We start from the raw sequence: 106,997 nt of genomic DNA, 5'->3' as shown, positions 1-106,997 counted from the left end.
ACAGCCCGAAACTTTCAAAATTCTTGAACCTCCCCCCTTTACAGAGAGACGGTGGTGGCGGCGGCAGGTGATTTTGTATGGTGGAAGCTCCAGCTTTTCCCGTCCGGTTAGAGATACAGTGTCCATGATCCAAGGTTCCCGCTAAGGACCACAAAATAATTAGCCCGCCTGTGAAAAAACCTTAGCGCCGCTACTGGATCCAATCAAATCTGCTCCCCGCGAAACAAGTTTTTGAAAATTACGAATGTGTCGTCTCCTCTAAAATGACGAGAAAATGTTATCTTATGACCCGTGGCGTCATCCATTATTTTTGAAAAAAAATCTTTTTGCTGGAAAATGCGTCTTATTTTAACGAACCATTGAGAGATAGATGGCGCCACGGGTAGAATGATAAAGTTTTCTGGTCGTTTGGAAGCAGACGGCAAGGTTATAGAACTAAAACTATGCCATGCATTGAGGGCTGGAAGTTATCTATTATCTATCTGCAGTATGTTAATGATTTGGAAGGACCTGAAACTAAATATCAATTGACTGGAAAAATATCTCGGGACTTTCTTGAGAATTTCTTTGGCTCCATTAGATTAAAGGGAGGTTGCAGATTTATTGGTAGCATTTTTTACGCTGAATTTAATGGTGTATTAATTTTTATCCACAAACATGTAAATAACAAGTCAGTCAAGACCGTAATATTACCTCTCCTCGGAGTGGATTTATTCGGCTTACAACACTATAACTACGCTTAATCAAAACTGTTACAACGGCGATAAATTTGTTTTTAGAAAAGAAAAATAAGAAAGCGGGCCGTAAATTTAAAAATTGAACCTATTATTGTTACTAAGTAGAAACAGTAGCACAGGCTAAAGGCGTTTTTTCACCAGAACCTCTGATTGTAATAACAGGATACCGTGTACGTGATTCATAGAAAATATAAACATAACGAATAAAAAAATATAAACTAACTCAATCTATCAGGCTTCAAAACAAAAATAACCGGAAGAAAAATATAACGCAATCAAGCCACAAATTACTTCAAATATTTTAGAAACTAAGCAATAGAAAATGTAATTATAGCAAAAAGTACAACAAATTACCATTCACAAATTCAAATTTTCGACGTTACTATAATGCAACCGGATAATTTTTAGAACACGATGCATACACTCCTCTAACACTGGACGATTTCGCGGGGGAAAAAGGTTAAAAAACCAAGAAAAATATGAAACAGGAACCAACCAACGATACGGAAAAATAGACAAAAAAAAACAACGTTATCACGATCAGTAAAATAACATAAGACCGTTCCTTTGTCTGAAACACAAATTCTTATTATATTATAAAAAAATCGTATCCAGAAAAAATAAACCCACTGACAACAAATAACGAGTAAAGAAAACGACATTGATAACATCAAAAGTAACATAAGACCCAAAAGTGTGTCAGAACTGTATAGTAATTAATGAGAATTTGTCCTAAAGTAAAAAAGGGAAACGAAGAGGGAGTCGGAAAATACGTCATAAAAATCGAGATACTCAGTGAATTTGCACTTCAAATTTCGGTACCGCAGCGCCACTACGGCAGTTTTTAGTACAATAAATAATAATACCGGAGAAAAATGGCAGTTGCGGAGGTGCTAAATTTGGTATTTTGGATATTTAATTGTCTAATATCTGTCAATTCAAAAAAGTGACAGTAATTGGTTACTGTTTCGTGATTTTTTTAGTTAGAATTTGTGGATTCGTTGTTTCGGTGTTTATTTTCAAAAATTGAAGAATAAGGCGTTTATTTTCTAACCTTGCCAAGTCCTTAAGGAATTTTCAAGAATGTTGAACTAAATCAAAATGATTGCCACTTAAAACTGCCGTAGTGGCGCTGCGGTACCGAAATTTGAAGTGCAAATTCACTGAGTGCCTTCCCCCCCGGTTGCTACAACTTCCTTTACTGCTTTCGACCGTCATTATATCTCTAGGTTACGTAGTTTTTATACTCTTTGATTTGACAATTTTATACATATAAAAATAAATAAAATGTTACAGGAAAAATTGACGTTAATAACTTTAAAACTGCTTAAAACACTTTCGCCAAAGCTAGAAAAACACCGTAGCTTAACAAGCGTAGGTGGCTCAGTGGTTAGAGTAAATCTCTTGCAAGCAGTAGACCCTGGTTCGATTCCCGGCCACGAATACCGTGAAACCCTGCTCAGCACTCGGTCCGTCCCAAAAGTCAATAAGAAGAAGTTGAAGAGAAAACGCCCGTACACACTAACACAACACCCACAACCGTCATAACACAAACTCAACATTCACACCCTACACATAAACATTACAATAACGAAATATCCAATCATACTGAGTTAAAACTGTTGCGACGGTGAGCGTTAACGAAAAAAAAATATCCAAACCGAAAACTAATCCGCTAACGCTCACCGTCGCACGGTGGTTTTGCCACCTCTTCGACTTCGTTCCCTAATTCCTAGCAACTGCGAACGCAGAGATTTCGAGAAACTGCGTACTCAATGATTAAGCTTTTCACGGAAAATGCGAACGCGTTCGCAGGACAGACAGACACGGTGATTGTATAACCCCTCCTAGGGGACATAATCAAAAACAAAAAAGATAAAATGTTGGTGTAGTAGACCTCGGGAAGTTTTAATTAAATATTAAACATCATTATACATATTTAATTTATATGTACCTCAATGGGCCCTGGCAACGCTGAATCTGGGAAAATACAACACGAAATTTAAACAAAACGTTTTATTTACAAAATAAACAAAAATTGAAGATATTCTATTTCAGTAACAAAAGACTTTGATACATAGAATGAAAATAGTAGAAAACTACTAAAATCAGAGGAATGGCACACGAGTATCGTAACTGTGAATACAAAGGAACTAAATTTTGTAATTTTGCAAAATCGAAATTATGACATCTTTTTATATTAGGAAACCGTTAATTACGGTTAATTAGATTTAATATCGCCTTTCGCGATCGGTAATTATCATTTTGTTGTTATCTAGATCAATTTTCCATCGAATACAACGGCTTTTTCCATTTGGTAATAACCTAATTGGAGGAAATAATAATAATAATTATTATTATTATTATAAATTAATTAATTATTGGTTAAAGAACCCAATTATATAATTACTTTTTCTCGGTGCAAACGAAAAAGGGTTGCGGCTTTAAACATTGCACCCTCATTATATTAAAGTAGAAGTTGCCCATGACGTCAGAGGAGCGCGTACTAGTGGTTTTCAAACAGTCGTAAAAACGCTTATCACAGTCGCAATGAGACCTGATAATTTAAAATTAACGTTAATCAGGTAATGTTCGAATTCATAAACTTAATAGTATTGCCAATAGTCGGTAGAAAAACCCCTACAAACAATAGGGGAAAACCCCCTACAAACAATAGGGAAAAACCCCCTACAAAAAATAGGGGAAAACCCCATACAAAAAATAGGGAAAAACCCCCTACAAAAAATAGGGAAAAACCCCTACAAAAATAGGAAAAAAAACCCTACAAAAAATAGGGAAAAACCCCTACAAAAAATAGGGAAAAACCCCTACAAAAATAGGGAAAAACCCCCTACAAACAATAGGGAAAAAACCCCTACAAAAATAGGGAAAAACCCCCTACAAAAAAATAGGGAAAAACACCCTACAAACAATAGGGAAAAACCCCCTACAAAAATAGGGAAAAACACCCTACAAAAAATAGGGAAAAACACCCTACAAACAATAGAAAAAACCCCCTACAAACAATAGAAAAAACCCCCTACAAACAATAGGGAAAAACCCCCTACAAACAATAGAGAAAAACCCCCTACAAACAATAGAGAAAAACCCCCTACAAACAATAGAGAAAAAACACCCTACACACAATGGAGAAAAAACACCCTACAAACAATGGAGAAAAAACACCCTACAAACAATAGAAAAAACCCCTACAAACAATAGAAAAACACTAACTTGGTGTACCAGGAGAAGTTCACAAGACCGAAGCCGCTTCTAAACGCTTTCAATTTAAGAGGGCAGTGATCGTGAGCTCTGCAACATTTATCAAGTTCGACTTTGGGTCCTAAATCGGTATAATCGCTGGCGATGTCGCCCATGCCGCACCATTTTGTACCTGAAAAGAGGTAAATAAAGATTAGTACTACTAAGATTTAGTTGAATCTACCGAGCGAGTATGCATCGAATAGAACGATTCAATTTCAATAGTGGAAGTGGTAGTTTATGTTTTAGGGCTGATGCGAAAAAACTATTTTAAACGAAGTCGTTAATTTTGTTATTGCGAAAAGATACTACACTTTGATCTTAGTGAAGCGGTCGTCCATACGTCAATTGTTTCGTAACTTCGAAACGGTAGCCGAAATCGGAAAAATGCCATAGAACATTTTCATCGTAAAATAATCTGTAGAATCCGTAGACGCTCAGCCATACCACCATATAGGGAACACCCTGTATAAACAGTAACTTGCGGGTCCTGGCTCTCTGATACATTACTTCTTGCTCTGGGCCTCGAGCCCCCACATGGAAAAACTTGAACTGAAATAAATAGCAGTCAGCTAAAAATTTCTAATTTCACAGCCTTTATTTTGGTTCGAATTCAGTCGTTTACATAAGCTATTTTGATATTGAAGATGCAAGTAACATATTAAGATTAAATAAGCCCAAAATTGATTTCGATAGTTTCGTCCAAACAGAAAATCGCCTCGTCGTGTACTCTGTCTTACAGCTTTATTTTAAGTTACGCTAGATAGTCTTAAATACCTTCGTACTGTATGTGGCTAAGAAAGGCTTAATTATCTAGCCATGTACATAGAGATATCGACTTAAATTTTGTTATCAATGAATTAATTGACGGGTGAGATATTAGAAAGAACACTTAAAAAAAGTTTTAAAGATCTAAACTTGTACATTTTCTTGCTAAAGTTTTAAGTTTTTACGATCGCCACCACTGACTTCTTGGATGTTTTATTTAAGTGCCTCTTAATTAGAGCATAGCGCCGATTTGATTTGGGTCGGCGGCGTCGTGGCGCCCCGATTTTTTAAAAATTATCGGCGGCGTTGAATGTTTTCGGTGGCGTGGAGGTACAAAAGTTTACCCCCCCTTAGAAAATTTGGGAAAAAAAATTCAAAACGTTTTTTGTAAGAAAAACAATTACTTCAAAAACTCAAAAAAAAAAAAAAAATTCGGCGGTGGGATCAAAATATATCGGCGGCGCGCTGAAAAGTAAATGACTAGGCTGCGGCGGCGGTTCGGCGGCAGAGAAAATATCGTCGACGGCGGCGTTGGATCGGTGGCGCTAGGCTCTACTATTAATACTATGCCAAGATGATGTTTGGCGTTGGTCCTAGAGGCCGGCGCCGATCTGATATGGGTCGGCGGCGGCGTTTGAACCAAAATATACCGGCGGCGGCGTCTTCGGCGTGACGAAAATGACCGGCGGCGGCGCACGCCGGCGTTTGAATAAATTTAGGAGCTATTTCTTGTAGCGACAGTTTAAAAAACACGCGACTGAAGGGCACGGGCCAATACCAACTCGTACTAGTCCTTCCATGGACTAATTAATGTACTTCTCACAGGGACGCCCCGTTCCCGAATATTTGCTTCGGGCGATTGTTAAATGTGCGCTCTGGCGGCGGAGTTAGGAACTAACTAACTAATGATAACCGGGGAAGAAGGAAAAGGGGGGAGGGGAGGGAAACTACAAATGTAGCTCAGCAGCTGGAAAACACGTGGGACTGGCCCAATTTGTAAAACGTTTGTTTTAATTTTTTTAATGTGCGAAGTACATAAATTAGTCCATGGTCCTTCCGAGGTAGACCACTGGCCTGACGTCAAACGACATCCAAAATTATTTGCAGTTATGCCGGGTCGAAATTCGGATGAAGGCTCGATATTGGCTTTATATTTTTTTGGTCGTGCTCCACGATAACGCTCTGCAGTGGCGTAGACAAGGAGGGTTCAATGTCAACCCCCTGGGCCTACCTTGACTATACTAAATTGACACCCCCTTCTCGACACCCCTCTTAATATTAACATTCTTGGACCCCCTTTGACGAAATTCTGGCTACGCCACTGACGCTCTGAGCCTTCCAATCAGAAATAAATCCGAGTTACGAATAATATCATTTTTGTTTATCATCGCACGGTGAACATACATATTGCTATTTTGATATGTTATTTTCCATTTAAATATAGTATCATGATGTGATTTTATAAACGTATTGGACGTCTAAAATGCAGTATATCAAATGCTTCATTTATTGAATTTCAAGTAAAAAATTATTATCAGTCTCGGATTGGCCATAGAGGTAACCTGCCCGATGGCGTGGCTCCCATGGACCATTCATGAAGTGGGCCTCCGTAAACAGGGTAGCGTTATAGTTGTTAAAGCTGGGACCCATAGTCTCCTAGCAACCGAAAAATATTAGACCCAGTCCGCCACTGATTATTATAATGCAATTTTAGAAAACATATCGATAAACCAAGCAACATTTAAATTTAAAGATAATTAAAATGTGGATAAGCCTTGGTTATATTAGTGACTCTCTCTATAGCCAAGATAGCAATGCTGGAATTTATTGACGCGACGTGAAAATGCTCTTACTCTGCGTCGACCGAAATCCGAAAACCAAAATTTGACGTTCGACGTCGTGTTCAAATGTAGTTATTTTCGCGTAATTAAAACCAAACTTGATATACCAAAAAAAAGTGTATCTTTGTATCGGCGGCGGCGGCGTGCGCCGATTTTCGAGCAATCGACGGCGGCGCAATCGGCGGCGGCGCGATCGGCGCGTTCAAAATTATCGGCGGCGGCGGCTTTTAGCCTCTAGTTGGTCCTGCAATCCACCCCACGCTCCTCCCCTTACCATGCAATCAAATCAGTCCGGTATCTCATTGGTTCCCTAAAAATGACGTCTTCCGACGCGATTGAGGCGCCCCCCCGGTAACGTTATCATAAAATTTTTGGTGGCACGGCGGGAGCATGGACGATTCGTCCCGGGCGGGAGCTAGACCGTGATACCCGCGCATCGTCTCAACAGTCATTTTATAATTATAGACAGGAATGTACTTATTTCTACAGTCGAGATGATTCAAGGACATCATGGTCTAATTTGACAGTTTCAAATAATACCACAAGTATAGCCAACTTCAATAGTTTTGACAGGCGCTTTTATTTTATCGCAATTGGCCAAGATGGTGCTTTGGCGTGAGACTAATTTTAAGAACGCGCTGCCGTGCAAAGCACAAAAGCATTAACGACCAAAACCAAAATATGGAGAAAACCCGCGAAATTCAAACTTTCTTTGCCTTAAGATACCCCAACTTACTTCTTTCAAGATTATATAGTAGACTTGGATTTTTCAACTCAAAGTACATTCTGGTACTAAATAATTTACGGGCCAAACGATATTTCAGAAATATCATTAAAACCATGTCTTAAATCGCGAAGAAAATGCGTTTTGATTTGACTTTTAAAGAAAATAAACACATTAATGCGTTTTTGGTTTGAAAATAATGCAAAAACCTAAAATAATGCGTTTTGCAACAAGTCATTTCTCTAAGAACAAAAATTTTAAATTCGAAAATTTGTTCAAAATTGAATTTACCGTACAAAATAAGGAGAAATAAAACCAAAATCTGTAAATCGAAAATTTGGTCTTTAATGCTTTTGAATATTTTCTAGGTGTACATTCTAAAACAATAGGGTATCTTAAATGTTAAAAGCATTACTGTTACAATTTCTAATATAATGTAGTCAAGATTGAACTTATGAATTCAATACTAAGTAATAATTTCAGTAATACTAAAACAAATTGCACATAATTTGGAGATATCATAATTATTTTCCCTGATTTTTCAGGAAAATTTTCATTTTCCCTGATATTTCCCTGACTTTTTTGCTTAAAATAAATTTCACTGATATTCCCAGGTTTTCACTGATTTCCATGTGTGTATGAACCCTGTATTCAGTGCAAATTTTTTAAACCGATAGATGGCGGTAATGTTATTGAAACTGGCAAATTATCACCCGTCACGAGAGGTCACCGGCTTGCGCTCCAATCGCGTCGGAAGACGTCAGTTTTAGCTAGGAGAAACAAACACAAGGAGAACGCAGCTAGCCTTTAAACACGCTAACGCAGTGTTGTGTACAAATTTGATTGGACGAGCCTCTACGCCGAGGGTTTTACGGGCGGGGGGAAAACAATTTCCAAATTTTCCCCTTCCGACGGCAGCAGGCGCTAAAGCGTCTAACCATTGAAAACTGTACGCAAGAAAATCCCCGACTTTTGACGGGTTGCGTTTTCCTTGTGTGGAGTGCTCTGTTTGTTGCTCCTAGGTTTCAGGGACGCAAGGAGATACCGGGCTAAATTGTCTCTTATGAGGAGGATCATACTTGCAGATCGTGAGGTGTATTGTTGAGGCAGCCGTTCCCAATTTTCTTTTTGCTAAGGAACCCTAAATTATCCACCTAATTCTGGCGGAACCCCAACTCATTTTTTTACTTATTTTAAAAGACTCTTGGCACAAACATTACAAAGATGGCCGCGCTGTGAATAGAGTGTTGTCGTCTGATACGATTTTGAAAACTTTTAACGTCACAGCTGTAGTGCTAATAGTGGCCGCCATGACAGTTACCGTTTTTTATCAATAGGCCAATTACAATGGTGACGTCGCAGGGTTTCAGACGACAACACTCTATTCTCGGAACCAGGCTTGGAAATAAGCGGTGGTCACTGGGCCAAAGACCAGTTTATTAATTGCTCGGACCAGTTTTTTTATGCAAAAGCTAGGGGTTCACTGGTCCAGGGTCCAGTTTATTAATTCAAAATTATCTACCGTATTATTAACCAACTGGTCTACGTGACCACTTAAATAATTCAAGAGTTGGGAGTCACTGGTCAAATAGACCAGTTTAGAAATAAACCTTATTTTCAAGCCTGCTCGGAACCCCAGGGTTCCGCGCATTGAGTTGGGAATAAATAGAGGTACAACTAAATCTGGCTGGCGCGGGACCAATTTAGTTCAATAAGGAGACTTTATCAACTTTATCGTTTTACCGTGGCGGCATCTGTCTCTAGTGGTGGCAACTATATTGCAATTGAATTTTTTCTCGTATCTGATGCGAAATTGAAATGTATGATTACTCGTAACAAACAAACCTTTGAAGTTGTTTAAAAATAATTTTATTCTGTCAACACGATCCTTTTTAACTCAAGTTACGATGAGTTAGCTAATAATTATTTATTTTTAGCCATATAACTTTACAAAATATAGATGGCGCTACCGCCTAATTATTCTGATGAATTTCGTAGTCTTATCAGAACAGGTCCCGCGTAACCATGGCAACCGAAATCGTAATTGTAATTCTAGCAGTATTATTCCCAATTCAATGGTTCCGCGGAACACCTTTTAGGGACCGCTGTGCTAAGGAACAAGAGTCACGGACATTTGAGTACACACAATCCTACTGATGTGTTAAGTACATCTGGCATATTCAAGTTAAATTTAAAAGAGATTTACAATATCCCTGTACATTGACTTAATAAGCGCATTATAGCAACCTAAGGGGCATATTTAGGAAAAGGGGCGCTTTCCCAACCACCTTCTTCATTATGAACTAATATTTAAATCACCCTTTCCTAAAAAAAAGCGCACTGAGATATAAAACCCCAAGAGAAGAACTACAACACTATCACCCTTTATTAAGAACAATATCCCATTCAATGTTTTACTCACACCGTGAAAAATCCGTTACAACGCTTTCACAATAAACATGACCATTACAGATAAAATATTAAAAAGTAACACTACGGTACTAAAATTAGCACCTGATTTCAGACTCTGTCCGCTTATGGGAAAATCCGTGCTACATTGCATGAAAACAGAGTTAACACGTGTTCTCTAACACGGGTAATGGATCCCTTATTTTCTCAGAAAACCCGAATTTGAAATCGCACGAACACGGGTTTGATATGCTGGGGGTTTTTTATTTATTTATTGAACAACAACTGCGAGCCAAAGGCTGGCTTATGTGCAGAAAGACAAATAATCGTATTCATATTCGGTCTTTCTGCACAGCAGCACAAGCAGAGCCCAATAGAGTTTGCAGAGATCGAAGCTAGTAGAGGTGTGCAAATACCATTTTTTGGGGATCGAATCGAATATCAAATATTTTTTTTCAAGGCACGTCAAATACCAAATCGAATATTTATAACGTCAAATAATTTGGTGGAATATTTGTAGAGCAAAATTTTAAGCCAGTTAACTGATCAAATACCAAATAGTATTTCGAATACCAAATAATTCGACGTATTTGGTTTTGAAATAACCAAATAGTTTGCATTTTTGTCAAAAAAAATAAAACAATAATTGAAATCACTATTCATTTTACTGGCAATAGTAAAATACTAAACCAAATGTATAATTTATATTTTATTTAATAAATTTAAACTATAATACTAAACTTTTTCAAAGAAAACTTTTACAAACAAAATTTAAAATACACATTTTTAAAGTTTAACTACCACAGGTCCAAATCAGCTAGCGAGGTTTTTTAGTAACTACTAACTACAATTAAAATCAAAGGATCTGCTATATTTTTCATGCTTTGCAAAAACTTCATTAAAATCTCGAGTTTTTAAATATATGTAAAACACGAAGGAGCAGATCTTTTATTACGAATAAAAAATATTATTTAATTTCATTTATAATAATTTTAAACCAATAATTTAGTGAACTCAAAAATTCAAAACCGAAAAATCCAAAAAGTTACTTACTTCAACCTTTCTCCCAGTTATTAGTTTTGTTTTGAACTTTGTTTACTTTTTAGTTTTACTTTGCTATTCTAGAAAATTCCATAACAAAGAACACGCGAATAATCTAGCCAATAGGCGCTAGGATAAACAGCTTCTGCCTTTCGCTAAGAAGTTTTAATACACACGGTATGAATAATGGACGTGCAAGTTACACTTTATATGGTCCTTGCCGCTGTGGCCTAAAGAGAGGTGCCAGAAATAAGCACTAATTCGGAAATTTCACAGCGTTCTCCTCTGATGGCCTTGAAACTCAACAAATTAGAAAAAGACCAAGGTTATTCGACCAGTTTGCAAACTATTTGAAAAAACCAAATACCTTTTTCCTATCTTTTCGAATATTCGACTATTTGATCAAGAAAAACGCATATTCGCGAACTTTCCCAAGTGCTATTCGATCGAATTATTTGGTCTAACCAAATATTTTGCACACCCCTAGAAGCTAGTATAAAAATTCTAAACAGTGGTTATTCGGTAGGGCTAAACCCGTGTCAAGGTTGAAAGTGGACGTCATGAAATCGGCTTAAATCGTGTTCCCGCAAAGGCTCCCCGTCCAGAGCGAAATCGGGATTTTCCGAATTCCGGGTTTCCTACCTCCATGAAAACGTAGTGATTACATCCTTTAGTCTTATACCTCCATCGGTCGTAGAGTTCAGTAAAAGAATGCCCAAATAACAGAAATGGACGCTATTAAAGTTCTGAGCAGCCTGTGTAGCTATCAAGATGTTCTGGCCAATAAATTGACCCTTCTAGATCTAACTGACAAAGAGATATGACGACACGGCGGCATCGGCATCGGCTACACTATACGTGAAACCAGCACACACCAATAGCTTAAAACTTAGTTTAGGTCGGTTTGAATGCCAGTTTTGACCGTCGACGATAATTCTTGGTTCACACGTGCGAAATCGCTTCAACCCGGTTTGCTTAACGTCATTTCAAATTATAACCAGAAATTTAAAAATACTAAAATGTAGGCTTATCCGAAAACAATTAGTTTACATTACTATCCATACAGTAATATCATTTGAGATTATTTAGAATTTTATTCGCATTATTTATGAAAATACGAGCAATATAACTTCCCAGTCTTGTCGTTTTGAAAGCGATTCTAAGCTAACCGACTTGGACGAGTTGCTTCCCGAACCAACACGAAGCGATTTCTCACGCTGGTTTGGAAAACTAGTTATCTAAAACCAGGGCTGTATCCCTGCTAAAACGAAGCGATTTTATGGGTAAGTAAGGGGTTTCTTTTCGCCTGTTCTCGGACTAAAAATGTACTCTTTTCACCCTAAAACGTGTTATTCGCCTGTTCCGGGGATGAGAATTTCTCCACCCCATTAAATGTTCGCTTGTTCCGGAGTATTAGGGCCACTCTTTTTACTCCTTCTGGTAAGCAGGTGTAAAGGAGTAAATCGTATTTTGTCGTCTGCTAGCCAGAATTTATCCGCTTAAAAGGACAAAGGCAGCCACTTTTTTACTCCCGACTCAAACTATTCGCCAGCACAGAATCTGAGTAAAATGACGTCATAGCCATACTCTTCTTACCCTACTCCGAAATCCGGAACAAGCAGTGCCGTATTTCCGCCTAGGGGCCCATCCTTTTAATTGGCCCTCCAGTGACCGTAATTACTGTATTCGAAGGCATAAATCAATAATATCAATCGTAATTTATATTGGAGAAATTCCTAGGTAGAAGATTTTGTTTTCAAATGACCAAAATTTCTGCCTGGCAGTTTACGGACGCAGCCTTAAATCGCAATGTTGCATAATTATCGCATATTTAGTTGACGATTGTTAAGAGCTTTTATTAAGTAATATAACCGTAGAGCTCAGACTTCTACGCTGAATCAGAAAAATTCAGGCACAGCCTAGTTCCAGGGATAAGAGTAAATGCAGCGCGTGAAAAGGGGGCCCAGACTCCTTATCCGCCTATGGGCCCAGGATCTCTAAGTCCGGCCCTGGGAACAAGCGAAAAGAAACCACTTATGGTGAAAGATAGTAGTTCCCTCTGAAGTATAAACAAATATTCTTACCAGGAAAAATTCCATTCCATAACTCCCATCGACTGACACCGGTATCGGAGCTGTTGTTTCTATCGGAGTCGATGAGTGTATCGTTTTTAACAAACACTTGGCACATCTCGATGATTTCCATCATTTCTTTGAACTCTATCTTTTTGGTCGGAAGACCGATTTTTTCAATTTCTTTTTCGGCATCTGAAGCGTCTCTACAGATAATAGTTGAAAACAAATCTTAATTAAACGTGTTAAAGCTGTGTTTTAAACGCCTAGGTTGAACTCATTGAGTTGGGAATAAATAGAGGTACAACTAAACCTGGCTGGCGCGAGACCAATTTAGTTCTACCGTGGCGGCATCTGTCTCTACAGGTGGCAACTATATTGCAATTGAAATTTTTCGCGAATCTGATGCGAAATTAAAATGTATGATTTCTCGTAACAAACAAACCTTTGAAGTTGTTTAAAAATAATTTTATTCTGTCAACACGATCCTTTTTAACTCAAGTTACGGTGAGTTAGCTAATAATTATTTATTTTTAGCCACATAACTTTACAAAATATAGATGACGCTACCGCCTAATTATAAAGATGAATTTCGTACAGTCTTATCAGAACAGGTCCCGCGTAACCATGGCAACCGAAATCGTAATTGTAATTCTAGCAGTATTATTCCCAATTCAATCAAGGAGGATAGGAAGGGAGGCGAAGTAGGAGGGATGAACGTGCCAGCATCCTTGCAAGAAGCTTAGCGCGCGGTCGGCGAGAAAATTTCGGAAAAATGGCGGCAACACGTAGCGTAGCGGCCGCAATCTTGCCGCCATTTTCCCCAGTTTAGGTCGGTTTGAATGCCAGTTTTGACCACCGATGATAATACTTGGTTCACACGTGCGAAATCGCTTCACCCTGGTTCGCTTATAGCCAAGGCTTAACGTCATTTCAAATTATGACCAGAATTTTGAAAATACTAAAATGTATCCCGAAACAATTAGTTAATCGTGTTTACTATACGTACAGTAATATTATTTTTAATTATTTAGAATTTTATTCCCATTATTTTGGAAAATACGAGCAATTTGACTTCCCCGCCTTGTCGTTTTGAAAGCGATTCTAAGCGAGCGGACTTGGACAAGTTGCTTCCCGAACCAACACGAAGCGATTTCTCACGTTGGATTTAAAAACTAGTTAGGCCTATGTAATATGAAGCGATTTTAGGGATACTTGCATTTTTATATAATTTTTGAATAGTTTGCTTATATTTTGATAAGTTTATTTAAGAAAAAATAAACTTTTTAATTTGTCGGTAACAGATGCTAGATAATAATAATAATAATAATAATAATAGTAATAATCTTCATTTGGTTAGTTCAAAGGAAGTTTACTACAAAAATTATGGGCCAAGTCAATAAATGACTTTTAAGCCGCAACACAGGCTAAATACAATTATTTACCATTTACATGAGGGTCAGTGAATATATTAAAGTATATACCATAATTCACAATTCCAAAATGTTTATAATTAGTTCAGTTAGTTCTGAATAAATTCCAGAGCCAATTTTTTGAATTTATATAATTTGGGGAGTTCGGATAAACCCATAGCGTTAAAAATATGAACACCCTTATATAGGATTGAATTGAATTTAATATTGGTACGAGGCAAGGTGTTAGCGAGGGCCATTTGTGTTCTAAAATCATATTTCGGTTTCTTTTGGTAAATAGGGTTATTTAGATCCTAGGCGCTACCTCAGAGAAGCTAGCGCCGTTACGCCACCTAGACTCGTTTCGGTCGCGAATATTGAGATTAATATCCCTCACGCTCCAACAGTAAGTCCCTTCCCCCTAACCGTCAATCATCTCAGCCCGGTATCTAATTGGTTCCCTGAAACTGACGTCTTCCGACGCCACTGGAGACGTTTGATCTCCCTCACTCTCGTGGAGGGGAAACTGGATCATGATGCTCTAGATAGTGATTAAAATTGTTAATTGCTGAACGACTATTGACTTTTATTTCGACATGATAAGTTCTATGGTTTAGTTAAGTGTTATAAATGTCGATAATCGATGGTTTGAGTGCTTGTAGTACTGGTAAAATATTAGTACTTGTAGAAGTAAATAATAACACGACGAGAGAAGTGAGATATATATATATATATATATATATATATATATATATACACTCTTTTACGAAGTCGGCCATTTCATTACAGGCCTAATTTAAAAGAGTACAGGCAAGGGCGCCTGCACGTGCTCATCAGATCGAGACGTCGCGTGCACTTGACCGCGTGAAGCGGCCTCGCACGCACTATTTTAAATCAGACCTGTAATAAAATGGCAGCTCTCACAAATAAGGATATAAAAGAGTGTATAGGAGGTAAAAATCAAAACTTACGGGAACTCTAGGCTCAAAATTTACGGGCTAGCTATGTAAAAAGTAAAACCATATTTATTCTTTGAAATAGATTTGGAAAATCCCTATATTATAACAAATTTCCCAGGCAATATTTTTTCTTATAAAAAGTGTTTTTACCATTACAAGGTACATGATTCAAGCGAATAACATTAACAGCTTAGTAAAATGAAAAATAAGTTTATTGATAAGTTTAGAAAGTGGTTTATATTTATTGTGCCCTGCGTTTAGAGTAAATATAAACGACAGAAAATATCCGGTTATTTGTATAGGCTTCGTGCGTAATTTAAATTTGGGTCACAAGTATCGCCGCCTACCAACAGAGTTTTAAATTGAATACATGAAAGCTGTCTGCTTGCTGAAAGTTTCAATCGAAAAACATGGAAATTCAAAAGTCGTCTGCTATTTCTTCACATATTCAGTTGACGAATATTAAAACAGATAGCGCTATTTTTCCTAAGCTCGAATCCTGTACTTCTCTAAGATATATATTATATACTTCTGATAGCATAAAGGTAGCGTTAGCGAGCTGATTAGTTGATGTATATGATAAATAACCTCTTCTAAAACGTAAAAAGGGTTTAATGCTATTCAAATTTAATGATAACAGTTTCACTTTCGATAAAATAATTCCAAGGGCATTATTTTTGCCGAAAAAAATTGCCCTTCAAAACTAAGCGTGTACGAGATAATTACTACAAATTAAATTAATTTCATAAAATAAATAAATTTATTTGGTTCAAAAATTACCATTTAAATCTGAGTTTGAAATATTTACTACAAATTAAATTAATTTAATAAAATAAATAAATTTTGTTCAAAGATTACCATTAAATCTGAGGTTGAAATAATTACTTAAGAAACTATTCTAAATAGAAAAAATTCGTCGGCTAACACGTGCTAAGAATTATTTTTAACGTAACTAAGGCCAGTTAACCCCAAAGGTGTAAATAAGGTAATCCAACAGAAATATGGAACTTTATACTGAATTACAACCCACGACTCCACCATCAGAAAAACCCCTCAATGAAAACTTCACAGTTCATCGAACCTTGGTATAATTAAGACTATTATACCTACCCCATAGGTACGTAAAACCCGAAACAAATTTGCCTATCAATACCGCGTGGGTATATATTAAAACCATTAAAAAACAAACTTACTCTAATTCGTACAGCCGACACGATTTTAAAGTCATTTCATCAACTTCGAATTCAACTTCGGCCAAAGTTTGCCCATCGGACAAAATCACGGGATTAGACACGTTTTGACACCAAACGAACTCCACCAAAATTAACGCGACTAATATTTTACATAACGCCATGAGTTAATTCCTAAACGCACCCGTTTAGTTAGTCTCCCAAGATATATGACAAAAATAAAGCGGATTATAACAACGGGGAAGTAAAAATTAGATTATTTTCTGGGATAAGTTTCGTTTGTCGCTAGAAAAAATGGAACGTTGCTCCGAATTCGAAGTTTGTGGAGGAACTGAACTAGGAGCAACCGTTCCCGCCAAAAGGCAACGACGAACTGAACCAGTTACGGCAAAAAAAAAACACACAGAATCCCCTCGTGTTTGAAATAATTACACCCTTTTTTATCTAACGTCGTAAGTTGTCGGCGGCGAATAAAAAAATATATAATTCTACTGAATGGAAAAAAAAATATATATACAACTCTTTACAGAGAAAGAATATAAGAAAACCATCTATGGGTTGTTAAAACGCGATAATTATTTAATTAAGATGCTTATCTTTTCTATAGAAGAACGTAATAAAAAAATGAAACTTCAAGAGGTCTGAAAAGGAAATTTGCTAAGTCAGAAAATCGAAAGATACGTTCTTATGAATAGATTCGTAATAATACTTTGAAAAGCGAGTGCTTCGATTGAGAAGGGGCTGGCTAATTTTTCTCCTTTACAATCATGCCAAACACGCGTTTAGCCCAGCAGGTTTAGAGACAAACGCTTGTTTTATAGTGCAAAATACCCTTAAGCAATTTTAACGGTAAACGAAAACATGTTGTGTGTGTAACTGTTGTAAACAACAAACGTTACGATCACGCCGTAAGTGGAGGTTTTTGGCGGGGGAAAAACTTGTTTTTTTTTGTTGTGGTAACCCCCAAAAGGTCAAGACGTAAAAATACGGTTTACTAGGATATATTAAATGGGCTATTGCTAGTCTCGACCCACTTGTTTGAATGAGTGAAAGGTCTTAGCTTGGTTGGTTACGGCTGGCAGGTTAAAATCGCAAGCTAGTATATTCTAAGACAAAAAATCGTCTAGCGCCAATAATTCCAGCTTCTGCGGTAGAAATGTTAAATTCGTTGATTCGTCCTTAATTTTAGAAATGATTAAATTTACTAAATTATTAAAATGATTAAATTTACTAAATTATTAAAATGATTAAATTTACTAAATTATTAAAATGATTAAATTTACTAAATTATTAAAATGATTAAATTTACTAAATTATTAAAATGATTAAATTTACTAAATTATTAAAATGATTAAATTTACTAAATTATTAAAATGATTAAATTTACTAAATTATTAAAATGATTAAATTTACTAAATTATTAAAATGATTAAATTTACTAAATTATTAAAATGCTTAAATTTACTAAATTATTAAAATGATTAAATTTACTAAATTATTAAAATGATTAAATTTACTAAATTATTAAAATGATTAAATTTACTAAATTATTAAAATGATTAAATTTACTAAATTATTAAAATGATTAAATTTACTAAATTATTAAAATGATTAAATTTACTAAATTATTAAAATGATTAAATTTACTAAATTATTAAAATGATTAAATTTACTAAATTATTAAAATGATTAAATTTACTAAATTATTAAAATGATTAAATTTACTAAATTATTAAAATTATTAAATTTACTAAATTATTAAAATGATTTAATTTACTTAATTTTAAAAATGATTATATTTACTGTTTAAAATGATTAAATTTACTGTTTGAAATTATGAAATTTACTGTTGCAACTGAATAAATTTACAAAATGTTTGAAATTAAAAATTTACTAAATGTTTGAAATTAAAAAATTTACTAAATGTTTGAAATTAAAAAATTTACTAAATGTTTCAAATGATTAAATTTACTAGGTTTCAAATTATCAAATTTACAAAAATGTTTCAAATTACTAAGTTTACTAATTGTTGCAAATGATTTAATTTACTAGGTTTCAAATTATCAAATTTACAAAAATGTTTCAAATTACTAAGTTTACTAATTGTTGCAAATGATTTAATTTACTAATGTTTGAAATGATTTATTTTACTAAATGTTGGAAATGATTTAATTTACTAAATGTTTGAAATTATTTAACTAAATATATGAAATGATTAAATTTACTGTTTGAAATTATTTAACTAAATATATGAAATGATTAAATTTACCGTTTGAAATTATTTAACTAAATATATGAAATGATTACATTTACTGTTTGAAATTATTTAACTAAATATATGAAATGATTAAATTTACTGTTTGAAATTATTTAACTAAATATATGAAATGATTAAATTTACTGTTTGAAATTATTTAACTAAATATATGATATGATTAATTTTACTGTTTGAAATTATTTAACTAAATATATGAAATGATTAAATTTTCTGTTTGAAATTATTTAACTAAATATACTAAATGATGAAATTTACTGTTTGAAATTATTTAACTAAATATATTAAATGATTACACTTACTGTTTGAAATTATTTAACAATATATTAAATGATTAAATTTACTGTTTGAAATTATTTAACTAAATATATTAAATGATTACACTTACTGTTTGAAATTATTTAACAATATATTAAATGATTACATTTACTGTTTGAAATTATTTAACTAAATACATGAAATGATTAAATTTACTGTTTGAAATTATTTAACTAAATATATTAAATGATTAATTTTGCTGTTTGAAATTTTTTTTACTAAATATATTAAATGATTAAATTTACTGTTTGAAATGTTTAAACATAATTCAAATTGTTTGAAATGTTTAAACATAATTCAAATTGTTTGAAATGTTTAAACATAATTCAAATTGTTTGAAATGTTTAAACATAATTCAAATTGTTTGAAATGATTAAAAATTATGGAAGTTGTTTGAAATTATTAAAACAGAAAGAAAATGAAATTAAATTAATTTAAAAAAGAAATTACTAAATGTTTGAAATGATTTAAATTACTGTTTGAAATATTTAAAAATAATTTAAATTGTTTGAAATGATTAAATTTATTGAAATTGTTTGAAATATTTAAAAATAATTTAAACTGTTTGAAATGATTAAAAATTATTGAAATTGTTTGAAATGATAAAAAAATTAAATTAATTATAATTATAACAAGAAATTACTAAATGTTTGAAATCAATGAGGTGACATCATATAGGGCAAATCCTCCTAATGACTGAGCTTGTGATCCTAAAATACTACTTTACTTAATATTAGTAAATAAACGTCATTTCGCACTGACGTCGTGAGTCACCAATAAATGTTGATTGAAATTTTAACTTACAAATAATTGATGTTGGTTTATTAATTACCATTACCTACCTAACCACTTTTTCATTTTATACCATAACGTTATTTAGCATTATTTTAGCACCAGCTAAATAAATTGTCAGCATGCTGCTTATCCGTTTAGACTAGCAACTCTAATACTTAGGCTAAATCATTCCTAATTAATAGCTTGATAGCAAGGTTAAAAAGGATAAGCGAGGGAAGTAAAAGCTTCAGGTATATTTGGTTTAACCAGCTTGTTTTTATTGATAATTTTTTCCAATTGACTGAAAAGTAATAAAATTAAACAAAGCTGCTGGCTGGTCAGGATCCTTTATTTTTAATTTTAATAATATATCAATCGAAAAGTGTGTATACACCATTTTCCTGCCTATGGTACATCTTTTTAATCGGTTTTTCCTTTGTTTATACATGAGATTACAAACTCTAACCAGTAACCACAAACAAAAATAATATTTTTTGCAATCTTTTTTTATCAACATGTATTCACAGCTGGTATTTGAATATAAATAAACATTGCACGTTTAAGTACAATTTTAGCAAAGCAGTAGGTTACCAGTACTTCAAATTTAAAATATTACAGATCCATAACACATCACGCAAAAATTAGTTCACTTCGCACCGGTACCTAACGTTTCTATAATAAGACTAGATGAATAATTTAATTATGAATTTAATAATTAATAAAGTCTAATTTAATTATAGTTTACCACATAAGTTCATGCTGAGTATATTTAAATTTTTAAGCACCTAAAATACATTCTGGACAGGTTTTGTTCAATAGATTTTTCCAAAATAAGTGCATAAAAATTATATTTTCCATTTTTATTATTTTTTCAAATTAACTCGCGTTATTTTTAATTTTATCCCTCGAAATAGACAAAAATATTTTATTTTTGCATTGGGTGGGCACATAGTGATTTTTTTTAGTATTTTTCTTCTTTATGACTTAAAATAATTAACTCATTTTATAAGCTCCAAAATGAAGGAATCAACTTCTTTACCATATGGAAATAAAAAATAACTAAACAACTTAAAAAAACAAATAATATAATTGACTGTAAAATAGATTATATATTTTTAGGTAAATGCGTAATTTTTATGACTAATTTTAAGTTGATTTTACCATCAAATGGTCTACCACATTTTTCCTATTATTGAAAGTACAAGCATCTATTATACATCTATTTTTATGTAAATGAATTTTAATTAACTGTAAATTACTCGATTTCTGTAATTTTTGCTATATTAAGAGAGAAGGCATTATATTGAAAAATAATACTTTTTTTTATCAAATACTAAGTACTCAATTAGTGCTACAAATAAATAGAATTTAAATGCTAAAATTTTTTATATCACGAATCAATAAAAGGCACTTTCTCGTGCCTATAAATAAAAAATACCCTATTTGTCATACGTTCAGATCAAATTCCGATGCTATTTGGAAAATGTATGCAGCGATACTTTAAATCGCTTTAATAAGATTCTAGGGTAAACTCCAGGAATAAAATAAAAGAATTTAGGCCAAGGCTTACCAAAATGTAAAAAGTGCATACCATATTTAGAAGGTTAAACAAATAATATATTAAATTGCTATTGAGACTTATTGGAGACTGAATATTAAACTTTAAAAAATCTTTATCGAGTGGTTATAAGCAGCCCATAGGTCTGAAGCCAGACAAAATCGAATTAAAATTAATTTTAGCAAAATTTCCCACTGTTTCAAACAATTGAGATGGTTCAACATTGCCTGAAATTCCACTAAACTCTTTTATATTTTCTATTGCAACATTGCAACTAGCTTAGTTTATATATTTTTGGAAAAAATATGCACATTTAAAAAAAGTGCTGTTTAAGCCTTGGCTTAAATGTTTCCCAGCAAGGGATAGTAAAATCATAAAATCCAATAGAGATTCATATAAATAATACTACATGCAAGAAAAAACAGGAAAGGAAGGTCGCAATTTTTTTTGATAAATGCGCAAAATGGAAAGAAAGGATTTTGTAAACTAGTTTGTCTCATTAAAACGACGCAATACGTATTTAAGGATAGTATTTTCTTTGGTATATATATGCGTGTGTTTGGGTGGACTGATTTAGAATAGGAGCGGCAGACTGACTAGTTATTTAGCCATGATGCAGTTGAAAGGAGGGCTGCCCTTCCAGTCTGCTTTCAGGGACAAGTTGTACATCGAATAGGAAGGATCACCAGTGACTTCTCGTTGTATCGACAGAAAAGGCGGTAAAAGCTTTGAAAGTTCCTCTCCACTTAGGGTTGTGTATGTTTCCAAAAGAATCAGACCATTACATCTTCAAAACAGAAGGGGTAGAGTGGTTTTAATTTAAATCATCTATGTAAACATATAATTAAGGATGCACCGATATTCGGATATGCTCTTGCAACACATTTTTTCATGAAAAATTAGAATTAAATAGTATGACAGTGGGCCATGAATATCCGATATTACTGCCGTTATATCGGTTGTACCCATAAAGGTGCATTCCTACATATAATATAAGTAGAACTGGGGACTTATTATAATCTACAATATAGTTTCCAAGATTTTTCTAACATTAAAAAGTCTATAAAAGTTTCATAAGCATTTAGAGTTCAATTGTAAATTCTCTGAATAATATTCATATCACTATTTGCCCGCCCACATTAAACGTAATACTTTCCCTATAAACATAAACATTACAACACATAATCTTTAGAATTTACGTAATTTTCCCAGAAACAGTGGGTCAGTTAGCAAAAAATGATATTTCCCCCAAAACACAAGGCATTCCCAGCTTGCAAATTACTCATAATTATAAGTAGCGTAATGAAATGAAGAATGATAAAAAGTGCTAGGTCGTTAGGTGCTTAATTAAGAGCAAGGTCAATTAAACCATTAACAACATCCTACAACAACAAAGACCCCCCCCCCATAATCTGATACACTTGAGTGCAACTAAATGTAATGTAAGTGGAAGAAAAAGTTACGCAACTAACCTCTTATGACAGGGTGGTCTGTAGATATCCAGCTGAAAATACATGTTCTGCCACAGAAAGCTACGCCTCGTTTTGAAAATGGTGTAGTGGGTGTCATCTCGTTGAGCCAACATATTCTGATCAGTTAAAACAATGGTTTAATTAGGGGTTAATTAAAATAGAACCTTGTTACCTAATTTAAATAAAAGGGGAGAGAGGGAACGCACCATATAGTCTCTGTGGGCGATTTGTCTCTTGACTTCAATGACCTGATCTTTGACGTCCATACGTCGCTGCGTATACATGTAACTCCAGTGACCTAATGGAAATTTATTTTTAAAGATAAATCAAAATCAGTTTAATTTAATTTTGAATGTATTTAAAATTCAGGAAATAAAATGAGACAGTAATTAGATAATAAAAAAGTAGTTCTACAATACCAACTAAGGGGCAGTACCATAATACAAAAAGGGGAGAATACTATAATAAAGAAGAGGAAGGAACTAAGATACAAAAAGGGGAGAATACTATAATACAAAAGAGGAAAGAACTACAATACAAAAAGGGGAGAACACTATGATACAAAAGAGTAAAGAACTACAATACAAAAGGGGAGAACACTGATACAAAAGAGGCAAGAACTACAATACAAAAAGGGGAGAATACAAAAGAGGCAAGAACTACAAAACAAAAAGGGGAGAATACTATAATACAAAAGAGGCAAGAACTACAAAACAAAAAGGGGAGTATATTATAAAAAAGGAAAGAACTACAATACAAAAAGGGGAGATTGGGAGAATACTATAATACAAAAGAGGAAAGAACTACAATATAAAAGGGGAGAATACTATAATAAAGAAGAGGAAAGAACTACAATACAAAAAGGGGAGAATACTATGATACAAAAGAGTAAAGAACTACAATACAAAAGGGGAGAACACTATAATACAAAAGAGGCAAGAACTACAATACAAAAAGGGGATAATACTATAATAAAGAAGAGGAAAGAACTACATTACCAAAAGGGGAGAATACTATAATAGGAAAGAATGGAGTACTAAAATATAAAAAGGTGGAGTACTAAAAATACAGAGGTAAGATCTGCCAAAAAAACAAAACAAGAAGGGACATCAATAGAAAAAGGAAAACCACATAGACATAATAAAATGGATAACCAAGAAAAGGTGTCATGGAAGGGGTTTGGCAAACAAACCGAATGATCCTTAAATTGGTCAATATTGGCCTTAAATTATTCAAAGGCCCTATACAAAATTAGTCATCCAATTCAAGTTCCATTAGTTAAAAAAATTACATTTAGCATACTACCCAAAAAATTCTTATCACTAAAAAAGTTCAAAAAAGGTTTTAACAATTTACCCTTTTGCCCCCTCTTTCTAAGCCTAGATTGAAAATTTGGATTTGAAGTAACCATATAGTTATGCACAACTTCAAAATCTTGAAACGAAGGGAAAGCCTAGATTAAAACAAGCGGTGTTAGTAATTATTTGCGTTATTAAAAATTAAGGAGGTTAGGGCTTCGTGTTACAGTAATATTCATAAACAGCGGAAAAAAATGGAAAGTGTAAAAAATAAACTTACCAAATCGGGCGGCATACTCTGCACGAGAAACTTCAACTTATGACTGTTAGTGGCCAAACGATCCGTTGTATCAATGCCCAGACGTTTGCAAACACTAGCAATCAGACGACGCAGTTTCGTATCAAAATCAGTCGAGTTGTCTATGACGTCAATGTATGGATGTCCAACCCATGCCTTTCAACATTATACCATTGAAAAGTTGTAAATAAATTCAATTACAGACGTATTACTTCAGCAGCTCTTTGATCACGTTCTTTAGCTAATTCTATGCCTTCCGTTCTGCAGTTATTATCCTCGCAATTATAGAATTCCTCAGCTCCATTAGCAGCCGATACCTTTTAAAAACATCAAAGTATGAAATACACTTAATGACAAAGACTTCTGATATTTTAAAACTATCACTTATATTCGGTAAAAATCTTACATTAATTAATTAAAGTAATGTTAATGCTATAAAAATAGTTGCCTATTAAGATTTCGAAATAATCCAGAAATGACAACACGTTTTTGTTAACATTAAAAAATCCGTTAAATGTTTAATGACAACCCGTTTTTGTTAACATTAAAAATTCCGTGAAATGTTTAGATACAAAAATGTAAGGGCCATTTATTGGTATTTTAATGATATTTTTTTGTCAAGTTATTATGGATTATTTTGTCACCCAACACAAGAGGGTTACAATTTATAAAAGCGGGACTATTTAGTATTATACGCAAAGTTAAGGATGTGATTATTTAAAACTAAACAGTGAATTTAAAAAGCCAAAGCTTAGTAAATAGGTCAGACTACTAAGTACATTTGACCTATTACTGCGGATTGGCTAAACTAAAAAAGATTTTGGGGAATGGGTAATTTTGGAAGTGAGACCAAGAATACCAAGTGGATGACTTGGTTGTAACGATTATCTCGTAGTTCCACCGGATTCCAACCATTCGAACTCAAAATCCTCTCCCAGGCATCTTTTGAGATAACTATAAAATGAAAACGGAAGCGTTGTTTTCCCACACCAAAATCACAGTTACATATGGTCTAGCTAGTCATGGAAATGTAATAATATTTTACATTTTATAAACAGGGTGGATAAACCCAATTAAGACGTATTTTTAATGTTACATTTAAAGCAAATATTACTTATAAATTGTTATAATGAAAGCGGTATAGTGATATTGTAAATACAGTAGTAAGTGTAAAGAAAGAGGCCTAGTTTTTAATTAAGATTAAAACTGTGTTAAGATAACTTACATGCTGCAGCATCCATAGTTCCACGATCACAAATTACAAGACAATTACGATCACAAGTTTCAGCCAATGAAAAATAAGTGTTTTCTATCGCAACCATCGTTTTAAGCAGATTTTCTTGAAATTCAAGAGCTATGAAAAAAGGTAATTGAATCGGCATGAACTATGTCACTAAACTTTAAAATGAATGTACCTTCATCACTTGTCAACTCAGGAAACCGAACACCGCCGCTGTTAAAAATAAAAGTTTAATAGTGACTTTCTCAATCCATAATGGTTTAATAAAGTATACGTAAATATTAACCTTGATAAAATACACTTACCCCAACAAAACAGTTGCTGTCTCAGGGACCCGGTACACCTTCCAGCCAAGGTTTTCGAAAAAAGTACATAATCTAACTTGTCCAGTTGTTTTACCACTACAAGGACCTAAGAAAATTTAATATCATTTGATATTAAAATAAGAAATCAGGTCAACTCTTAATTTTGGAGTGGTCCCAAAACTATATAACCCAATAACCCACGAGGGATTAGCCAAGGCTTCCGGAACTTACCGCCGGTTAAAGCTACTGTATAAACAATACGTTCTTTGGGTTGCGTTTCTTGCGTCATTTTCAAATTTGGTAACATTAACTTTTAATTACAATCAAAGACTTACTAATTTCATTTCAAATATCACAAATTTAACGCGAAAACCAATCATATACAAAACAGGAAAAAATACCGCGTCTCTCAACATAAACATTTACTAGCCATTTGGAACTTTACATTGAAAAAAATTGCGCAACAGTAGAGACGATAGCGACATCTATTTTCTTTTTTTTTAGCATTTCAGTTCAGTTCAGTTCAGTTCAATTTAGCCTTCAAAAGGGTCCCTTTTAAAATAGGGAGGCTCACATTTGCTTGTGCAAACGGGGCTTGGATTAATAACAAGTTGGCAAGCCAAAATATACCTCTCCTCGGAAGAATTGTCCCTAGTGGTATTAATTTCTGGAGACGACCCTTAAAGATATCTCCGCAATTCAGAGTTATTTACAAAAAACGTAATCCCGGTTCAATCCCGCCCGGTATAAATTTTTTTTAATAATTTTTAAAATAATTGAGACGAAACAACAGAGTTTAATTAATTCAGAATAATATAAACAAGTTCACCAAAATAAGAAATCGCCGTATCATAATGGTTCCTTTACTTCAATATTTTGCCTGTGATGTGTTTTAATTTCAGAGAAGTCAGTAGCTCGGCGGTAAAACATCTGCTCAGTAACACGACAACCTGGGTTGATTCTTGGTCATGATCGTATTTTACATTTAAATTATTAATTCATAAATTAGTTATAAAATTATAAATTTAATTCATAAATATTTAAAATGTTATAAAATAAATTGACGTTAAAAACTTTATAAGTTGGCTTAGTTAGAGTAAATCTCTGGCACGTAGCAGAACCGGGTTCGATTCCCGGCTGGCGCCAATAAATCGCAAATAGACACTAAGACAAATACCGTGAACAATTGGTGGAAACCCTGCCATAGGGAGTTGAGAGGTTGCCATAACACTCAGCACTCGGGCCGTCCCAAATGTCAATAAGAAGAAGTTGACGAGAAAATGCCCGCACACACACAAGCACAACAAACTCAACACCCACAACCGTCATAACACAACAACAGAGGCGCGTTTACGTAAATTGTGGCACTAGGCGCAGTTTGATTTTGGGGCCCTTTTTTTCACAAGGCCATTTAAGCCAAGGGCGTATCCAGGTTTTAATTTCGGGGTGGGGTTCTTTGGGAATTTACAGGTAACGTATAGCGTAGCTTAGTATGGCCTGAAACTTTTATTTCATGTTGAAACTAGTGTTGTATGTAAATAAATAATTATTTATTTATATAAATTTTATTTTGTTTAAAAAATTTCTTACGAAAAATAAAGCTATTTAGCACATTTAAACATTTTAATGGTAGTGTTATGACGCATTTCGTTGTGGCGTAGGTACAAATGACTTTTCAATTTCTATTGACTCGATATCAGAATCTGTGGTCGTTCTTTTAAAATATTGAGTAAAATAATTTCTGTTTACTTTTAGTTTGCATTGTCAAATAAAAGAAGCAGGTTTATTGAAAAAAATAGTTGAAATTCAGGTTGAGCTTTTCTGGCGCATCTACAAGTTTGGAGTCTTTGCAGATTCTTTTGAGCCTAGGCCTAACGCTTCTAGGCTTCGCTTGATATGTGTTTTGAAAACGCTAGTGGAATATCCCACTTCGACGACTTGTTCCATTTTCGGAAAGCGACCACTTATTGGTCATTTTCCCTAACCTTTTATTTTTCTAAACTACTCATTATTTAACTTCATCCGCACAAACCGAGCAATTTTTTAAATTTCAATAAATATACAATGGGCTGACTATAATTCCGAAATTTGTAATAGCATTTCAACATTCGGAAATGTAGATTTTTAACCCCTTTGTATATTTTCATACATTTGTGATGGCGATTCGATACGTTCTGCTTTAGAATAGATCAAAAACTGAAGCAGTTCATCCCAAGTGTTGTCAATATCGATATCATCTTTATACATAGCGTGGCCATAGATATAAGAAATGTATATAAAGGTCTAGATAAATTTCGGGGCGTCTAAGCCTAACATAAAATACGGAATTGACACCTAGCAGACACCGAGGAAGGCACGTGACCAAGAGCGCGAGCTCTCTTAGCATTTTAGTACTAAGTGCTTGACCTTTCCGCAGGCCGTAGTCTTTAGACACCATCTGTTGGTGACTTTTAGTATAATTTTTAAGCAGGAGACAATGGCTCTCGTGACGATAGCACGAGCTTTCTTACCGATAGATTGCGCCTTATAAGGATAGCCTGCAGAAATTACGCGTTTCTGCTAGCTGTCACCTCCGTATTCACTCCCTTAGAAATATTTTATCTAGACCTTTATATACATTTCCTATATCTATGAGCGTGGCTCAGCTGAAAATGACGTAGAGCAGTATTTTTTGTTGTGATTCAGAAATAGCGGGAGTCCTGGGGCCATTGCATTGGCTCTTAAAAAAATCAGGGGGCCCTTAAAATAAATCATTCTAAAGTGGGTTGAGGGCCACCGGGGCCCCCAAATTTAATAAAAATAGTTATAAAACACTTCACGGACACTTTGGAAAATATTTTTTACGCCGCGCGCCATCTCAGAAACACTGTTTTCCTAATTCCCACCCTAGTCGAGAGCGAAATCTAGCGTTAAAGTTGACGTTTTAAAGACAATAAATGTTTGCGTAAGTAACGTAACCAATTTGTATTCTCGTATTTTCCATCCCTATTTTTAAAATGTTTCCCCCCCCCCCATTTCACCCCCGCTAGGCCAGTGGCCTTCAATTAAAATAAACTTAAGGGGGGCTGGGACCCCATATAGGGCCCCCGTTAAATATATCACTATTGAAAGTCTCTTGTGTTTCACTGTTAATGGAAAACTTTTTAATATTATTAGTGTGGTAGGGCACACGACGACGGGAATTTTCGGAATTTTCGAATAAGTGGAACTAATTTATTTTAAGTCTCAGCTTTGGATTTGGAGCTTCTCGGGATTTAGGTTTTTCTTCTAAAATGGGGCCCCTAAAAATCGGGGGCCCTAGGGCGCGCGCTTCGTGCGCCTGTGGGGAAAATCGCCACTGCACAACAAACTCAACACCCACAACCGTCATAACACAACAAACTTTATTTACGGGTTTTCTTATCGTCTTTAAAAAAGTTGTAATAATGCAAAAGCGTTTATTTAACGTGTATTGATGTAGGAGCGGTCGTTTCGTCAAGTGGCTCTCTGTGCATTGTTGATGGTAAGGTTTTTGCTTCTTGTTAATACATTTTTTGTGGAAATTTGGATATCTACGATTCCTAATACAGTCATTGATTTCCTGGGTGAGAAAAATAGAAATAGCCTCTGTAGATATTTCTTTCATTAAAATTTGATTCGTATTATATTTAACTGATAAACTTGTTCTGTAAATAGGGTTAAATTCAATTGTGCATTGTTTTAGTACGTCTAACTCGCTGTTGTCACTACTTAATTTATATTATTCTGAATAAATTAAACTCTGTTGTTTCGTCTCAATTATTTTAAAAATTATTAAAAAAAAATTTATACCGGGCGGGATTGAACCGGGATTACGTTTCTAGGGACAATTCTTCCGAGGAGAGGTATATTTTGGCTTGCCAACTTGTTTTATCCATGCCTAGCTGCAGTTCGAACTCCCTGGAAACTTCTGGTGTCGGAGCGACATCTATCGATGAAACCAATAATCTAAACCTTTTTCGAGAGAGGAGGGGGGGGGGGGTCGAAATAAAGGTTACAAGTTTTTGGTAAATTTGATTTTATAAATAATGACTTGCATTTTATAATTTTTGCTTATATATTGATAAGTGTATTTAAGAAAAAACGTACTTATGACTTTTCAATTTGTCTGTAGCAGACGCTATATCATAGGCACAACTTCGGAGAAACTAGCACCGTTACGCCACCTAGACTCATTTCGGTCGTGAATACGGGTATCGTTTATAAAGTCCCTTACTGTGACTGTGGAAAATATTAAAAGGCCAAACAAAACGAATGTTTAAAATAAGAAAAAAAGAACATGAAAATGCATTACAGAATCTTAAATGCACAACAGCACAGCTAAACACGTTTGGGGTATAAGGGGAAATGATATGAAATAATGGAATCAATAATTGTATTCAAACTGAGTTATATTTAAGCAGATCTAAGAAAAAATTATCAGTAGTAAATACTATGACCATGTTTGTGTGTTATAAGGGCTACAATACTATGACCATGTTTGTGTGTTATAAGGGCTACAATACTATGACCATGTTTGTGTGTTATAAGGGCTACAATACTATGACCATGTTTGTGTGTTATAAGGGCTACAATACTATGACCATGTTTGTGTGTTATAAGGGCTACAATACTATGACCATGTTTGTGTGTTATAAGGGCTACAATACTATGACCATGTTTGTGTGTTATAAGGGCTACAATACTATGACCATGTTTGTGTGTTATAAGGGCTACAATACTATGACCATGTTTGTGTGTTATAAGGGCTACAATACTATGACCATGTTTGTGTGTTATAAGGGCTACAATACTATGACCATGTTTGTGTGTTATAAGGGCTACAATACTATGACCATGTTTGTGTGTTATAAGGGCTACAATACTATGACCATGTTTGTGTGTTATAAGGGCTACAGGTAAAGACCTATTATACATGTATATACAGGGTTTTTCAAAAGGTTATGCAAAAAATGTAAGGAGTTGTAGGGGGTGAGTTGAGAAGTATGCCTGCTTTTTTTTTCCATTTTCCTACGATGAGTTAAAAGAGAGCCAGAGAGTTTCACAGTGTGGCCTACTAGCCCCTGGTAGTAGGCTGCAACAAGCGAAAAACCAAGCAGAACGGAAACGTGAACATTAAGGTTTGGGTTCGTGTGATAGGTTAAAAAGGACTTTGTAAACAAATCGAGGTAACCAGCGTAAAAAGGTAAACCTAAACAGTATTTAAAGTCCCTGCAGCTCAGTGGCGTACCTAGGGGGGCGGGAGGGGCGGCATTTTTCACTCAAGAAAAAAATTCGTCTTTTTAGTAATGGTTAACGTTTAGTCTTTTCTCGTAGTGAGCAGGCCCGGAATTAAGGGTAGGCATCCTTGGCACATGCCTAGGGGCCCCCACAAAAATTAAAAAAACAATTCCAAAGGATTGAAAAAATCCAAAAATTTGTTGAGACTTAGATACGGCCCTGGGGAGTTCCAGAGGGCCCCTCTTTAGTTCATTTTATGACCTTGATTTTATTTTATTCTATCACGGCACAAGGGTTTCAGTCCTTAGGAAAAGATTTTTCGATAAATCGGGGATAATTATAAATGAAGAAAGTATTAGAATTATACAAGTTTTTAAATACGAATTTTACTTTCCTGAGTCTGGCGGCTACTATCTTAGTAATAACCGTAGATAAATGTCCGTCGAAGTTTTAGCCGATCGTTTTCAGTTTTTAGATTAACGGAAACGGATTATACGGATAGTTGAAATATATCTGTGCTGTGTAGTGTTACACAGCACAGATATTACTCATTTGACATTGACACCGTTTTTAAATTTGTAAGTTCTTTTTTTTTCTGTATTTGTTTTACTTCATTAATTTTACATGACATTGATAATACATATACTAAATTGTTAACCAAGTTTATTAATCTGGAATTAACCCTTGGTTTAAAATCGAAAATCTAACAATATTATCAATATATAATCTAATTCTAAAGTGAAACCAAAACTTTATCGTTTCCTTCAAACGTTCCATATTGTTATGATGTAGTAGTGTGCACGACCACACAAGACGACATAAATTTTTTTTAGGTAATACTAATATACCGTTATATATAATCCGTTTTAATTCTTACTAAATACTAATTATACCGTATAGTTATACGTAGACAGGTATAATACGTGTCTACGTACGCTATGATGGGGAAATATAATTTAAAAACGTTTATAGCACGAAAATCGAAACTGAGTGCAAACAATTTTGTTCGGTTTAAATACGTTTATCACATCTTAACGAATTACGAGTTCTACTCTACTTCACTTTAACTTACATTGTTAGACTGCCTTGAAATCCGCGTTGCCAGACGTACAATAATTATTGTACAAAACAATAATCTTAGGTTCAAATTTTGGTCGTACCATAATGTTAGGCTTGCACAATATTGTACGCTTATTTACAGTAATGTAATATTATATTATATATACTTTACATTGCGTTTTGGCTCTTTTGGAAATTGGGAGGGGTGGCAAATTCGTGACATGCCCCTGGCGTCAAAGGGTCTAGGTACGCCACTGCTGCAGCTTTATGGACTGGAGTGATGGTGGCATACTTCCACGAAAGAGGTACAATTCCACCGGAAATACTCTTGTCGATAATGATGGAAACAGTAAGCGCAAGAGTCTGGGAAGAAAAAGGTGGAGACCGTTAGGCATTGCTTATTGATACTGGTTCAGTGCTAGGAGTTGTTTGAAAACGGTGTCGACAGACAGTACATGACTGTGAAGTCAGTGATATCCGGACCAGAGGTCAGACTAGGCAAAAAAGAGGTCCCCATCACATGGGTTGATCGCAGCTACATTCGAGGATACAGATATGCCGTGCTTATTGAGGCCGTTAGCCATACCAGTAGGGATCAGAAGTAGAGGAACCATTAGGGTCTTTCAGTTCAGTCATAGTGAAGTTGGTTTTTCGAAGACCATTAACATATCGGGAAAAGGCTTTTGGGTTGTTAGCGATACTATTAGTGAGATTGGTTTCAAGTTTCCGCTTGTAATTCCGGGAAGCATTCGTCACCACGTGACTTCTTGTAGTCAGTGTAGGCTGAGTCTACTTGTTGTGAAGTGTAGTGTCGTGTTTTGAAACGAACGTAACGCCGCCAAGAGGTGGTTTTGAATTGACGGGATTTAGCAAGTCGCGGATTAAAATGTTTAGGGTGATTCATTATCTCAAGAAAAGCCAATCAGCAGGTTTCCACATCGACAGATGACAGAACGTCCTCCCAGTCGAATTGCAGTAGATAGGAGTTGAAGAAATCTCTAAAGAGTATCATAGGCAGTTGCTTAGTAGTTTTGTCCGGACAGGACAATTGGAGAGAAATTGCATTATGATCATTCTTCTCGAGTGCTGGTAATTGGGTAACATCATACATCAAGCGATCGTCAAGGGTGAATATCACCAATGATTGCATGGCGGTCGCTATTCAGCAGACATCTTTTACGCTCGGGCTTCCGTTGAATTCCAACACAGTACTGATGAGCCCCATAGGGCGAAACCGGTCAACTGTTGGAATCTCTGGCTTAAATTTTGACTTTTGATATAAATATCTTAACGTTGGAATTCAACGGAAGCCCGAGCGTAAAAGATGTCTGCTGAATAGCGACCGCCATGCAATCATTGGTGAAGAATTTCACAATAGGTGGTGTTTTTTCGCTTGTCCGAGGACAAAGAGTGTAAACCTTTTACCCTAAAACGTTTTATTCGCCTGTTCTCGGGGTAAGATTTACCCTGTCCCGAATTTTGAAAACATGACGGGTTTAGACCTCTTCACATGAGGCAAGCTTTTTGTAAATAACCTTTAACCTTTAACTACTCCCTTCTTACTCCAACTCGTTTTTTTCGTCAATATAGAATTGAAGTAAAATGACGTCACATGGCTACACTTTTTAACCTGCTCAAAAAACCCAGAACAGGCGGAAAAAAAAACCACCTTATAAGTTGCAATGGACTGCTCACATATAGAGCACTCTGAATGTTTATTACACTAGTTCACCCTTTACAAGTTTTTAACCTGAATGCTGTCTAATATAACGTAAATCAAACTTTAGTAGTTTCAGGTACCATTGATGTCGCGTAAAGTAGAGTTTACATGAACGCCGCCTTGACGCCTACGACATTGTACAGGCCCCAGTATGACTACAAAACAGATGTTGTAAAGCGTAAAAAATTGTAGAGTCTTCATTTATCAACAAACCAGCCAAAACTTGTTAATTTGTTAATAGTAATGATTCAAACGTTAATACAGACATGATTCTTGAATATTCTTACGCTAATATATTTTTATTATAAAATACAAAACGAACATAAGCAATTAGAGTGCGCATCTACGCAAAAAAGAACCAAACATTCATCAAAATAACAAAACATCTGCTAGAAAGAACGACCTCGCATTGCTCTTTGCGTCTCTCTGAATAGTCTCGATTGAAAATGAGCGGCAGCAACATGGAATCACGCAACTCGGCGGCATTCGGAGACCCAGGGTTCATCGTTATAGGAATATTCTTCTTCGTAACCGGTCTGTGGTGGCTACTGACGTCCATTAAACACTATCTGAAGTCCAAACTAGAGTCCAAAGACTTCGTTTCGACGGCTATCCTGTCGGACAAGCCGCTGTTGGGTTATTTCAAGATCCTGTTCAACTGTACGGGTTTAGCCTTGCAGCTGAACCACTTCGTCAACAGAAGCTACGAAGACAACTCGAAATCGTGGCTGATTATAATGGTTCACTTTTCGTTCTTGGTCAACGGTCTAGTCGACGTTCTTTCGTCCATAAGTAACGCTTTAGTCAATGTCCAGTACGTTTCTTTGGTAATCGCGTCCTTGGTCGAAGTGATTCTGTTTAAATCGTACCGCGTCGATGGAGTTACTTACGTCGCTCAGTTTCTGTTAGAATTGACCATTCTGGCGTTGGTGTACGTGACGGTTATCGAAGTGTCCTTCACTGGGAATCCGTTGTGGCCCATCGTCAGATCCGGCGTCTGCGTCCTCGAAGGACTTTGGCTCGTCCAAATCGACATGTTCTCGAGACACGCTGCTCTCGATTGTTTTGGGCTGCAAATCGAACAAAGTGTTTTGTTCGTCTCTTCAGTATTCGCGATTCACGTCAACGCTGTCGTGTTGTTCACTTTAATTACGACGTATATTGTCTACACTTGCCATCGTAAACCAACTGGTAATCAGATTTGTAAGGTATAAGAGACCTAGGAGTGATTATGTTGGGAGAATTTGGAGCGTTTCCACCAATCTACTTCGCGGTCCTGCCCTTCAAGAGAGTATGAACTAAATCCTAAAATCGTCCGCCAAAACGGGCTACGACTGGTTTTAAACGTAACTGGCGCCAGCCACCCGGTTCACCCCTAGCGTCTGTTCATCCTGGTGGCATCAATTTGTTCATACTTCCTTTAAAGGGCGAAAGTATCCTTTGAATTTGGAGGGTAGGGCTCCATAATCACGTATTTTGAGAAGCCGGGAGTTATGCCCGAGTCACGTGACAAAATGGGTGGTGCACCTCGAATTCGCCCCGAATAATGACGGAAGCTTGACCTTTCTTGCTAGGGTTATGCTCCCTTTAAGAGTCAATCATGTTTTGTGTTAAACTGACGTCTTCCGAAACGATTGAAGCACGCGATAGTGACGTATTTCCTTCCCCCATTTCCCTGACGTGGGAATACGGCACCATGATACTCGCGGATCGTCATTCTCCTTAACAATACGTTCTTGGTGACGTCACCGGAAGTCGAAATGAAAATAAAACAAGTCTGTCGTTTAAAACCACATTTATTAACCGGTATAAATAAATAATGATTTAAGTTCTTATGAAATAAAAAAATCTTGATACAAACTACTTAATGGTATTTTAATGTAGGAATAATTCATTATAAAAATAAGATCTAAAACAATTCCATTTCAAAGCTAATCGAAGCCCAATAAAATATTAAATAGTAATTAAATTTATATGAGATTTAAATAACCAAAGTTTCGTAAAATTAGATTAGAAATCGCCATTCATTGTTCACAAATAATTAAATTTAATAAAACCAAAAGTGACATAATTACCAAAAGTGTGTCAATCGGACCTATTTCCGAATGAATGTTACGAGCGAAATACAAATTGGGAGGGGAGAAGGGAAAATATGCGTTGGGGAGGGTAGGAAGTTAAAACCAACAAATAACGCCTCGTATAGAGGGACGGAGGAACTAAGTAGCACTGGTCAAAGTTAGTGTATTTTTTGATATTTCGTCGTTCTGTGGAGACGCTATTGACATCTACCTACGATATAATACCATAGACTAAAAAAAGATCAAGAAAGGCGACAATAAATGGTCTATTACGTGGTCGATCTCGAGTCGAGCCGGGATTGTCACACTTTGGGTAATTATGTCACTTTTGATAAAACTAATAAACCTAATATTAAAAATAAATGCGAAAGAAACTTTAAAAGTAGCTCAAATTATGTTATTGTCTATATTTTCGAACATAATTGAATTTTTCGAATATTAAAAATACTGAAATTTCGCGAATAGTCCTTGTTACGAAGCGGGACGTTTTGACCCCGCCAGTCTGACCCGGGTAGTTTTGCCCCCGGAACATTTCGATCGCAGAGACGTTTGGACCAGAGCCATTTTGACCCCAAATAATTAAAAAATTATTTACTTTAAAAAACTTTATTTAAAAATATACAGATTAATCTATTAAACAATTATGGGCAATAAATAGTGATTTAAGACTTATGGTGCCATAACACCCGTCCAATGAGTGTCACCAAGAATGTCATGAATTCTACTTCGGGAGGATGACAATGTCGATACGATCCTCAGGGTTCCAGGTTCCCTTTACCCCCAGGTACGAGAGGTGGTTCAATGGCGTCGGAATCGTCAGTTTTTGGGCGGATTAGATTTATTTCGGGGGATGAGCGTGAGGTAGATTGGGAACTACGCTACAAATCGACTCAACATCGTAACATTCTACCCAAGTAGAAATACACACTTTTATTGTAGCAATAATGCATTTAACACATCTATATCTTATTATACATGTGGTTCTCAACCTTTGTCACCTCGTGTAGAGGTCGGCGTTTGAATAAGAAATTATACGATTGTTTATATTTATCCATAACCGAGAATTATTCAGAAATATTCGAAAAAAAAGATTAATTTGCGTGTTAAATCGTATAATTTATTCGTATAAAACAAATAATACTAATTTTAATGATTAATTGAAATTTTTGCGGTTAATTTATTTGTTCCGCCGACCTCTAACCTCGTGGAACCCCATTTCCGTTTAAAATTTATCGTGGAATCATTGCTTGAAAAAAAGTTCGGTATTTAATTTTTTTCTGCCGAAAATAAATCTATCATAGCACAGCTCCAAATCTCGGGAAGTCCTAGAATTTGAAATGGAGCCCTGGGGTTCCATGTAACCCCATTTGAAAATTACTGCTATAAACTGTAAATATTATTAGCGGGAAACACTTACCTTCCTAGGCACCTAAGTACGCTCTTGGTACCATGTATAAACTTAGTCTATTTCTCGCCAACTGCACTCCTGTAAAAGGGTCATAGGCGCGATACACAGTGGTTGAAGGAGAAGTTAATTCGCGGGGTTGTTATCGGAAGAAAAGGCCGACGGGCTAGCCACTGTCGGATAGACTGTACACTCAGCACTGTTAAAGGTACAGACTTTAAACAGTAGGCACACTCTCATTAGTACCGTCAAAGGTACGAGCGTGTACACCTTGAAGTGACTATCCCCTCGGAAAAGACTTGATTTCCATATTTTTTCTCGAATTCAGCAGATATTTAAATATATCGATAACGTCATAGTAACGTCAGTTCAAACTTTGTACATTTTCGTAATTAAAGCTGATAAAATCAAGGAAATGCGTTTCATGACTTTTAAGAGAATCGAAGATAAATCCTTCAAAAGCAACCTGTGGGCTATAATCTTGGATAAGAAACCTATTTAGAAAGTTAAGGTGTGAAATGTATAGGGTGTTTCTTAAGGGTCCTTCCAGTTGCTCTATCATAAATTGAATCTATCCATATTAATTAATTAAAAAAATCCAAAAGTATTTTGTGGATTTTCTGTAGAATTATGTATATTTGCGGAATTTGCTAGTAATTATGTAGATTTTGTGGAATTGGCTCTCGAATTGTGTAGATTTATGGATTTGCTCTAGAATTATGTAGATTTATGGATTTCATTTATAATTATGTAGATTTATGGATTTCATTTATAATTATGTAGATTTATGGATTTCATTTATAATTATGTAGATTTATGGATTTCATTTATAATTATGTAGATTTATGGATTTCATTTATAATTGTGTAGATTTATGGATTGGTTCTAGCATGATGTAGGTTTATTGAATTTGCTCTATAATTATTATATTTGGTGGAATTTGCTCTAGAATTGCGTGGATTTATGGATTTTCCCTAAAATTATGTAGATTTATGGACTTTATTTATAATTGTGTAGATTTGGGGATTTGATTTATAATTGTGTAGATTTAGGGATTTGATTTACAATTGTGTAGACTCGTGGATTGGCTCTAGAATTGTACAGGTTTCTGGATATTTCCTTATATATGTGTAGTTTCCAAAAATAAACTAATTTGTGTTTTTGGTGGACTCCTTTCGATAGTTTTGTAGATTTTCTTTAAATTTTTAGATCTGTGGATATTGTTGATTTTTTAGTGAATTAGGGGATTTTTTCGACGGTTTTTGTGGATTGTGTTAAAAAACACAAAATGATTGTAAAATGTTTTCTTCGGTTTGGGATCCTTCTGTTGTTTTTTGGGTGGAGCAAAATAAATCAGCACCCGCTACATCTAAGTATCTTATCTATAGAGCAAGCTAATAAGATTTTATGTACGCCAATAAGTTTGATAAATAACTGAACCCTCATAATCTAAACGCGATGCAGGTGTTTTAACGATGTGTAGGTGAAACGTAAACAGCGTGCATATTTTACCAGACCCCAAGTAGGTGGATCTTCCGTAAGGACTAGGCTGAATATCCGCCGCCCTCGAACGAAATAGCGGCCAACAACGTAAATTGGACTTTAACGCTACGGCAATAAATAATTAGTGAACGTTTCGACGGTGGCGGGAGTTTGGTGGCACTTCAATCTTCGATAGAAATTCGTCATGGGGACCTTCGCGGGTCACGTCCTTCCTGGGCTCTTCATCTTCGTCGCGGGTTTCCACTGGATACTCGCGATCTTCAACCAGTACTTCCAGACGTTGTCTCGACGGAAAAAATCCGGTGGACAACTGGGTTTCAAGGCGAGATGCACATATCCGTTTCCTTGTTGTCCCAAGTATCCGTTGGAAGGAATGCTGAAGATGGCCTTGGCCGGAATCGGGTTGGCTGGAGAAGTGGCTACTGGCATTAAAAGTGAGTCTTGTGATGGTACCACGCTGACTTGGGTTAATTAACTAAGTATCTGCAGTGGCGCACTGGATCTAAAAATATTGGTTGTCAAGTCATTGATATTTTTACATATTGTTTAATGTTATAGGCTAATAAACAAGGCATCACCCTAGGCCCAAGTTATTTAACGACTTTTAATTACTTTATCCTAGGCAGTGGCGTAGCGTGGGAGGGGCAAAGGGGGCCATGGCACCGGGCGGCTTAGATGTAGGCAGGCGCGTAGGAACGTTTTGGATTAAGGGGGGTACAGCTTGGATGCTAAATTTGGCGCCCCCTCATCAGCATCCTTTTTGCGCCCCTTCTAAAACAATTTGGCGCCCTTTTCATACCACTTTGGCGCCCCTTTCCAATTTCAAGGGGGGTACATTGTACGCCACTGGATGTAGGGGGCGGCCAGCGGCCTGGAAAATTGAAACGAACGCGGCTGGCCGAGATCGTGGATCGAAAAAGTGATAAGAAATTATTTAAGGTCTACAATGTGCACCTTGAGATTAACAAATCTGGGAATCTTGGCAATCGAACAAGAGGTACAAATTAATATTGACCATTGCTTTAAAGAGTTCGCGTTGCAAAAAAACACGCGGAATAATTTTTAAACGACTTGAATCCTTTTACAATCAACAGAGCAACAGAGTAGCACATAATTTTCACCGATTTTTTGCTTAGTTGCGAAAATGGGGGGGGGGCGGCAAATTTATGGTTTGCCCCGGGTGGAAGAAATACACGCAACGCCACTGATCCTAGGTGGCCGGGTTAAATTGCTTATAGGTCATTCTTCCACGTGACTTGGGCCTCGCATGCATGGTCTTATCAGATCTTAAAATTACCTGACTCGAAAAATTTCAAAATTATCAGACTCAAATTTTCAAATTATATGATTCGCAAATTTTACAAGGTATATAATTCGCAAAGTTTTCAAATTATATGATTCGCAAATTTTACAAATTATATAATTCGGAAAGTTTTCAAATTATGTGATTAGCAAAGTTGACGAATTATTAACATAATAGATAGGTTACGCCATCGCTCGAAAACGTGTAGCGGAGTGTAGACGTATAGCGCTGTTGTGCACAATCGACACCGCTACACATTTTCGAGGGTTGGCTTCACCTGTCTACTTGTAGCTTTCTCAGGGGTGTGGCCCCTTTTCTTTATGAATGGCAACGAATTTGTGTCGGCCATAACATTAAGACGCCCATGATGATCACGTGGTTATTTGCCAAACAGGATCGTGTCGTGGCGTCTGTTTCAAGGCGGGGCTTAGCTATTTCGTGTGTTTTTGGAAAAATAAACCTTAATATATTTTGCAAAAGTGTCTGCTTAAAGAATCAGATGGTTTGGATCTCAATTTATTGTACCTCATTGACCCCAATCTTGTAGATGCCTCAGAAAAGCTCAACCTTAATTTCAACTATTTTTTCTAGTAAACCTGCTTCTTTTATTTGACCTTGGATTATTAATCCAAGATTTGACAATGCAAATTTATTTTAGAACCTGAGTTTCCGAAAACTTCATTAATTTGCATATTAATTGCATGAACATCACTTGACAGTATATTGTAGTTATTTTTAGCTCTTAAGCCTTGGTTGTTCAAACCTGTTTGTTTACTAAAATAATGGCCGTCGGTTTATCTAAACATACAGCTAATTGTGCGACGGCATAATCGGCATTTGAGATTCAATGAAGTCAAATATGACATCATATATAACGTAAAATATTACGTAGGATACGGATGACGCAATATTTGTGAAACAAACCGTTAGTGAAGAAAAAGAGCTAGTGGCATACTTATGAGTAATTATGTTACATATGTTAACAGCATATAATAATTCCGTCTTCATAACGTTGCAATTGTCCAAAGTAATTCCAAGCTTCGCTACTGCTGAAAACCGCAAAAACCGCGTGGCAGCATTTTATACAGAACTAATCGGCGTCGCGCTGGAAAATAATCGGCGGCGGCGGCGCGCCGACTAAAATTTGAAATCGGCGTCGGCGGCGTCGGGGTCTAGTGTGAGCCAGCACCCCGAAATGTATCTGTTTCTTTTTCAGGACAGGCTCAGTATTTCGAACTGGAGAACAGCCAACACGTGGTCATGTACTTCTTCTTTATCCTCAGCGGACTGGCCGATGTCTTGACGTCGTCTGGACACTGTGTCCCGCGCAACACAGACTACGCGGCTCTCCTTATGGTACGCACACAAACCATCGAGTCTATTCATATTCCATAAGTGTGTCACTTCCACATTACGCTCATTTTTACAAATAGCTTAGTCTAGAATGACTGCGCAATTTAGGTGACTCAGTAGATCAGCAAGGGCCCTAATGAACTTTGTCTAAGGTGGTCCGAGACGAGACGAGACGAGGCTAGGTAAAGGTCGACAAGGGCCGTAATTAAGCTTAAGCCTAGGGACCCGGAACTTGGTCTAGGGTGGTCCGAGACGAGGCTAGGTAAAGGTCGACAAGGGCCCCAACCAAGTTTAAGTGGACCTGGTGGTAGTTAATCCGCCACTGGGTCCAATAGTGACGTCGGTATGTTTTTGGTAAGGCAGACCAAGTACAGGGTTGCCACAATATTTTCGAAGTAAAATTTCTTGACATTTCTCTAACAATTTTTAGAAATTTCCCGGACCATTTGTCAATAGTTTTCCTGCCTTTTTCAGGGCAAATTTAATTAAATTTTCGAAGTTAATATTGTCAAGAACGAATTTCTCTCTACATCCATAAAACTGACGTCTTCCGGCGCCATTGAAGCACCCGCTGGTGACGTTTTGTCGTGGCACCGAGAAAAATTCGACCATGATTCCTGCGGGTCTGCCATTAAAATTATAAGTTACCTTTGAATTAAGAATTTTTCTCGCTACGATAATGACGTCGGACTCTTGTCATTCCTTATGGCTATCAGTAAATATTTCCAGTATTTAACACAGTGGTGTAGTTAAAATTTTGTATGGTTTATTTCTGGTGTAGCTCACGCCACTGACACCAAATTTCAATTTTACGATAATCATAGAATTAAAACGTTTTTTTCCGGAAAAAAGGCCTCGGTAATTTTCCGGAAAATTTTCGGACGTACAACTCTACTTTGTTCCAAAGTATATCACTAATAAAGCGAATAGTTGAAAGTGTAGCACTAATAGAGCGAATTGTTGAAAGTATATCACTAATAGAGCGAATAGTTGAAAGTGTAGCACTAATAGAGCGAATTGTTGAAAGTGTAGCACTAATAGAGCGAATAGTTGGAAGTGTAGCACTAATAGAGCGAATAGTTGAAAGTGTAGCACTAATAGAGCGAATAGTTGAAAGTGTAGCACTAATAGAGCGAATAGTTGAAAGTGTAGCACTAATAGAGCGAATAGTTGAAAGTGTAGCACTAATAGAGCGAATAGTTGAAAGTGTAGCACTAATAGAGCGAATAGTTGAAAGTGTAGCACTAATAGAGCGAATAGTTGAAAGTGTAGCACTAATAGAGCGAATAGTTGAAAGTGTAGCACTAATAGAGCGAATAGTTGAAAATGTAGCACTAATAGAGCCAATAGTTTTCACTAATTAATCCGTTATTCTTTTCAGGCCATGTCGGTGACTGGAATGCTCTTACACAACCACACCAACGGCCATTCCATGCTGGACGGCCACCTTCACAACCTCTTGGTTTGTCTATTCGCGTGTGGCGCCATCAGCGTGGCCCTGGAAATAAGATTCCCGCGAAGCCCGCTGTTTCCCATTTTCAGGTCCCTGTTCACGATGGTCAGCGGTACCTGGTTTCTGGAGGTCGCTTTCATACTGTACAATCCGATGCCCAACGCTCGCAGCTGGGAACCCAACAGCCATAGCGAAATGATGCTGGTGACGGTCATTTTCGCGGCGCATTTGGCGGCTAATATATTATTCGTCATTTTAATCGGACTATTGGTGTATCTTAAATACCGCAAAGATTTGAAAAATAACGAAGGCAAATTCGGATACAATCAACTGAATGATAATGAAAGGGCTGTGAATTTGAAGAATTTGGATCCTTTGGTCACGAATGGTTGTACGTGTAATAAGGATCATCGAGATGACGATGATTCCGAAGTATAGCCGGCAATCCAGCTAGCCAGTAAGTCCAACCCATAGCTTTCGGGTTTCCGTTACCGTAAAAAAGTAAAACGTGAATTTATGCATTTTTCTATTATTTGGAATTTCAAATTGAAAGTATCATGATAAGAATGACAAATTCAGACAATCGGTTGTACGCGTTGTAAGGATCATCGACATGACACCGTCTGCGAATTGTAACCAGCAAACCAGCCTGCCAGTCAGTCGGACCTATAACTTTCAGGTTTCCGTTAAAATAAAAAAGTAAAAACTTGTATTTTTTTACTTGCGTTTTTTTCCCCAACATAGACAAAGAAGTAAAAGGATTAAAAATCCATAATCCAAAAATATTGGGTTTTTTACACACAATTCCTAAGGGATTTGTGTGTACTAAGATCACGTCCCTTGTAGCCGCCGCCGCCGCCGTGGCAGAATTTTATATAACTCTTCAACAATTAGGTCTAGAATGGTCAATGATATGTTAATCGTAGAGCTCGGCGTTTGGATAAAAATTAACCACTTATTTTATTTTTATACATAACCAAGAATGTATTTATTTATACTCAGGGAGAATGATAATGTTAAGACTATCGACGGACACGTTGAGGCCCTAACCCAGTCACGCTAAGGGGGGGGGGGGGTAGGTAGGAGGCGGTCTTATTTTTTGCGTCCTCGCAGCAGCCTTAATCGCGTCGAAAAACGTAATTTTTAAGAACCAATGAGATTGCAGTATTATTTGATTTTATTAAAGCGGAGGAGCATACCGGGGGCCCCAACGGGTGGGATTGGAAAAACGCTAAAAATAATCTCGACAAATTCATTCTCCCTGAGTATAAATAAATACATTCTTGATATAACCTACAATTATCCGAAAATGTAAATTATTTTTTGCTTGTTAAATCGTTGTTTATCCATGGATGATATCCATAAATAAACAGTTAACCAAAGTATTTACGATTAATCGAAATTTCCTCAGTTAATTTATCTGTTACGCAGAGCTGTACTCAATCGACAGAAAATATCAGATCCTCGATAGCCTCATATTCATTTTGGCGCTAGGGGCCCACAAGTTGGTCATTTTCCCATTTTAGTGATTTTTGGCGATTTTCGACTTTAAATTTGCATATTTTTTATCTCGTTGCCATCTCCTAGGGGGGTGGGGGAACGAAATATTGTAACGGGGATATGTGTCGTCTGGAGCAGCGAGTAGAAAAGCAATGGCAAGTAGAGGCAAATTTTCTGCAACGTTGGCATACATTATAATAATAATAATCCTCTAGGCTAATACCGTTGGCACCACCGTAGGCCCAAGTCTTCGAGCGACTTTTAAAGCCATTAATTCAGGTGGACGGGTTACAATGCGTAGGAGGGTGGTGGCGAGCCAACAGCTTCCTACAATAAACTATTACCGTTAACCTCAACAAGTTTTTATGGAAAGCGGAAACCAAAGAACTCGGGGGAAAACCCCTTAAACCAGTGGGGAGAGAACTTGCAAACTCTACGCAGAAGGAGTTGTTCCGAGTTTTCACCCAGTGCCACAAGCTAGGATCGAACCCAGGTCCTCTTGCTGCGAGGCAAAAGTGCTAACCCCTCCCGGAGTGGCGTAACTAAGACAACCTAGGCTGGGTTTTAGTTGCTATCTAGCACATTATTTGATATGAATTTAGGGGCCCTGTGGACCTCCTGCATTGCGGGGTCTGCGGGGGCCTATTTACGCCACTGCCACTCCTCCACTCCAAATTTCAATGGAGACTGGAAATCTGGAGAATGGAGGCCCAACCTTCCAGTAGAGACTGGAGGACCGGAGACTGGAGACCAAAAGTGTTGATGACCTATGGATGGGGGGGGGGGGGGGGGGAGTATTTTGGGCCAGGGGGCCATGCGAGGGGGGTGCGCCTTTTCGGTTTGAAGAGGGGAAGGATTCTTCATTGCTTGGAGAGAGAGGTAATAGGAGATAGCATAAATTGTTTTGGTCGTAGCTAACTTGTTAAAATGTTCCCGCAAATTCGTCATAGCACTGCCAACTTCTATAACGCGCTTCCACGATCAAGGTTGGCCGTGTTCCAAACATTGGGGCTGCTCCACTAAGCCTAGCTTAAAAACGTGTTCTAGTTTAAGTCTTTCATTTTTTTACAATTTTCAAGTCAGAGACTTAACATCACGATCACGACAATAATATTAATGTCCGAGTCGTCGTTAAATTAAGTTTAATAAATTAATATTTTTTCTTTTAAAATATTTAAAAACCAAAATAAATTTTAAGTGTGACTTTCTTTAAAAGTTACACTTTTAAAGATTTATTTAATTCTATAAAATACTACTTACGTGATTATTTACTTTTGTGTATAGAGAGGCAGAAGGTTTGGCCCGATTTTTCCCGAACCAGGGCGGCTCATAAAATGATTATCTGGCAAACCGGCCAACCTAGTTGTCTGGATAAATAATGGATTTTTGATAAAACTCCTACTCATTTAACGGTTATAGCTTTTTACAAACCATTAAAAATAGTTAATGAACTATATCTCTAGGATTTTGTAAATAGTTAAGTTTTGGACTTACTATATTTTGAAATATACTATCTTCACGTAGGCTACCTTAGCTATATTTTGAAAATCGAGTTTATGTGTACCAATCAAATAGGAATGAGCATAAGCATAATTTTTAAATCCAAAGAGTAATTAAGTTTGCAAGTCCTACTGAAGTAGCTCTAAGATGTCTTTGTGACAGTGATTGGCCTGTTTAGCTAGGAATTTATAGAAAGGTCAATGTGTCTTTATCGTTTGAAATGCGCCATCTACTGGGGATTCGCTAGGTATTATGGGTATCAACATTTTCGCGATTTTCATATTAAAAATTACATAGCAATAGCAACGGTAACTATATTTACACCAGAGTCTATCCACTATAGTCTCTGTTTACACTGTAAATGCAACTTACTTTTTTGGTTTTCCATGTTTGAAATATGTATAAGAGATTTCTATTCCTCACATTACCACCTAGGCTTAGCTACAAATTTCAACTTTATCTATAAAATGTACGAAAACTATAAAGAATAGTTTAGGAATAAATTGCTTACCTGTTTAAAGTATTCAACTTTTTCATTATCATTAAATATCCCTTTAAATTACTAATAACGTTTTCCATTTGACTGCTCTCGAGCGCTATAGATCGCTCGGATTAATATTATATGTTCCATTTGCGTGCTCGGATCTGCTCCGATCAAGTTTCGCGTGTTCCATTTCCCGCTCTCGGGTGCTCCGAGATCGCCCAAAACCGATCTGCAAAATGGCAGACCAAGACGCGAAAATTCAAATTACTAGCAGACGAAAAACAACCAAGTGCGAGAATATGGTAATTTCATGTTCCATTTGCGGTTTTACTCTAGTCGATTGGGGCGAGATCTATGACAGATTCGGAGCGAATCTCGAGCAATCAAATGGAAAACACTATAAGATAATGCCGGAACGATTTAAAAAAAACTAATCCTAAGCAAACGATATTTCTGGAAAAATTTCAAAGAACTCTGGGTAAAATGCTATTTCCCATAATTCTCGAAATAGTTTGAATTTATTTCACCAGGTGTCGTATTCAAACGATAAAGAATTATTCGCTGTTCAACGGTAAACTTTAAAGCAATTTTATAACCACGTGACTTTTTCTAAAGGTTTCCACCGTTTGATGGCGCTCAAATGTTTCCCGAAAGAAACTTTACCTAGTGTACCTTGCTATCGCCGATTCCTGGGATATCTGGCATCATTTGTTACCATTTATAAGTTAGTTGCTCGTCGGTCACATGGTACAAGTTCTTGGCCACCTCTATCTCCTTACGCATGCGTCATGTCTCCTATAAGCTTAGTTTAAGGGTACGTTCAGCAGAGCTCATCGGACTCACCGATTAGTAATCGGTGACATCGGTTTCCTACTGTACGCTTTGTCGCGTTTCCGGTTTTGACGTCACGGTAGTCATCGGTTACTCACCGAAGTCATCGGCTGGAAGAGTCGGTTTTTCCGATGACTAACGTCATTTCTGACGTAAAACTACTATAAAAGCATTTTAAAAAACACTGATGACTGAATAAAAGCGTTCAGCAACTTACGACGTCATTATGACGAAAAAGCTCATCGGTGGAAAATATCAAATCCATCGGTTTTTTCCGTTGACTGCTGCTGAACCATGGAAGAAAAAGTAAGGGAATCGAATTCTTTTACAAAACTCTACCCTGGTGTTGATGCCGAACTCCCACAAACGGGAGGATGGGGTGGGGTGAAAACAGAGGGGCCGCATCCTGGTAAATTTTATCACGTGACCTGCTAGCTACTTTGCGCCATCTATGTAATCCAATATCTCGAAAAAAAATTCGAATCCGGGCATGAATCGGAATATTACTCTTCTTCCACGTGTTTACTAAGGCAATACCGTGAATTTCGTGAAAAGACTCGATAGAGGTCGTTAAGTGGTTTTACTCCAGATTTACGTCACGATGACGTCACTAAAATTTTACCAGGATACCCCTCTTTTTCCTCCCCTGAATTCTCCCAATTGTGGGTGTGAGGCCTTACGGATAGAGAGAGAAGCACGCTTTCCTTTCGATTCCCTTACTTTTTCTTCCATGGCTGAACGTAGCCTTAAATTGAATGTATGAAAGCTGTCTGCTTGTTCAAAATTATCTCTGCGCAACAGCTGAAAGTCTCAACCGAAAATCATTGAAATTCAAAAGTCGTCCGCTATTGCTGTACATATTAGTTCACGGATATTAAGGCAGATGGCGCTATATTTCCCAAGCTCGAAGCCTATACTGCTTTGTAACGTTATAGATTTTGCCAGGCATATAATGGGTTCATTAAATTTCCGTTTTAATTTACGTTTCGGTTTATAGTTTATCTTACTGCACAATAACCGACATGAAGTGTGGTTTTTTTGCATATCAATACTGCAGAGTAACCGACGTGATGTGTGGTTTTTTTGGCAAATCCTAACTGCATAGTAACCGACATGAAGTGTGGTTTTTTTTGCATATCAATACTGCAGAGTAACCGACGTGATGTGTGGTTTTTTTTGGCAAATCCTAACTGCATAGTAACCGACATGAAGTGTGGTTTTTTTTGCATATCAATACTGCAGAGTAACCGACGTGATGTGTGGTTTTTTTGCATATCAATACAGCAGAGTAACCGACGTGATGTGTAGTTTTTTTGCATATCAATACAGCAGAGTAACCGACGTGATGTGTGGTTTTTTTGCATATCAATACTGCAGAGTAACCGACGTGATGTGTGGTTTTTTTGCATATCAATACAGCAGAGTAACCGACGTGATGTGTGGTTTTTTTGCATATCAATACAGCAGAGTAACCGACGTGATGTGTGGTTTTTTTGCATATCAATACTGCAGAGTAACCGACGTGATGTGTGGTTTTTTATGGCAAATCCTAACTGCATAGTAACCGACATGAAGTGTGGTTTTTTTGCATATCAATACTGCAGAGTAACCGACGTGATGTGTGGTTTTTTTGCATATCAATACAGCAGAGTAACCGACGTGATGTGTGGTTTTTTTGCATATCAATACAGCAGAGTAACCGACGTGATGTGTGGTTTTTTATGGCAAATCCTAACTGCATAGTAACCGACATGAAGTGTGGTTTTTTTGCATATCAATACTGCAGAGTAACCGACGTGATGTGTGGTTTTTTTGCATATCAATACAGCAGAGTAGCCGACGTGATGTGTGGTTTTTTTGCATATCAATACAGCAGAGTAACCGACGTGATGTGTGTTTTTTTTGCATATCAATACTGCAGAGTAACCGACGTGATGTGTGGTTTTTTTGCATATCAATACAGCAGAGTAACCGACGTGATGTGTGGTTTTTTTTTGCTTATCAATACTGCAGAGTAACCGACGTGAAGTGTGGTTTTTTTGCATATCAATACTGCAGAGTAACCGACGTGATGTGTGGTTTTTTTTAAATCAATAGGCAAAAAAATGGGCCGATAACTATTTCTCTAAGGAGACCTACCCATACGTTCAGACGAAATTGATCTTGGTGGTGATTGGGAAATCCCCAGTGAGGATTTATGTCACTCCACATGTGTTCGTTTCGACGATTGAAAGGTCCGTCTCTGGAAAAGGTGCACTCATCGGACACTAATACAAGATTGAGGAAATCCGCTTTTTCGTCGGGCATAATACAAAGCCAAGTACGGAATTCATATCGTCGTTCCAAATCGCCATCAGAAGTCCTTGATGTAGGGTCGCTTGGAACGGATGAAAACGGTGGCTGTCAGTGTGTCAGAATTTATACAGGAAGCCTATCATCATAGTTCGCTACGCCAGCGTCCCCCTAGCCCGTACAGGTGACAAATCCAGCATGGGTAGTAGTACCCTACTACTGATGGTCGCACCTTTGACGCGAGCCACTCAACCCAGCAGAAGGTGCAGCAATGGGTGGACCAATTCCCACTTCACACACAGCAGTGGGATTAAGAGTGGATGCTATAGCAACTCCAGCCGACACCCTACCTACGTAGGTAAGGAGTCAAACCCTTTGGAGAGAGCTCCTAAAGGGGAACGACGAGCACACAGCAGCCCAAGTAACCCGGCACAGCTGACACTGGAGATCCCGGTGTGCCCCAAAAGACCGGGAAACAGGACCACCGTGCCCTCACAGCAGGCTACCCAATCCCCCGAGGCGGCCAGTTGGCACGGACCCTCTCCGTTAGCCTGAGCCGAAGCTCAGTTTCCAGCCCAAACCTGACCGAAGTCGGAAGTGGAGATAGGAACGGTGGCTGTCAAGAGTCTCTAGACATATTCCCTTGACAATCCTATGTCGTCGCTTGCGCGTCTAATGCTTGAGCGAGTATTGGCCACGAAGTAGGCTAAGACTGGGACCTCCATATCGATATTTTGACGGCCTACTCCACGGAGCTTTGGATTGACATTTCCGGTGTTGTTGACGTCACGAACCGCTCCCATAACTTGGATTTCTGTTGGGATACCTAACACTAATCAACTGTCCAATTCAAGAAGCATTACCATTAGCTTCACCGAAAAATGTTTGCACCATTAATGTACGCTGCTCACGGGAATAAACAGGGATGATTCGACTTCAAGACAAACTTGATAATAATTTCTAGTACAAAATGCACTACTATTAAATACTAAATTTAAATCTGTAATTTGTCAAAAAAAGAGGTTTAATTTAATCTTTGGTAAAAAATGCTATAGATGATACATGTTTTTACACACAATCCTAAGGATTTGTGTGTATTAGTCTCACCATAAGTGGATCATTCTCTCTAAGTATACAAATTCCGGGTCTCGGTCGGGTATCTTAGTCTGGGTTTCGTGACGTCAGAGCTTGTATAGAGAGCAAACTCCAGAGAGAAAACTTTTTAAAATATTTCGGCGGAGGCACCACCGAGTGGTTAAGACGGCAACTAAAGGGGCGTTTATTGAACAAAACTCTACACTTGGATCTGAAACTGACCTTGAACAAATATGGTAGAGGTTTTTTGGGGGGAGAAATTCGAAGAGCCAACCCCCAAAATTTCTCTCTCTCGGGCACTTGAGACACGTTTCAGACGTGAGACGTACCATAAGAGATGTATGAAACGTTAGATTCGGCAGTATAAATTCAGAGTGAAGTTGAGGTGATACACAGTATAGGGCGGTTGTAAAGGGCTGCCAGACCGACCCCGACAGAGACTCTAGTCATCATAGGTAGCATAGCGTTTTGTCTACTTAGAGAGAATGATCCACTTATGGTCTCACGTACAGTGTAGCCGATGCCGATGCCGCCGTGTCGCGCATATCTCTTCAACGCTTAGGGCTATATAGAAGAGGCAATGATATCTCGTTCGAATCATACATACATCGCCATTGATAGCCTTTCATAAAGTTTTCAATTCGGAGCCCTAGAAGTTGGGCAAATGCCCAAGTTACTATTTTCGGTGGTTTCGCTTTGTGTGGTAGATATTTTATTTAAAATTAAGTCCTATAACGTTAAAAAAATATTATTGGATAGGTTAGGATTCAGCGAACCTACAACTTCGGTTATATCAGTAAATATTAAATTTAAGTATAGTTTTCAGTGTAATTTACGGGACCCCAATTTTCGTGGTTTTATATTTTCGCCTAAAAATCTACATAGAGTTCCGTAATTTAAGTCGATTTTCATGAAAGTTATATTTTTTAATAGCTGTGGTTTACATATAACCTAGAGTTGCAAATACATTCCTTAATTTTAATTCTAAGTAAGGTTTTTTGCTCAGCGTATACGGACCCCCGCAATTTCCAACATTGTAAATCCGCGTGTTTATAGAGGTCTACGCGCCCGTTTCCCTCTGGCGTTTTTCAAGGCCGTTCAGAGTGGGCCGCGCTTTCAACGTATGACCAGAAGTAACAATTAAGTATGACACTGATCTACCTAGTCTTCGGCGTATGACCAGAAGTAATAAGTGTGACACTCAACGTAACAAATAAGTGTGATCAGAAGTAACAAATAAGTGTGATCAGAAATAACAAATAAGTGTGATCAGAAGTAACAAATAAGTGTGATCAGAAATAACAAATAAGTGTGATCAGAAATAACAAATAAGTGTGATCAGAAGTAATAAATAAGTGTGATCAGAAGTAATAAATAAGTGTGATCAGAAGTAACAAATAAGTGTGATCAGAAATAACAAATAAGTGTGATCAGAAATAACAAATATGTGTGATCTGAAGTAACAAATAAGTGTGATCAGAAAAACAAATAAGTGTGATCAGAAGTAACAAATAAGTATGAAACTGGTCGAACTAGTCTTTGTCGTATAATCAGAAGAAATAAGTGTGACACTCAACGGCTGACTAGTAGTAACAAATAAGTGTTATCAGAAGTAAAAAATAAGAGTGACACTGATCGAAGGAATCTTCGATGCTTTCAAAGTATGACTAGAAGTAACAAATAAGTGTAAATTTGTATATATGTGTGACCGTGGATATATTTTGGTTGTGATACCGGCGTTGCAGGTTGCTGTTAATAGCTCAAACAAACTTAACACATTAGAAGGATTGTGTGTATTCTGACCGTTGTACGTTTTGTTTTAATTCTTAATTTAGGGCCTCCAAAAAACTTATTGCCTCACAGTATCCACTTGTTATTTTTCATGACCTCGTACCTCGGTGTGAAATATCTACTTTTTCGAGTACGCTCTAAAACTTTCTGATAGAAACATTTTGTCTAACAGCTGCCGGTGAAAAATAAACATTTTCAAAACAACGATTTTTAATCCAATATTTATGAAACGTTTTATTATTTATCTTAAAGTGTCAATAACTTAATAAGCAAAGGTCTAGGCCAAAGTTTTTAAGATCACATACCCGTTATTAAGAGGTAGGTATTCATAATCTGCACCTCCTAGTGGCTACGTCATCAACTATGTATTTCTGAAATAAATTTCTGCGAAATGCATTATGAATGCGCACAGCCGAACGTTTTTTAAACTTTGAACCACGCGGGTTTTATTTTTATCGCTTTAAAACTTAAAATTAACACTTATCTTTGCAAAATGATTAATCAGACCCTAAAACTGTGTTTATGAAATTTTATTTTTCAAATTTGAGATTTAGACGCGTTTTGTGTGGTATTTATCAACGCGAGCGTGGCTGCTCTACCAAGTAAGATAATATTTTAGATGGAGAAATTTGAAAAAAGAAGATGTCGCTACTGCACTATTGTTGTACGTTAATTTTCTTCTCTCAAGAACAACGCCGTTACCATGGGCCTCTATGGTAGACCTTTACTTATGAGATGGTATTACGCTAATCCTAAAAATTTCAAATTCAGACACCCTGTATAAAAAGTGCTGATAATATTCTGTCATCGGAAGTACAATGGTATATAAAATTTACGATTAAACGCCGTTGCAAACACAAATAGTGGAAAATACAGTCGCACTGAAACAAAGATTGGATAATATTACACCCGTGACAATTAGTTTGGAACTGACTCGCAAAAAACAATATTAAACGACAAATGAATCGTAAAAAATTTTCACGAGTAAAAATGTGAGCGTTGGAAATTTATGTCGGCGTATAGTTTACCTTTTTAGCCGAGGCAAGAATGGTTTTATTCCAACCAGGAAGAATGACTCTGATGAGTGGATCACCGGGAATCATGGTCGAATTATCCCCCTTCCGCGAGAGGGAGGGAGATAAAACGTCACCGGCGCTCCAATGGCGTCGGGGGACGTCAGTTCATGAGATACCCGGCTGATTTGATTGTGGTTTAGGGGGAGGAAGCTTACTGTGAGAGCGTGAGGGGGTTGGCAAATCGTCTCGGTAGAGTCACTATCCCCAAGTAGAAATGAAAATATTCTTGGTTTAGGCATACGCGGTGAATGTCTGCATTTGACAAAACTAGAGCACGCGTATGTAGATGAAATAACACACCTAACGCGCTTACTTTAATGGTTAGAGTCCTGGTTCAATTCGCCGCTGGAAGCAACGTTACGTTAAAGAGAGGAATTAACTCCGGAGGTAGGTGCGATTTTAATCGCTTCCTTGCATAATTATATCATAAATAATATAACAATTGTAAGTAGGACACTGCCGATTGTGTTCAATAATATCTGAAATTTTCCCAATAGGCGATATAATAAAGTAACGTGGCCTTCTTGTTTTGATGGGAAAGGCCACCTTCCACTATGCTTCCATTAGCTTTCCCACCCAAGAGCCTATGAATTCATCCGTAGGCTTTAACTGTACTATTTCGTTATCCCATTTTAACAAGTTGAGCAAGCATATCTGACTTTATAATATCGCCTAATACAGTGACACTCGCAACGGAACTGAGCAAGGACAGTAGATACAGGGACGAGAAAGCAGGAAAAAAATTTCGATTTTAAACGTCTTCATATTCACGGGGAGTTAGATGTAAACAAACCGCGGCCATTGTTAAGACGTGGTTCACCATGGACAGTATTATTGTAGTTAGTTTTTACCATTTTGATGTTAAATTAAAAATAAAACTACGAGCGTAAATAATAAAAAGCCCATTTGTTTTGAACACTTAAACCTCGTTAAGAACCGTTAAAATTATATGACCGCCATTTTTTTTGTTTACAACTAACTCTCCTTGCGTTTAGGTCGTTTCAGGTGATATATTCCAACAGAGGCCGCCAGGCCCGCCAATACACTTTCTCGTCCCTGTATCTACTGTCCTTGAACTGAGTAACATATTACCGTCCTGGGTTGTAGTAAATTTCGGTTTGGGCGTATGTTAGACACTAGGGGGCTCTGTACTGATGATTGCGCGGTAACTCGGAAAAATGTGTTCGGTGTTGATTAATTAATTGTCACAGCGAATTTATAGAGGGGTTAAGCCACTGCGAGAAAACGTGAACGGGGAGACTTGTAAAGTGTAGACGTGCCTTTGTGTGTACAGCCTGCACCTTTTTACAAGTTATCCCTACACGTTTTCGACGGCTGGCTTACCCTGAATATTATCAAGGTTAGTTTTTTATGATAAGATTATACAAAAGAGTGAAGAGTTTAAAATGATATTTTTTCCAAATATTATATTAATTTTTTGATTTTTAAATAAAATAAAATAAGAGTAACATAAATTAAGTTAAAAATTAATATTATTAATAGTGAGTGTAGGGAGCTGTTGGCTCGCGTGGCATGAAGGGCTTGCCACCACCCTCCTACGCATTGTAACCCGGCCACCTGTTTAAAGGCTTTAATTTTGTCGCAAGATGACTTGGGCCTAAGGTGGTGCCAAGGGTATTAGCTTAGCTGATTATTAGTATTCGATAATTTTAATTTTAGATTAATGAATGTGCATTTACAAGGAGACGACCCGAGGTGTAACGCACCGATTTTGTTCAAACTCGGGGCATCGGTAGACCTTCATGTAACTTGAAAAATCCTAAAGGGATTTTATTCAATGGGCAACGGTTTTGCCATGGCAACGGAAAATGTTTGTTGACAACTTAAATGGAAATTTTCCCATTGAAAATAACATGGGATTATGACCGATTCCAAGGGTCCCTCCCACCTGTCATTTTACAAAATTGAAAAAAATTAAAATACCAAAATTATAAAAATTTTATAAAAATTGACGAAAAAAATCAAAATTGGTCACATTTTTATCAATTTTTTAAATTTTTTTCACAGGGAAATCGGTCAAAATCCCATGTTATTTTATGTTGTCAAAAACATTTTTCGTTGCCATGGTAAAACCCTTGCCCATTGAATAAAATCTCTTTATCATTTTTCAAGTTACATGAAGGTCTACCAAAATCGGTGTGTAACAAATTGGGTAGTCTCCTTGTTAGTGTACACCTTAGTTCCAGAACAGGATTGAGGACATAATCGGAGTAAAATGAAGTCAAAGAGCTACATCAACTACCTTACCTCGAAATCCCAGAACAGTTGAAAAATATCTATCTAGTCTAACGTATAAACATATGGTGACAAACTAGGATAATTGAGAGGTTAAGTCCGTCCTTGGAAACGCGTACGGAGTACACGCTAAAACTATGTCTATTCTGTTACACGTTCTGTGTACACGTTTTTGATCGTTGGCTTAACCTTAATAATGATGTGGATGACATTTTATAAAAGGTTATTGCTCTTGGTATTAACATAGGTGGATAATATTTTACCACACTTATGTCTATTTGGAAAACATTTTTTTCTAGCCAGGCACTGATGACCCAAAATGACGACGAAACCCGCTGTAGGTTCTGAGTGTCATACTTCTGTAATAATATTGTAGACTTCAGATATAAACACAGCCACATTTGTAGGAAGCCCATAAACCTTAGAAGGAAACCCTAAAACGTTAGTAGGAAACCCAACCACTTTAGTAGGAAAACCAACCACTTTAGTAGGAAAACCAACAACTTTAGTAGGAAACCCAACCACTTTAGTAGGAAAACCAACAACTTTAGTAGGAAACCCAACCACTTTAGTAGGAAAACCAACAACTTTAGTAGGAAACCCAACCACTTTAGTAGGAAACCCAACCACTTTAGTAGGAAGACCACCAACTTCAATAGGAGAACCAACAACTTTAGTAGGAAATCCACTCACTTTAGTAAGAAAACCAACCACTTTAGTAGAACAACCAACCACTTTAGTAGGAAACCAACAACTTAAGTAGGAAAACCAACCACTTTAGTAGAAAAACCAACCACTTTAGTAGGAAAACCAACCACTTTAGTAGGAAACCCAACCACTTTAGTAGGAAGACCACCAACTTCAATAGGAGAACCAACAACTTTAGTAGGAAATCCACTCACTTTAGTAAGAAAACCAACCACTTTAGTAGAACAACCAACAATTTTAGTAGGAAACCAACAACTTAAGTAGGAAAACCAACCACTTTAGTAGAAAAACCAACAATTTTAGTAGGAAACCAACAACTTAAGTAGGAAAACCAACCACTTTAGTAGAAAAACCAACCACTTTAGTAGTAAAACCAACCACTTTAGTAGGAAACCCAACAACTTAAGTAGGAAACCCAGTAACTTTAGTATGAAACCCAGCAACTTTAGTAGGAACCCAGTAACTTTAGTAGGAACCCAGTAACTTCAGTAGAAAGCCTAAATTCATTAGTAGGAAAATACACGCATAAATTAAGCCAAAAAACCCTGTATTTCCAGATCGCCATGGAAGACATCGCCGGTTTTGTAGTTCCAGGAGTATCCTTCGTCCTTCTGGGATTATGGTGGCTGGCGGTGCCCTTGCACAAATACTTCAAGTCCCAGCAGAAGCAACCCGACCACAAACCGACCGAACCATACGTCAGCCAGTCCAGCTACCACTTCGGCTTTTGCCCCAAGACACCGGTGGAAGGCCTGTTCCAAATAACCGGCGGCCTGACGTGCGTCGTAGCCTCCATCCTGCAACGGAACGACCCGGACAAACCGTCTCACCACATTCTGTACCTCGGTTACGTCATCAGCGGAGCCGTTGACGTCATAAAAGCTAACAGCAAAATACTGCCGAAGGGTTCCGGATACGTCAGCTTAGTCGTGGCGCATATCCTGGAGGTTATGCTACTGCACCTTCAACAAAGCACGGAATTGAAAGTGAAAGTGGGCGAACTACCCTACGTGGGCAACGATACCCACTTAATCGACGGAATTACCCACGTCGATATGGACAGTAAATTCCAGTACTACGTCGGGCAGTCCACCATCGAGAATTACACCGAATTTCTTATGTCTCTCACCGTGTTGAGTGTCTGCGTTGTTTTGATTCTTGAAATGAAATTTCGACACGCCATCGGTTTCGCGGTGATCAGGGCTGTTTTCTGTTTGGTGCACGGTTCCTGGCTTTGTCAAATGGGCGTCTTGTCCCGAAAAATCGACGACTACGACCCGGTCGGGTCCTACTCGAATTTGGTTAATTTAATGTACGTGACTCACGTAGGTGGCGCTGCCGCCTTAGCCGCTATCGCCATTATTTTGTGTTACTTAATTTATTTGAAAAATATTAGATTATACAGCGTTTTCAGATCCGTTCCTACCAATTTTCATATCTAACCAAATAGACGCTTTTGTTAAATTAGCGAACGCCATCTGGTGACGGTTATCGAAACAAGGATGAATAGTTGAATACACTGATTCCACTTTCCAGTTTGTTTATATTATTTCGTTTATTAAATAGTGGTTCAGTAACGAATCTAGAGATGGCGCTAGTGCAGTGTTGGGTAGTATTTTAAATACTGGCCTTTAGAATACTATTTTAAATGCATATTCAGTATTTAGTATTTCATTTTAAATGTATTCAGTATTTCATTTTAAATACTTTTTTTAAAAAGTATTTAGTATTTTATTTTAAATACTTTTATAACAAGTATTTAGTATTTTATTTTAAATACTTTTATAACAAGTATTTAGTATTTTATTTTAAATACTTTTATAACAAGTATTTAGTATTTTATTTTAAATACTTTTATAACAAGTATTTAGTATTTTATTTTAAATACTTTTATAACAAGTATTTAGTATTTTATTTTAAATACGGTTTTCTAGTATTTTGTTGCAAAATACCGAAATTTAAAAAATAAAATATTTTTAACAATAATCATTTTTCAAATCCAACAAATGGTGGTATTTTGGCGACTCTTCCCCAAATTTTTTGTGGAGTTCAAATGCGAGAATAGAGAGCCTAAGCAGGACGCTCTAGAAGTTTGAACGACAACGTCAGGAGTATCTAGACGTTCGTGAAATTAAATTCTTAGAAAAAACGTAAGCGTGATTTCACTTTGACCGTTAATATTTGCAGTGGTGTAGTCGGGCCAGGGCGTCGCCCCCGGTGCTTTTTTCAAATGCCGTGGTTTTTCCGTTTTCCCAGGGCGCACCCTGCCTTTTTTTTTCAACTTGCCAGGGCGCGCCTTGCTTCTATTTCGTAAATCATTTTGCTCGAATAAAGGGTGTGTTAATTTATTATAAATTTTGCCCGCAGGAAAATACCATAACAATTTCAAATCGTTACCTAGGTACGGCCAGCTTCGATCACGCTAAAAATCGAAGTTGGATGGACATTTATAGCCATAGAGATAGAAAAGAAATAGAGGGAAGATTACCGCGTTAAGGCACCCCTGTTTTTGACTGGGAAAATTCATCCCCCGCCCTCGTGCATGTATGAAAGCGGAGATGGGCAGAATTTGCAACGCCATCTATCATTCCTTTGTTTCATCAAATAACAGTTGATTTTCAAAAAGGCATAATGTATTTCATTTCACCGCGTATCGATGGCGCCACGTTATCTGCCCATCTGATGGCTTAGTACATTGGCGAAAAGGGGGTCGGCACTCGCGGTCAACTTCGCCAGATACAATAGTGCCTCTATTTCTTTTCTATCTCTATGTTTATAGCGGCCGGTACCGCCAACTTCGATTACGCAGGAAATCGAAGTTGGCCGTACCCAGGTAGCGCCCCGTTTCTTTTTTTTTTATAATAATCAGCTAGGCTAATACCCAAGGCACCACCTTAGAACTAAGTCATCAAACGACTTTTAAAGCCATTAATTCAGGTGGCCGGGTTACAATGCGTAGGAGGGTGGTGGCTAGCCCTTCATGCCACGCGAGCAAACAGCTCCCTACACTAACTATTACCGTTAACCTTAACAAGTTTTACGGGATTTTGGTAAATGTCCGACCCCTCGGCCTTATGTATAACTGTGAGCATTGTCTAAAGACAAACACCTGTTTTCGTGTACCCTACTTTACTTTAAATGTGTCTCCGCAGTCTGATTTCTCCTATAATATACAAGAATACACTCTCTGATACAAGGCATTCAATTTAAATCAGTTTTTACGATTTCTAAAACGCACGTTGCTAGAAAAGGAACAACTTGCCATAATTATCTCTCGATTTGTTGAGCAGGAAAATTGTAATATTCAGTATTTTTATTTAAGAGCTAAAGATATTAACATAAGTGGATCATTCTCTCTAAGTATACAAATTCCGGGTCTCGGTCGGGTATAGAGATGTATCACGTCGTCTGCTCTCCCTAGCTTTACCAGTGGAAACGGTCGCCATGTTGTGGGGGTTTCTCTTTGCTGAAAATCATTAGTGACGTTAGTCACGTGGTCACTAAAATATCTGTATCTTAGTCTGGGTTTCGCGACGTCAGAGCTTGTATAGAGAGCAAACTCCAGAGAGAAAATTTTTGAAAATATTTCTGCGGAGGCGCCACCGAGTGGCAGTGGCGTAGCTGAGAACTCAGAGGCCCCCCCGCAAAAATCTCTATGAGGACCCCTTTTTAATTTTTTTTATGGTTAGCGGGGCCCCTCCCCGAAGCTCGAGGCCCCCCCCCCGCACCGCGGGCCCTGCGGACCATCAGCTACGCCACTGCCGAGTGGTCAAGACGGCAACTAAAGGGGCGTTTATTGAACAAAACTCTACACTTGGATCTGAAACTGACCTTGAACAAATATGGTAGAGGTTTTTTGGGGGGAGAAATTCGAAGAGCCAACCCCCAAAATTTCTACCTCTCGGGCACTTGAGACACGTTTCAGACGTGAGACGTACCATAAGAGATGTATGAAACGTTAGATTCGGCAGTATAAATTCAGAGTGAAGTTGAGTATAGGGCGGTTGTAAAGGGCTGCCAGACCGACCCCGACAGAGACTCTAGTCATAGGTAGCATAGCGTTTTGTCTACTTAGAGAGAATGATCCACTTATGATATTACAATACACGTCACATAAGTTCGAAAGAAATACGGCGTCGTCTTCAAGTTATAAAAGAGTACGACTTCGAATTATAAACGCGAAAAGAAAACCGTGAATAATGTTCACGTGACTCTCAACGTTGTCGTTCGAGTAACTCCGGTGAGTTGTCTACCGTTTCTGCGCCGATATAATTATTTCTAAAAATTATTGTTACTTAAAGAAGAAATCCATACCTCTACTTGGAATGCTTATCCTGGCGTATCGCTTATGGTAAGATCACTCTGACGGCTTTGGCCCCGCCTACGAGAGATAAAATCCCCTCTGCGCGCGTTCCCCTCTCACCTTGTTGTTTGTTCAATTAACATAGTGACGTCAAAAAAACCGTCAACCACATCGAGACAAGCATTCCAAGTAGAGGTATGGATTTCTGCTTAAAGCAAATGTTCCAAAATTGAGTATTTTAAAATACTAAAATAAAGTATTTTATTTTAAATACCGATAATGAAGTATTTTACCCAACACTGCGCTACGAAATTTCGTCTTGCAAACGCCATCTCGTGACGGTTTACGAACCAAGGCAAAATATCCAGATTCCACCCTGCTTTTATGTCGGCTACTAAACAGTGGTTCAGTAACGAATCCAGAGATGGCGCTAGTGGGCTAACGAAATTTTATCCGCTATAGCAGGAATTTATTGTAGGTGGTAGGCAACTAAGGTTCGTAAATAGTGCATGCTGGGTGGTAGGCTCAAAAATAGTGTTTTTATTAACTACTCGATTTTAAAACAAGATAATAACTTAAAAACAACAACATCCACTTGTACAATAAAAAGTTTTTCGTTGCCCCTTCGGGAACATCATCAGACTTGATGTACAAATAAATAAATAATATAATAATATAATAATAATTATTGTAAAAATAAATTAATTTATAAAAGTATATAAATTTTGAAAATTTTGTATTTGTGAAAGTGGCCTTTATTAATACTTTCGATTCAGCTCACTAAATTATTTCCAAGAAGATGGCCCCCTAACCTCGGGCAGGGCTATAACCCTGCCTCGGGGGCCCTATGAAAAAGGCACACTTGGCACATGACTTAATACGGCCCTGACGAGCAGACACAACACATATATTGAATTTAAAACTCGGTCGGCGGGCTTTGAAATTTCTGACCAAAAATTTAAAGTACGCCCGAAGCGTATAGTGGTCAAAAATATTATAATTATTATTATAATAATATTTTATATAAAAAAAGCTGTCTTGCCCAACTTGTTAAAATGCTGCTCTTACGTCACAAGAGCCAGCTTTATTAGTATATTCATGGAGGAAGCACGTGACTGATACTGCGTTCAGTCAATAGGAGCGGACATCTCCATAGAAGAGGAGGGGTTCAAAAATCAAGTGGCTCTGCCGAACGGCGGAGACACGAACTGAGTCTAAGCGGACGAATTTTCGTGAAAATTGTTTTTTCTAACTAATGCTTTTCCTACGGGAATTTGTTTTCCTAACTGTGTTTCAATTCGGAGACTTTTTAATAATTTTAGTGTTTGTACTCAACTTTGAATTTTTCATATGATTTTTAGTAGGTTTCCAGGTTTTATTTAAGACTACTTTCATAATTTTCCCTTAATTATTTCGCTTGTAATCTCCTTTTAAAATCGACGAAAATTTTAAGGCGAGGAAATGAATTCCCTGCCTTTGGGAGCTGTATTTGTGCTAGGCCTCGGTTTTAATGTTTGGAATTTAAAAATCATTACCCAATATATGTATATTTACTCATATTTACCCAAATTGACGTATATTGGTCCAAATGTACCAGATTGAGTCATGATGTGAATTATGTTTCTAGTTGAGGAAATTTTTAATATTTTGATTAATTTTAATTTCCATAGAGAAAATCAGTTTTTAAGTTGTGAAAAAAGTTTTTGGTTGCCATGGCAAAACGAAAGCCCATTCTTGTCCACCCTATTAGGGATTTTCAAGTTACATGAAGGTCTACTTACCACCCGAGTTTGAATCAAATCGGAGATAACCACCTCGGCAGGCCCGTAGCCAGGGGGGGGGGGGGGGGGATCTCTTTCGCCCGACCTAGCCTTTTCTGCAACTCAACTCCGACGCCCCCTTTTGGAACAATTTGCCCCTCCTAAAATATGGTTCGCCCGCTCTATATCGATGTCCTGGCTACGGCCCTGCACCTCGGGTAGTCTCCTTGTCAGTTCAGTTAGCGCGTCCTCGAGTTATCGTCTCCCCCCTGACAGCGGGTTTTTACCACGACGACCACGTGGCCCCAAAATCTTGGTCACTATCTATTGGCTGTTTATAATGGGTATCGGCCAATCAAATATCACATACAGCAACTGACACTTTCCAGAATGTTCAAGGTTAATTACTATCGGCAGTTGAAAAACAAAGTGGTCTACGTGACCCAGATAGTTCACACAATAAATGAAATGTTTGATCTCTATGGTTGGCATCTTCTATAAGATAACATCTTACTCTTGATGAGAAGGGTTGGAGTATGGAAGTCGCGACCATTGAGTTGGGAATATTAATCTAGAGGTCCAATCAAAACGTCGGATTTCAGTATTTCGCGAAACAAGTTTTTTAAAAATAAGAATTTTGTCCTTGCTGACATCTGTTCCCAAATGACGAGAAAACTTTATCGTTCTACCCGTGGCGCCGTCTATCTCTCAATGGTTCGTTCAAATAAAACGCGTTTTCCGGCAATAATATATTTTTTTAAAGATTAATGGATGGCGCCACGAGTCATATGATAACGTTTTCTCGTCATTTTAGAGGAGACGGCACATTCGTAATTTTCAAAAACTAGTTTCGCGGGGAGCATATTTGATTGGATATCTAGATTAATATTCCCAACTCAATGGTCGCGACAACAAATATAATTTGACGTTCAAAGAAAAAAGCTTTGCCCGTCACACAATTCAACGGAAAACGAGAAAGGATAGGTTTTTTCTAATAGTTAACGAAAAATTTCGTTGCATTTTACACCGGTACTTGCAGGTGATATCATCTTCAAAAATTGTCAAATGAAGGTTAATGTAGTGTGCGAATAACATTAACAGTATAGGACGACGCGTACTTCTGCCGTATGAGCTACATCATATATTTCTTTTTTAACCTCATCATCCGCGTATACGAGTACTTGCGGGTGACATCAACATCATTATAGTCTGCGCTTCATAACTCAATTCCATCCGTACGGCGTAACTCCGCAACGGGAGCCGGAACAAACGTTATCAAAACGAAGGAGTGACGCTTCAATAAGTTTCATTTCACCGCAATCACCTACACAATAACAACACCATCTGCGTTACGATTTCTCCATAACTACGTTTGCCAGTACGGGAACTCGCCATCAGACGTTGGCAAAAGCTGCTAAGCCTTGGTCAAAGTTTGCGTGTTTAAGATTTAAAAGCCACGGAAAGTGACGGAAATGTTGAAACCACGCTACGACCAATTTCTGACCCATCTACTTCCGGCTCTGTTGCTATTCACGTTCGGGTTGTGGTGGATCGTTGCTCCGATTTTTATCTACTTGAGGACCAAGATGAGTATCAAACCTTACAAATCCATGGCCAGTTACCCTTTCCCTGGAAATTGCCGATTCAGTCTTGAATCTTTGTATAAAATCCTGATCGCGATAGTCGCTATAACGGGTGAAATACTGGTAATTATCTTCACGTACGGCGGGGTTCCGACGATGGAAAATTGGACGCATTTAGTCATCGTCATACTGTTGCTGCTGAACGGCTCCGCGGACATGCTGACATCTCGCGGCGTTCGAGTGCCGAAAATCACCTCTTACGTCACTCTCATGACTTTCTTCGGGTCCCTTTGCGCTTTCCTGATCTATCGCAATTGCAGTACCATCGAAGCCCTGAAGTCCAACTTCACCAGCGATCTGGAATTGTACGACCCGTCTTTGGTGATTCCTCGAGGGAAACTGGACAAATTCTTGCATATCATTTTACTGGCCATCCTGCTGATGGTGTTCGTAATTTTGGGCATCGAAATGACTTGTAGAAACCGGGTGATCGTGTCCATTTCGAGAGGCGTGGCCACCGTCATGTCTAGTACTTGGTTGGTTCACGTCGGTTTCATATTGGAACCGCCCCTAGGTTTGCCCAAGTGGAATTTAGACACGATCGATTACGGTTTGGTTCTGGCATACTTCTCGGCTCACGTGATGTCCGCTCTGGTCTTCACTTTGGTACTGTTCGTTGTCCTGTACTATAAACATAAAAAAGCCAATAATTGGATGAGGCGAATAGCCGATCCTTCCGAAGTTGAAAGATTCATTCAGTGATTTCAAATATTTTTCTTGTAATTAAGGTGCAAATATATTAATTAATTAACTACGCGGTAACTGTACATAATTTCGCTATGGAAATAAATTAAATTGACGAGATTTATTTATTTTTAATAAACCCAAAAAAGTCAATAATCAGAATGATTTCCACTCGTACTTCGCTGAAGATGGCGCCATAAGGGTCATTACCGCTTCTATTTAACACGAGCGCATGACGCACGCGGCGTGGAACGTTCTACCATCGACAAATAACATAGGGACTCATACGGTAAGCCAAACTCCCGGCAGGGAAATTTCCCAAGAACGGTCACGCTAAACGACTGCATCGCCACCTCGCGAATTGTTAAGGAAACCAAAATATAGGAAAATATGGCTGCCTCCTAGCTCTCTGGTTATTTACGAAAAAATTAAATTTTGTACGTATGACGGTAAAAAGGGTTTTTATGGTGACAGCAAGAATGATTCAAGGCGCGAAGTTGAGGGAATTAAATACTATAGGTTTCCAAACCCTAAAAAACAATTTACAAAATTTGAAACGTGGTTATTGAACAGCGGTTGGGACTTGGCTTATTTTGATAAATTCGACTACAAGGAGAGTGCCAAATATGTTCATAGGACAATCTGGACCAACTATTTTAAATCCATATCCAGTTCCACTAATTGGAAAGGTAATTAATCAGTCTGTTTATATTTATATTCTTATTTAAATCTATTAAACTTGGTTTTTCAAGGTTATAATTTGGAATGAACGGCGTTGACTCGTTTGGACGTTGCCATTTTGTCCTAAATTTCTTACTCCAGAGAGCCGCGCTAGAGGGCGCGTCGTTAGTTAGGCTAGACAGAAAAGGGCAAACATTTCTATGCTTGCCTTATGAGTCCTTATGTTATTTGTCGATGGTTCTACTAACACGTGACACGGAGCATACACCGCGCGCCTTTTTTTTCAATAGAAGTGATAACGACCCCTAATGTTGGGTGGCGCCATCTTCAGCGCAGTACGAGTCGAAATCTTCCCCATTGGATAGATTTATTCAGAAATTTAAAATATTGTTTTGTGTAGTAGCTCATAAACTGCTAGATTTTTCGCTGCTATGCAGACGTAAAATATAAATCGTCCGTTTAGAAGACGGGAATCCTTATTTTTTTTAACTTCTCACGTTATCCGCTAGGTGACTATGTAAAATGAATAGGCTTAATTTGGGTGAAATAACTTCATTTGATTTGGTATCAATGGTCCGAATTTCATTGTCCGAAATGCGTTTTCCAAGGTCTGAAAAAAATTTCTTTTGCATTTCATTTTTTAGTGCATGTACTTTACCAGTTAATTTTTACATGGTCTGAAACAAAATCAAATTAATTTTATTTAAATGTGTCCATTAAATAAAAGCAACGATGCATTGAAGAAAGGGCGAGATTCTAAGCCTTAACCTCGCATACTTTGCAGCGTTATTGCAGACACGATTGCCATCTATGTTTACGTTTAGTGATTGAAAAGCAGATAAACTTTCGCAATGAAGTAAACAAGGATAATATAGACCAATGATGTAGAATAAATATAGATCCAAACAAATATGGGATTCGCGGGACACGTTTTATTTGAGTCGGAGAATTAGGCTTAAGTTTCAACTTTATCCAATCGTGTTGGCGCCATCTGTGTCTATAAGCAGACACTTTTGCAAAATATATTAAGGTTTAGTTTTCCAATAACACGATAGATGGCGCCAACATCATTTGATTAAGTTCATTTACTAGGCCTAACTCTTCAACTTAACAAATACTGTCCCGCGAAACGGTAGGTCCTGGAAGGCGGATTTGGATCTCTATTTATTCAACCTCATTGGTATAGACCTTTATTCTCAGCAAAGAGCACCGTACCCTAGATTCGAATAGGCCTTTTTATAAAGTAACATTGACCTTCTGGTTTTTATGTTGCTGTTGCGTCACGGGTGACGCATCGATGATGTTTTACTACGAAAAGCCCTGGATATAAGGGTAAATTCCACGAGGCACTCGGTTTTCAAGCATAAACTGAACTGAACTTCTACGTTTTCGTGACTAAAGAGCTACATAAAAACGCTATTGACTACGAGCGAGGCAGTGGATTCCAATATAGGGTACGAAGTTTATAATATAATAATAATAATAATAATCAGCGAAGCTATTACCCAAGGACCCACACAGGCCTAAGTCCACTAGTGACTTATCAAAGCCAATTACCGATGGACATTTATTTTGTTCTTGGTAAAAGCGGTTAAAAATGGTAGACAACTTGAAGGCTCAATAAAGTGTGGTGACTTCGAAGAGTTCTTGATTTTCTTAATTTTTATTTAACATCCGAATTGATTTTTTTTTATTAAATTACATCTATTCCAAAAGTCAAAATGACTGTGTACGAAAAATTGAATGCTTGGATCGGATTGAGCTAACGAGTCAAATGACGTTCTGATTGTAACGCTATTTCCCAAAGACTATCCTACCAAGGACAGTAAATTAAGAGGACAGGTTTTCGATAGCCTTCCACAGTGCATTTTATTTCTCCCCGCGTATCAATCAGCTCGAGAGACTCCGAGGGAGTAATGCAAGGTCGTTTGTACCACGTGATCTTAAAATTTCAAAATTGCAATCTAACGCGGTTGATATTGTTACGTAATTTTTAGCGCTTTATATTTTAGTCATTTTTAATTTTGGTTTTTTAATTAAAAAAAACTATCAACTGAGATTTAGTATATCATATTTAATCTATAAAAACGTGAAAAAATACCTTTTGGCGTCAAAATGTACTTCGTGTTTATCTTTTTTCTTTTTTCGAACAGTATCGTCCACTCTTAGCGATACGTGGTTTTTTCAAATAACCTTGGCCGACTCCCTTAGTGTGATAGGTTGACGGGGGCTAATAACCAGGCTTTTTACCGATCCTCTAAAATCTACTATCCATGGCAGAAGTATAGAACAGCTAGTGAAATCTCAAATTCGGATTTATTCCCCATAACTTTTTTTGAACAGTATCGTCCACTTAAGGCGATACTTGTTTTTTTTTTTTTCAAATAACCTTGGACGACCAGGGGCGGATTAACACTGACGGCGCCCCTAGGCACATAAAATTTTATCGCCCCAAATCCAAACTAGGGGCTGTTCACAAATTACGTAACGCAGAAAAACCACTTTTTGGACTCCCCCCTCCCCCTCGTAACAAAGAGTAAAAAATGGAAGGACCCCTCTCCTAAATTACGTAACAAATTTCGAACCCCCCCCCTTAAATTATTATAGTACGTAACAACTAATATGCTGGTAATGAAGTACAATAAGATCAGGTACTAAATTTTGTTGTTTGTAATTTACATTTGAAATTACAACTGTATTTTTATGCAACACTTTATACCCATGGGTATGAAATTCTTTTAAACGTGAGTAAACCAATGAAAATGCTTATGTTTTTAATAATTGCGACTGTTTCTGAAAGTGATGAAAATTTTTTTCTACGATATTAAAAATAAGATGTGTTACGTAACATTTTAGTGAACCCCCCCCCCCCCCCACGTAACAATTCGTAACGCTTGCCAAAACCCCCCCTCCCCCCTCCCCCCCAACCACGTTACGTAATTTGTGAACAGCCCCCTAGCTGTTGATTTCAGGTTTTGTTTTGAAAATTAAAAACCATTTATAAAAGTATAACTTACTAACTTGTAAGTATCTACTAGTTTGATTTCCCTTCAACGGAGAACCTTAACCTTGGATCGGACCATTATCGTATTTTTTAGAGTTTAGATAATTGTGCAACAAGATTACTGTCCGTCCAATGTGACGATATTTCAGCGATATTTTTAATAAATTCGCCGAAGAATGATTAAATGTGACCTGTTTTACAGTTTCTTCGTTTTACAACATTAGTCTGTCTAATTTTGAACAAAACGTTTGAGAAAATGGAAAAACGATATCAGAATATTGGCGCCCCTAGAAAAGTGGCGCTCTAGGCACGTGCTTACTGTGCCTAATGATTAATACGCCCCTGTGGACGACTCCCTTTTTGTGATTGGTTTACGGGGGCTAATAACCAGGCTTTTTACCGATCCTCTAGAATCTACTATCCATGATCCTACCAAATGTAATGGCCTTTTTGGACACAGAAAAAACTGGCAAGCCTCCGTGCCCTATCGCAAGCCGAATTTCGATTTTCCAGATATTTGAGGCCAAAGTTTAAACGCAAATTCTCAAAAGACTATTCCACCAAATGTTATGAAACTTTGTATACAAACTATACATAGAGAACAGACATTTCTCCAAGTCCTGAGAGATTTAAAGACAAAGTTCATAATGTACGTTCGAGTGTATTTGCTATAGATTCTCAGGTTTTTGGAGTGTAGTATATGCTTTGAAGAAAAGATACAATTGCTGTGCTTCTGAAAACATAATATTTCCCTTTTTAAAACTAGAATGGCAACTATGAACTAAGATATTTGTCGCCACAATTTATCTGCTTTGTCCATGGTAAAATATTCCGAAAGAAAGTTCGCTGTTTTAAAAATAATTTCGCCTTGGGCAAAAATAACATCAGATAAACATAGATGGATTATCCAAGAGGTGCCCTAGGCGTGAGGACCTCAAAATTGCTCCTAGGGAATCAAAGGAGCATATTCCTCCACTACAAATATATAAATTAATTGGCCTAACGTCAATTATATTTGAAAGTGTTTGACTCAAGCTTTTGTCCATTTATTAAAAATAGATTCAAAAATAATAATATTCATAAGCTAGGCTAATACCCTTAAAATATAAACCATTTAAAAAACCATTTATTAGCATGGGTGACACCCGGGACGAATATATTAACAAGATGTGAAACACGGGGCGCCCCCCCCCCCGCCCCCCCCCCCCCCCAATGTTACGCCATTTGTAACATAATTACTCATAAGTGTGCTAGAAAGAACTTTTTCTCAATGAGACCTTGTTGCAAGGAAATGACGTAATTGACGTCACTTCCCAGTCGATGACGGGTTTATCGTCATCAAAACTAGTTCTGGCGGGGGGGGGGGGAGGAAGTTAAAACCAGTTTTACGCGACGTTAGTCCGTATTTTCTTTGGTGGCTGTGAAACTAGGTCTCATTTAAATTTTGAATACAGAGACACACTTATGAGTAATTATGTTACATATGATAATACCCAAGGCACCACCTTAGGCCCAAGTTATCTAGTGACTTATAATGCCTTTAATTTAGTTGGACGGGTTGTGGCAAGCTCTTCATGCCACGAGAGCCAACAGCTCCCTATAATCAGGGCCGGATTAAGACTTTATGGGGCGCTAGGCGCAAGATAATTTTGGTGCCCCCTTTCAATAGCGAGCGAAGCGAGCTAGGCGCTTCCTTAAAATATAATTGAGAAATGAAAGGAAAATTCATTTTTCTGACAGATTTAGTATGTCGTCAGGGGCTAGACGACAGTCCGTCAGAGAATGTGACAATCAAACGTTTTTGGTTCATAGGGGTGGATGCATTTACTAAAATTACTCCGGAAAATATTTTGTGAAAAGCAAATGATTAAAGTTTTGTACTTTTATTTTTTTTTCGATCCCTCTTGGTGCCCCTTGTAGGCTTGGTGCCCTAGGCCCAGGCCTATTCGGCTTATTGGTTAATCCGGCCCTGCCTATAAAATACTCAATATTATCGTTAACATCAACAAGATTTTACGGAACTCAACATGGGGTAACGTTTTCATAAAAGCAGTGGCGTATTAACCAACAGACTGAGTAGTTTTAAGCCCAGGGGCCCACACAGGGCCACGCTACTGACTAGGAAATATCGGCAATTGCGCCGGGCTAGGATTATAAAGGTATACACTCTTTTTAGAAACATTTACTGGGCGCCGCCATTATCGTACAGGCAACCGACGAGCCAGCCCTCTACCGCAGAAATTTTCATCCCCCCAAAACCGGTTTTTTCATCACCCTCCCCGTAGATTGTAAGGTAATGGCGGTCGATTAGGTAGGCGCGTTTAAAAGTCTATATGTTTCTAAAAAAATTTGATTTAGGGAACAAATGGTACATTGGGGGGTTTGAAAATAAAGATTAAGCATAGAGACCCGGGAATTGGGGTAAATATAATTTCCAAAATATCGCCTTCAAGGGCTAAAGTTAATTGTCATTCAAAAATGTCATCAAAACCTAAAGATACTTTTGTTTTATCGATTTGGGTACATTTGTTCGAATTTCATTCGTCCGAACGGTGGTAGAAATGTCCGAATGATCATTTGTCCGAATGATCATTTGTCCGAATGCCGGAAAACAGGATCGTATGTCCGAAAACGTATTTCATTTGCCCGAAAAATTTATCACAACTTTTGTTGGTGATTTAGTCGTTCAATTTATGTTAACTTTACTGGCGAATTTCATTTGTTCGAATAATCGTTTGTCCGTTTTTTCGAACATTAGGAATTGGTTGTTATTTTTAAATATTGTTAATATAAGAAAATAGTAACATTAACGTGAACCTAACCTAACCTAACCTAACCTAACCTAACCTAAAATATCCACAACTGTACATTCAACGCAATTCCCACTTACTATATCGGCCAAAGGAAAAATGGACATAATAGGATAAAATGATTGGACATTAAAATAAAAATCCGGAACCAAAAATAAAGCAATAAGAAATACTAATTTAGCGACAGAATTCGGACAAGTGATGCTACCATAGCCGATTCAGACGAATGAAACAAACAAGTCGTCCAATTCGAACAATTGAAACATTTGTTATTTCGGCGGTTCGGACGAATGAAATTCGAACATTTGTTCCACCGTTCTGACGATTGAAATTCGAACAAACGTACCTACCCCGTTTAATCAATGCAAAATATTCCCAAAACTAAAATTCGAATTAATTTTAACAAACACTTTTCAAATTGAGTACCTTTGAGTTGTAAGGACATTTTAAAAATTTTCATAAATTAATTGAAGTATATAATATAATTTAAGTCAATGATTTAGTAAAATTTGCAAATTCTGCCAGTAGCATAGCACGCCTGTCTGTTATCTTATTAAGTTAAGAGGAAATTTAAAATTGTTGGTCCGGTACAACTGTTCAATTCTTCAATTTCAAAATAAAACACAACGTTGTGCAAAAACATTTAAAACCAATAACATCCTGAAATTTTAGCTTTATCACGATCCATTCCAAGCATCCAGGAGCCAACCTTTCTAGAAATGGTGCAAACTTCAACCGAAGCCATAATAATTAATAATCTATTTACGTTAGGCCTTGGCTCGAGGAAAAACCCATTTTGCCCCTTTGGAATGGAATTTAAAATATGCAATTATACGAAAACGAAGGTACTTAATTAAGATCAAAATCCATTATAATTTGATAAGCGTATTTTCCTAAATCATACAAAATTTACCGAGTGACAACGATTGAAGACAGCCTTATTTGGCGGTAAACGCTACGACAGAGTCTCGGGTGATACTGAACTAATTTAGGGGACTAGAAAGGTTGTCGTTGTGATGTCATTGGCAAACTTTAAACCTGGGAGGGAGGGAGGATTTCTGATGGCACACGCGTGACCAAATATTTTTAAAAGGTGCCATTACGGAAATTCGTGTTGGAATTTGTTTAAAATATGTCGATTCTCATTCATAACATATTTTTGGGAAGCTTGAGGGACGGTATATAAGGACCCCTGTCACAGCCAACAGGAATTAATCGCAACTTGGCTGGCAACTCTTAAGTATCTAAGTTCATCTTACCTGCTGTATAGTTACCAGGTAAGAATTACGATCCTGAAATTTTGTAATTTATTACAATTTTATTCTAATTTTTTTTAATTTTATTATTTTGATTAAATTTGGTAAAATTAAATTGAAATTTTGAATTTTTTTTATAATTTATTTAGTTTTTTAAATTATAGGGTTAATTTTTGTTTTAAATTTGGTAAAAATTCCACTCCTAATATTGTTTTTGAATTTTGGTATTTTGAAATTATAATTTTATTTTCCTGAAAAATTTGGTAAAATTAAAGTTTCAATATTTTTTGGAATTTACTCTTTTGACATATTAATTGTAATATTAACAATGTTTTTAAATTTTAATTCTAATATTTCCAAGTGAATTTATATAATATTTATTATAACCTATTGTAAGTGGCAATATGGGTTATGGGTTATTATATTTTAATAGAATTAGGAGTAAATCATCGAATCATCTAGCTATTATTACTTTAATTTAGAAATAAAATATACAGCTAGAATGTGATCATTGTCAGTCGGTCAGAACCTATTTTAAGTGGAAATATCTAACAAAAGGGGTTATTATATTTTAATAGAATTATGAGTAAACCATCGAAAGCAAGTAGAATATTATGGGCGGTTCTGTCGTTGACGATCATAATTTGCGCTGTAATGGAGGTGGAGTCTATACCAGACAGGAAAGATAAGATATGCACGTATTACGATTGGCAGAGAGCTCGCATGGACAGCTGTCATTTAACAGAAATTCACCCCGACTCGGGAAAAACTGAAATAAAACCTCGTAAGTATCCACGTTAGCTGTGATGGGCACTCTCGCGAAATAGCTGATCCTCTCACTCAGTGAGAGCAAGTGAGACGACAGGGTTGCCACAATATTTTCAGATTCAAATTCCCTGATTTTTCCTTGACGCTTTTAAAGCCAAAATTAGTTTATAAAACTAACTTTATATTTTACTTCTATTAGAAAACAATTAATTTACTTTCAATAGTATAAACATGATTGTTTAAGTAATGTTTTAACTAAAAAGTTTTATTGCAACGTTGGAATTACAACGTTTAAAATGAACAAAACCCTTAATTAATTTATTTCATAATCACAGAATTTATCGAGGAATTGTAGTAAAATTATCAGAATTAATATAAATTACCCGATTTGTTATAAATTCTTAAAATTCCCCTGATTTTCGTGTTTTACCTGACCTGTGGCAACCGTGCAGGAGATAAGACTATTCAAATGAGGGAAGAGTGAGAAAATGTCTCATTACTCTCCTAAAAGGAAAGTTAAGTGGAGGGTCAGAGCAAAAAACGTGATGAGGAGTTGAGCTAAGCTGATAGTTAATGTTGGTGAGAGGAGGTGAGTTCTGAGTTTAAAAATTGAGAGAGATAAAATGAGAGCTATCAGCTATTGGAAAGTGCCCATAACTACCGGTTGAGCAGCGCCATCTCTATTTAGTCAGTTAAGTAATGGGGCAATTTCCATTATTGTAAAGGTCGGAGATTGCACAGACACATCAGGCACAGAAACCATAAACACAGACACTCCCAACACGATGAGGACAGTGGAGTGAAATTGGCCTACCACTGTTGCTCCCAAGGTTGTTGGTTATCCGAAATCATGCATTTGTGCCTCATGAACCTTTAACCACGCCCGGTACAAAGACCACGCCCATCAAAATACTCAGGACACGCTACGTAACAAATGAGGAGGAGCTAAGTCACACGACGCCATTGACCAACTATACACTCAACGACGAATTTGTCGTCAATAATTTGATAATCATCGATTTCATTACGATTCGATGCTAAATATGTTAAATTCTACTATTATGTTATCGAAATTCTTTAAGAAAATTGACCTATCTGGATTGACGAGCGACGTCATAGAGGATACGGCTATATTACAAAATGTCATTTATAAACAAATCGTCCTATTTGTAATCTTTATAATCGATATTGTATATCGCAATTGTAAATAATGTAAAGGAAAATATATTTTATATTTAAAATTAAATATTAGAATTTACTATTATGTAAAAAATGCATGACTTGGGAAAAATTATTTATGGCCTAAATTGGTAACTTCAACCTCAACTTTTGGATAATTTTTAAAGACCAAGGCGTAGATGAAATTTTCGTAAATTAACGATATTAGGCTTAAAAACGCAAAACATTAATCACAAACGTATTGAATTGAGAAAATAAAAATGTAGCATTGTCTCTCATTCAAGCAGGTGACTCTTACGATAAAACATATAAACCCTAGGTTTCTAAGCCAAGGCTTAGCGACTTAGTTCGTGGGACGACATTTTACGATGGGATTATCAATGCAGTCTAGTCGGACCAAAACACCGATTTCCACGAGGGAGTTTGCAGTTTATTTATAGGACAAAAAAATAAAAATCCTTATAGTAAGCCGATCAACCCTCTTTGTCATGAGCAGGGATGCCAGATTATCAACCGAAAACCCGCTAAATAAAACTGAAAAAAAAGGCTAAAAAACCGCCAATCCTTATTTTGAAAGGCAGCCTAAAAACTGTTGATTTTCCTAAAAACTGTTGATTTTCCCAAAAACAAGCCAAAAAATTAACCCCGAAAATTTCAAATGGTTTTTATTTGAAAATTAAAGACATACTTTAACTTTTACTTTGGTCCACTAAATAACGAAAAATTATAAATAACTGAAAAAGTTTTTAAATTTCAAATTTCCATGGAACATTCCTTGTGCTGGGGAACATTTACTAGTGTAAAATCGAATGACCTTGAACCATGTCTTAAAAAACTATCTCGAGAACCGTTGCGGTTTATGGATTTGGTTCCAATTAGAAGTTGTTGCTCGCCATATTATTAGTTCAAATAACTTTGATTTGACAAATCAGAAGCCGATAAATTGAAAATTTGCGAGAAAGAATAATTAATGCCTTAACAACACTATGAACTTAGTCGTTAAATGAGCTCAAGCATGTATCGTAACCGACGGTGTCATAATTGAACCGTTGTAAACTATTCAGTATTTATTTGATTTCATCACGTTAAAACTTATCAGATTATTTTATTATCAAACACTGAATTCATTAACCTTCAATTTATCGGCTTCTCATTGGTCAAATCAAAATTATTTGAACTAATAATATGGCGAGCAACAACTTTCCAATTGGAACCAAAACCGTAAACCCAACGGTTCTCGATATAGTTTTTGAATGACCTTGAAGACATGGTTCAAGGTCATTCAATTTTACACTAGTAAATGTCCCCCTGCACGAGGAATGTTCCATGTCAATTAGAAATTTAAAAAAGAAACGTTTTTCAGTTGTTTACCACTTTCCGTTTTTTATAATACCAACCGAGTAATCCCATTTTATTTAAATAAAATCCAAAAAGTAAACTATAAATTAAATCCATTTCGTGTTGACAAAGACGAGCGGATTTATTATTTTTTTTTTTTTTTGGTTTTTGGCTTTTAGCGGTATTCTCAGTACAAAAAACCCAAAAAAAAACATGAAAGCCGAATTTCCCGCCAACAGCCCACCCTTTATTTCCAGCCAATTTTCTTGAAAAGAAGCCCAATTGGCTGCTTTCCAGCCCAATATGCCATCCCTGGTCACGAGGACCATTGCGGCAGGAGCGACCGTGGCGCCATCTCTAGATTCATTGCGAATTATTAATTAGTAGAGCTCAGTGATTCTAGAAACTGTCGTCTGCTGTGATAGCGCCGCAAATCAACCGATGGCGGTAGTGTTAATCACAAAATGTAGTCTGCTTGGTCGAGAATGTACAGTATGATGAATCTCTAGTTTATTTTACCACTCGGTTTTTTTTAGTAAGATACCGGGTAGGATTATTTCTAATCCAACTACCGTTCTTATCTGAATAAATTATTGCTTCCATTGAAATTGGATTAAAACAGTTTTGAATACCATCTATTCTTTTAAGGACAAAGCACTGAAGGTTTTATTGTTGCCGTTGGAAATACACCTTTTTTTTCTTCCCAAAAGATGGATAAGTGGGCGAAAACCTTGAATTTATCGTTCAACAACACCATAGTGGGTGTGGTCTACAAATGCACTAAATTCGTATTAGTAACCTTATAACTCTACAGAAACCAAATAGTGCTATAGTTTCTTTCCTGTAGATGGCGTTAGTGGGCGGAAACGATATAAAAAGTAGCTTGCGTGGAACAGTTTCACAGACGTGTACCAGACTACCAGTAGACCGAACTCGTTTTAGTAACCTAATTGTTCTACAAAAGGTTGAGAGGGGTACAGTATTTACACAGTTTCTTCCCTACAGATGGCGATAGTGGGCTTAAACCATGTAAACTAACTTCACCCTGAACATCAGTTTCTATGTAACGTGTGTGGGACACGGCAGAGGGACACTTCTACAGGCGAGTACCAGTAGACCAAACTCGTTTTAATAACCAAATAGTTTGGCAAAAGGCAAAAAGTGGTACAGTCTTCTCTGAAGTAAAGTATCGGCTAATTAATAAACGCCACGAAAGAAAATCTAAAAAGCATTTTCGCCAAATAAATACGGTTGGAAATATCTACAGCTCTAAAACAAAGCGGTAGGCTTAGCGAGGGCAGGACCGTTTCTGGTATTTAATCTTTGGGATTTAACGTCGAGTTAAGCCCACTTGAAAAACCGTGGGTGCTGTAAGTTGTTGCCTCTTACGGAGATTGCTTTTGTTAACCGACATGGTTGTCAGCTAAAGTGAGTTAAATGTAAAACTAGCCCAAAATGTCGCCCGCCGTTTAAAATTGTATTTTTAACAAGTTGACAAGCCAAAATATACCTCTCCTCGGAAGAGTTTCTAATTTTCAGTGAAGCGTAACATGTATCCTTTGTTCTGTTGTAGAACGCTCACGTGTCGTGCAGGAGAGCTCGGGTTCGAATTCCGTCCGATACTAACGCAAATTGAAAAAAATTTATACTTCATCCAATGACAAAAAGAGATCTATTTTGGAAAAAGCTTTTCCCTAATTCCAAAAAAACTGCGAACGCAGTGATTGCACTTTGCCCCGAAAATGCGTACGCGTTCGCAGCCCAGACAGACACGGTGATTGTAAAACTCCTCCTAGGCATCGACAAATAACATTGGGACTCATAAGGTAAACCAAACTCCCGGCAGGGAAATTTCCCAAGAACGGTCACGCTAAACGACTGGATCGCCACCTCGCAATTTTTAAGGAAACAAAAATATAGGACAATATGGCTGTCTCCTAGCTCTCTGTTTATTTACGAAAAATTTAAATTTTTTACGTATAATGACGGTAAAAAAGTGTTTTTATGGCGACTGCAAGAATGATTCAAGGCGCGAAGTTGAGGGAATTAAATACTATAGGTTACCAAACCCTAAAAAACAATTTACAAAATTTGAAACGTGGTTATTGAACACATTGAACAGCGGTTGGGACTTGGCCTATTTTGATAAATTCGACTACTAGTACGGGTAAAAGAGGGTAGTTCACCGGCAAAATTCGTCCCAACTTGCAATGTGGCCTAAAAATTATATTTTGATGTCTACTTTGAGGATCCGATGAGTCCGCAGCGATGCGGGGTGGACAACACCGTTTTTGGGGGGGCAAGGGGCCGAGGAGGATGAATAGTTTCCGAGCTATAACGAAATATGTGCGAACCATAAATGGTGTTTTTTTCAAAAAGTTCGAAAATATTCATTTAAACCACCACCCGTGTCTACAATTTTCTCCCCGGACGACCACAATGTATTCATCTTACATACTACTAAGTGCTGAATCGAATGAGACCAACCGCAGCGCCGTGGAATGAATAGATAACGAGTGATGACGGAATTTACATTAGATAATTGACATTTAATCCTCAAACAGGTTCTGAAAATGTGTTTTTTTTTAAGTTACATTTTAAAAAAAAACACCATTTATGGTTCGCACATATTTCGTTATAGCTCGGAAACTATTCATCCTACGGGTATTGCGGTTGGTCTCATTCGATTCGGCACAAATTAATACGTACGATCCGAAAGTATGGTTGGTCCTGGCCAAATGGTTGATATACCTTTTCAACATTTAGTGAAATTCCGAAAAAAACCTTTGTTTAGTGTACTTTTGGTCATACCTCCGAAACTATTAGTCCCAGCGATCCGCGGCGTGTCTCATTCGACTCAACGTTAAAACATACTACAGAAACGATACCCAACTTAACCTAAATTTAACATTTGGGGATTTTTTTTCATATTAGAAAAATTACGGGCATGTGGTTAGTCGCATTCGACTCAGGGTGAAATGTACCATCGGGAACAACACCAAACATGGCTCAATTCGGTGAAAGAAATTTAGGGGGCAACTGCCCCCTCCTGCCCCCATTGCCCCCCCCCCCCCCCAAAAAACGGTGTTGTCCACCCCGCATCGCTGCGGACTCATCGGATCCTCAAAGTAGACATCAAAGTAAAATTTTAGGCCACATTGCAAGTTGGGACGAATTTTGCCGCTGGAGAGCTCTTTCTGGGCCTCTTTTACCCGTACTATTCAAGAAGAGTGCCAACTTGGTTATTAATCCAAGGCACCAAATATGTTTGCTCGCTACATTTCATAGGACAATCTGGACCAACTATTTTAAATCCACATCTAGTTCCACTAATTGGAAAGGTAATTAATCAGTCTGTTTATAATATTTCACACATTAGGTTTTCAAAATCGTTGTTAAGAATATTTGAAAAAAAACCTATTAGCCAAAGCCTAATTAGCTAGAAGGCATAAGCAATTACAAGCACGTAGGTATAGAAAGTCTAAGGGGGGGGGGGGCGGGTTATAACACAACCAGATGAAATCGCGAGCGTAGCGAGCGCGAAATTTTTCGTTAGCAATAAAGTACTGGCCAGACTCGGGACGAGTGACAATGACATTTCCGCACGTGTATCAAACGAAGTTTTTAAAAAAATTTAATGTTGCGCTCCTTTCGTAAGAAAGGAATCGAGTCCTAAGGGGGGGGGGGGGGTTAAACCCCCTAACCCTCCCCCCTTATATACGTGCTTGAGCAATTATCAAAACAATATTCTAAACACCAGGCTAGAAAGATTCATTTCATTTTCTAACTATTCCAAATTTATTATTACTAACACAAAATTAATTAATCCTGTATCAAAATTACTCAAAAAACATTTTGAGGGCAGTTTTTTATCTATAAGAAAAAGCATGGGTGACGTCGACATACGTCACGCCGATATTACTCTATTAGCGACTTCTCATTGACTCGTTTGTACGTTGCCACTTTGTCCTAGTCTCCTAGATTTCTTACTCCAGAGAGCCGCGCTAGAGTTAGGCTAGACAGAAAAGGACAAACATTTCTATGCTTGCCTTATGAGTCCCTATGTTATATGTTATTTGTCGATGTCCTAGGGGACACATATATATAGAGTAGAATATAATAGAAATATTGTTTATTGTGCAATACAACATACAAAAAATTGTACTTTTCATAGTATCACACATCGTTAAATTACATTATTTTAATCCAGATTAAAATTACTTAAATATTATTACTTATTACTAAGCCTCGTCATTCTATACATTATTTACACGTGGTTAGTTATAAAAACAATGATGATGGAATGCGAATCGAAAGTTGTTTAAGATACATCAGAAAACATCGGTGGGTTTGTTTGGAAACAATATTTTTATAATTGAAGAATTGTACTTTAATTTATTGAATTCGAAATAGTCTAACTGATTTGAGTACTTATTGATACTTTTTGCAAACGGGATAGTGGATGTGTTTGACCTTGGTTAATATGAAACAAATCGTTATGTCTAAGGCTATATATATATATATATATATAAACTTATTTATTTCTTTATATTTATAAAATATTATAAATAAACAGGAGATACTTTTTGTATATTATTTATTATATCTGCTTAAAAACCACCTCTCGCCCAAAACATTCCCCCTCGCATCGTACCTTTAAAAGAAGACCAATAAGGCGGGAACACCGAGCCACTGGTAACACTGCAAACAGGGTCGCCTTAGAGCGCCACTCAACGGAGAGGGGCAAAGATATAAAGATCGGTCGTTGCCTATAGCTAGCCTTTTGGCCGCTCACAACGACCCGAAGCGGTGGTTCTTACTCGAGTATTATGAAGAACAGAAGCGAATAATTTCCAAAATTCGATAACATAAGAAAATACAATTCAAAATGATTATGGAAGTAATCGTCTACAAGAGAGTAGGAGCTTTCATGTGTTTTTGCATGTTAATTTGCGTCGTTGAATCCGAGATCGACCCGGCTTGGCAAAACGTCTTTAACACGAGGTAAAATACTTTTATTATATTTACTAGTCTTGGCTGATATCCGTAATTTAACTAATTCTGATATGGCAAATCGGTACCTATACCGATATCAAAGGTTTTACCGATATGGCAAATTGGTACCAACACCGATATCAATGTTTTTAAAGATATGGAAAATCGGTACCGATATCGATAATCCGATATGAATGTTTTTACCGATATGGCAAATCGGTACCGATACCGATATGAATGTTTTTAAAGATATGGCAAATCGGTAATCCGATATGAATGTTTTTAACGATATGGCAAATCGGTACCGATACCGATAATCCGATATGATTGTTTTTACCGATATAGCTAATCGGTACCGATATCGATAATACGATATGAATGTTTTTACCGATATGGCAAATTGGTACCGATACCGATATGAATGTTTTTAACGATATGGCAAATCGATACCGATACCGATAATCCGATATGATTGTTTTTACCGATATGGCAAATTGGTACCGACACCGAAATTAATGTTTGTACCGATATGGCAAATTGGTACCGACACCAAAATTAATGTTTGTACCGATATGGCAAATCGGTACCGATATCGATAATCCGATATGAATGTTTTTACCGATATGAATGTTTTTAACGAAATGGCAAATCGGTACCGATATCGATAATACGATATGAATGTTTTTACCGATATGGCAAATTGGTACCGATACCGATATGAATGTTTTTAACGATATGGCAAATCGATACCGATACCGATAATCCGATATGATTGTTTTTACCGATATGGCAAATTTGTACCGACACCGAAATTAATGTTTGTACCGATATGGCAAATTGGTACCGACACCAAAATTAATGTTTGTACCGATATGGCAAATCGGTACCGATATCGATAATCCGATATGAATGTTTTTACCGATATGAATGTTTTTAACGATATGGCAAATCTTTACCGATACCGATAATCCGATATGATTGTTTTTACCGATATGGCAAATCGGTACTGATATCGATAATACGATATTAATGTTTTTACCGATATGGCAAATTGGTACCGATACCGATATGAATGTTTTAACGATATGGCAAATCGGTACCGATACCGATAATCCGATATGATTGTTTTTACCGATATGGCAAATCGGTACCGATATCGATAATACGATATGAATGTTTTTACCGATATGGCAGATTGGTACCGATACCGATATGAATGTTTTAACGATATGGCAAATCGGTACCGATATCGATAATACGATATGAATGTTTTTACCGATATGGCAAATTGGTACCGATACCGATATGAATGTTTTTAACGATATGGCAAATCGATACCGATACCGATAATCCGATATGATTGTTTTTACCGATATGGCAAATTGGTACCGATATCGATAATACGATATGAATGTTTTTACCGATATGGCAAATTGGTACCGATACCGATATGAATGTTTTAACGATATGGCAAATCGATACCGATACCGATATCAATGTTTTTACCGATATGGCAAATCGGTACCGATACCGAAATTAATGTTTGTACCGATATGGCAAATTGGTACCGATACTGATATTTAGAAAGAACATTAGTTCAGGGCTAGCTGTGCCATTTACACCGTATTTCTGATTCGTCTTTATCGGTATGAGTAGCTTTTTTCCCATGAATCAGGAAAAATCTATATTTTAGAATTCCGAAATTAGTAACCGATACCGACATCATATCGTTATATTATTTAATATTTACCCTGAATACGCCGAATTTCTTACATGGAAACAAACATATTGAGATAAGCCCTTAATTAAAAGGCGATTACATAATTATTCGGTTAACTCTGCCTTTCACTGGTAGTTGGCTGCTTGGATAGCATATGTGTCTTGCAGCGAGCCAGCTTACAGTGAGAAACAGAGTAAACCAAATAACTATGTAGTCGGCCTTTAAGGGTTTGATTTTAATGGTTTTAGTTATACTAGATGGCGGCCATTTAATTTTTGGTCATAAATGGAATAAATACTTACTTATTTATTACGACAACTTAAGTTCAGCTCAGGAAAAAATACCAGTAAAAGAAAAAGCAAAAAATATTTATTTTTCACGTTTTTTTATATAATTTCTACGTTTCCGACTTTCGGGAAAGTCTGGTAGGACTAGGACTTCGGGTATTTAGTTATCGGCTTCTTTTAATTTAGTTCCAGTAAATCATCTTCCCAAGAAATCGCCAAGAAGTAATATTTTCGAGAGCCAGGATCTGCAAGTCACTGTTTATATAGTGCTTGTTAAAATAATGGAAATTTCTCACCTTTACGGCAGTAACAAGCGTTCCCTTTTAACCAGGTAGCTTTTTTGACATATTAAGACTTTGCAAAAACACGACGTTCTGTTTGCAGGTGAAAAGTTTCCATTACTTCCACCGCGACTTCCACAAGCACTATATAAACAATACCTTGCGGGTCCTGGCTCTCGGAAATATTACTTCTAAATCATATGCGCTACCTCGGAGAAGCTAGCGCCGTTACGCCATCTAGAATCGTTTCGGTCGCGAATTAAGAAATATAATTTAAAATCGCGATATGGGCTTTTGTACTGCGATTATTTAAGGACACAAAAAAATGTAATTTGATTTCACCAGCTTGTTTTCTAACCTAATTTGTTATTTTAGCTGTTTGAGCTAAAACATTATAGGTACTTTTAGTTCAATATACGTTTATATGATTTGAATTATGAGTTAAACTTGATATAAAATTAAACTTTGGTTTGTTACCGTTTGAAAAGATAATTAAATGTGTGAACAAATTATCACGGTGTTATGCCTTAAACGGTATTAATATTTTATTAATTATTTAAATCATGCTTTAGGGTTTAAAGTGATAATGAAAAGATATAATATACTTCTTTCTATTGATTTGGAGACAATAAATAAGCAGACAAATGATGTTTGCAATTTTTAATCGATTGAACAATTTTCTTTATCAATTTGAAAGTTCGCGCACTTAATCGTTCGTTAAAAATTAAGATTAGTCTATTAAAACATTTGCCAGCAAATGTTTCGTCTACAAATTGAAACAGATATGGGCGCGCTCCACGTAGTGATTCTACCCATAGAAATCTCATAGGTAACTAGAATGCTGCCGTGTAACTGGCAAATGGGCCAAACGCCGTGGCAGACGATAGCCAGATCTCAGCCAATCAGAGCTCAAAGAGTGGTTCTGCCAAGAATTTAATGTCACTAGAGAGAATGACGTCACCTATCTCCCGCTATAGTAGCGGATCCAAGGAGGATTATTATCCTCCTTGGCGGAACCACTCTACGGCCTCTCATTGGCTGAAGGTTCAAGGCGAACTGGCGTCAAGCTCGGCCGTAGGCGGCAGCATTCTAGTTACCTATGAGATTTCTATGATTCTACCTGACTAAAAATAAGTAAATTTTTGATAAAAATTGAAATCAAAACTAAAATCAAAATACGAGGTTACCATGAATGTATTAGTTGAAAGAAAGTGTGGTTTTGCAGTCTATATGCTAGTTGTAATTTATGAATTTTAATGGAAAAACTTCGTTAGATTTGCATATATATTTTTAATATACCTAGTGGTACTAGGGTCTTATATCTTTCGAGCCGCTTTGCAGATCATCATCAGAGATCGATCACAATTTTTTTCACGACTTAGAGTCTTTGAATAGTTTAAAATATGTTCGTTGATAATATCATCAAATGACGCATTAATTTGAGATTGAGATTCTGAATCAGAACTTGTATGAGGTGCAGTGGACTCTCTGGACTCTTGATTATCTACAAGCGTGTCGTGATTTAAAAAAAAATGGGATTGATGAATGATGAATTTATGATACGCCATATTCGCTATTATTTTTGAATATTTAGGTAAATTTTTCACTAGTCAAATTGACTAGTGAGCCCCAGATTTCGATTAATTTTAGTAGTCAGAGCATTTATTTTAGAAGTCAAATGCCGTGTCGACTAGTGCCTTATGTCCAACCCTGCTCACGATCTCCATTTTGTTTTTTTTTCAGGGGCGACGCTGATTGGAGGGCGTTATGGCACATAGAGAAACACCGTCGGTGTTATCAGGACTTGCTAGTTCATATGGACTGGGTGTGCGAAAAAGACATTTACAAACTAAGCAAAAAGAACGTCCCAACCAAAGAAGGCTCAAAAGAAATTGGTAAGAGTGCGTTCATTTTCCGTTAACATAGCAACGACAGTACATCATTTCAAAGCTGAACACCATTGTTTCGACTTTGTTTTGACTCGTTTGCCATAGAAACCAAGTCTCTCATGAAAGTATGACCTATGTGCTTCGCCAGAATTAAAGTTTACATTAAATAAGCGGATGCCACTGCTAGATTAGTATAAAATATAAATGAAATTCAAACTACTATCACAGCAGACGAAATTTTGTAATTACACTAACGAGGAGACTACCCGAGATGATAATCACCGATTTTGTTGAAACTAGGTGGATATGTAGACCTTATGGTAACAAGAAATTTCACCAAGGGAAAAGTTGCAATGGGCATTAGTTTTGCCATGGAAACCGAAAATGTTTTTGACAACACAGTATGTACATTTTCCCATTGAAAATTACATGGGAATCTGAGCACTTCTAAAAAATAATAATAATAATTCTAATTAAAATTATTAATTTTGATCAAATTCAAACAACTAAATTCTATTTTATTAATTTTCATAAAATTCATTTATTACCGTCGATTTGGCGATTAGTTGGTAAATACAACTTTTTATTTTTATATTTCGCTCTTCTCCATTTTTACCGATTCTGATCAATTTTGATCAAATTGACCAAAATTCATCAAAATATCATAAAATTAATTTCATTGGTCAATTTTGATATAATTTTTTGGTTTTGAAATTTTTCACAGGGGGGGACCCTTAGAAGCGCTTAGATTCCCATGTTATTTTCAATGCGAAAATAGACGTACTGTGTTGTCAAAAACATTTTCGGTTGCCATGGCAAAACTAATGCCCATTGCAACTTTTCCCTTGGAGAAGTTTCATGTTACCATAAGGTCTACATACCCACCTAGTTTCAACAAAATCGGTGATTATCAACTCGGGTAGTCTCCTCGTTAGTCTATCTCTAGATTCTTTGCTGAACAACGATAGGCTTCAGGCTGAGAAATAAGTAATTTTTTTAAACTGGACCTGTGGCCAGTAGAGCCTAGGTAATTTAATTAAAAACTGTCCACTTACCATTTTTAACCTTCATCATCAGGCTTTCATAATTTATGGTCAAATTATCTATTCTTGACAATATGTGCTAGGGCATAGGCTTAGTAGGTTAGTTATTATGGGTATTTCAAAATTTTGGAGTGTTAAATAAAGAACTAAAAATCTGCTTAAGCAATATGTAGAAACATCTTTATTGAGCAATGTTAAATTTAAAAAAATCACTACTATCACAAATGGAACGCATTGTAATGAGGTGTATTAAAGCTAATACAGTCAAAGGCAGCAAGACCCGACTCGAACAAGCCTACTGACTAGTACTGAGAGAGTGACTGTCGGTTTGCCACTCTGTGATTTACAAAATGCCAAGATCGAGCTCAAAGAAATGCCAAGCGGGAAATTTTAAAGCAGAAACGAAAATTAAGCGTGGAAATTTTGTTTTATACAGGTCGCCGTGTTTAATAAACAAGACGTACGACGGTCAGAATACACACAATCCTCCTAATGTGTTAAGTTTGTTTGAGCTATTCACAGCAACCTGCAGCGCCGTTATCACAACCAAAATATATCCACGGTCACACATATATACAAATTTACACTTATTTGTTACTTCTAGTCATACTTTGAAAGCATCGAAGATTCCTTCGATCAGTGTCACTCTTATTTTTTACTTCTGATAACAATTATTTGTTACTACTAGTCAGCCGTTGAGTGTCACACTTATTTCTTCTAGTTTTACGACAAAGACTAGTTCGATTAGTTTCATACTTATTTGTTACTTCTTATCACACTTATTTGTTACTTTGGATCACACTTATTTGTTACTTCTGATCACACTTATTTGTTACGTTGAGTGTCACACTTATTACTTCTGGTCATACGCCGAAGACTAGGTAGATCAGTGTCATACTTAATTGTTACTTCTGGTCATACGTTGAAAGCGCGGCCCACTCTGAACGGCCTTGAAAAACGCCAGAGGGAAACGGGCATCTATTAACACGCGGATTTACAATGTTGGAAATTGCGGGGGTCCGTATACGCTGCCCAAAAAACCTTACTTAGAATTAAATTTAAGGAACGTTTTTACAATTCTAGGTTATATGTAAACCACAGCTATTCAAAAATATAACTTTCATGAAAATCGGACTTAAATATGTAGATTTTTAGGCGGAAATCTAAAACCACGAAAATTGGGGTCCCGTAAATTACGCTGAAAACTATACTTAAATTTAATATTTACTGATATGACCGAAGTCGTAGGTCCGCTGAATCCTAACCTATCCAATAATATTTTTTTTAACGTTATCGGACTTAATTTTAAACAAAATATCTACCACACAAAGGAAATCACCGAAAATAGTAAATTGGGCAAATTCCCAACTTCTTGGGCTCCGATTTGAAAACTTTATGAAAGGCTATCAATGGTAATATATGTACTTTTGAACGAGATATCATTGACTCTTCTAGTTATAACCGTTGAAGAGGTATGCGTGACACGGCGCCATCGGCGGCATCGGCGGCAACGGCTACACTGTACGTGAGACTAATACACACAAATCCTTAGGATTGTGTGTAAAAAGGAGTGGGCTCAAATTGACTATAGGTTTCGGTCTCGAATATTTTTTTCTTCTTGCAATTAAGTAACAGATATCGCAGCAATGTACTGACTGACTGACGTTAGTGACATAGAAGCTCAACTTAAATTGGTTGGAAGTTACAGTCGACAGTGGTCAGCGCCACATATCAACAACGACGACGTTCCTTATAAAGACATCACGCTGCCTTATTCATAGTTCATATATCTATGGCCTTATTTCGAAAACCACGTAACTTTGTACACAAATCTTAAGAAGATACATAGTTTTTTAAATAAGTTAGCTCAATTGTTTTTTATTATTTCCACTTATTTATTTTTTTTATTTTGATTCAAAATTTAAAAAAATAACGTTTTCGCAAAGAAAATCCTAGGGAGAATAAATGGTCCTAGAACAGAAAAAAATTCCTAGGTAAAATTCCATGGTATTGAACATTAATACCCAGGTGCCAAGATCGATCTCAAAATTCCAAGATCTTGGGAGAAATGCCAAGGAGTGGCAATATTGATGACTGTATATATTTCTTTTTGCTAACTGATAAATTCGCTTCTTCTATAGATAATTTTCGGCGCTTTCGACGGGGGGCTACCATTTTTATTATTTCCCCCGTTACAGCCCCCCCTACTATGGGTAACCGGGTAACCCCCCCCCCCCATATCACCTTTAGTAGGATCTTTCAGTAGGATGAAAAAAAAGAATATTTCTTCCCAGGGGAAGGAATCCCAGCTGATTACATTGTAGCAGAGACATAGAGACCACGTAAGCGATTGTAGATTCTAAGCCTTGCCATTTTATCCCGTGTACTTTTCCTAATTTTGATCCTTGAAAGCTTTTAACTCATAAAACATAAAACTAATGAAGCTTACCTTTAATATTTGTGTTCTCTTAAATACTAAGGAAATGAATGGTAAATCACAAAGCCCTAAAAGTGATCTCCCACGCTACAGCTATTTTTTTAAACTAATAGAATTAACAGTAGGATAGTAGATACTGTATGGAAAACAGCTTTTCATCAACAGGGCTACCAGAACATTTTTACGAGTTTCAATTACAGACGCCGCAAAAGGTCTATACTGTGTGTAGAGTGTAGAGTGGACAGACTCACGACACCCAGTCACCCACCCATACACACCATTGACCCAAGGTGAAGCACAAAGCATAGAAGCAAAGACCCAACAATTTTAGGGATTAATATAGAACTTTTTTTAATGAACTAAAATCTTGAAGGGAAAAAACTTTGAATTAATTAAGTGGTCACCAGGGCCAATAACACCCCAAGCATTAATTTTTAAACTGACCCAGCTAATTTTTAAACTGGCGATTGGCCTGGGATAGCGCCTTATTTCGCACACTGATAAGCTTCGAGCTTAGGAAATATAGCGCCATCTGGCTTAATATTCGTCAACTAAATATGTGAAGAAATAGCAGACGGCTTTTGAATTTCTATGTTTTTCGGTTGACCTTTCAGCTGTTGTGCAGATATATTTTGAACGAGCAGACAGCTTTCATATATTAAATTTAAAAGTTGGTCAGTAGGCGGCGATACTTATGACTAAAATTGAAACTACGCACGAAGCCTATGCTCACTAGGTGGTTTCTTTTCGCCTGCTCTCGGACTATTTTTACTCTAAAACGTTGGATTTGCCTGTTCTGGGGATGAGACCACAGAGAGCAGCCTTGGAAATAACGGTGGTCAGGTGGTCAAAGACAAGTTTATTAATGGCTCAGACCAGTTTATTTATTCAAAATTTGGGGGGTCACTGGTCACCGTGTCCAGTTTATTAATTCGAAATAATATTAAATAATAGGAGATGACCAGTTTATTAATTCAAAGTTTCTATCAATTTTGATTTCCTTATTCACCGGATTTCTATGTACCGCGTACTACCGTCGCACGTCGAGCCATTGCAGAGTACCTCGCTCGCATCCCTCGAATGAGTCAAACTGTCGAAGCCCCCTCTGGCCTCAAAGCCTCAAACTTGCAATCCTCGAGTCTCGCTTTTCCGAGGGTCTTCTAGGCTATGGCAGTAGTCTTAGATGAGATAGTAGTATATAGTACTAATACTTAATACTTTTTTATTGTCAGGATAGAGAAAGTGAAATACACTTATTGGGCTCCCGAGTACGCACTTATATTACGTACATCAAGCATTCAAAAACAATATTAACATAAAACAAAATAATACAAAACAAGATTACCAACACAAGACAGAGATATAGATAAAAAACAAACAAAGGGGATAATATGAAAATTAAGTGGAACAGTATAAAAATTTTGTACAGACAAGAACAGGTGATTTGGGGAAGCTAAAGAGATTAAGCGGTACATAATACAACACACTATACAATAATATAAAACTAAATCAGATATTTACTGGGGGAAATGGGGAATGACTAGAAGGTCCAGCCCCGAAACTTGTCCAAACGTGATTTAAAAGAACCAACCGAGGATTTAGTTTTGACGGCAGAGGGGAGCTCATTCCAGTGGTTTATAATACGTTGAGTGAAAAAGACCCGTCTGGTTAAACAACTGCACCTGATTTTGTACAGGGTTGGTGCTTTTGACCAGACCACTTAAGGCTGGTTTACACTAAGGCAAAACCGCCGTGACGGCGGGCGCTAACTTTTGAAATCCTCGTTAGGCCTAATAGAAAATTTTTGCGTTCACGCCCGCCGTCACGACGGTTTTGCGCTAGTGAAAACCAACCCTTAATTGTAAAGAACTGGTCGGCCGTCAAGTCATAGAAACCATGGACAATCTTAAAAGTTTCAATGAGGTCAGTTCGAAGGCGGCGATCAGAAAGGGACAAAAGGCCCAGGCGCTTAAGGCGGTTAGGATAGGGGAGGGTACGCAAACCCGGGACAAGTTTCGTGGCTTTCCTCTGCACCCGTTCCAATCTATCAACGTCTTTAACAAGGTGAGGAGACCAAATGCTCGAGCAATAGTCGAGATGAGGACGGACATAAGCATTATACAAAATCTTAAATCTACTATTCTTGTGATACTCATAAAATAAAGTTAACTATTCTGAATACGTTTAAAATTAATGTTACCAACATAATCTAACTTCTAAACATGTATATGGTTTTTTAGGCTTATAAAATGACATTAGAACATTTTATATGAGACCAGTTCAATAATTCATAAGCTAGGGGGACACTGGTAATAATTACCAGTTTAATAATTCATAATCTAAGGGGTCACTGGTCATAACGTGTAGGAGTTCAGTGCCACGCTCGGTTGTTATATTGACTTCAATGTAAAAATAATAATCCGCTAGGGGCGCTCACGTCATACACATCTTTTGCACATAGGTTAACACAGAAACGTCAACGAATGAGATGGCCGCTGTAGCGCGAACAGCGCGTGATCAAACTTCGCCGTGCTCAAACTATTCGTTAATTACCACAGAATCGGAGTAAAATCACGTCAATGCGTTACTCTTCCTACCCTACTCCGAAATCTCGGAACAGTGAAAAGAAACCATCTAATGTAATAATTAAAGGGTTTAATAGACGAATAAAAAAAACCATTCAAATATTATAACCGATGAAAACTGGGTCTAGAGCGCTCGGGGAAGGGACACCGTGATTGGTTTGCTTTAGATCGTAGTACACGCATGCGCATTTACGATTTTTATTTCATTAAACATGGCTGCCCTTCAAAACATATTCAAGATCGTATCTTGGATCTCTTATATTTGTTTGGAAACTTCAATGGATTATCGATCATTATTTTAAATAAACTGAAATAGACAGAAAACACCATGTAATAGTTAGTGTAGGGAGCTGTTGGCTCGAACGCGTGGCATGCAGGGCTTGTCACCACCCTCCTACGCATTGTAACCCGGCCACCTGAATTAATGGCTTCAAAAGTCGCTTGATGACTTAGGCCTAAGGTGGTGCCTTGGGTATTAGCCTAGCTGATTATTATTATTATTATTATCAGTTAAAAAGTAATAATAGCTTTATTTTGATTAACGTTGAAAGTCTAATTTTAAACTAAGCCAAAATTAACGTTTCAAAAAGCTCTAAGTCTTTGGATTTGTTTTAGCAGACGCTGCGCTGACCAACTTTCAAAGATCGAATTTTAACGGAAAAAACCTTGAAAATAAATTTTTTTTTGGCCATAGGTGGCACTAGCGTCGGATTTACATCACATTTTCCTCACCATTTTCAAACAAACCCTTCCTTTGGGAAGTGGACTGGCGAGCTTGTTTATTTTTGAACCGTCTATAGGTGCTTTAATAAAACATCTTCCCAGAAATTGCCAAGAAGTAATATTTCCGACAGCCAGGACTCATAAGTTATTATTTATATAGTGCTTGGTGAAATATTAGAAAGCTGGAAACTTTCTCGAACGTAACATCAGTTTTTTGCTAAGCCTTAACATGCCAAAAAAGTTACCTGGTTAAAAGGAAACACTTGTTGCATACCGTACCGCAAAAGTAATATGTTTAGTTCTAAAGGAATGAGTTTTCATCTTTTTCCAAAAGATAATTTTATACGAAATGAATTAACTCTGCCTCCATGAGAAGCTTTAAAATTGCCTGGTATTATAAAAATATTGCATATAATTTTAATTATTTATCCCATAAGAGGATGATAATAATAATAATATTATCTACTTAGTTTTAAAAACATTATATATGTTACCTTAAAATATATTATCGAAAATAAACATTAGTATGTTCCTTATAAGCGTGAGTCGACGCGTTTCTTATCTGACGCAAAATTCTCATGACTTTGTGGCTAGCCATTCTAACCGTTTAACCGACCGACCGGAAATAGCTCCTTTCCAGAAGAATTTGGAGAGGGGAGTAGAAACCGAGTATCTTTTATTGAAGCGTCCATTGAGGTTTATTTCTAACAACAATTTTTCCAGGTTATAGCCTACCTACGGAACACGTTGAACTAACAATTACCGTTGTTTTATTCTTAGGAATGTACCCGTTTATCCCGGCCACAAAGGCGTTTAATTTCTTGGGCGGAGTAGTCCCGAGCCGATTAAAGCGCACGAGAGAAAGTAGTCAAGTGACGGCGAAACGCGGCATTATTGAGGAATGCTGCCATGGACATGCAGGTTGCTCCTGGGAGGAGTATGCGGAATATTGCCCAGCCAATAGGAGAGTCCGAACGTAGGGGAGCGGAGCTGAATATGTTTTTAAATGCATGTTAAAGTTTGATAAAAATAACAGAAACTATATTAAAGAAAAATAAACGCTAAATAGAAATGTGAATACATCTTTTATCAAAATTGAAAATAAAAGAAAGTAATATATCTGTTTTAGGTATTGACTCTATTTTTCCAACAGTAAATTAAGTAGTTCTTATATCATTACCCTTTCTACCATCTGGGGCTAAGATGGGCGGTGCCTTTCTATGCTTTACATAATCCCTTAAGCCAATCAGGAGACTAGCTGGATTTGTCACCTGTCCGGGCTAGGTGGACGCTGGCGTAGGGCACTATGATGATAGGCCTCCGGTGGTATGGTCTCTGTTACTAGGTACACCGGGCTATAAATTCTGACACGCTGGCTCTGAGGTATACATTTAGCATTGAAATAATACACAATGTATATACTAATTTAAAGTATTAAATATAATTTATTATACGTTGGATTCGCTCGCGTTCTACATGTCGAACAGTCTCATCGGTGTCGTGTATTCTTTTTAAAGCATTGATACTGGTCTTGTCGATTTAATCCTTACGGCAGTCAATATGAACTTAAATTGAAGTGACCCATTATTCCGACTTTCCCATCATTTTATCTCACACAACCTTCACAATAGCTTCATTTTCAAGCGATTTATTGCAAAAATAACAAGAGTTAGCTGGGTGGTAAATTTTAAACGCGGTTACATGAAGAGCGGCGGACGCGTTTTAAGTCAACGAAGGCGCCAAATTGTGAGACGCGTTTCGGGTACAACGTTAAAACCGCGAATACGACACCACGATTGCTCGTATGTAAAATGTTAATAGAATATTTTTTGTAGGAAATAGCCGGCCCCTAATGTTCGTAATTGGGTTTATAGCCGTACATACAATACTAACGTAGATATTCGAGATAAACCATTACTGTGCACCGGTTTCCCCCATAACTATTGCGCGTAAAACATCTATTTCTAACAGTAACCTGTGAAAAGATATGTTTTTGTTTTAGTAATTACTCCTAAAATATTTAATAACGCAATTTTGAACCATTATTCATTTTTTATTAAAAAAAAACTAGCTTTCTATGATTTTAAAGAAACGCGTTTTCAAGTGCGTTCTTAGCGATTGGAAATTATGGTAAAAAGATAACTATTTCTAACACTAACCTATGAAAAGATGTTTTATTTTGTGCATTTACTCTTACACGATTTAATTTCTCTATTTTGAGCCATTCTTCAACTTTAATTAAACATAAGTCGCTTTAAAGATGTCAAAAAACCGCGTTAGCGGCGAGCTAAAGTCGGCCATTTAATCTTAGGCGAAATAGAGTGTTAGTTCACCAGTTTGGCACTGATGGCGTAACTTTCGTTGCCAGCCAAACGAAAAGCATGGGCCAAAGGTAGGCTTCTTCAAATTTTTCTAAGCGGACCACGCGACGAAATTTGAAAAATCGTTCTAGTTTGTTCTAGGAATATTCATCCTCCTAGGTTTGTTATCCGATTTCTATGGTTGCCACCATAGAGATAGAAAAGAAATAGAGGCACTATTGTATCTGGCGAAGTTGACAACGAGTGCTGACCCCCTTTTCGCCAATGTAGGAAGCCATGAGATGGGCAGATTACGTGGCGCCATTGACGCGCGGTGAAATGAAATACATTATGCCTTTTTGAAAATCAACTGTCATTTGATGTAAACAAAGGAAGGATAGATGGCGTTGCAAATTCTGCCCATCTCCGCTTTCATACATGCGTGGGGGGGGGGGGGGGATTAATTTTCCCGGTCAAAAACAGGGGTGCCTTAACTAGGTAATCTTCCCTCTATTTCTTTTCTATCTCTATGGTTGCCAAACGTCAGGTAAAAGTCAGGGAATTAAATTTTATCTTGACCTTTTTTGAAGGTAATTTTACTATAAATCTATGACAAATTCTATGATTATCATTTATTTCCTGGTAAGTTTGGCTAATTTTTTCAACATTGCAATAAGCCTTTAACTGCAATATAAGTTCCTTTAAATTTATTAACTTCTGATAAATGTAAAATATAAATTAAAAATTTTGGCTCAAAAATCTCTTAAAATGGTCAGGGAATTTTAATCTGAATATTTTGTGGCGATCCTGTTGTGATTCTTAGAATTACGTGTACTTGAGCAAAATTACTTAATAATCATAAATAAAGGAATTTATTACTAATATGCCTACTGAAAGTTGGTCAAGTTTCAAATTTTTGAGCGGCGGCACGTGTCCAATGTCATAATTGAGCGGAGCGAACGAGCGAAGCGAGTGAGTGGAGTTCTCACTGTGGTGACTTCAATGGGAAAGTTGGCTGTGTGTGTGTGTGTATGTGCGTGTGTCGCACTTGGGGGAGAAGAGAAAGGGACTCTGAACGAGACGGAGAAGAGAGAGGGCAATTCGCGGTAATGTCGGGAAGAGAGGGAGACCTTCGCCGCGAGAGAGGGGGGGGGGACAAGAAAAGAGAGGGGGACAGGATATAATTTAAGCGAAAAATAAAGAGTGCACTTATTATAAATTATAAAAAAGATTGGACTAATAAACTGCTTGTTTTTAAGTTGGTTCAATAAATACACTTCTTATTGCTTTTATGCTAATTACGTTTTATTATCAAGACATTATTTACAAACATTATTTATAATATTATTTAGGCATTCTACGGCTTCTATGGAAATACCATCGCCGCCAGATTCCTCCACCTCTACTATACGGTGACCACATTTCACCACTATTTCCCCGCTCATTAGGCTTTCAACTCTTCGACAACTCCGTAATTCACGATTATCGTAGCGCCCACGCTCCGCTCAAGTCTTTGTCGAGAATGCCGGCTCCGGGTTTTGAGACGTCCTAGTAACTAAGCTCCTCCCATCCGCATCCTTTATTTCTTAATAATTAAAAAAATATAAATTTGATATTTGGGTTGTTTTGGCTTTAAAAAATTTGTTTTCGAAACGCGGGTAGCTTTGTCCACTAGCCCCCGGGATGTTATTTAATTCTTAAAATTTTAGGGGTTCCGCGGTTTTTAGTGGGACTATTGTTTTCGTTGGAATTTTGTGAAGTGTCGTCGTCGTCGTCGTCGTCGCCGTTGCTGGCGTCCACATTTACAACACCTTCCATATCTTTTTAACGAAGAGACATAACAATGACGTATTCTCCAGGCATAATGAATAGGTTTTTCTCTATCTGCGCAACCAGGTTTCGCTGGTTAAAAGTAGTTAGCGGCGATTTATGAGCCCCTTTCATCCGACCCCCACTTAAAAACGTTTTTAAAAATACGCAGTCTTATAATTTTGGATCTGTTTGAGTTTTAAATTTCGATTATTTTTTAATCTTTATAAGTGCTATACCTCTACAGTGTGTGCAAGTTTCAACTCTGTAAATTAAACGGGGGGCGCTACATCTCCCCTTTTCCGATTTTGAGCGTTGATTTACGCACTCTAATTATTACCGAACTGACGAGGAGTGTACCCGAGGTGTTAATCACCGATTTTGTTGAAACTCGGGGGTATGTAGACCTTGGGGTAACATGAATTTTTACCAAGGGAAAAGTTACGCTGGGCTTCCGTTTTGCTATGGCAACCGAAAATGTTTTTGACCAATTTAAATGAAAAAATCTACATTTAAAAAAGCATGGGATTTTCTCGGTTTCATATTTCAACTAAAATGGTAAATTTGAACTATTTTGGGTGAAATTCATCAAGTTTGGGTAAACTTTATCCAAATTTGGTTAAAATTGAGAAAAGGACATCGCACTTCTTCTATGGGATTTGGCTTTCGACAGATTTTTTTCAAATTGAAACATGTTGTTGAGCTTGATCAAAGGAGCAAAATTGTCCATTGCCATTTTTCTCTAGCTCCTATAGTTTGTCCAATATCAGCGGTCAAAAGTAGATGAAACTTAGTATAGTCTATTTGTTAAAAGAATTCACGGCCCATCGGTTAGCGTTCTACGTTCGCGCGTCGCTAGTCCAGGCTCACTATCAATAGAGTTTTCTTGCCAAGATTCGGGATGCTCCCCAACAGACTTGGAAATAGTTAGTTTATTTTTATTGAGAGCCACTGGCCCAAGCGGGGGGGGGGGGGGGGGGGGATTAGGGGAAAAAATTTGAAATTAGGTAGGGAAAATAGGAAAATAAAAATTGGTTACGTTACTTACATAACATTTTTAACTTTAAAACAAGCAAGTATATTATAATATCACACAATCATTTGTAACGCTAGATCCCGTTCTCGTATAGGGTAGGAAAACAGAGTTTCAAAAACGGCGTACAAATCAATATGTTCCAGAAATTTCCGTAAAATGTTTAATAATTATTTTTTAATTAAATTGAGAGCCCCGGTGGCCCGCAACCCCCCGTTCGAATGATTTATTTTAAGAGCCCACTGATTTTTATTAAGAGCCATTGGCACCAGCGTCAATTTGCCAGAATGAATCATTCGAAAAATGATCGGTTATGGTGTGACTGTTTCTTTCCTATCAGCGAGTGTTGAATGTGGGATTTAAAGAAACGGTCAGGCTCGGACTGGCACCTAAAATCGGCTCGGGCATTGTAGAGACGCCGGCCCCTACTAGACGCTGGCTAGACGGCCCAGATCGGCCCACCAAGAATTGGCCCAGATCGGCCCACCAAGAATTTGCCCAGACCGGCCCATCGGGAATTTGCCCGATCTGCCCTATGGCCAGTCCGGGCCTGGAAACGGTTAATCAAATATATTCTGATTTCTTTTATGGTATGTTTTATTTTATTATAGCTCATAAAATATTGAATAATTAATAATTCCACGTACGAAAATTAATCGAATAATTATTTGTTAGAAAAGAAATAATGAATAATGAAGTATTGGTGTAAAAATCTTGGCAAGAAAACTCTATTGATAGTGAGCCCGAACTAGCGACGCGCGAACGTAGAATGCTAACCGATGGGCCGTGAATCTTTTAACAAATAAGCTATACTAACAAGGAGACATAACGAGGTGTTACACACCGATTTTGTTCAAACTAGGGGCATTGGTAGACCTTCATGTAACTTGAAAAATTCTAAATGAAAACTCCTAAAGGGAATTTATTCAATGGGCAACCGTTTTGCCATGGCAACGAAAAATGTTTTTGACAACAACAAATGGGAATTTTCTCATTGAAAATAACATGGGATTCTGAACGATTCCAAGGGTCCCCCTGTGAAACATTTTACAAAATTGAAAAAAAAAAAAATTAAAATACCAAAATTATAAAAGAATTGATAAAAATTGACGAAAAAAATCAAAATTGGTCACATTTTGATCAATTTTTTAAAACTTTTTCACAGAGAAATCGCTGAAAAACCCATGTTATTTTATGTTGTCAAAAACATTTTTCGTTGCCATGGCAAAACCGTTGCCCATTGAATAAATTCCCTTTTCCGGTTTTGAGCGTTGATTTACGCAGAGGACGAAAGTTCCCAAAAATCTCCCGGAGAAAGCGTTATTAATAGATTAGTTTCTATTGGATTTGAGATACGGGACCCAAACTTAGAATACAGATAAAGAAGCTGAAGTCTAACGCTATGCTTAACCCTTTTGACACGCGCCAAGGCTTAGACAAAATTAATTTTCTTCATAGTTCCTATTGGATTTGAGATACGGGGCTTAAACTTTGAATATAGGTAAAGGTGATTACGTTTGGCACTATGCTTAACCATATTAAGATTCGCCAAGGCTTATAGATCCTACACGAATTTTCTTCGTAGTTTGGATTGGATTTGAGATACGGGGCTCAAACTTTTAATACAGTTAAGAAGCTGAAGGGTTAGTTTGCGAATTTTCTTCGTAGTTCCTATTGGATATGAGATACGGAGCTCAAACTGGAATACAGATAAAGAAGCTTAACCCTTTTGACACGCGCCAAGGCTTAGAGAAAAATTAATTTTCCCTCATCGATGTGGAACTAATATTACGGCCTTGTCCGCCTAGTTTAATTTAATAGCGAAGGATTCCGCGGAAAATAATGGTTGAAAACCACTGATTACTAAACTAACATAATTTTGATTTCAAAGTAAAAATAATCTCTAGTTTTTCAGTTGAATTGCTCTTTTTTCAATAGATGTCGCTAGCGTCGAAATAAAAAAGGCGGTACTTAAAGGTACCGCTCGTGTTGATTGGATCGATGGTAAATTGGTCACTAATTACAGCAATTAGAAACAATATTTTTAAATTGGATATATAATTTAGTTAAAGCCCATTAAATAAGAGTATCAGTTGTCTAACTATAATACTCTACAATGGCTCTGTGATGATGTTGACATTCGACGATTTTAAATTTGAGCTTCCTTTGACATAAATAGATGGCACCACACTCCCCAATAAAGTCGCGTTTTTCGAAGAATCCGAATTGGAAAGATTCATAGCCATCTCTAATAACAGAGGTAGTTTCATAATACGGGTGGCAATGATAGAGGCAATGGTTGCTTTAAATAAAAACCAAATAGGAAAACACATTGAAAAACAACATCGGAAACGGACAAATTCTTAATTTATTTTATCCCATATTGAAATTGGCCAGTTACAGCAATCTGGAGGTTTTCTAATTCCAATCATATGTACATAAAAAGATTTCCTAATTTATTACCTTTGTAGTTCTAAGCCCTAGCAGCCAGTGTTTTCAAGTCAGAAATGCACTGTTTCAAAGCTTCGCTTTCCTGTTGAGTCGTAATGCTCTTCATGACATGCTCGCTAATCCAGTTAACCATATGGTTATGTTCTGTTTGTCGTTTAGCATTGGTAATCATAAGTTGATAGTCCTGCAAAACAAATAATAGTATTAATTTTAATAATAATCAGCTAGCTTAATACCCAAGTTACCAACGTAAGCCTAAATCAACAATTAACTTTTAATGGCCTTACTCCAGGGTAACGGATTATACTGCCTAGGACCGTGGTGGCAAGTCATTGATGCCACGCAAAACAAAAAGATCCCTACACTCCTTATTATGGTTAACCTCAACAAGTTTTTGATGGAAAGGGAAAAACTAAGAACTTAGTAAAAAACCTTTTAACCAGTGGACAGAGAACTTGCAAACTCAAAGCATAAAGAGTTTTGTTTTCGAAGTTTTTACCCAATGCCACAAGCCAGGATTGAGCTGATAGCAATGAAGCCACAACTTTACGAATGAACAAGGAACATACCAATCGTTTTTTGACTTCTTCGTAGGCAGTTACAAGCCTTTTTCTATACTCCGCTTCGAGTTGTAAAGCAATATTCTCTTTCTTGGCCTCAAATAAGACTACTTGACCCTCAGCTTGCCACTGGGATTTTTTTTCATCCTCAATTAATTTCTCAAAAGCAGAAACAGAGTGTTTTTGCGGTTCAGTCAATCCCGCCATATAGTCCTGCAAATGATAATTAAATCTTGCTTCAAACTGGCCTTTTTCAAATATTTAATTTAATTGAGTGAGATACTAACCTCGCTTTCCTTGTCAAGATAAGCAGCCACTTTGGGTCCGAACTTCTTAACAACGAACCAAATCATAATGAATAAAGATACACCATTCCAGAATTCGTGCTCAATAACAAATATTTCTTTGCTTAAAAGATAGGTTATAACACCAGATGCAAACACGTATGGCCCAGTAACTCCAGTTTTTTTGTAGAAAAACTATTATTGTAAAGAATTTATGTCATGAACATATAGAAAGCCTTTGGCTAATCCTATAACATGGGGATATTAACCTCAAAATATTCCTCGGGTACAAAACCCATTCGAACTTTGCCACCATATTCCGGCATTTTTGGTCGTGGAAAGTTAACCAAATCTCTCTCTGGGCCTTCCTTTTTGAGTGGAAAGTTATCGGGTAATGTTAATTTAGCCAGTGCTGAGCTAGAGGCAGTTGCCACTCTGCAATGCAACGTTATTATATCAGTGATCAATTAAGAGAAAATGTATAATAAATCGAAGTCCTACCTCAAACTATTTGTTGCTGAAGAAAATATTTTGAGGGTAGAAGAGCCTAATTATAGAAGTAATATTTAGTAACGCATACATTTTAACACTCCCTCTAAATCGGAATTACTATCATCAAATATGCCTGCAAAGGCTCTCAGGCCAAAATTTTACCAAGGCTTAAAGAGCACAATTATTGAGATTTAACCCATTAATTTTGAGTGTAAATAAATATAAACTCAAATTATACCCATTTTTAGAGCTGGAGAAAGTCGTGAAAGCATTTTAAGTTTTATTTCGTAACTTGAAACGCGTACGAAATCTAAGTATTACCACGATCGGATAAATAATTTCGACCTTCCCGACTTTGACCGGGCAGGAACACGAATTTAACGCCATCCGACGGAAGAAACTAGGAACCATTGAGTTGAGAATATAGTACTTCTAGGGCACAATTTATATGTGCTGTGGCTGGGGTTCTCATGTATGATCCTAAACAGTTATCATTAGTCGATGGCGTTACCTATCTTTCAAAGAAAATGAATTTTTTTAAATGTCGTCTGCTTATACTCGTTTCACGCTATTGGTAGATAGCGTAACTGGCTTAAATTATTATCACCGCTAACTTGCGATAGATGACGCCACCGGCTACTGATAACTGTTTTGATTCGTACATGTTTTCAAGAAAGTGCCCCCAGCCATAAATAAAAATGTTGGCTCTAGAAGTCCTATATTCCCAACTCAATGCTAGGAACCTCATTTGCGCCAATGTTGTTCTAAAATTAGAAATTACGCATTTACGTAAGGGAGTCGACGGCGCACATTTCATTGACAGTTTGTTTCGCGGGAATTGTAAGTTGGTTTAATCTTATTACAACATTTAAAACTTTCATTTTGAACATATTTCACGTTAACTTTATAATATATTGACTCTAAATTTCCTTTAAAGTATGATAGAATTCGGTAATATGTCACATGACGTGTCATTGTGTGGGTTTCCACAAAGGGTTAAAAAACGCTGATTAATTTGGATTAAGGGGGGGTCACCCCCCCCCTCCCGGTAAAGTCTAATTACTTTTCGGAAAGGGGGCGGATATAATGAGAGGAATAATTGCTAACCCCTATGATGTGGGTTAATTACATTGATAAGGGGAATCCGGTGGCGGTTCGTTATTTGAAACTGGAAAGGCATCTGCTTTTTAAAACCTTTTTTTTTCCTCATAGAACCTGTTCCTATGATTCTATATGTAGGATTGAGATCATCCATGCGATTCATTCCCACTAAATAAACATCCTGTTAAAGGATTGGAGCAAACGTGAGAAGGCAGGTGTCTAAAGTAAGCCAAGCATGTCCAATGCTGAAGGACGCAATCACAAAAACGTTTAATTGGTCTACTCTACAATCGGGTTTACGGTATACGATACCATTATGACAAAGCATTTCGCGATGAGCTTGACCCACATGAGTAAATGAACAAAAAAATCAATTTAATAATCTTCAAAAGTATCAATTCCCACCGATAAAATGTACAAATTATTGGAATCGCTTAAAGGGTGCCTTAAAAGGAACGATATCATTGTGGATAATAGCATTTTCCGGCTACATTACAAAGTTACGACGGCTATTCTAATAGCGTGCAGCATTTTAGTTACTGCCAAACAGTTTATTGGAGACCCAATTGACTGTATTGTGCACAAAGATACCTTGGATAGCAAGTTATTGGATACGTTCTGCTGGATTCACACGACATTTAGTATTGAGGAAGCTTGGACGCTAAATGTTGGAGAAGATGTACCGTACCCTGGAGTTAAGAAAACTGAAAAAAAGGATACCAAAGTCTTCCACGCGTATTATCAATGGGTCTGTTTCACACTATTTTTCCAGGTAATTTCTTAATTACATTATTTTGTTTCACATTTTATCCTCATAAATATTTCTCGTTACATTTCAGGCAATCTTGTTTTACATTCCCCATTATTTTTGGAAAGCTATCGAAGGAGGCCGTATACGTCACTTAGTTATGAACCTCAACTTGCCAATAATAGATCCCCAAGCTCGTGAAACGAATAAAAGGCTACTGGCGGATTATTTAGCTAGTAACATGAATAATTCCAGCTCAGTATATTTTTATGGTTACATTGTGGCAGAGTTTCTCAATTTGATAAACGTTATCGGACAAATGTTTCTAATGGACAAGTTTCTTGGTGGACATTTTACAACTTATGGCATTGATGTAAGTTAAATATACGTCCAGCTTTGGTCACTTTTAGTTAAGATCATTATGCAAAGTGAACGAAGAACGAGTAAAGAAAGACCATCAAATTGATGAGAAAACTGCTTTTAGCAAAACAATTATGGCTGATAGAAAACTAATTGTGTTTCTGTCTTTTTTCCCAAAAATATGATTTTGAATGTTAATGAACACGCGCCGACCATTTTTTAATTGTTTCGACAAAACTAGATGTGATAATATATTATTTTCTCTCCAAAAATATGATTTTGAATGCTAACGGACTCACGACAGAAATGGTTAAACAAACTGGTTTATTTTACGGATGATTTTTGGCTTTTGAGGGTAAATACCAATTTTTATGGGATATTTTGGTACTCGAATTGAGGAACTCTAGTTAAATTTCAAGTTTGAATTGTCTTTGCTTTCTGGGTCTTAGAGCTTCAATTCCTAGAGGCGTTTAAAATTAAATATTTGTACTTCGGAGATAATATTGATTAAATGGCACCTTTTCCAAAATATTGCTGTTAAAATTTAGTTCCTGCCACAAAAAAATGATACGTTTATTAAAATTGTGGCCGGAACTAAATTTAAATAACCATATTTTGAAATGTTACCATTTAATCAATATTACCTCCGAAGTACAATTATTTTATTTTAAACACCTTTAGAAATTGAAGCTCTAAGACCCAGAAAGCAAAATAATTCAAATTTGAAATTTATCTAGAGTTCCTGAATCAGAGTACCAAAATATCCCATAAAATATTGTATTTCCCCTCAAAAACAAAAATCATCCGTAAAATTAACCTAATTTTTTAACCATTTCCTCCACTAGTCTGTTAGCATTCAAAATCATATTTTTGGAGAGAGAAAAATATATAATCACATGTAGTTTTGTCCACGTTAAAATCATATTTTTGGGAAAAAGGGCCGAAAGGTTGTCGCCCTACCGCCCCTGCCATAAAAAACCTTATTCCGCGCACACCCCCCCCCCCCCATTTTGTTGGTCTTTCTTTTAACAGGGTTGCCACACATCAGGGAAAAGTCAGGGAATTTAAGAATGGACCTAAAAAGTCAGGAAATGAAATTTTATCTTGGCACTTTTTTAAGGTTATTTTCCAGATCTATGACAAATTCTATGATTATCATTTATTTCCTTGAAAGTTTGGCTAATTTTTTCAACATTGCAATAACCTTTTTACTGAAATATAAGTTCATTAAAATTTATTAACTTCTGATAAAAGTCAAATATAAAATAAAAATTTGGCCTTAAAAAGTCTGGTAAAATCTCTTAAAATGGTCAGGGAAAACTGGGAATAGTCAGGGAATTTGAATCTCAAAATTTTGTGGCAGCCCTGTTTAAGATTTTCTAACTTTGGTAAGATAATTCTTGAATAAATGTACTAAAATGGTAAAAATTTAACAGGTGGTTTCATTTACCGAATGGGACAGTGCCCTACGTTATGATCCTATGATCCGCATCTTTCCAAGAATGACAAAATGTATGTTTCATTTCTTTGGACCATCAGGCGATATTAAAAAGATAGACAGTCTTTGCATCTTGCCAGTTAACATAATTAATGAAAAAATATACGTTTTCCTATGGTTTTGGTTCATTTTCTTGGCACTATTGACAGTCGGTGTTTGCCTCTACAGAGTATGCTACGTTTTACTACCTCCTTTAAGACTATTATCCCTGTATTCAAGAGCCCGTCTTGCCAACAAAACTCATTTGAGAATTATCACAAATAGATGCAAATTAAGCGATTGGCTAGTTATTTATCTGCTCTCTAAGAATATGGACTCCGTTCACTATCGAGAAGTTGTTGGTGAGGTTGCTAAGCTACTAAAGACACGAAAGTCTAGTAACGTTTGAGATATTTAATTTTAACAAAGCTAAGATAACTCAGAAGGTCACAAATCTCATATTTTTATAATACTATTTTCATAAAGTAACATTCTAACATTTAGTGATATTTAGTCCAGTCAAAGAAAGGCTTTAACTCGTTTTGCGTTTATCTATATATTTTGGATTTTGTGTTAATAAAAATTAACATTCCATATTATTTTGGTTAAAAAAAAACAAACACTTATTTATTTTGAATATTTTTTAAAAATTTTAGTATTAACTTATGCCAAAGGTTTTAGAGATTAGTATTTTTTTCAGCTTACATTTCTATTTTAATAATAAAATTTTATAAGTGAGCTCAATTAACAAAAAATAAAAATTAATTACTAAACTAACAGTATTTCAAATACTGTAGCCAGAGTGTAATTTAAAGTGCATTTATTTAATATTTCCAAACGTTATTCCAAAAATCAATAATGTTGACCACTACGGGCTTCCAAAGATTTCTGTGCCTTAAGAATTTAACTTTCCCATTGCTATAATACGAAATGCGATAACATATTTTGTACAATTTAGAGAAAATGGATTTTAAATTTTTAAGACCGTTTTAAAGATTTTTACTATAGTTTTTTCTTGTAAGAAGCTCTTTACAATTTTGTAACTTTTGAATAAAATTTTTGTACTAAAGTCAATTATTTAATACACATTTTAAGTTTTCATAGCTTGCAGACATCCTTTAGCAAATTTAAATTATAATGTCAATGTGTTTAGTTAATTAACAAATTAATAGTTTAAATATAAATTGAATTTTATGGTTACAAATTAAGCTGGGTTCACTTCATTAAATATCGTACAGATTTTTGGTGTATAAGGCGCATTTATTTCTGTCAAAACAGTTTAGCTTTTTGTACATTTTTCACTTTATGGCCGTTTATGAAAAGGAAACAAAAATTTTCATCATTTCTTTAGTGAAGTTATCTACAAAGCCGCAAAGGTCGACTTATGCAGAACCCCGGGATTAAAACCAAAGGAAAATAATTATTAAAACTATTAAACATTTTAGTGTCAAATCTTTCAAAATCCTGTACAGTGTCTACATTCGCCCTCACTAAGACTACTGTTCCAGCATTTGGTCCCCCCACCTGGTCAAAGACATTGAGAAGCTGGAAAGGGTGCAAAGAAAGGCCACGAAGCTAGTTTCAGGGTTCAGAACCTTACCATATGATGAAAGATTAAAAAGGTTGGGTCTTCTGTCCCTTAAGGACAGACGTCTTCGCGCCGACTTAGTTGACACCTTCAAAATAATTTATGGCCTGTATGATGTTACAGCAGTTGACTTCTTCGACATCAAGTGGGAGGGCCGAAAGGCTCCCACAATCCGTAAAAAGTGGTGCAACGGAGTAGCTAGGCGGGTTTTCTTCACTCAACGGGTTGTTACATTTTGGAATGATCTCCCGGCTGCCGTTAAGACCAAATCCTCCGCATCGGCATTCAAGTGTCGATTAGATACATATAAAAACTGGGTCTGACCTGTTGTTCATTTCAGCATTACTTACTATTAGCCTTTTTTTTATTTTATTACTGTCGCTTCATATGTATCTTTTTTTTTTGTGAAATTTGTTTTTTTCATTTTCGTTTTCCTGGCCCTATCATTATATCATTTAATATTAATGTAAATAGTTTCTTTTGTTTCGTGCGTTATAATATCTTTTGTATCGCGTATCAGGGCCCAATAAGTGTACAGCTTTTTTTATCCTGAATTAAAACATTATTATAAGATTTATTAATTTTAAGAGAGACATTATATACGCGTCAAAACGCTATAAGCACCTCTACAGCCTTCAAAACTATGTATTCTAATATGGCGCCTTCACGTAAAAAACCCGTCTCTTTTTCTTCATTTAATATTTATAAGGTAATATTTTTTTTAAATTATGAATTATACATAAATATATTGCGAAAAGATATTTTAACTAACTATACCTTTTTTCTAAATAGGAAAGTGGAAAACCAACGA

At 36.8% G+C, this 106,997-nt stretch overlaps 10 protein-coding genes across 14 annotated transcripts; 7 read left to right on the top strand and 3 right to left on the bottom strand.

Annotated features, from left to right (window-relative positions):
* Positions 1-2,738: 2,738 nt before the first annotated feature.
* LOC149958792 (uncharacterized) lies at positions 2,739-16,790 on the bottom strand. Its single transcript, XM_090165040.1, has 5 exons — positions 16,418-16,790; positions 12,866-13,059; positions 3,972-4,131; positions 3,148-3,294; positions 2,739-3,062 (listed from the first exon to the last, which is right to left on the bottom strand). Exons 1-5 carry the CDS (start codon positions 16,576-16,578, stop codon positions 2,969-2,971), a joined length of 756 nt encoding a protein of 251 aa, XP_090021166.1. The 5' UTR covers positions 16,579-16,790; the 3' UTR covers positions 2,739-2,968.
* A 3,347-nt stretch (positions 16,791-20,137) lies between these two features.
* Positions 20,138-26,371, bottom strand: Ttd14 (TRPL translocation defect 14). Its single transcript, XM_090166183.1, has 11 exons — positions 26,184-26,371; positions 25,953-26,058; positions 25,823-25,860; positions 25,633-25,761; positions 25,267-25,361; positions 24,620-24,724; positions 24,390-24,563; positions 24,168-24,264; positions 23,018-23,109; positions 22,812-22,927; positions 20,138-22,126 (listed from the first exon to the last, which is right to left on the bottom strand). The coding sequence occupies exons 1-11, from the start codon at positions 26,257-26,259 to the stop codon at positions 21,940-21,942; spliced, it is 1,215 nt and encodes a 404-aa protein (XP_090022309.1). The 5' UTR covers positions 26,260-26,371; the 3' UTR covers positions 20,138-21,939.
* An 8,044-nt stretch (positions 26,372-34,415) lies between these two features.
* Positions 34,416-35,183, top strand: LOC149958790 (transmembrane protein 45A-like). The gene has a single exon (XM_090167248.1). It carries the CDS (start codon positions 34,416-34,418, stop codon positions 35,181-35,183), a length of 768 nt encoding a protein of 255 aa, XP_090023374.1.
* A 3,737-nt stretch (positions 35,184-38,920) lies between these two features.
* Positions 38,921-43,781, top strand: LOC149958789 (transmembrane protein 45B-like). 2 transcript variants are annotated; one of them, XM_090165039.1, is made up of 4 exons: positions 38,921-39,389; positions 41,475-41,614; positions 42,993-43,521; positions 43,618-43,781. In XM_090165039.1, the coding sequence occupies exons 1-3, from the start codon at positions 39,140-39,142 to the stop codon at positions 43,500-43,502; spliced, it is 900 nt and encodes a 299-aa protein (XP_090021165.1). In that variant the 5' UTR covers positions 38,921-39,139; the 3' UTR covers positions 43,503-43,521; positions 43,618-43,781. The 2 variants fall into 2 exon arrangements, with proteins under 2 accessions (XP_090021165.1, XP_090021164.1); XM_090165038.1 differs by having other exon boundaries at positions 42,993-43,781.
* Positions 43,782-53,904: 10,123 nt separating this feature from the next.
* On the top strand, positions 53,905-58,204 carry LOC149958788 (uncharacterized). 2 transcript variants are annotated; one of them, XM_090165036.1, is made up of 2 exons: positions 53,905-54,020; positions 57,155-58,204. In XM_090165036.1, the coding sequence occupies exon 2, from the start codon at positions 57,161-57,163 to the stop codon at positions 58,037-58,039; it is 879 nt and encodes a 292-aa protein (XP_090021162.1). In that variant the 5' UTR covers positions 53,905-54,020; positions 57,155-57,160; the 3' UTR covers positions 58,040-58,204. The 2 variants fall into 2 exon arrangements, with proteins under 2 accessions (XP_090021162.1, XP_090021163.1); XM_090165037.1 differs by having other exon boundaries at positions 53,905-54,024.
* Positions 58,205-64,246: 6,042 nt separating this feature from the next.
* On the top strand, positions 64,247-65,005 carry LOC149958787 (transmembrane protein 45B-like). Its single transcript, XM_090167247.1, has one exon. The coding sequence runs from the start codon at positions 64,247-64,249 to the stop codon at positions 65,003-65,005; it is 759 nt and encodes a 252-aa protein (XP_090023373.1).
* A 7,687-nt stretch (positions 65,006-72,692) lies between these two features.
* Positions 72,693-74,752, top strand: LOC149958786 (uncharacterized). The gene is made up of 3 exons (XM_090165035.1): positions 72,693-72,759; positions 73,317-73,522; positions 74,232-74,752. The coding sequence occupies exons 2-3, from the start codon at positions 73,321-73,323 to the stop codon at positions 74,381-74,383; spliced, it is 354 nt and encodes a 117-aa protein (XP_090021161.1). The 5' UTR covers positions 72,693-72,759; positions 73,317-73,320; the 3' UTR covers positions 74,384-74,752.
* Positions 74,753-80,754: 6,002 nt separating this feature from the next.
* Positions 80,755-93,053, top strand: Ilp7 (Insulin-like peptide 7). The gene is made up of 3 exons (XM_090165033.1): positions 80,755-81,027; positions 85,050-85,201; positions 92,764-93,053. Exons 1-3 carry the CDS (start codon positions 80,912-80,914, stop codon positions 92,961-92,963), a joined length of 468 nt encoding a protein of 155 aa, XP_090021159.1. The 5' UTR covers positions 80,755-80,911; the 3' UTR covers positions 92,964-93,053.
* Positions 93,054-99,475: 6,422 nt separating this feature from the next.
* Positions 99,476-101,301, bottom strand: ATPsynB (ATP synthase subunit b, mitochondrial). Its single transcript, XM_090165032.1, has 6 exons — positions 101,151-101,301; positions 100,922-100,967; positions 100,690-100,855; positions 100,424-100,615; positions 100,146-100,349; positions 99,476-99,760 (listed from the first exon to the last, which is right to left on the bottom strand). The coding sequence occupies exons 1-6, from the start codon at positions 101,182-101,184 to the stop codon at positions 99,599-99,601; spliced, it is 804 nt and encodes a 267-aa protein (XP_090021158.1). The 5' UTR covers positions 101,185-101,301; the 3' UTR covers positions 99,476-99,598.
* A 334-nt stretch (positions 101,302-101,635) lies between these two features.
* On the top strand, positions 101,636-105,548 carry LOC149958783 (innexin inx2-like). 3 transcript variants are annotated; one of them, XM_090166179.1, is made up of 4 exons: positions 101,636-101,752; positions 102,125-102,785; positions 102,853-103,134; positions 104,558-105,548. In XM_090166179.1, exons 2-4 carry the CDS (start codon positions 102,426-102,428, stop codon positions 105,005-105,007), a joined length of 1,092 nt encoding a protein of 363 aa, XP_090022305.1. In that variant the 5' UTR covers positions 101,636-101,752; positions 102,125-102,425; the 3' UTR covers positions 105,008-105,548. The 3 variants fall into 3 exon arrangements, with proteins under 3 accessions (XP_090022305.1, XP_090022307.1, XP_090022306.1); XM_090166181.1 differs by lacking the exon at positions 101,636-101,752 and adding an exon at positions 101,843-101,863; XM_090166180.1 differs by lacking the exon at positions 101,636-101,752 and adding an exon at positions 101,888-102,028.
* The last annotated feature ends 1,449 nt before the right edge of the window (positions 105,549-106,997 follow it).

This window comes from Leiobunum rupestre, chromosome 2 (genome assembly GCF_980474605.1).
Source record: "Leiobunum rupestre chromosome 2, qqLeiRupe1.1.hap1, whole genome shotgun sequence".
Taxonomy (NCBI): domain Eukaryota; kingdom Metazoa; phylum Arthropoda; class Arachnida; order Opiliones; family Sclerosomatidae; genus Leiobunum; species Leiobunum rupestre.
This window is presented reverse-complemented; position numbering and strand designations above follow the sequence as displayed.

Bases quoted from the DNA above. Each gene is read 5' to 3' on its own strand.
- LOC149958792 (XM_090165040.1), bottom strand. From the start codon at position 16,578: ATGGCGTTATGTAAAATATTAGTCGCGTTAATTTTGGTGGAGTTCGTT. The intron at 3,295-3,971 runs GTTAGTGTTTTT...TTAAATTATCAG, and splicing joins AACTTCTCCTGGTACACCAA to GTCTCATTGCGACTGTGATA. The intron at 3,063-3,147 runs GTAATTATATAA...TCCTCCAATTAG, and splicing joins TTCGTTTGCACCGAGAAAAA to GTTATTACCAAATGGAAAAA.
- Ttd14 (XM_090166183.1), bottom strand. From the start codon at position 26,259: ATGTTACCAAATTTGAAAATGACGCAAGAAACGCAACCCAAAGAACGT. The intron at 22,928-23,017 runs GTGCGTTCCCTC...TTAACTGATCAG, and splicing joins TCGCCCACAGAGACTATATG to AATATGTTGGCTCAACGAGA. The intron at 22,127-22,811 runs GTTAGTTGCGTA...TCTGTTTTGAAG, and splicing joins AGACCACCCTGTCATAAGAG to ATGTAATGGTCTGATTCTTT.
- LOC149958790 (XM_090167248.1), top strand. From the start codon at position 34,416: ATGAGCGGCAGCAACATGGAATCACGCAACTCGGCGGCATTCGGAGAC.
- LOC149958789 (XM_090165039.1), top strand. From the start codon at position 39,140: ATGGGGACCTTCGCGGGTCACGTCCTTCCTGGGCTCTTCATCTTCGTC. The intron at 39,390-41,474 runs GTGAGTCTTGTG...TTTCTTTTTCAG, and splicing joins AGTGGCTACTGGCATTAAAA to GACAGGCTCAGTATTTCGAA. The intron at 41,615-42,992 runs GTACGCACACAA...TATTCTTTTCAG, and splicing joins ACTACGCGGCTCTCCTTATG to GCCATGTCGGTGACTGGAAT.
- LOC149958788 (XM_090165036.1), top strand. From the start codon at position 57,161: ATGGAAGACATCGCCGGTTTTGTAGTTCCAGGAGTATCCTTCGTCCTT.
- LOC149958787 (XM_090167247.1), top strand. From the start codon at position 64,247: ATGAGTATCAAACCTTACAAATCCATGGCCAGTTACCCTTTCCCTGGA.
- LOC149958786 (XM_090165035.1), top strand. From the start codon at position 73,321: ATGAGTAAACCATCGAAAGCAAGTAGAATATTATGGGCGGTTCTGTCG. The intron at 73,523-74,231 runs GTAAGTATCCAC...ATTATTGTAAAG, and splicing joins AAAAACTGAAATAAAACCTC to GTCGGAGATTGCACAGACAC.
- Ilp7 (XM_090165033.1), top strand. From the start codon at position 80,912: ATGATTATGGAAGTAATCGTCTACAAGAGAGTAGGAGCTTTCATGTGT. The intron at 81,028-85,049 runs GTAAAATACTTT...TTTTTTTTTCAG, and splicing joins CAAAACGTCTTTAACACGAG to GGGCGACGCTGATTGGAGGG. The intron at 85,202-92,763 runs GTAAGAGTGCGT...TTTTATTCTTAG, and splicing joins AGAAGGCTCAAAAGAAATTG to GAATGTACCCGTTTATCCCG.
- ATPsynB (XM_090165032.1), bottom strand. From the start codon at position 101,184: ATGCTTTCACGACTTTCTCCAGCTCTAAAAATGG. The intron at 100,968-101,150 runs GTATAATTTGAG...TTCTATAATTAG, and splicing joins TTCTCCAGCTCTAAAAATGG to GCTCTTCTACCCTCAAAATA. The intron at 99,761-100,145 runs GTATGTTCCTTG...TTTGTTTTGCAG, and splicing joins AAGAAGTCAAAAAACGATTG to GACTATCAACTTATGATTAC.
- LOC149958783 (XM_090166179.1), top strand. From the start codon at position 102,426: ATGTACAAATTATTGGAATCGCTTAAAGGGTGCCTTAAAAGGAACGAT. The intron at 102,786-102,852 runs GTAATTTCTTAA...GTTACATTTCAG, and splicing joins GTTTCACACTATTTTTCCAG to GCAATCTTGTTTTACATTCC. The intron at 103,135-104,557 runs GTAAGTTAAATA...AAAATTTAACAG, and splicing joins TTACAACTTATGGCATTGAT to GTGGTTTCATTTACCGAATG.